The sequence below is a fragment of the Linepithema humile genome, chromosome 1 (genome assembly GCF_040581485.1).
Source record: "Linepithema humile isolate Giens D197 chromosome 1, Lhum_UNIL_v1.0, whole genome shotgun sequence".
NCBI lineage: Eukaryota > Metazoa > Arthropoda > Insecta > Hymenoptera > Formicidae > Linepithema > Linepithema humile.
The window spans coordinates 16,332,231-16,476,409 of record NC_090128.1 but is presented as its reverse complement, the minus strand read 5'-3'; the positions used below and the strand labels follow the sequence as shown (position 1 = coordinate 16,476,409).

At 35.3% G+C, this 144,179-nt stretch overlaps 4 protein-coding genes, 2 long non-coding RNA genes and 3 pseudogenes across 12 annotated transcripts; 4 read left to right on the top strand and 5 right to left on the bottom strand.

Annotated features, from left to right (window-relative positions):
- Nucleotides 1-3,107: 3,107 nt before the first annotated feature.
- Nucleotides 3,108-5,092, bottom strand: LOC137000274 (uncharacterized; annotated as a pseudogene).
- A 16,550-nt stretch (nt 5,093-21,642) lies between these two features.
- LOC136998404 (uncharacterized) lies at nt 21,643-23,527 on the top strand (annotated as a pseudogene).
- A 220-nt stretch (nt 23,528-23,747) lies between these two features.
- On the bottom strand, nt 23,748-27,789 carry LOC136998405 (uncharacterized). 2 transcript variants are annotated; one of them, XR_010888970.1, is made up of 5 exons: nt 26,218-27,780; nt 25,813-25,946; nt 25,541-25,618; nt 24,924-25,425; nt 23,748-24,621 (listed from the first exon to the last, which is right to left on the bottom strand). It is a non-coding gene; the product is annotated as an uncharacterized lncRNA (long non-coding RNA). The 2 variants fall into 2 exon arrangements; XR_010888969.1 differs by having other exon boundaries at nt 24,924-25,618; nt 26,218-27,789.
- Nucleotides 27,790-72,842: 45,053 nt separating this feature from the next.
- On the top strand, nt 72,843-77,464 carry LOC136999709 (putative nuclease HARBI1). Its single transcript, XM_067354272.1, has 6 exons — nt 72,843-73,942; nt 74,053-74,232; nt 74,964-75,046; nt 75,927-76,111; nt 76,463-76,868; nt 77,330-77,464. Exons 1-6 carry the CDS (start codon nt 73,731-73,733, stop codon nt 77,446-77,448), a joined length of 1,185 nt encoding a protein of 394 aa, XP_067210373.1. The 5' UTR covers nt 72,843-73,730; the 3' UTR covers nt 77,449-77,464.
- Nucleotides 77,465-77,582: 118 nt separating this feature from the next.
- On the bottom strand, nt 77,583-80,741 carry LOC105668112 (uncharacterized). Its single transcript, XM_067354267.1, has 6 exons — nt 79,199-80,741; nt 78,954-79,022; nt 78,817-78,890; nt 78,336-78,592; nt 78,060-78,180; nt 77,583-77,977 (listed from the first exon to the last, which is right to left on the bottom strand). The coding sequence occupies exons 1-3, from the start codon at nt 79,299-79,301 to the stop codon at nt 78,832-78,834; spliced, it is 231 nt and encodes a 76-aa protein (XP_067210368.1). The 5' UTR covers nt 79,302-80,741; the 3' UTR covers nt 77,583-77,977; nt 78,060-78,180; nt 78,336-78,592; nt 78,817-78,831.
- A 5,023-nt stretch (nt 80,742-85,764) lies between these two features.
- On the bottom strand, nt 85,765-86,860 carry LOC105669380 (uncharacterized). Its single transcript, XR_010890028.1, has 4 exons — nt 86,758-86,860; nt 86,397-86,510; nt 85,917-86,032; nt 85,765-85,827 (listed from the first exon to the last, which is right to left on the bottom strand). It is a non-coding gene; the product is annotated as an uncharacterized lncRNA (long non-coding RNA).
- Nucleotides 86,861-95,734: 8,874 nt separating this feature from the next.
- Nucleotides 95,735-99,356, top strand: LOC137000529 (uncharacterized; annotated as a pseudogene).
- A 7,444-nt stretch (nt 99,357-106,800) lies between these two features.
- On the bottom strand, nt 106,801-122,462 carry LOC136997546 (uncharacterized). 6 transcript variants are annotated; one of them, XR_010888259.1, is made up of 14 exons: nt 119,404-122,451; nt 118,584-118,736; nt 117,462-117,584; nt 116,560-116,682; nt 116,369-116,467; nt 115,575-115,676; nt 115,375-115,488; nt 115,187-115,279; nt 114,356-114,427; nt 112,289-112,369; nt 109,731-111,655; nt 109,538-109,620; nt 108,500-108,712; nt 106,801-108,223 (listed from the first exon to the last, which is right to left on the bottom strand). XR_010888259.1 is itself a non-coding variant. In XM_067348472.1 (10 exons), exons 1-10 carry the CDS (start codon nt 119,534-119,536, stop codon nt 112,281-112,283), a joined length of 1,101 nt encoding a protein of 366 aa, XP_067204573.1. In that variant the 5' UTR covers nt 119,537-122,462; the 3' UTR covers nt 112,025-112,280. The 6 variants fall into 6 exon arrangements, 1 of the variants encoding a protein (XP_067204573.1); XR_010888260.1 differs by having other exon boundaries at nt 119,437-122,451; XR_010888261.1 differs by lacking the exon at nt 115,375-115,488.
- Nucleotides 122,463-131,008: 8,546 nt separating this feature from the next.
- On the top strand, nt 131,009-136,459 carry LOC136997138 (SCAN domain-containing protein 3-like). Its single transcript, XM_067347533.1, has 2 exons — nt 131,009-136,272; nt 136,418-136,459. The coding sequence occupies exons 1-2, from the start codon at nt 134,578-134,580 to the stop codon at nt 136,457-136,459; spliced, it is 1,737 nt and encodes a 578-aa protein (XP_067203634.1). The 5' UTR covers nt 131,009-134,577.
- The last annotated feature ends 7,720 nt before the right edge of the window (nt 136,460-144,179 follow it).

The following is a 144,179-nucleotide window of genomic DNA, read 5'->3' as shown; positions in this document are numbered from 1 at the left end:
TTGTTATTATATCGATCACACCGATACTTTCCTACTTATTTCACGTTACTTGTATATTCTTTCGAATTCGCTTCGCACACGCTTCGCATGTACACACAAGCATTGAAGCAGATCATTTGAAGCAAATCATTTCAACATATTAGCACAATAAACGTTATCTCTTTTTTTTGTTATAACCGAGCATTTATTTTATTGACGTACCCTCAACCGAATGAACCCGGATTCTGGCGAGCTATTCCGCGTCCGCCGAAGCTCACACGGTTTCACTTTATTCAGCCAGATCATGATATAAATACAAGGGTATGCTCATCCCGTGGACGAAAATTAGAACCGTACTGCGCATCGCAGCCTGCATCTTGACTACGTCACATTCGTGCAGACTCGATACTTTTCGAAGCGTTTCGACTCGATAAAATATGGCTGCCCGCTGTTGAAAGCATGGCATTATTCTGAGATTGAGAACGCGTGGATATTTGACAGTGTTAATTTTTCAATAACACTGAGTGCTTGTGCAATAAAAAGTTGCACTAATTCATTCCAAAAAACGGCTGCAATGAAAGGCCAGAGGATGAAATATTTTACGTTTCCAAAAGACACGGAATTTGCTGAAGCGTGGCGTAAAGTATGCAGAAATGGAATAAATGTGACGAATGGTAAGATGACTTTGACATTAACATATTAATTAATTGCTCAATTGTTCACATTGATTTATGAATATATGTATTTCTTTATTTAACAGTCATGTAGCATAACATTTAAAAACATAGAAATTATGACGTTTTAATGTTTTTAAAACAAAGTTGTATCGTGAGAGATGTGCGTAAAATATTTATACTTTTATAGTTTTATAGTATGCACATTTATTTTTATAATGAAAGTATAACAAAGATTTGTGTGACATAGCTAAGAAGTAATCAAGACATTTAGTGGAACTTTTAGTAAGAGATAGGCAAAGTCAAGAATGCATATATTTAATACGAGTATTTATATAATGTTCTTATCTATATACTTGCTTGCATGAAGTTCATTTTGAATTGAATCTCGAGCTAAAATAACTATAATTTCTGTAAATATAACATACATTTTATTGTTTTACAGCGAGGATATGTTCGAAACATTTTGAATCCTGGTGTTATAAACCAGCGCAACAAGTTGCCTTAAAGTATTCACCTTTAAGAAGACGGAAAATACGAGCGGACGCAATCCCCACACTGCATTTGTGTTTGGAATCGCATATGACTGTAGAGTTACACGAGCCAACACAATCCGACGATGCACGAAAAGCAACTCTCGAAGCAATACAGGAGGGTATTGATAATATTGAACCGACAAGTTCACAAACGGTATTGGAAGACAGTGCTGATGTGGCATTTAAAGCTCCTCACGCAGAAGCGGGTAGTGCTAGTTATGCACAACAATCGAAGACAATTCCAAATCCAGTATCCGAGAGTACTGCTGAAGAAGCAACATTAGCTTCTGCTATTGACTATCCTATGATAATGTAAGTGCAAAGTATCTACTTATTTGACATTACATTAAAGTCTATTAATTTAATAATAATTTAGAATACAGTAATAACAATATTTAATTTTTTTATTGAAAAATGTTGATTTTTGTTTTTATTTTTACGTTACCCCTAAATATTAATTTAATACTTTGGTTTAATATTAATTCTTTTAAAAAGTTTAATATTAATTAACACTTTTTGTTAATTTATTATAAAATATAGTTCACATACTTACAGAGAAAATCTGCAAATAGAAATTGCAAAAATGAAGAAGGCATTAACGCAGTCCAATAAGGAGAAAAAGAAAAAGGAAAAACAAAATATGGAGCAGCATACACGGGACGTTCTCAGCTAAGTTTTTACACCGGGGCAGATCACAGTTTTGATGAATCCAACAAAAAAACGTGTGGTTTGGTCATCTGAAGATATTGCAAACGCAATATCGTTACAGTGTGTAAGCCCAAAAGCGTACCGCTACTTGCGGAATGTGATGAAAATTCCGCTCCCTGGCCTATCAACACTCCGCAGGTGGGCAAATGGAATTAATATAAATCAGGGTGTACTATTTCCTATCTTGGATTGCATGAACATTAAAGGTAGAAGCATGAAAGCACGAGAGAAATTGATAGTACTAGCTTTCGATGAAATTCATCTGAATAACAAAATAGCTATTGACTTAAAAACAGAACAAGTCGTTGGACCGCACAAGACTTGTCAGTGCGTGATGGTTAGGAGTCTCTTTTCTAACTGGAAGCAACCAATATATTACTGTTATGATCAGTCTATGACTAGAGAAATTATAGTTAATATCATAGCACGTTTGCATGGCATACATTATATAGTTGTTGCAATTATAAGTGACATGGGTCCCAGTAATATGGCGTTATGGACTGAACTGGATGTCGGGATTGCACCTAAAAAGACCTATTTTGAGCATCCTTCCAACTTCGATTACAAAATATTTGTATTTGCAGATGCACCGCATCTATTAAGGGGGGATTCTAGTGTAACAGGCCAAAAAATAAGCAATTTTTAAAATTTTTTTTCTAGAAAACTATTTATGATAGCCAAATAAAACTTTTTGGGATAAAAAGAGACCTTCTTAAGGTATCAAAAAATTTTAATTATTTTCAATTTGCATTATTTAATTTCAATATATAATAAATAATCTGGATCCCTCTCTGAAATTTCCCGTCCATTGGTGGGCGTTGTAATGTTCCTCCCGGTTATCTGAAAGCAAAAAGCGAAATATTTTCTTAAAGTTAGATATTTTCCGCTAGTATTATACCTCCCTAACAAAGAAAAAATAATAAATTAAAAAAGTTGTGGCGTTTTAAAAAAAATGTTTTTATTTTTAATATAAATTTGATCATATATTGATCAAAAAATGTTATAAATAAGTGCAATAAAAATAAAATGATAGGTATAGTACCTAAAGAAATTTATAACGAATTGAACAAAACTTGACCAAAGTTGATCGGTTTATTAGTTCTCAAGTTATCACGCCCGCCAACTTGAAAAACATGGTTTTGAAAAAAACGCGTTTAAAGTTTTAGATAAAGTTTCATGATATGTACCACTGAAAAATCGACTTGAACGTTTATTCTGCTATTCCGGCCCCATACATTAAACCTTCTTCTTCAAAAAAAAGTCTTGTAATACCGTTTTCTCCATTCTTCTGGCTGTACGAGCCTCTTTAGTGCTTTTTAAGCTACGCCGATGTGCATTCAATAGTCGTTTGTCATTATGATTTTTGGCAAATGTTTTGCTCTGTTGTCCAATAATAATGCCCATTGTTTCCATCATTTTTAATATTGGAAAAAAACCTTCATTAAATATTGCGGTAGCCAGATAAGCAGCGATTTCTATAGTCTTCGAACCACAGTGGAGATGTTTCGGAGCTAGACGCCAAATGCATGCGTTAAAACTTTCGTTACAATTTTGAGTGTATCCACCTAAACATCTTTGTAATAATTCATCGTTGGACAGATCTTCATAAATTGGCAACAGATGATCTTGAACACTTTTATGAAAAGCAGGCTGATGCTCAAATTCGTCAAGTTTTCCAGTCGCTTCTGCAACTCGCCACTTACACCAGCTTTCAGCTCCCGGTGGACAATACTGATGTTGCGGATTTTCTTCTGTCGAACACATATGATAATAAGTAGCCATTATGGCTTTCTTCATATCATTTACGGAATCTGAATGCCTTCTTATCGCCAATCAATAATATTTTGTTAATTTTTTTATAACTGCGTCTGTTAATTTTCCTTTTCCTCCAAGTTTCGCTACTTTTTTAATATTTCTCAATCGAGTACCCATTCGTTTTTCAACGTGTCCGACACATTCACTTTTTTTAATATTACATCTTGGCCATAAGGTTGTAAATCCAGAAGTGCTGTAAAAGTTTTCAAATCACCATCACCGACATAATTAATATATTTTACACCAAATTTTTCTTCAGATCTTAAAAACATTTCTTGCATTGAATCCACCTCCATTTTTCCAGCTGATCCAGAATGATTAATGGTGTATGTTTCTTCATGAGTCTCGAGCCATTCAAAATATTCCGGAGTATTCTTTTTATTTTTCCAAAATGTGCAAGATTGGCAGTAACTGCTTTTTACAACAAGGTCAATTATTTTTCCAGTGTTTAGTCCTATAAGCGTTGACACACCAAATAATGACGAAAAGCCACGCTTTTTCCATGTTCCATCGCCAGAAACTGTGAAATTTACAGCTGGATTTTCTTTCTGTGAAATTAATTCCTTTTCTTCTTCTACTGCTTTGTGACATAATGCATGGAAAACTGCATTTGCTGCAGTGTGAATATTTTCTACAGCAGCGTAATATACAGAAACATTCAATCCTTTACATATATCCATAAGACCACAGAAAATATTAATACCTTCTCTATAAATTCCCAACAGTCGCATAACAAATACTATTCTTCGATTGATTTCATAAGCATTATTTACAAAAGGACCTGAGTCAATTTTTCTTATACCACCATGAGCATGTAATGGCAATTTTAAAACCCAATCCACGGGATCCTCATCCTTTGTGACCTTCGATCGCTGAATTATGTAGTTCTGTTAAAATATTTTGTTTTATTATTGGGTCAACAACTTCTTGTGTTAACGATTCTAATAGATATACTTTGATTGGTGTATCTTTAAATATATATTTTATCATTTGAGTTATTTTTATTTTATCGTTAGCGTCTCCTATAGGTGCTATCGAAATTATCGTTTGGTTATGTGCAATTACATATTCTTTTAGTTTAATTAAGCAATTAAAAATATCTTCCATATTTATTGGGGTATTTTTATTTTCGCGTATAACGAGATTTATTTCGATTAGATGCTTCTTTTTCTTAATTTTAATATTTCCCGGTGCGAGCGTTATGTCTTCTGCTTTATTACCGTTTTTAGAAACAGAAATTTTAATTTTAGGAGAGGAGTTTATTTCTTTCACTAAAAGACTTTTTATGCTATCTGAAGTTTGAGGGATTATATTATCTGTTTCCCACAATGAATCATTTAGTGCATGTTGTAAAAATAGGCTATAGCTCAAATTTGCGTCGCTACCCTAACAGCACATGTAGATACTGAGAACAATCTGAGAATATCGCAAAAGTATAATTGTAATATTCTCAGAACATTCTCAAATGTACTGCGATGTACGTAGTACGTTCTAGGAATCATCGTATGTCCGCGGTACCATCTTCCATAGAATTTCGCAGGAAGGTCTATAGCTTAAAGACAGTATCAAAATAGGATAAAAATGGGAATGTTGCAGTAGATCACATATACATGCACACATTTACACAGCCAAGCGCTGAAACGCGCGCGCGTTCATATATTGTATAGGATAATTTAGATTAAGTTAATTAATCAGTCAATTTCTTATTAATTGATATTTTTATTTCAAAATTACGACCGTAAGCGTAAAAATATTTACATAAAACTTACAATATAAAATAAAGTTCTAGAAGTCTAAGCTAGAGAACTTCAAAGGAACGATACTGCGAACTGAAAACAGTTTTATGTTAAATCATCTTTTTAAGACATTGTTTAAAAAATAATTAAGAAAATGTATTGTATATTTAACCAAGAACCAAAGAGGTGAGAGGCAATTATAACCGTTTACGAACATAACCTTAAAATATTTTAAGCAAAATAATTTAACAAGTACATAAAAAATAATAAAAATATTACAAAAATTATATACAAACACTATCTAGCTCTTACACTTTATTCATTATTTTGTGAAATAAAACTTAAAGAAAAAAAGGATTACCTTCGATATCAGTAAAACCTCGGATACGTGGTGTTGCGTGGTGTCACTTGATGGCGGGCAAGCGGGAAAAGGAATTACGTATGTAAATGGCGCAGGTTAGTGCTGGTCTCGTCAAACCTGAGATTATACGCGCGCGATAGAAGTGCGTACGTATCACTTCCGTACGTTTGAGTCAAACCTGAGATTATACGTGTGCGAAAGAAGTGCGTACGTATCACTTCCGTTTGAGTCAAACCTGAGATTATACGTGTGCGAAAGAAAACCGAATAATACTGCAAAAAATATTATAGGATTGATCTCAGTATTTAACGGATAATCACAGTAGAATGAGTATAAAAATGGGATGATACGCAGGATATCGTGTGCTGTTAGGGTACTACCTGAAGCTTGTATCTGGAAGGTCATTATTTGCGGATTTCTAGAGAGTGCATCTGCGTTTGTATTTAGTTTTCCTTCTTTTTATACGACTTTATAATTATATTCTTCTAATTTCAATCGCCAGCACATTAATCGGGATGATGGATCTTTAACATTAAAGAGTCAAGTTAACGGCTTGTGATCCGTGATAATTTTGAATGGTTTACCGTACAAGTAAGGTCGAAAATGTTTTACTGCCCAGACAATAGCTAAAAGTTCTTTTTCCGTTGTGTCGTAATTTCTTTCTGCTTTATTTAATGTGCGTGAAGCGTAACCAATGGGAAGATCGCTGCCTATTTCACCTTGTGATAAGATTGCACCGATTCCTTCATCGCTTGCATCAATAGTTAATAAAAATTCTTTATCAAAATCTGGATATTGTAAAATAGGTTCTCTCGATAGTAACTGTTTTAGTTTTTCATAATTAATTTGTTGCTTCATTTTCCATTTAAATGGTACATTTTTTCTGAGAAGTGAAGTAAATGGTTCTGTAATTTTGCTAAAATTTTTAATAAACCTACGATAGTACCCTACAAGTCCTAAAAATTGTTTTATTTGTTTATGATTTTTAGGAACGGAATATTGCTCGATTGCTTTTATCTTTTCTGGGTTAGGTTAGGTTTAACTCCCTTATCTGATATTATATGGCCTAAACATGTTAATTCGCGCTTGAAAAATTCACACTTGTCTGGCTGTAAGCTAAGACCAGCTTCTTTGATTCGTTCGAAAATTTGATGTAATTTTTGTTTATGTTCTTCTAAAGTTTGTGCGTATATAACGATATCGTCTAAATAAACAAAGCAAACATTTCCTTGTAGTCCGGTTAAAACGTTATCCATCAGGCGTTGAAACGTCGCGGGGGCGTTCTTTAAACCGAATGGCATTTTTTTATACTCGAAATGACCGTTAGGCGTGTTAAAGGTTGTTTTTACGGTGTCTTGCGGATCCATGGGAATTTGATGAAAGCCTGAGGCTAAATCAAAACACGAAAAATACCTGGCTTTGCCTAATTGATCTAAGATATCTGATATTTTAGGTAAAGGGTATGCATCTCCGACTGTTTTTTCATTTAGTTTACGGAAGTCTATTACTAACCGCCATCATTTGTTGCCATCAGCGTCGGGTTTTTTCGGCACTACCCATAACGGTGAGTTATACGGTGAAACAGACGGTTAAATAATATCCTGATCTAATAATTTATTTACCTGATTTTTAATTTCGTTTTTATGGATCGGTGGATATCTATATTGTTTTACGTTTATAGGGATGTTATCTGTCGTATTTATAGAGTGTGTGATTCTATTAGTACCTTTTAATTAATCTCCCGGTAAATAGAATATATCATTAAAATTTTCGATTATAGGTTGTATTGACTGTTTTTCTTCTTCATTTAGATGATCTAATCTTAAATTCTGTTTTAATAATTTTAATCTTTTTGTTACATTATTTGAGATTACCGAGTCTATCTTATATGTAGGGCTGTCCCTCAGGCTCGTGGTAATATCCACTGGCTCTACATGGATCTCAGGTAACTCTAGTTCTACTTCTTTTTCTGTCGTGTTTGTCACGTATGTATACGTTTCTCCCGCGTGATTCACTTTTACTATGCTATTCATTAGAAAAACACCACGTTCTAATTCTTTGTGATCTATGAATGCATTATCAATGTTATAATGTTTCGTTTGTAACATCACAGGGTAAGTACTTCTACTCGGAACGTTATTCGATTACTAAATTCTAATGGGTATCTTTGATTATTGCTAATTGTTATCGTTCGCGTTTTGAAGTCAATTTTCGCGTTTTCTTGACGCAGATATGTAGAACCTATAATTCCTTGTTCCTTCAAAGGGAATTTACTGGGCACTACATGAAATTCGTGAACTCCCGTATTTGAATGTAAGTATGCAGTTCCGAGAGTTTGTTGCTTTTCTTCGGTTATGCCTTGAATTTCTACTTTTTCATCGACATACACAAGTGTATCGCGCTCTAATGCGTTAGCTTTAATGATGTTAATGTCAGCGCCTGTATCTAACAAGAATCTGTCTCCTGAATTTCTAAGTTCTTCGAATGGGATTGATATAAGATTCCTTGAGGTTGTTCTGATTGTATATGTTCTTGCTCTTGTCTAGTGATTGAATCGGATGTGCGCGACTCGATATTTGGCCTTGACGTTGCGCGCTTTTCGCTTGGCCATGGTAGTTTAAATGTGAATTATTAGTTGAATTATTAGGTAGGTTGTTAGATAAATTGTTATTACGTTGATAATTCGATTGATTATATTGATTGGATTGATTAAACCGGTTGGATTGATAGTTAGTGTTAAAAAAATTTTGGTTACTGTTAAATCCGCTTCCGTTCGGGTTATTATTCCGCGAAAAATTTTGCTCGCATCTGACGTTATTATATTGGTTATTTTGCCAAGAATTTGGATTTTTACGAAAGGCATTTTGTGAATCGTAACATTTTTTCCTACATTCGTTTTCAGTGTGTCCTATTTTCCTGCAGTAATTACAAGTTATTCGCGATGTATCGTTGAATCTATTTTGTCTAAATCTTTCTGAATGATAATTAGATGTTGTAATGTACCTAGTTGCACTTTCTATTGCGTCTTCTAACGTGTTAAATTTTTGTGATAAAAGAAGTTGTGCCGTTTGATTGTGTAATCCGCCTAAGAAATGAGTAATTAATTTATTCATTGCAAAGATTCTAGTCCTGCTCTTGCTGTTGGATCAGAGTAATTAGAAATTGCAAGGATCATTTCAGAGTTTAATTTTTTGGTTCTAGTAGCATAATCTTCAATGGATTCATTTCTTTTTTGCTGAAATTTATTAATTTTTATTTCCCAATGGTCAAAACTTTTGGAATTTCCGAATTCCTTTTCTAATGCTTTGCATAAATCATCAAGATTATTTATTGTATAGATTGTTCTCACTAACGCGGCATCTCCCGTTAATTTAACTTGTAAGACCGATCTAAAGAAAAATAACTTATCGTCTGGCTCAACTAAATCATTAACTCTTTTACAATCTGCTGTAAATTGCGTCACTGGAATATTTTTTCTATTAAAAACAGGTATGAGCGATAAACTATTACGGACGGGAAAATAGCTACTGTTACTCGTAGAGGATCTTCGACTTTCTAGATTTGTGCCAAAATGATCTACGCCTTGCGCTGACTCTACCGTTTCTGTTCGATCGTTCATATTGATCGTTTCTAAATTTAGGATTACGTGATTATGTTTAGAATTATTATCGCTAATATAACTAATCGACGAACTACTTTCCGAACTGTCTGTATTATAATGCGCTTTAGTGTCTCTAAAGTTTACAAAATTCATAGACTTACAGAAGTACGATGCGCAGCATATCTATGACGAGATGGTTTCACGCCGCTGGTAGATATAGATGAACCGATGATGATGACGTAGATGAGATGATGATGAGGGTTGACCTTTTTTCGTGCTGGCCGTCCACGGAGTCTCGTTGTTACTGTCCTTTTCCTTCGTTAGCTGCTGTGCTCGTCCAGGAACGTCCTGATGCCTTTTTCCTCTGGGTTGTAAATTTTCCTAGGTTGTAAATTACACGTCGTGGTTTAACGGCTAACAGACAGGATCTTAGCAGGTTGATCGAAATGTGCTCCCGTTAATTTCGTCAGGATAGCACCAAGTTATGGTTGACCTCGGTTCTTCTACTTGATAGCTTTGCTTGGCTACGAAGTTTTCTCGAATTCCGGGTTTCTAACTTTCTTTTACTTGATATTAACTAACAGCAATCAGCTCAATTATAGCAAAAATTTCCGCACTTTTACACACAAACAATTCCATCGCTGCCACCAATTGTTACGAGCGTATTGCTACGTAATAGATTATTTAGAATAAGTCGGGACACGTTTGTGGAAAAAGTATTTATTCGGTGTTGCTGGTTTGAGCTTTGATCGAGAACTGAACTGGCGAGAATGATCTTCGTTTAAGGTGCTGTAGGAAAATCGTAGCGGCGGAATGTTTATTGGAAGGAGGCGGTTTTGTCAAAAAGAAAATATGCGTTAGGCATAGGGACAGCGTTTATGTTTATTGCAGTTATCGAAGGGTCACATGTTTAGGATCAAGAAGGAGTAAAGATAAAAAAAGGTTCAAAGGTTAGAATAAAGAGTAATCTAAGAAACTATAAGTTGCGGCACGTAACAGCGCGCATCACACAGGTACAGCGTTTCGTGTGTGCGTGAGATGTGCTTGGGCTCGAAATCCCGCTGATCTTATCCGCACGCGCTTATATTGTACTTTATTTAACTATTCTTTAATGTTTTTTTTATAAACTTCTTATATCAAAAAGTTTAATTTTTTATGAAATCCTTACATATTCAGCAAGCACTAAAATACATATTGATGCGCGAAAGATGCCGAGATCATCTATCTATTGCTCAATATATAATTACAAGGAAAATATCAGAATAACAAAAGTCTTAATTTTTTTATCCATAAATTCGTAATACGTTCTTTAGCCTATTAAAAATTAAATATCAAATAACTTTGCTCTACAAGATATCAAAACTCGAATTAAGAGTATCATTTTTAAATCATTTTATAAACAAATTTAAGATTACTACTTTTACTTATACATTCGACAGCAAAATTAAAGTATCACTCATTCTGCTCTCTAAAAATAGACAAATTTCGAAAGAGTGTAACTTTGTCAAAAATGATCATAATGAAATATTCCATATTCAAATTTTACATTTGAAATCTTTACTTTTCAGATTGGTACTTTAGTAAACAAGTTACTGATTTTTTACGAAACTATACGGATATAAATAAAAAATGCAAAATGCGTTAAATTTCAAAATTTTTGTATGAACTTTGCAAAGTTCAATGGCATGAATTAAAAATCGCTTACAAATGCGGTTTATAACTTTTGAAAGTGTTAATATTGAAGCAAAAATGGTTTTATTACTTTAACATTGAATAATTTGTTGAAAAAATTGCACAACGTTCAATCGAATTATTTAAAGGTAAAGATTTACGCTTTTAAATAATGTAAACCGCATTTGTATGCGATTTATAAATCACGCATTGGAACTTCTCAAAGTAAAAAATTTTAAAATTTGACGCATCTCTATTTATATTTGATGTAGCTTTGTAAAAAATCAGTAAGTCATTTACTAAAATACCGATCTCAAAAGTAAAGCTTTCAAGTTGTAAAATGCTTCTTAGAACATTTTATTATGCCTACTTTTGACGAAGTTATAAATTCTCTTGAAGTTTGGAGGGCAGAACGGGTAATGCTTTAATTTTGCTGTTAAATGTGTATACATCAACACATTATCATTGAATATATTTATATCATTTAAAGAAACATTTCTTATTTTTATAAACACGATTTCAAAAATATGCAAAAGTATGCTTTTAAAAAATAACTTATAAACAAAACTTACCACTGTTGCGTATCCATAATTTTTGTCTTGCATCTTGCTTTGATGGAAATCTAAATAAATGTGAATCTGTAGTATATTGTCCGTTATGACAGTTTTTATAAGCACATTTATCATAAATTATTTCCATTGTCCACTGATTATTTATTATACTTTATTTAATAAATGTTAAATATGTTTCATAAACTTTTTAAATATAAAACTAAAAAATTGTATAAATTAAATAACAATTAAACAAAAATAAAAGAAAATATAAAAACGATATTTTATAAAACAATAATATTGCAAAATGAGAAATGTGAAACGAAGCTGCACGGTAACACACAGACTTTCCGTTGCACACTGACTATGAGCGTAGCGTATTTATCTCAATTTTTACTGAGACGCTCGCTGTTTACTTGTTTTGCTAGGACAGTGCTCGGAATTTGTTGAACATTTCAGCCGATTTCTGCATTTTTATATTCAATGGAGCGGACCTACTGGAAAAACCACTTTTAAAAAAACGCGTCAGCATTTGTACCTCATGGGTGATGTGGAAATCTATTGAAATATTTTCACTTAATAAATTTAATAATAAATTTATTTTTAATAAATTTTAATAAATTTTTTAAAATTTTAATAAATAGGGAGAAGAATTCACTCATAATTAAATAGTGTCGCTCCTAACGCTCGGCGGCGTTGACCCTAGCGGCTGCAGCGAGCGCGGTATGGAGAAGAAAGAAGGCGTATACCGCGGAAATCGACAGAAATGTTCAACAAATTCCGAGAACTGTGCTAGGAGATTGTTTTATAAAACTATAATCTCTCTCAGGACTGTTGATGATATATATATACTGTGAGTCACAAAATTATTCGCTCAATCGAGAATGCAACAAAGATGAATGAAATAATGAGACAACAAGGGACTTTTTGAAATTTTTAAATTTGGAAATACATAATTTACAGTTCAATATAATAGAATTGTAAAAAAATTTGGAACATTGTGGTTTATAATTACAGAAAAACAGGTTATAACAATTCTTTACACGTTTCCACGTCACAAAATTATTCGCTCATTTTGTAGAAATTATTATTTTAATAAAATTTATACTTAGTGGGATACCCTTTTTGTTTTATAACTTCGGCAAATTCTTTTTGGCATCGATCCTACTATTTTTTTCAAATAATCGCTGTCTATTTTTTGCCATTCCTTTTGTAATCTATTTTGCAACTCAGTTTTGCTTGTAATAGAATGTTTGCGAATTTTTTCCGTAGTACTCTTCGAACTGTTTCGTGGGAAACTTTTTTTTCAGAGAAATTTTGAAGAAGTGAGTTTATTCGGGGAGCACTTATCTTCGGATTTTCTTTAACTTTCCTAACTACAAACGCTCTTTTGAGGAATTTAATCATTTTTTTCTACCACGGCCTGTTTTATTTTCTATTCGTCCTTCTTCTTCGTATCGTTTAATAACGTATCGCGCCGTCAAATAACTTTTACAAACAATACTTCCAATTTCTCTTAAAGATTTACTATTTTTTCAATAAAAAATAATTAATTTCCTAACTTCAAGATTTGTTTCTTTGCTTTTTCTGCCCATGATAATGAATTATTGAAACGAGAAGTTATAAATGGAAATCGATGCTTACTGAATGCTTTTCTATGTTATACTATCTTAAGCAACAATCAGAAACAAATACCCATTGAAGTTAGTAGACTGCATTTGTTTTAGTCGATTCGTAGCGTGAGCGAATAATTTTGTGACGTGAAATCGTGTAAAGAATTGTTATGACCTGCTTTTCTGTAATTATAAACCACAATGTTTTAAATTTTTTTTACGATTCTGTTATATTGAACTGTAAATTATGAATTTCCAAATTAAAAAATTTCAAAAAATCCTTTGTTGTCTCATTATTTCATTCATTTTTGTTGCATATTTTTATTTATCAATCTTTTATAAATAAGATATTTTTAAAATAATTTTTGACAATATCTGATTTATAAAGGATTGGTAAATAAATTTTTTAAAATTTTTAGGGTAGTCATATTTTAAAAAATAAACAAGTATTCGATCCGACCAATAAAGTTTCAAGTTTTATGACACGGTTTTTTTCAATTAATATACAATATTTGTTTTAGAAAAAATTAAAGTCTTGTAACGGTGCAGCCCGCAAACTGCATCGTTACGGCTACGGACCGTCCATCGTCCGTAGCCCACCAAGGGCGCATCGAGCGCCGATAAAACTTTTATCGAAAACAACGGCGGTCAATCGCCGAACGGACCCCCACACCCGACCGTTCCGAATTTCCGTTAGTGGGGGCCCGCCGCCGAAACCGCCGACATAGCTGCCAGTTTTCCCCGGAGAGCTCCACACGCACACAACCGAAACCCGCTGACGTCACGTGTCCGTGTGCGCTCGGCTGTCGACTGGTAGAAGTGAGCGGACCAATGTCTTGTATCTCCTTCCCACCAAGCCTAGCATCAAACCGGTTTTGACGCTCACACCATTTCTTCTGCCAAGCGTTGGCAGCAAAAATGCTTTCCCGAATTTCGCTCCACGCGACTAAGTCGACTAGCGGCGTGTTGCTTTCGCTCGACGCGATATTTTTTCTGAGATTTACAGTCTTTTATGAAATATATATCATATTCATATTAATAAAATATTTTAACATTATGTATTTGCAGAATATGATTTTTCACGTTAATGTATAAAATAAGAATAAAGTAATAAAAATTATATATCGCAATATATAAACAAAACAAGTAACATTTCTACAATTTTAGTAGAAAAACATTTTTCCTATTAAAACATATTAACATGAGTTAATTGCGACAAAAATAAGCTTTGAACATATTTAATATATTATTAATTTATTTATGTTCCAATTTTACACATTAACGTGAAAAATCACATTATAAATGCATAATATCTTTTGTAAATAGCAAGATACATTGAGAAGTAAAGGAAAGAATTGATTGAAAATAAAAGAAACATGTTTTTACTTAAAAAATATTTATGACTATCTTATTTAACACAAAAATAATCTGGACAAAGCATACCAATGTGATTATACATCGGATAGTTTAGTATTTTAACTTTATTTTAACCATTTTAATATAGTGGTCTTCCGCACCACCCAAGAGATGGATCTTTGCCAGGAACCCTATTGTACCATTTTTCATTTTTCTTATCATTACCTTTATATAGATATAGTGTCGTTTGCAGACAAGATATATCATTAAAGATTATCATACACTTGCTCCATTAGCCTTTTTCATATATATTGATATTTATTTATTTTTTTGTAACTAAATGATTTATTCATATGCATAATTGTTTTAAATTATTAATCTATAAATGTGTTTATTTTTAGAAAAAAAAGAAGAGGAGGTGGTTGGTCGCGTGCACGGTGGTACGCTCGGCAAAATTTACAAAATGACAATAATGTTAGACCAGGTCCTTCTGGAATAACAAGAAGAAGAGGAGGCCAAAACAACAGAGGTGGCCGGGGGAACAGAAGAGGCAGTCGGGGAAGAGGTCATACAATAATAAAAAACTATTATTTATCTTAACATAAATTTTATAAATTTCATTTTGTTTTATTTTATTATTTTTTTATTAACTAACTTTTCTTTAACTTGTTGATCTCGAATATTAAATGATTTTAATTAATTTTATTATTTTATTTTATTTTAATTAACTTTTTTTATAAAATTTTTGACAAATTTTTAATTTTTAATTTTTTTCTTCTATTTTTTATTTGTAAAACCGACGAGCTTTTATTTGTAAAACCGACGAGCTAACATTGATTATATCAATGTTAAAACTAACTTTTTTTATTAATTTTACAACAAATCTTGCATCTAAATTATATTTGTTTTAAATCAGATCTTAATGTAAATCGTGCGTGCGTAAGCGTGCGTAAAGCGTGCGTTTTCATATGTATTTTATTTATTTCACACTAAGGATAGCCAGATGACAGGCTATAAAATGTCTGTTTATACTAATGTTATTATAATACAAGTTCGTTCGCACTAAAATCTAGCGTTTTGATTCTGTTATGTATTCGGATTCATAAGACGCGCCGAGTATAAGAGCGCCAAGTTTAGGTTGCGATATGTGGGCGCTCAAGCAATTAGCGTGCGGGCGTGTGCCGATCGTGGCATTCCGTTTTCCGGCTTGGAACAGGAAGCCTGTGTGCGTGTAAGCAGGAGAATATATAAGTACTCGATATATCCATAGACTTATAGAAAATATAGTCACGTTAGTATTCTAATAACCATACTGGTGTAATTATTGAATCCCCTGCTGGTTAACATCATAAACGAATTCAACAAAACTGGCGACGAAGACGGGATACCAGTGAGAGAGTGAGTCGGTGAAAGACAGTACAACGTGGAAACGTGCGTGAGAGACGATCGGTCGGCATCGATTTTTTTTTTGTTTTCTCCTAAGACAATAGAAAAGGACGTTAAATATAATGTCTACAAGTGGTTCTGGTGGTCCAAGAAATCTAGCAAATGCAGGAGCTGAACCTGCGAATATCGCAAATGCACATAATGTGATTCAAATTGAAAAATTTGATCCGGCGACCCAAACGTGGAAACGTTGGTTACAACGACTCGAAGGTTCGTTCAAGGTTTTCAAAATAACGAACAGTGAAGAAAAAGTTGTGTACTTGCTTCATTATATTGGAGTTGAGACATTCGGAGTACTGTGTGATTGGCTTGATCCAGAAGATCCGTATGCCAAACCCTTCGAGGAATTATGTAATAGGCTGGGAGAATATTATTCGCCAGAGCCGCTGGAAATTGCGGAAATCTATACATTCCGCAAAAGAATGCAAAAAGAAGGAGAGGCCGCGCAGGAATACATGGCGGCACTTCAAAAATTGTCGTTATATTGTAAATTCGGCAATTATTTAAACACGGAATTACGAAATCAATTCGTTTTTGGAATCAAAAACCCACGGATCCAAGCCAGACTTTTGGAAACGATTGATTTAACAAAGGAGCGAGCTCTCAAAATCGCCTGCGCAATGGAGATGGCTGATCAAGGGGTAAACAAGCTGAAGGACGAATCGGCAGTGGCAGTCGAATTTATGTTAAGATATGACTCCGACTTCGTCGGAACTGGAAGTAAAAACAAGAAGAAGTCAAAGGAAAAGGATCGCAGGAAGCAGCCGTTCGGGAAAGCGGAGTCAAAGAAGACAGCACATAATGCAGAAGTTGTAAAACATTTTAAAAACGGGTTCAAAAATAATAATAAAATTATATGTTTTAGGTGTGGTGGAAACCATTTAGCGCCTTCCTGCTCTCTTCCTCGGGGTACGAAATGTTTGGAATGCGGCGGTTACGGCCATTTAAAAAAAGTGTGCAAGAAGAAAGGTCAGACTGTGTAGATATCGCCACAATAGACCAAGAGCACGAACATGAGAATCATCGGTCAAAGTATTCGGTCTCTCTCCAAATAGAAGATAAGAAAATAGAATTCGACGTGGATTCAGGTGCGGCGGTAACGCTGGTGAGTCAGCCTTGGGTGAAATTAAATTTCCCCAAATCAAAAATCTTGAAAACTAAGTTGAAATTAAGAACATATTGTAAAAAGAATTTCGTTCCTATAGGATTTGTTAAAGTTAAAGTAAAAGATGTAGATACGTGGAAGCATTTGAATATGTATGTAGTCGAATATAATAGACAGCCACTCTTGGGTCGTGAATGGATAAATCAATTAAAATCATTTAACAAATTTAAAGAGAGCCTGGAAGAGGCGAAATCATTACATTTAGTAGAACAATCGTGTAATAATCGGTTGAAAAATCTGTTAGAAAAATACGCTAATGTAACAAGTGAGGATTTTGAACCAATTAAAAAAATCAAAGCTCAATTAAACTTAAAACCAAACTCACAACCTGTGTTTTTGCGTAGTAGACAAGTGCCTTTCCAAATTAAAAATAAAGTAGAAAATGAGTTAAATAGAATGGTTGAAGCGGGAATTTTGAAACCAGTAGAAGCATCCACCTGGGCAACTCCGATTGTCCCAGTTTTAAAGAAAGACGGCGGGGTGAGAATATGTGGCGATTTCAGCGTAACGGTAAATTCATGTTTAATCGTTGATGAGCATCCATTACCCACTCATGAGGAACTTTTTGCTAAGATGGCTGGTTGTAAGGTGTTTTCAAAAATAGATTTAAAACAAGCCTATTTGCAATTAGAGTTAAGAAATGAAGATAAAGAAATCCTTACAATTAATACTTCCAAGGGTCTATATCAATGTAATCGACTTATGTATGGAGTAGCATCGGCACCGGCGATATGGCAGAGAACGATCGAAAATATTTTGAAAAATATTCCAGATATTACTGTTTTTCTGGACGATATTAAGATCGCAAGTGTAAACATTGAAAAACATTTTGAGATTTTAGAACTAGTCTTGAGTCGTTTATCAGAATATAATATAAGAATAAATTTAGAAAAATGTGCATTTTTAAAAAATCAAATTTCATACTGCGGGCACATCATCGGAAAAGATGGTATAAAAAAGGAGAAAAAGAAAATGGAAGCAGTAGAAAAGCTGCCAAAACTCAAGAACGTATCCGAAGTGCGAGCGTTCATTGGTTTAATAAATTATTACGGACGATTTATAGAAAATATGAGTGACATGTTGAAACCATTAAATGACTTGTTGAAAAAGAATTCGCATTTTAAATGGACCGCAGCTTGTAAAAGGGCGTTTAATAGCGCAAAACAAGCGTTCTGTAATGATAAAATTTTAGTGTCGTTCAATCCAAATCTGCCAATCGTTTTAGCTATGGATGCTAGTCCATATGGTGTCGGAGCCGTATTATCGCATGTTTATCCAAACGGAACAGAGCGAGTAATAGAATATGCTTCGAGCACGTTAAATGATACGCAAAGAAAATATACGCAAATCGATAAAGAGGCGTATGCCATTATTTTCGGAGTAAAAAAGTTTCATAATTTTCTATACGGTAAACATTTCATTTTACTCACGGATAATAAACCGTTAACGCAAATTTTGAATCCTGGAAAAGGCTTACTGGCGTACAGTGCAATGCGGATGCAGCACTACGCGGTTTTCCTCCAAGGTTTTGATTTTGATATAAAATTTAGAAAAACTGAAAATCATGGAAACGCTGACGGATTTTCGCGACTACCGATAAAAGAAAATAATAGGGCGAAGTATGATGCGCTAGACGTGTATACTGTTGATACGTTAAATATGCTACCTGTTAAAGCAAGCGAAATTCAAACAGAAACACGAAAAGATGAGAATCTCTTAAAAATAGTTGAAGCTCTGGAACAAGGTACATGTTTAAAAAAATTTGGTTTGCAAAACCACGAATTCGCGTTAAATAACGGAATTCTGTTGAGGAAAGATAGAGTTGTAATTCCAAAAAAATTTAGAAATAAAATCCTTAAAGAACTGCACTTAGGCCATATAGGCATTGTTAGAATGAAAGCCCTAGCGAGAAACTATGTTTGGTGGCAAGGAATAGATTTAGAAATTGAAAAAACTGTTCGTAGTTGTAATGAATGTAGTCGCGTTCAAAATAATCCGAAGCATGCGCCTTTGCATCATTGGGAGCCTACTGAGGAAGCGTTCCAAAGAATCCATATGGATTTTGCAGGACCATTTGCAGGTCATAATTTTCTAGTTTGCGTTGACGCGCATACTAAATGGCCTGAAGTTTATGTAATGAATAATATTACTGCTCCAAGTACTATTGAAAAATGTCGTGAAATTTTTGCTAGATTCGGTATTCCACGAATGCTAGTAACAGATAATGGTAGAACATTCATATCACAAGAGTTTCAAGATTTTATCAAAGCAAATGGGATTATCCATAGACTGACAGCTCCTTATCATCCGGCTACCAATGGTGCAGCGGAAAGATTCGTACAAACATTGAAACAATGGCTGCGTAAAACAAATTTAGGAAAAGAAAATGTAATAGGTAGCGTTCAAAAGTTTTTGTTTCATTACCGCATTACTCCATTTCCGGAGTTAAAACAATCACCCGCCGAAATCATGTTCGGACGAAAATTGCGAAATCGGTTGGATCTATTGTCTCCAAAAAAAATTGAAAAAAAAAAATCAGTAAGGAGTAATGAAACAAGAAATTTTCAAGTGGGAAATAAAATTGCAGCACGTGAATACTTAGAAAAAAAATCAAAATGGCGTTTCGGTATAGTTTACAGGAAATTAGGAAAGTTACATTATTTAATAAGATTAGAGAATGGAAAAATCTGGAAAAGACATGTAAATCAATTGCGTTTGAACGAACAAAACACTGATAATAATAAATCGCAAGAGGCGATGGATAGATTTAACTATTCAAATCCAGACTTAGATAAGTCAGAAATTAAGTCGAGTAGAGAGAGATCGGATACAGTGACAAATGATAAATCAAAAAGTAGCACCGTCCACATTTCACCTGAGAAAGGGACAGAGAAGGATACAGGCGAACAAATAGCATTGCCTATAGAGGCAACTGATAAGCACTCGGGGGAACAAGTTCGAAACGAACGGCCCAAACGAAATAGAAGGGAACCGGATCGGTACTCAGATTTTCTATTTTCACACTAATAAAAAAATATGTATGAGTTGCGTTGAGTTATTAAATTGTTTTCTTTTATATGTACAATTAAGGAACTTTTGTAAAAAAAAGGAAGAGCTGTTATGTATTCGGATTCATAAGACGCGCCGAGTATAAGAGCGCCAAGTTTAGGTTGCGATATGTGGGCGCTCAAGCAATTAGCGTGCGGGCGTGTGCCGATCGTGGCATTCCGTTTTCCGGCTTGGAACAGGAAGCCTGTGTGCGTGTAAGCAGGAGAATATATAAGTACTCGATATATCCATAGACTTATAGAAAATATAGTCACGTTAGTATTCTAATAACCATACTGGTGTAATTATTGAATCCCCTGCTGGTTAACATTATAAACGAATTCAACAGATTCCTATTGCTCCTTTCCTTTTATAATTTTATTATTTGTTGACTCTCTTATCATTTTTAATTAAGATAAATAAAATTTTATTAATATGTCCACAAAGAACACCACACTTATAAACGACAGGCATGTAACAAGTATTTTATCTGCAAATGACACACTTGTAAACGATATGTAACAAGTATTTTGTCTACAAATGACACCACATTTATGACCGACAAGTGTATGATAAGTATCTTGTCTGCAAACGACACTATATCTATATAAAAGTAATGATAAGAAAAATGAAAAATGGTACAATAGGGTTTCTGGCGAAGATCCACCTCTTGGGTGGTGCGGAAGACCACTATATTAAAATGATTAAAATAAAGTTAAAATACTAAACTATCCGATGTATAATCACATTGGTATGCTTTGTCCAGATTACTTTTGTGTTAAATAAGATAGTCATAAATATTTTTTAAGTAAAAACATGTTTCTTTTATTTTCAATCAATTCTTTTCTTTACTTCTCAATGTATCTTGCTATTTACAAAAGATATTATGCATTTATAATGTGATTTTTCACGTTAATGTGTAAAATTGGAACATAAATAAATTAATAATATATTAAATATGTTCAAAGCTTATTTTTGTCGCAATTAACTCATGTTAATATGTTTTAATAGGAAAAATGTTTTTCTACTAAAATTGTAGAAATGTTACTTGTTTTGTTTATATATTGCGATATATAATTTTTATTACTTTATTCTTATTTTATACATTAACGTGAAAAATCATATTCTGCAAATACATAATGTTAAAATATTTTATTAATATGAATATGATATATATTTCATAAAAGACTGTAAATCTCAGAAAAAATATCGCGTCGAGCGAAAGCAACACGCCGCTAGTCGACTTAGTCGCGTGGAGCGAAATTCGGGAAAGCATTTTTGCTGCCAACGCTTGGCAGAAGAAATGGTGTGAGCGTCAAAACCGGTTTGATGCTAGGCTTGGTGGGAAGGAGATACAAGACATTGGCCGCGTTCAGCAGAACAAGCAGCTTTGCAACTGTTGCAAGATTTTCTGCTGAACGCTCGCTAGCGATTTATGATTTTCCAACATGTTCCTAAACAATCGCCATTTTTTCCAACATACTAAAGATGGTCGTTCAGCAGAAATCAGCGCTAAACGCTTTATTATTATAGGTTATAACTCAATACGAAGTATACGTGTGTGGTTACATTATGGAATATGCAATGTTAATTATGTTGATGGATGATGACCTAGATATATTACATTTTATTATGAATATTATAATAGAAGAATTGGACCACGAATTGGCAGATTTAAGAATCAGAAGGCGAAATGAAAGAGTACGAAATAAAAATTATTTCGAAATAACAATTCCTCGGTATACAGATATACATTTTATTGAACATTTTAGAATGTCACGACGCACGTTTCAGGTATTTATAGATATAGACAGATATACATTCATATAAAAATATATACTATATATGTGCATATATATATATATATATTATAAATTTTTTCTAAAATATAAAAAATAATCCATTTTTACCATCAAAATTATTATCTTAGTTTATTTGTCTATAAATGATTATATTTACACACACAGTATTTATATATTATATATATATATATGCTGTATGTGAGTATGTATAATATTTGTAGCACACAAAAATAAACTAAAGAAAATAACTTTTAAAGTTGACTATTTTTTATATTACTATATTGTAGAAAAAATTTATAATAATAAAGTATATAAATATAATATGTATATACACACACACACACACACACACACACACATATATATATTTATATCTTTTATTTGAAAAATTACATATTTTTTATTATAGGAATTGCTTAATGTAGTTGCTCCTTTTATTAACGAGGAAAATGTTAATGTAAGCATGGAAAAAAAATTGATGTTTACAATCTGGATTTTGGCTAAACCAGAAAGTTTCTTAGCTGCAGGCGATAGATTTGATTTAGGAAAAAGTACTGGTCATAAAATATTTAAGAATGTTATTAATGCATTGGTAATGTTAATGCCTGAATACATAAAATGGCCAAATGCAATTCAGTGTCAGTTATCTAGTAATGTATGTTGTTCAATTAAAATGCACTTTTTTCTATTAATATATGAAATAATTCTTTATTATCACTTATAATTTTAGATATTTCAAAATAGATCACGAGGGTTTCCAGATGTAATTGGGGCTATAGATGGATGTCATATTCCATGTAAGCAACCCATAGGAAATGCTACTGATTATTATAATAGAAAGGGATTTCACTCTATTATATTGCAGGGTAAAGATTATACGTTTAAATTATACAATTTCAATATATTTTGTAATCTCAAAATAAAATATGTAATTACTAGAATCTTACATAATAATTATTTATTTATATTAAAAATTTTACTGTTATATGATAATAATTTAGTAAAATATATTTAATTTAATAATAAAAAATAAAAACTGTTTACAGGGGTTTGTGATCATAAAGGATTATTTATAGATATCTTTATTGGAATGCCAGGACGTATGCACGACGCTAGAGTTTTCAGAAACAGTCCATTGTTTCAATATATGACAAATGCAGAAGCACCTTTAATTGAAAATAATTTACATTTAATTGGAGATACAGCTTATCCTCTGCTATGCAATCTAATGACACCGTTCAAAGATAATGGACACTTAACACGTTCTCAGATTTCATACAATACAAAACTAAGCTCAATAAGATCTATTATTGAAACAGCTTTTGGATTGTTAAAAGTAAAATTTAGAAGATTAAAATATTTAGATATTTCCGACTTTGAATTAGGTAATAATATGATCGCGGCAGCTTGTGTGTTACATAATTTTATTATTAATGGTGATAGATTATTTATAGAAGAAGAAAATTATATGATCGATGCAGATATGGAAGGACTTGTAGATGATAATATGATAGATGAAGAAAATTTTGAAGCTGCTGAAAAGCGCAGACAGATTGTCCAACAATTATAATTGCTTAAATAATTTTATTATATTCTTAATATAAAAAATACATATATTATTTCTTTATGAAGCTTAAGCTTATAAATTTATAAGAAAAATAAACTTTTTATAATTTGAAACATCATTGGCTTTAATAATTTAGTTTTATTATATTTTCATACATTTGTTTTGCTTGCAAAAATAAACATTATTGCTTACATAACTTAATCTTGTTTTTAAACTTATTTTTAATCTATAACAATCTTATTTTTAAATTCTTAGTTCAAGAAACCATATACTGTAGTTTGAAGGCAGAACTGAGGGCACGCTGTTTCAATAGCAGCACTACTCTCATCTGAGAAGCATTTAAAAAAAAAAAATATTGTTAAACTTATAAGAACCATACTACTAACAAATTTATAATAACTATAACCTTATTATAACACACAACATAAAATTATAATTATAAAACACTTACTGCTTTTACAGTAAGAAATTGCTTTTAATCACAGCAAAAAAATTTGAATCACAGACATACGTATTTTTAAACTGTTTGTCTAATACTTATTGTTCTTGAACATAAAATATTAATTTAAAAAATGCTTCAAATGAACACATGTTGATATAACTATTATAACTATTATAACTATATAAGAAAATATATAAAAAACAAATATTTTTTCATACAACAAAAACAAAAGAAAATTATTATTTATTATTAATCACTTATTGTATGTTATCTAATTGTAGTAAAAAAAATCTTTTATTACAAAAAATTATTTTTTTTCTGTTAAAGTTAGAAGCATTTTTTCAAACATTTTGTTTCTTTCTTTTTGAAGGCCATGAAGATCCTCTAATGCTTGTTTTATACCCACACACTTAGTGTCTCCTCTCTTTTTTCATTTGACTCAAATTCTTTTTTTCGCATGTAATATAGGTTTTTTGCTTTTGCAGCTTTTTTTTTTTTAATATCCTTTGGAAGTTGAATATCAGTCGAAAAACTTGCATTTGAAAGTGGACTGCAAGATAAATAAATATTACGGATTACAATCTGTTTAATTTATTATATTTGTATACTTAAATTTTAATTGTGCGCGCACACACACACACACACACACACACACACACACACACACACACACACGCGCGCGCGCGCGCGCGCGCGTATAAGATGAATATTATCTATATATATATTTCCAAGACAAAACGGTTTGTGAAAAGATTTATATACATATTTATACTATATACTTATACTATACACTATATACTTTTTCTTAATTAAAAAATTACAAAATTAAATTTTTAAAAAATTTTTACTCACTCAGTAGAAGAATCATTTTCTGTGAAGTTCTCCAGTATTTCAGAATCTGAAATTGTTGAAGTTGAGCTTCTTGAAGTTGAATTTATATGTTTTATTTCACATTTGGTTGATGAAATGGAAGAAGTGGCCTGCTGTTTAATATTTTTTTTCTTTTCAGGATATGTCATAGAAGAAATCGTTGCATCTATATTTATTGTTTTATCTTCTCTAAAAATGTCCTCCATAGTTTCATACCATTCCCAACTAATCGTTCCACGTCCTGTACTGCTTTTCTTGTTATTATCTTTTAAACTTCTATATGATTGCTTTAAATTTCGCATTTTGCGATCCAATATATCTTCAGTAACATTATAATTTTTTAATTTAAATTCGTTTACAATCTCCATCCATAATAATTTCTTTTTTAATTTTGGGTTACGAAACATATCTTTTCTTTCAAAATATTTTTGTAAAAGCAGTTTTGTATTTTGTCTTGTCCATGTAAAATTTTCAGGTTTATTTTCTATAACAAATATTTCATATAATTGGAAAATATTTAAAGACATATAGACACATATATAAAAAATTTAATTATTATATTTTACATAAAATAAAAGTCAATTCATGCAAATACGTACCTTTTTCTTCTTCTTTCATGCAGATTGCTTCATGCGTTGCTGCATTTTCCATAAAATATGTATTAAAAAAATTTGGATCTGGAATACAAGTATATATATATTTTTAAATATATGTACATTAAATTCATGTATATGTATATATATGTATATATAAAGCATAAATTTTTACATATAGCATACAGCACATTTTTCTCTAATAATTTCTTTTGCCAATTAAAAAAATTTTGTTTTTATATAAAATACTTAAAAAAAATTGTTGTTATTTTACATACCAGTTTTCAATTTATCGTGCACATTACATGTTGTAATAACATTATACAAAATATTGTTATAGATGTATAATTTTTCTTCCTCTTTGTCCATTGTGAAACACGTTATGCTTACTTCGAAGCGTACTTTGAGTTTGCTGGAAAAAATGACAAATGCTTAGTAAACAAGTTGCAAATTTGTAGCCGTTCAGCAGAATATTCGAAAAAAGCTACATTTTTCATTCAGCGATTTGTGTTGCATTACTAAATAGTATAGGTTAGAATAATATTTCGTATGATTAAAATATTAAAATATTTACCTATAATAAATACAAATAATGCTACTTGCGATAATAATAAGTGTAATATCTTTTCTATTTAACGGAATTATTTTTAACAATTATAATTGTATATTAAAATTACACTTACCAACACGTTACGCTTATAACGTTGTTAAGAGCGTTCGGCAGAACTTTTCAACTGTTAGAAGTGCAGCATGATGTGCTAGTGTAGCACTGAGTTCTGCTGAACGCGGCCATTGGTCCGCTCACTTCTACCAGTCGACAGCCGAGCGCACACGGACACGTGACGTCAGCGGGTTTCGGTTGTGTGCGTGTGGAGCTTTCCGGGGAAAACTGGCTGCTCTGACCGCCGATGCTTGCCGATCCGAGTTCAGTCGGCCGCCAGCCGGGTATAAAAGAGGCCCGGCTGTACGTCTTATTACCAGATCCCGTTTGCTGCTAGACAGCGAACATCACTCTACGAGCGTTCTCGTAGTCCGACCGAGCGTAATCGGCTTCTATGCCTTTTCCAGCACACGAGCGTTCTCGTGTACCGCCGAGTGTCCTCGGTATTCTTGCCTCAGCATACGAGTGTACTCGTATACCCGCCGAGCGTACTTGGCTCTTCTAGGCACCGATCTTCGTATAGCGGGCATTCCCGCGTACCTAGTCGGATCGCCGTTTTAATTCCGCCTTCGTACGAGCGTCCTCGTACTCCCGCCGAGCGCACTCGGCCTCTCTAGGCACCGATCTTCGTGCAACGGGCATTCCCGTGCACCTAGCCGGATCGCCGTTCTATTCTCGCCTTCGTACGAGCGTTCTCGTACTCCCGCCGAGCGTAATCGGCATCTTAATCCTTATATCGTGTTTATTCGCCGGGGATTTCGAATCATAATCCGTCCGGTAGGCAAAACCGCGTCGACCAATCCGCGCCGCCAAATAGTCCGCATCGATCTATTATCGAACGGACTCGCGACACTCTACGAACGCACTCACCGACAAGCGCTCCGTCGTGTGCCAACCGTTACGACTTGATCACACAGCGCTTGCGCCGATCGTTCCGCCGATCGCACTAAGACGCCTCACGTCAAACTTTATAATATTTTACCGTTGCTTTAATAATTATTTCGCCGTTGCTTTGTAATTATTTCACCGTCGCCTTTATATTTATTTCACGCTGCTTAAATAATTATTTCGCCGTTGTTTTATAATTATTTTACCGTCGCCTTTATATTGATTTCACGCTACTTTAATGATTATTTTGCCGTTGCTTAATAATTATTTCACCGTTGCTTTATATTGATCTCACCGATATTTTCATACTTATTTCACGCTGCTTTAATAATTATTCCGCCGTTGCTTAATAATTATTTCACCGTTGCTTTTATACCGACCACACCGATACTTTTCTACTTATTTCACCGTTGCTTGTATATACTTTTCGCATCGCAATCGTACATCTCATTTATACAAATCTCGCTACATACATCGCAAACACACATCGCATGTACACACAGTCATCAAACATATTAATTGAATAAATACGTCTTTTAATTTATTATTAACAAATCGCGTACATTCTTTGACACACCCCCAACCGAACGAACCTGGATTCCGGCGAGCTATACCGCGCCCGAAAAGCTCACACGGTTTCAGTCTTTCAGAACAAGCACACAAAATTTTGTGTATGTGTAGTGTTAAGAATATAGAATTAGATTTTAAAACTTAATTGTTAAATGAAACTTTGTGCGGTGCACACTTGCTTGCGGCGGTTCATGACTATAGTCTTCTCAAATTATAAATAAAGATTGTTTTTACTGTCTAGCTTGCATTCGTGTTTAATATGCGAGTATTTTTGCATCTATTATAGTTTACGTGTAAACGCCCAACCCTGGCTTTTAATATTCAAAAAAAGTTATTGGTCATTACTGTATGAAATATCTATAAGAGTTTATCATCTTTTTAAATATTAACAAAAATGCAATACTTTATTTACACACACGCACGCACACACACACACACAAAATTATAAAAGTAATTTATTAAAATAATTTAAATGTACATTTTCAAATTACACAGGTTATTGAAAATAACTGATCTTTTGCTAAATAAACTGCAAATGCTAAAATAAATGCTACAATACATGTATTTACAATACGTGTGTATTTATATTTCAAATCTGATTGATATACATAATCATGTTTTATAAGTATGCATTACCGACACTTTGTAGATATAGCACATATCGGAACCAAAAAGTTGTGGACATAGCACGGAAGAGACCCAAAAGATCGTGGACATTACCTACGGTTTCGTGGATATTACCTACGATTCGTGGACATTGGCTACGTAGTTCAATGTGCACGTTTTGTGCACATAGAGGCGCTAGCCCACAGAAACACGAAAAATGCGGGCATGTCCACTCTCAGTCTTCTCTCTGCTCAGTGATGCGATATTTCCTACAGCGGTCCCGGCTCCGCTGCCTCACACAACCTTACAGAAGCGCTACGTCACGTATCCGTGTGAGCTCGGCCGTTCAACCAATGGAAGAGAGCGAACGCTCCCTTCCACCGAGCCGACACAACAGACGATAAATGCATGCTACTTGCATGCTAAAAGCAAGCGTTTCTGATTCAGAAAAGAAATTCTGAGGCGAGTGGCTGGAATATTAGAGATCACCTGTTCGAAACCTGCTTCGTGCAACTTTTTTTTCTTTTTTCCACATTTGTTTCTAACATAGTAAATTATTAGATAATATTTTTTTGCCCAAAAAAATAATATTTTCTATTTATTATTAATATTCGCATATATTAAACTAACAATTTTAGAAATAATACAGATCTGCTATTGTTAATAGAAAAATGAAGTTATTTTACAATAATAGATGTATCAGGCTCTGATGATTGTTAAAATCAATAAATTTGATAGGAGCGTAAAGAGCCAACAGCCAGATATTCGTGCGAAGGTTATCATGTATTAATTTATAACCATTGAACAATACATTAAAAAACAAACGTTTCAGCCTGTCATCAGGCCTTTATCAATGTTATTACAAAATTCAATAAATACGCAACGCAAAAATTAAATACAAAAAACGAAGTAAAATTGACATAATAAACTGAAGAGTAGTTAAAACCACGTTAAACTGTAATAAAAAAGAGCCAAATGAGAAAATTCCCGTTACAAATTGAGCGCAAACCGAAAAAACAGAAAAAAGAAACAATTTTTACATACTTGTGTTAAACATAGTAGAAAGCTCGTCCACACAAGATGGAACGAGGTAGGAGAAAAAACTTAGAACCATATAATGTGATGGTTGAAACCTCAATGTACGTGATAGAATAACGGTAAATTCAAGCGATGAAAGATTAGTGAGAGGGCGGTGGAGAAAGGGGGGGACGGAAAGAACAAGGAGTATGGAGGGGAGGGTATAAGTACCTAGGAGGGGAAGACAGGAATTAATATATGAAAAGAAAAACGATACAATTATAAAGGGGGAAACAATTTAATAATGGGGAGATAAGAGTCAGGTAACCGTTCTGTGTCATTTTGATTGTTCAAGCCTGCACGTTGTCTTTTTATGAACACCATTTCGGATATCAATCTCTTTCCATAAGAAGGTTCTCCGTCCAGAATTCTCACATTGTCCCAGTCAAAATCGTGAGATTTTGATAGCATTTCTAACAGATGGGTTTTAATTTCCCCAAATACTTTCATCCCTCTTAATGAATTTCTGAAGGGCATCCGCTTGATACTGAGCTCCACTTTTTTTAATTTTAACAACAAAATTTACAAACAAACTTATGGCACCCCCATGGGCTCTCCTTTATCCTCATTGATTGCTGACTTAGTACTACAGGACCTTGAAATCAGTGCGTTAGATAGACTACCTTTCAGGTTACCTTTTTATTACCGTTATGTGGACGATATCATTTTAGCTGCACCTAACAATTCTATAAATTTTATTAGTGACGTTTTTAATTCCTACCATGAGAGACTAAAGTTTACTGTGGAAGTTGGTGTGGACAATCGGATTAATTTCCTCGATTTAACTCTGATTGTGAAAAATAACACTATCACATTTGACTGGTTCCGGAAACCTTCTTCTTCAGGTAGATTATTAAATTATCATTCCCACCATCCGATATCGCACAAAAAAGGGACCATTATAAGTTTAACGGACAGAATTTTTTTACTTTCTCATCCTGAATTTCATAACAAGAATTTTACAATTGCAATCAATATCCTACTTAATAACTGTTTTCCTATCAATTTTATTTTTTCGACTATACATAATAGGCTTAAGTTTTTAATTCATAAAAAATCTAGTGACTTTAATTTAATTAGTAATTGTTCAAACAATATTTATGACAATAATGACTTTAAGACTTTTTTTACTATTCCTTACATTCCTTCGGTTTATAAAGATTTTAACTCCATAGCCAGAAGCTTCAATTTAAAATTATCATGTTCAATTCCTAACAATCTAACACAATTCATACGGACGGGGAAGGACAGTTTAAATAAATTTTCACATTGTCATGTTGTTTATATGATATCATGTCGAGATTGTGAGAAAACTTACGTGGGTCAGACCAAAAGACAGCTTAATACTAGAATCAAAGAACACAAGAATGACATAAAAAAGAGCTGTTCCCCCTCTGTTATATCCAAACATAAATTGGATTTTTCTCACGATTTTGACTGGGACAATGTGAGAATTCTGGACGGAGAACCTTCTTATGGAAAGAGATTGATATCCGAAATGGTGTTCATAAAAAGACAACGTGCAGGCTTGAACAATCAAAATGACACAGAACGGTTACCTGACTCTTATCTCCCCATTATTAAATTGTTTCCCCCTTTATAATTGTATCGTTTTTCTTTTCATATATTAATTCCTGTCTTCCCCTCCTAGGTACTTATACCCTCCCCTCCATACTCCTTGTTCTTTCCGTCCCCCCCTTTCTCCACCGCCCTCTCACTAATCTTTCATCGCTTGAATTTACCGTTATTCTATCACGTACATTGAGGTTTCAACCATCACATTATATGGTTCTAAGTTTTTTTTCCTACCTCGTTCCATCTTGTGTGGACGAGCTTTCTACTATGTTTAACACAAGTATGTAAAAATTGTTTCTTTTTTCTGTTTTTTCGGTTTGCGCTCAATTTGTAACGGGAATTTTCTCATTTGGCTCTTTTTTATTACAGTTTAACGTGGTTTTAACTACTCTTCAGTTTATTATGTCAATTTTACTTCGTTTTTTGTATTTAATTTTTGCGTTGCGTATTTATTGAATTTTGTAATAACATTGATAAAGGCCTGATGACAGGCTGAAACGTTTGTTTTTTAATGTATTGTTCAATGGTTATAAATTAATACACGATAACCTTCGCACGAATATCTGGCTGTTGGCTCTTTACGCTCCTATCAAATTTATTTATTTTACAATGTTGCAACAAAGTGCTAATTTAACATATGCGAATATTTTTAATAAAGATAAAATAATTTTTTTTAGCCAAAAACATTATCTAATAATTTACTTAAAATAAATATCGAAAAAGGAAAAAAAGTTACAAAATCACAGTTTTCAAACACGAGATTTTTAATATTCTTGCCATTCGCCTTACTCGTTTAGCCATGCTTGTTATTTTACATTTATCAACATAAAAGATTACACGCCTGCAAAGCTTTTAATTATTTATTTTAAACTACTGCATATTAGCAAGAGTTACTGCAGTAACTACATATACATGTACTGTGGAGATTAGTGGAGGAACACAGTAGCATATTAAAACTGCAGTCAAATAGATGTAGATTGGTAATTTTATTAATACTATTAATAAGTAGTGGTCTTCCGCACCACCTTTGAGGTTCCACTTATGGCGCGTTCGATTTTTTTTTAAGTGGATCGTCGCCTGGAGCCCTATTGTACCACTTTTTTTTACACCTGTTATTTACAGGTTAAAATAATTTACAGTAGTTGACACTGTATTTTTGTATCTATATACTTACTGTACTTTGTATACTCACTGTACTTGTACTTTTGCGCGTTGCGCGTATATTGGCGAGTTGGGAAAATTACTTACTTTATAATTTTTTATAAATACAAAATATATTTTGTATTTATTATGCCTGCAATGCTTGTAAAATGTTTTATTATTTTATTTAAAAATTATTATATGTTATTTTGATATTGACGGTCTAGCAACATCATCAATATCTGCAGCATGTAGCGTTATATTACTTTTTTTTTTCATGGGGCTACTAGCATATAATGTCTTTGCCGACATGAGAGACAAATGGTTTTCATCAATTACCATGTTTAGAACCGTTTCTTTTCTAGACTTTAAAGCCGATTTTAGAACACAAAGAGCATTTACATTGGTAACCGAAAGTTTATTGCGTTTTTTTGTTTTTATATCTGATAAAACAGAAAACACTCTTTCTGAATCAGCATTCGAATTTGGAAGTGATCTAACAGCATTCAAAAAAGATTTTAAATTGGGATATTTTGCATTGTTAATAGAGTTCTGACTTTGTAAAATTTCTTTCCACATGTCATCAAAATTTAATTTTGAAAGATTTTCTTTTTTTACTTGTGTAAAATCATGATATAAAAGATACCATTCTTTCTTTAAACCATCTTCGTCAAAACCACCAAAAGTTTGAGCGATAAAAGAGACATCATTGAATGATATTTCTCTGTCACTATCCGATAAAGCTACGTTTGTATGTATTTTTTTACACCAATTGATTCCTCTCATTATTTTGTGCATAAAAGTGTTGAAGTAAGATAATTGAAAAATGAATATTTAACGAGATATTTTATAGTTTATGTAAAATTATGTCAAATTAAAGTATAAAATATCTTGTAAACCATTCAATTTTTGGCCATCCTAGTTTTATAACTTTTTACGACAAATATTATGAGAAATCGATTTATATAAAAAAATTAAAGTGGTTCCATTTAAAAAAATAAAAATGACCTTCAAATCTCAGAAGCGCTTCCATCCAAGGTCAAACAAATATCCCTATTTTTTTCCCTCTCCAAATCCTATAACTTTTATTTAAAAAATTTTATTATTTAACTCGGTGTTTCTGAGATATTTGAGTGGATTGTTTAAAATGGGACACCTTGTATTTCTCATTACTCTTGATAGCATTGCAGGCATAATAAATACAAAATATATTTTGTATTTATAAAAAATTATAAAGTAAGTAATTTTCCCAACTCGCCAATATACGCGCAACGCGCAAAAGTACAAGTACAGTGAGTATACAAAGTACAGTAAGTATATAGATACAAAAATATAGTGTCAACTACTGTAAATTATTTTAACCTGTAAATAACAGGTGTAAAAAAAAGTGGTACAATAGGGCTCCAGGCGACGATCCACTTAAAAAAAAATCGAACACGCCATAAGTGAAACCTCAAAGGTGGTGCGGAAGACCACTACTTAATAATAGTATTAAAATTACCAATCTATATCTATTTGACTGCAGTTTTAATATGCTACTGTGTTCCTCCACTAATCTCCACAGTACATGTATATGTAGTTACTGCAGTAACTCTTGCTAATATGCAGTAGTTTAAAATAAATAATTAAAAGCTTTGCAGGCGTGTAATCTTTTATGTTGATAAATGTAAAATAACAAGCATGGCTAAACGAGTAAGGCGAATGGCAAGAATATTAAAAATCTCGTGTTTGAAAACTGTGATTTTGTAACTTTTTTTCCTTTTTCGATATTTATTTTAAATAAATTATTAGATAATGTTTTTGGCTAAAAAAAATTATTTTATCTTTATTAAAAATATTCGCATATGTTAAATTAGCACTTTGTTGCAACATTGTAAAATAACTTCATTTTTCTATTAACAATAGCAGATCTGTATTATTTCTAAAATTGTTAGTTTAATATATGCGAATATTAATAATAAATAGAAAATATTATTTTTTTGGGCAAAAAAATATTATCTAATAATTTACTATGTTAGAAACAAATGTGGAAAAAAGAAAAAAAGTTGCACGAAGCAGGTTTCGAACAGGTGATCTCTAATATTCCAGCCACTCGCCTCAGAATTTCTTTTCTGAATCAGAAACGCTTGCTTTTAACATGCAAGTAGCATGCATTTATCGTCTGTTGTGTTGGCTCGGTGGAAGGGAGCGTTCGCTCTCTTCTATTGGTTGAACGGCCGAGCTCACACGGATACGTGACGTAGCGCTTCTGTAAGGTTGTGTGAGGCAGCGGAGCCGGGACCGCTGTGGGAAATATCGCATCACTGTCTCTGCTCTAACCAAGGGCCCTTGAGCAGAGTAATAACTCCTGTAAAAAGGAGCGTAACCTGAGGCCAGAGCTGCCAGTTTTCTCCGGAGAGCTCCACACGCACACAACCGAGACCCGCTGACGTCACGTGTCCGTGTGCGCTCGGCTGTCGACGGTAGAAGTGGGCGGACCTATGTCTTGTATCTCTTTCCCATCAAGCCTAGCGTAAAAACCGGTTTTAAACGCTTGCACCGTTTCTTCTGCGTTGGCAGCGAAAATGCTTTCCCGAATGCTTTCGCTCCACGCGACTAAGTCAACTAGCGGCGTGTTGCTTTCGCTCGACGCGATATTTTTTCTGAGATTTACAGTCTTTTATGAAACATATATCATATTCATATTAATAAAATATTTTAACATTATGTATTTGCAGAATATGATTTTTCACGTTAATGTATAAAATAAGAATAAAGTAATAAAAATTATATATTGCAAAATATAAACAAAACAAGTAACATTTAATATATTATTAATTTATTTATATGTTCCAATTTTACACATTAACGTGAAAAATCGCATTATAAATGCATAATATCTTTTGTAAATAGCAAGATACATTAAAAAGTAAAGGAAAGAATTGATTGAAAATAAAAGAAACATGTTTTTACTTAAAAAATATTTATGACTATCTTATTTAACACAAAAGTATTCTGGACAAAGCATACCAATGTGATTATACATCGAATAGTTTAGTATTTTAACTTTATTTTTACCATTTTAATATAGTGGTCTTCCGTACCACCCAAGAGGTTCCACTAATGGTGCGTTAGATTTTTTCAAGTGGATCTTCGCCAGGAGCCCTATTGTACCACTTTTCATTTTTCTTTATACATTACCTTTATATAGATATGGTGTCGTTTGCAGACAAGATACTTATCATACACTTGTCGGTCATAAATATGGTGTCATTTACAGACAAGATACTTGTTACATATCGTTTAAAAGTGTGTCATTTGCAGATAAAATACTTGTTACATGCCTGTCGTTTATAAATGTGGTGTCATTTGCAGACAAGATACTTGTTACATTCCTGTCGTTTATAAATGTGGTGTCATTTGCAGACAAGATACTTGTTACATTCCTGTCGTTTATAAATGTGGTGTCATTTGCAGACAAGATACTTGTTATACCACTGTAATAAAAGTAGCACACAATTACTTTTCTTGTATCATATAAAAAATATTATTAAATTTATTTTAAACATTATTATTGCGTATTAGATGTCGAGGGACTAACTATATCATTAACATCTGCAGGATATAGATTAAGAAGACTTTTCTGTTTCTTAGGACAATGTGTATATAAGTTGTCTGTCGACATGAGAGATAAGTGCTTTTCATTAATCTCCATGTCTAAAACAGTTTCTTTTCTAGCTTTTAAAGCTGATTTCAAAACGCAAGTGGCATTTACAGAGACGGACGAAAGGCTATTTCGTTTTTTCGTTTTTAAGTCTGATAAAATTGAAAACATTCTTTCTGGGTCGGCATTAGAATTTGGAAGTGATCTAACAGCATTCATAAGAGATTTGAGTTTGGGATATCTATCAGTATTTCTGGAGTTTTTACTTTGTAAAATCTGTTTCCACATGTCATCAAAATTTAATTCTTTTAAATTTGTTTTTTCTGTTATTGTAAAATCTAGATGTACAATAAGCCATTCTTTCTTTAAATCGTTTTCGTCAAAACCTCCGAGAGTTTGAGCGATAAAAGAAACATCATTGAATGATGTTTCTCTGTCAAAATCAAATAAAACAATATCTGCATCAAAAACTTTTAATTTTGACAAAAATTTGTCATTAATTGGTAATCTTTTACTAATTTCCTCGGCAGCTGTTACGTAAAATTGCAAACAATTTTTTCGGACATTCGCAACTAGGTCTGCATGTCCGTTTTTTGTCAATTCGTCTAGGTATTCTTCACATTCTAATCCTAAATTTATTTCGCTTAAAGATTTTTGATTATTTTTTTCAGAAAATTGGATATTATTGCATACGTTTTTTAAGCACTCGGATTTTAAAAAGTGTTTACAGACTGTAGTCAAAAACTCTACTGCTTTTGGTTGTAATAAATGGATTCTTGTTTCCACTGCTTGAAAGAATGCATTAAATAAATTAAAGAAATATAAAATATGTTTCAAAAATAAGAAATATGCTTTGATATCTAACTTTTGCATTATGGTTAATAAATGTTCTCCAGATATTGTTTTTTCATCTACAACTCTTTCGATCAAAAAATGTTTAATAGCACCCCAAGACTCAAGAAGTCTTTCCACACACGTATGGTGAGAAAGCCAGCGTGTATCAGCCAATCTTAAAATTTTGCGGTTTGTTTCCTGAAAATATTCAGTAAATTCTTGAAAAATAGCTAAACGCTTGGGACTACCGTTAATGTAACTTGCGATTTTTTTTAGAAATCCTCGCAATATTCGGGTATTTTTGTACATGCATTATGCGCAATTAATGCAGCGGAATGGCACGGACATGGAAATGTTAATAAATTTTTACAAATTTTTGCTAGCTTTGTTTTAAATGATGAATTTTTTCCTATCATGACAGATGCATTGTCGCATGACAAGGCAATAATATTTAAAAATGGAATGTTAAGACTATACATTTCTGATTTAAATGCATTAAATAATTTTTCTGCGCTACTATTTTTTGCATCAATATTAATTAATTTTATTAACTGTGAGCGAATGTCTAATTTTTCTGGATCAACATACCGCACAAGAAACGTCATCCATTTTTCATTACAAATATCAGACGTTTCATCAATAAAAATAGAAAATCTAGTATTTTGAATTATGTTTACCACACGGTTCGTTTCAACCGGACACAACACATTTGAAATTATACTTTTACATTTTGTTCGACCCATAGTCATACTTTTTAATATGTTATAATCTTTTCCTATTTGTTGAAAAAAACTTAGAATATCTGTTGCCGTTTAATGCGAAATATTTTTATCAGCGATCAATGCGGCAAATCGAATTTTTGCTGATTTTTTTCGCTCTTCAAATGTTAAAAGTGATTCATGATTTGTCACGTTGTTAGTTTCATTCGTTTTCTTGGTTTCTGTATTATTTTTTTCAGTTATCCTCTTGTGCGCTTTGGATTCTGAGTGATCATATATGTGCGATAAGTCACCAATCATAGTTTTTTTACAAAACGAGCAAAAAAATGAATTTTCATTATGTGACACCTCGCATAGCCATGGCTTAAATTGCTCAATATCTAACCATTGTTGTCAAAATAAATTTTTTTTACGTTTTTTTGTATTTGAACTTACATCGTTATTATTGAATAATGACGTATTTTTTATATGACATGCAGAATTCGCATGACTTGAAACACGAGTATTGCATGAAAAATCTTTATTGCACATAATACAATGAAAAAGACTATCATCATTGGATACTTTACGTATCCAAGATGTGTATTTATTATCACTAAGCCAAGCTTCTAAAAAGCTTCTCTTTGGTTTTTTTCTCAATTGTTCACACATTTTTATGTATAAATAAAACAAAAAATAAAAACAAAAAATATATAATATATGAAAAAAATATATATATAAAAAAATATTAAAGAAAATATATTTTTTTTCGTGTAAATAAAACAAAGCCAAAAATTATAAAACAAAAAGAATAAAAAACAAGAAAAAAATATATATATATAAATAAAAAAATATTTAAGCAAATATACTAAAATAAACTAAATATACTAAAATAAACTAAAATATAATAAAATAAACTAAAATATAATAAAATATATATTATTAAATATATGTTATTAAAACTGTGTTAAATCATTTTTTTGAAAATTGAGTCATTGTTATTACAAGACTCTACTCCAATTTTTACCCAATGGCAAATGTTTTAAATAAATATTTTCATTTTAATAGATATGTGAATTAATAAGATTAAATCACATTCGCCGGTAAAGTGTTGATATATATATATTATACACATGCATATAAATAGTATATAAATAGATGTAAATGTAAGAATTTTATAACCTCAAACTGCTTTTCCTTTTGAACATCAAATTTTTCCGAGGCACGTGTATAATAAACATGTTGGCACATATTAATGATATAATATTATATGGCGACGAGCTTAACCAAGTCGCTAAGTCGTATTCATTACTTTCTCGTTTAATTAATTAATTAATTACTCGTCTAAAGTAAGTCGTTTTCACGAAACTATATCACTGACGTGGGTTTGCACAATGGTCTACGTTACATACTGAAGTGAGCTTTGGAGAAGTGGGGGTGGGTTTTTTCCCCTGTGGTAAGAATTAAGGAGGCAACTGGGGAGGGAGATTAAATTCTTATGTGACCGTAGTCAGCCATTGCAGTATACAGGATGTATAAAAATGGTGGAAACTCCAGAATATCTCAAAAAATATAACTTTTGTAAAAAAATGTTTTAGATAAAAGTTGTAGGGTTTAAAAAGATCTATTTACCGATCTTATCAGTTTGATCTTGGGTGAAGGCGTTTCAGAGATTTAAAGATCATCTTTACTTTTTCAAATGGAACCACTCTAATTTGTTTATATAAATCGATTTCTCGCAATATTTGGCGTAAAAAGTTATAGAGGTAAGATGGCCAAAAATTGAATAGTTCACGAGATATTTTATACTTTAATTTGACATAATTTTATATAGACTATGAAATATCTCGTTAAATATTCATTTTTCAATTATCTTACCTCAACACTTTTATGCACAAAATAATGAGAGGAATCAATTAGTGTAGAAAAAACACATAGTTGTCTTGAAGAAAAAATATAATATGATATAATTTTAGCTACATGTTTTTTCTTCGAGACAACTATGTGTTTTTTCTACACTAATTGATTTCTCTCATTGTCTTGTGCATAAAAATGTGCATGAAAATGTTGAAGTAAGATAATTGAAAAATAAATATTTAACGACATATTTCATAGTTTATGTAAAATTATGTCAAATTAAAGTATAAAATATTTCGTGAATTATTCCCACCTTTTTTATACATTTTGTATACTATATTCTATCAGATCTTTCATATTTTAATGGTATACTTCAATCACAGATAATAATTATTGATTGCCCACACAATTATCGTGTCGGTGTGCTAAATGCGCCCAACTAAAATAATCGCTTACAGAAAGCGCTCTGTACATACATACATACATACATACATACATACATACATACATACATACATACATACATACATACACAGTTCTTGTGTACCTGGCCAATGTTTATAAACGTACAGACTAGTTGCTTCTTCCTTTCCGTGAGCACATACATTTTAGTTTCAAGAACACGCTGCTTAGAAGAATATCTCGAAACATGAATCGTAAGTAATAAATTAAATTATTATGCTCTTGAATCATATTATATTTGTAAATTATTATTCATAAATTGAATAAAATTTTTCAATTTTTAAATATAATAATATGAAAAATAGCACAAGAGCTATGACTAGAATTATGTGTTAATGTTTCTTATATTTACGAAATTGTCTTTAAGGATATAAACGTTTCAATCGATTATTCATCCAATATACATTACATTAAAAGAATCAATAATTTTAACATTGGAAATACATAAAATCAAAAGTTTTAACTGTAAAACATTCAATGTCCATTTTTTTTAAAAACTATGTCACTTGAGAAACCTTAAACATAAAAATAGAGCAAAATTAACAGTTATTGGAGTAATGTTACATTATACAAAGATTCTCAGTTATCTGTACTTGTTGACATCGCAAGTAATGAAAATCTTTTGTGGTTAAAATTTTTAATTTAATGTATTTTAAATATTAAACTAATTCTTTTATTGTAACATATATTGAGGATAATCGACTGAAGCGTTTATATCTTAAAAGACAATTTTGTTAATATAAGAAAAATTGACACATATTATTAAATCGTAGCTGTTATACCGTTTTTTATTTTATTTAATTTATCTGTTAGCAAATAATTAGAAAATATTTGATTATTAGTTTCTTTCTTCTCTCTTATATATATATATATATATATATAATTTAATAAATATGTATTAATTTTTGCAGAGGAAAATATAATGGACGTGGGAAATTTATCCCTAGAAGACGTGGCAAATGTGCAGCAAATGATGCAACTCATGTTGCATCAACAGCAAGAAATGCAAAAAATACAACAACAGCTGAATTTAATTACAGAAAAATTAAAAGAAAAAGAAGTGGAGAAAGAAGCAGAACAATCGAGAGATGAGCAGCAGCAACAGCAGCAGCAGTCGGAACAAGCCGACGATAATGGTACATTATTTATTAATTTAAATACAATATCAGAGAATTTTCCATATCAGAAATAGGCTAGTGTACTAATATCTTATTAATATATATGAAAGAGGCTAATAGAGCCACCGCTGGTTGTTAGTGCGAATTTTTTTATCTCTTATATTTTTTCTCTCGTTTTCCTTCCTTTCAAATAACTTCCTTACTTTAATCATACATTCCGATTCTTGAATAATAAGATCGATGTATGCAATTCTCGTACACTTTAGTGTCTCGAATCTGAGATTAGTGTACATTTTAATGTCTCAATGCAGACGAATCAAGTTTCTATACAAAACATAAAAAATTTCGCACTAACAACCAACGGTGGCTCCATTAGCCTCTTTCATATATATTGATATTTATTTATTTTTTGTAACTAAATGATTTATTCATATGCATAATTGTTTTAAATTATTAATCTATAAATGTGTTTATTTTTAGAAAAAAAAAGAAGAGGAGGTGGTTGGTCGCGTGCACGGTGGTACGCTCGGCGAAACTTGAAACAACGTGACAATCATGTTAGACCAGGTCCTTCTGGAATTACAAAAAGAAGAGGAGGCCAAAATAACAGAAGTGGCCGCGGGAACAGAAGTCGGGGAAGAGGTACAAGAGGTCATACAATAATAAAAAACTATTATTTATCATAAATTAATAAATTTTATAAATTTTATTTTATTTTATTTTATTATTTTTTTATTGACTAACTTTTCTTATTGACTAACTTTCTTGTTGATCTCAAATATTAAATAATTTTAATTAATTTTATTATTTTATTTTATTTTAATTAACTTTTTTTATAAAATTTTTGACAAATTTTTAATTTTTAATTTTTTTTTTTCTATTTTTTTTTTTGTAAAACCGACGAGCTTTTATTTGTAAAACCGACGAGCTAACATTGATTATATCAATGTTAAAACTAACTTTTTTATTAATTTTACAACAAATCTTGCGTCTAAATTATATTTGTTTTAACTCAGATCTTAATGTAAATCAGCGTGCGTTTTCATATGTATTTTATTTATTTCACACTAAGGATAGCCTGATGACAGGCTATGAAATGTCTGTTTATACTAATGTTATTATAACTCAATACAAGTTTGTTTGCACTAAAATCTAGCATTTTGATTCCTATTGCTCCTTTCCTTTTATAATTTTATTATTTGTTGACCTTTATCATTTTTAATTAAGATAAATAAAATTTCATTAATATGTCTACAAAGGACACCACACATATAAACAACAGGCATGTAACAAGTATTTTGTCTGCAAATGACACACTTGTAAACGATATGTAACAAGCATCATGTCTACAAATGACACCACATTTATGACCGACAAGTGTATGATAAGTATCTTGTCTGCAAACGGCACCATATCTATATAAAGATAATGTATAAAGAAAAATGAAAAGTGATACAATAGGGTCCCTGGCGAAGATCCACCTCTTGGGTGGTGCGGAAGACCACTATATTAAAATGGTTAAAATAAAGTTAAAATACTAAACTATTCGATGTATAATCACATTGGTATGCTTTGTCCAGATTACTTTTGTGTTAAATAAGATAGTCATAAATATTTTTTAAGTAAAAACATGTTTCTTTTATTTTCAATCAATTCTTTCCTTTACTTCTCAATGTATCTTGCTATTTACAAAAGATATTATGCATTTATAATGTGATTTTTCACGTTAATGTGTAAAATTGGAACATATAAATAAATTAATAATATATTAAATGTTACTTGTTTTGTTTATATATTGCAATATATAATTTTTATTACTTTATTCTTATTTTATACATTAACGTGAAAAATCATATTCTGCAAATACATAATGTTAAAATATTTTATTAATATGAATATGATATATGTTTCATAAAAGACTGTAAATCTCAGAAAAAATATCGCGTCGAGCGAAAGCAACACGCCGCTAGTCGACTTAGTCGCGTGGAGCGAAAGCATTCGGGAAAGCATTTTCGCTGCCAACGCTTGGCAGAAGAAACGGTGCGAGCGTTTAAAACCGGATTTTATGCTAGGCTTGGTGGGAAAGAGATACAAGACATAGGTCCGCCCACTTCTACCGTCGACAGCCGAGCGCACACGGACACGTGATGTCAGCGGGTCTTGGTTGTGTGCGTGTGGAGCTCTCCGGGGAAAACTGGCAGCTCTGGATCTCGTACGCGTGATATTATAAGAATGCGGAGATTCCGGCGTGTTTTCGTGCTCGATTCTCGCAGAGCGCAGGCAGTCAGATATTATTCGGCTAGCGATCAGTACACAACGATTCCCGCGTTATCGTTCGGCATCGACGAAACGTTTGCTATCGTCGCATATAGTCGTGTATTATCAACGTTGTTGAAATTTTATTAAAGACTTTTGATTGAATTGTTATTCGGACCAGTTTTGTGTTTTTTCATTCTATACATCTACTCTCGTCGCGGACTCTCCTAGACAGTGGCCGTAACCAGATAAAAAATATATTTATAAAATTTTGATTCACAGCACGTTAAGTCGAAGGGCGTGTACATGTGAATTAATGGTCCTTCGAGCCGGATATGCGCCGAAAACTGTGTTTGCAGAGTGTCGTGTCATGTCTCGTATGCAAAAACTGTGTCCGCTCATTCTCGCGTCCCGCTGTCATCGGGATACAAAAAAACAATCTTTTGTTTAATTCAGTACTGAACTGTATAACGAGCCTTCGTCAGCAGCACTGCAAGGACGATTAAAATTTAAACCTTTCCTTCTGGAATTTTGCGCCGGACGTGCGCTCTCTCTCTCTCGCACGGCGGGCGGTCTCGCGCCAAAATTGACCGTCTCCCTCGCTCCAACGAAAGCGAGAGCCGGCCCTCGTGTTTTTGACGTTTCGCAGTTATTTAACTTTTGTCCCGCTTCCGCTTTGGTCAGTGGCATCCGTAGTGGAAAATTCTACACGTCGATTCGGTGACGATCCACGGGAATCAATAACGCTCGATCTTAGTGCCGTTTATCTCCGTGAATCATGTCGGATTTCGAGAACGGTCTCATCGCGATACGTGCGACCGTTCAGTTTATGTCTCGGATAGCCGTGAATTATAAGAAGGCCGGCAAGGAGAAATTCACGACTACGAAGACTAAGCTTCGCATGGAGCAGTTACGGGAGCACTGGCAAACTTGCCGTAAGCAGCACGTCGAGCTCCTGCAGGTCGCTGACAAAGACGATCTTCAAAATGATTACTTCACTGACGATGAAATTAGCAGAGCTGAAGCGGTGTTCGAGGACTCGCAAGATTTCCTTGCAGGCCTACTCGATAAACAGGAGCTACGTACTCCATCCGACGCCGATCAGAGTTCTATCAGCGTTCACCACCCGCCTGGTCACGGGTCATCAGCCTTCGCGTTACCAAAGATCACTATTCCAGTTTTCAAGGGCGAAATGACCAAGTGGGAGAGCTTCCGAGACACCTTCCAGGCCTTGGTCGGCGCCAACGAAACTCTCACGGACGCGCAGAAGTTACATTATTTGAAGTCGTTGACCCCGTCATGGACGGGGATGCTGCGCTTCTGTTAAAGCACATCACGACTTCTGACGTCAACTACGCTGGGGCTTGCAAGATCCTGCTGGATGAGTGTAACAACGCCCGGTCTCTAGTCCATGCTCATATTCACGCGTTTGCGAGTCTCACAGTAATGAAGACCGAAAATGCCACTGAATTAAAATTGTTGCGCGATACGGTAACCGCGTCGTTATCGGCATTGTCAAATTTAGGCCGAGATACCAATCAATGGGACGATTTACTTGTGTACATCGTTACTCAAAAGTTCAGCTCGCGTACCCGTACCGAATGGAACTTGCGTTTAGGCGCGTCAACCGATTATCCTACTTTTAAAACACTTCGCGAATTTATTACGGAACGTCTTCGCGGCTTATCTGACCTTGCGCATCTTGTACCTAATTGCGCTACTATCAGTTTTTCCGCGCGTTCCGATAAATCGAATAAGATCAAGGCAACGGTTCATAACACTACGGACCGTAAGTGTCCTTGCTGTCAAGGGAATCACTTCCTGTCGTTTTGTCAGGCCTTCCGAAAACGGTCGCTAGACCAACGCGCGCAGCTCGCTAGACAAGCACGCGTCTGTTTCAATTGTTTGAGACCCGGGCATTTTCCGCTAAATTGTACAAGTGAGAAGCGCTGTAACTCTTGTCAACGCGCTCACCATTCATTACTTCATCGCGACAACATCGGTGTAACAACCGCCGACGCTACGGATCAAGAAGGTACGAAATCGCAACGCGAATCCGCGGCAAGTAAAGCGTGCGAAACACAAGGAGCGTTTAATGAAGCTTCCACCAACGTAGCGACTAATTATACCGCATCTCTATGTTCGCGATCTCAAGCTCCGATTCCCGTCCTTCTCGCTACCGCTCGGGTCCGACTTCACACTGTTGAAGGACGAACTGTAAAGGCCCGCGCTCTCTTTGATCAAGGCTCGACATATAGTTTCATTTCGGAAGCTCTCGCTCAGAGATTACGTCCGACGCGAAGTCGCGCGAATTTACACATTACCGGTTTCGGGGAAGAATACTCTGGCATCGCGCGAACACAAACGAATCTTCTACTCGAATCATGTCTCCGTCCTGGACCGCGACTGCCGATTTCAGTGTATATTTATCAAAGGATTACGGCTTACGCAGCTACTCAAGCGTTTTCCGTCGACGCTTGGCCTCACTTGAAGAGCTTAGAACTCGCGGATCCCGATCCGTCAAGTAAAGAAACTATTGAAGTATTAATCGGAGCCGACCTCTATGGTTCATTGTTACTCGGACCAATCCAAAGGGGGCCTCTCGGTTCCCCTACGGCGCAGTTAACGTCCTTAGGCTGGATTGTTTCAGGCCCGGTAAAGCCATTGGATTTAGTATCGCTTCAGGAAGCGACGGTTATGTCTTGTGTGGCCGCTCCATCTCTAGACGAACTCATTCAAAAATTTTGGGAAACGGAGGAGATTCCCTCTAAAATCATTTACTCTCCAGAAGAGGAGCTATGTGAAACGCATTTTCGTCAAACCCATTCGCGGAATGCGGATGGCCGTTATATTATTCGATTGCCATTCCGAAATAATCAGCCTCCCGTTCTGGGCGATAGTTATAATCTCGCTCAGCGGTTGTATTCCAAAACGGAACGACGATTACTTCGCAATAGCGACCTTGCTGCGGAATACAATAAATTCCTCGCTGAATACGAAGTTTTAGGGCATATGGAGCAGGTTCGCGATTCCACCGCGCAATGTCGGCCTGTTTACCTTCCTCACCATCCCGTGATCCGGGAGAGCAGCTCGACAACCAAAGTACGCGTTGTATTTAACGCTTCGAGTGTCACGTCCAACGGCTCTACTCTGAACGATTGCTTATTAGTTGGGCCTAAGCTTCAAAACGATCTTGGCGGAGTTTTGCTGAGCTGGCGCTTGTATCGTTACGTCTATCTAGCGGACATTGAAAAAATGTTCCGTCAGATTCTGGTGCATCCCGACGATGTGGATTACCAGAGAATCGTCTCGAGACCGAATCCTCAAAGTCCGGTCCTATCGTACCGTCTCCTCACGGTTACATATGGCACGGCCAGCGCACCGTATCTCGCGATCCGTGTTCGACAGCTTGCCGACGATGAGTCTCGTCGCTTTCCGCAAGCTGCGAAGATTCTTAAAAATTCGGCCTACGTGGACGACCTTTTATTTGGTGCAAATGACATCGCGTCCGCTATACAATTGCGCACTCAACTTAACGATTTGATGCATTCCAGCGGATTTCACTTGAGAAAATGGGCGGCCAACGATCCGCAACTCTTGTCGATTATTCCATCCGGCGATCACGAGTTATCATGCGATCACGCATTCGAAGAGAATACAAGTCTCAAAGTCCTTGGTGTCGCTTAGCGCCCGACCGACGATGTATTCTTTTTTCGAACCGCAGAATTCACGGAATCGCGAACCACGAAGCGGACCGTCCTATCATTTATCGCGCGGTTATTCGACCCCTTAGGTTGGGCGTCGCCCGTCGTATTGTAGCAAAAATACTAATGCAAGATCTGTGGCTTCAAAAAATCGATTGGGATGAGACTATTCCCGAGTCACTTCTGCAAAGATGGCAAGATAACGTTAGTAGTCTTCCTAAGCTTTCTAATTGCCGGATGCCACGTTGGCTTAATACCTACGATCCCGATCACGCGATGGAGATTCACGGATTCGCCGACGCGTCACAGAGTGCCTACGCCGCTGTCATCTATTTACGGGTTCGTCACTCGCCTAATCGAATTTCGGTTTCGCTGCTCGCTGCCAAATCAAAAGTAGCGTCCTTAAAAACAATTGCCATTCCCCGCCTGGAACTCATGGCTATCGTACTCCTAGCCCGTTTAATAAATTACGTTTTGGGCGTGCTTGAAAGTCCGGATATACCGATTTACGGTTGGACTGATTCCACCATCGCACTAGCGTGAGTCAGTCAACACCCCTCCAAATGGCGAACGTTCGTCGCTACGCGAGTCTCCGAGATTCAGACTAAATTACCGACGGCGAAGTGGCATCACGTGCCGACAGACAGCAACCCCGCGGATTGTGCTTTGCGCGGTATTTCGGTCGAGGAGTTTCGCGTCCACCCGCTGTGGTGGTCAGGCCCGGCCTGGTTAAAAGATCCTCCCGTCTCTTGGCCAGAGAGAAAAAAATTGCAGGACGAATTATCGGACGAAATAGAGTCAAACGTGAATGCCGAAGTTCGCGTCGCTACCGTTGATCATTCAAAGTCCGCTCCCGCGGCGAATATATTCGATATCCACAAAAAATTTACTTCGTGGGGAAAATTGCTTCGCGTCACAGGTCACGTGTTCCGTCTCTTTAGAATACATAAAAACAGCAACAAAGCGAGCGACATGGCGGCCGGGGTATTGACGAGCCTTGATGTCAAGAAAGCGCGGATCTTCTGGATCCAACAATTACAAGCCCTAAGCTTTAATGCCGAATTCACGCGTTGCGTGCGAATTCCCCGCTAAGTAAATCGAGCCCTCTGCGTTCGCTGACGCCGTTTCTCGACGAAAACGGCATTATTCGGCTTGGCGGGAGGCTCCGCCACTCCTTACTCTCATACGATGAGAGATTTTCGGTGATCCTTCCGCGTCACCGCCTTACAGAATTAATTGTTGATCAAGCTCACTTGCGATCCTCGCACGGCGGTCCGCAGCTCACTCTACGCGTGTTACGCCAGAATTTCTGGATTCTAGGTGCGAGATCTCTTGTTAAATTTCGAATAGGAAAATGCATGGCATGCATACGCGAGAGCGCGAGGACCGCAAGTCAGCTCATGGGCGATCTACCGTCACCGCGAGTGACGCCATCGCCTGCCTTCTCCCACTGCGGAATAGATTATGCCGGCCCCTTACAAATCATCCCGTATGTCGGTCGCGGTCAGAACTCGCGAAAATATTATGTCTGCATTTTCGTATGTCTCGCAACTCGTGTGATTCATTTAGAGTATGTCTCAGATTACTCATCGGAGGGCTTTCTTGCAGCCTTTCGACGATTTGTCAGTCGACGCGGGTTATCATCCGATGTTTATAGCGACAATGGTACGAATTTTGTAGGGGCCGACCGAGAGTTGCGACTCGCATTTATAAGCGCGTGTAAGGATCGTGTCGTCCACGATCACCTTGTCACTGACGGTGTACAGTGGCACTTTATACCCGCGGCGTCCCCGCATTTTGGGGGACTCTGGGAGGCAGGGGTAAAGAACTTTAAACATCATTTAAAGCGTGTTATCGGAGGTTATACTTTGTCGCAGTTGGAATTCGCGACTCTCTTGTGCCAAATTGAAGCCTGTCTTAACTCCCGCCCTCTTGCCGCATTGACAAGCGATCCGGATCCGGACTCCTTCGAGGCGCTCACACTGGGGCACTTCCTGATAGGTCGCCCCCTTTTGAGTGCACCGGGCGAGCCTGTCTTAGAGATTAATGAGAATTGTTTGTCGAGATGGCAAAGGGTGCAGGCCATGCACGAACATTTTTGGAAAGCGTGGTCTTCGAACTACTTGCATACGCTTTATCAGAGGCAGAAATGGCAAACGGTACAACCACCGATTAAAGTTAACGACCTCGTGTTAATAAAGAACCCCCTGCTTCCCCCCGCTAAATGGGACATGGCCAGAGTCATTGAGACACACCCTGGCCCAGATGGTCACACGCGTGTCGTGACTGTTCGCACCGCGTCTTCAACGCTTAAACGCCCTATTACTAAAATTTGCCCACTTATTAGAGAAAACGAGTAACATTCTTTTACTCAGTGTAAAGGTCTGTCAAACATTCCGTCTGCTATTGTTCTATTAAAGTTTCCACCGTCCTAGGGTTTGTTCATTAGTCCGTTTCGTCGTTAGTACGAGGCGAGCGGTATGTTCAGAATTCAAATTGTATTTTTCGGCATGTAGGCTAATTGTGTTTGGCCATGAATTGTTTGTTTGACATCCGTTCAAGAATCACGTTATGATTTCGGTATTGATCACGACTATACGCGTGATCACCCGATCTCGTACGCGTGATATTATAAGAATGCGGAGATTCCGGCGTGTTTTCGTGCTCGATTCTCGCAGAGCGCAGGCAATCAGATATTATTCGGCTAGCGATCAGTACACAACGATTCCCGCGTTATCGTTCGGCATCGACGAAACGTTTGCTATCGTCGCATATAGTCGTGTATTATCAACGTTGTTGAAATTTCATTAAAGACTTTTGATTGAATTGTTATTCGGACCAGTTTTGTGTTTTTTCATTCTATACATCTACTCTCGTCGCGGACTCTCCTAGACAGTGGCTGTAACCGGATAAAAAATATATTTATAAAATTTTGATTCACAGCACGTTAAGTCGAAGGGCGTGTACAACATTTGTTTTATAAGTATCATTAGTTTATAAGTTAATAACTTTTATAAAATAAGTAATTTGCGTTCAACTAAATAAAAAATTTAATACAAGTTTTTTTATCTAAATAATTTTTAATGTAGACCTCTTTTTCTTATCTAAAAAGTCGTTCAATTAAAGCATTTCTTATGATAAAACCATCTCCAGGTTGCCAATGAGGTTGAGGAACTGGAACTTCGTCATTCATATTTTCTGCTTCTTTATTTTCTTCTTCCAAATTATCATTAAAAATAAGTGCTAGATTGTGCAAAACAGCACATGCTACAATAACTGTTGTCGATGTCAGTAATTTCGTGCTTAATCCTTTCGATAAACACGGAAATCTGCGTTTCCAAACACGAAAAGTTCTTTCGACAATTCCACGTGTTCTACTATGGATTTGGTTGTAACTGCAAAAAAATGTACATTAAATTCTTCGTGTTCGTGTGCGTGTGTGTGCGTGTGTGGTGTGTGTGTGGGGGGGGGGGGGGTGTAGGTGTGCGTGCACATAAAAATAACATAATTATAAAATTAAGACAAACCTTATTTCTTTATCAGTAACAGGATTATTAATCGGTGTAAGTAAAAATGGCAATGAAGGGTATCCACCATCACCGACGAGCATTCCGTTTAATTTGCCTTCTCTTACCGCATATATACACGTGAGTTTTGAAATATTCGGCTATCATGCTCACTTCCTGGCCATTCTGGAACGATATCCATTATTTCAGTGCGTGGTCCGACAATAACCTATATAAATAAACAATTACAATGAGAACATTTCCATGGATATTCTCTTCAAAGAAGTAAGTTGTTTCATGGATTATCTCCGTGTCTTGAGACATCGTTACATGCCAACGTTTTGTGAAGATTGCAATTTACTTCATCAGTGGCTGATACTTAAGCAGTATCAGGCTACCTCTCGCCTTAATAAAATTAACTGCTATGTTCATAAAACGTTGGCATTTAACGATATTTCAAGACACGAAGATACTCCACAAAACACAATTTATTTCTTTAAATTACAATAAAAGAAAATATAAAAAAATTCTTTACATTTATGGGCGTATTGCCCAAAGGATGTGTTCGACTTGGCTAAAGACTTTGAGAACCAATTTGTTAGAAAATAAATTTTATTTTCCTCGTCAGAGAAATTAATATGTGTACAAGTGGTGTATTCTGTTTCGATTAATTTATTGCGCCAGAGGCGCTTTCTCGGTAAATGTGTAAGACCGAGAATCAAAAGAAAAATTGACGGGCGCGGTAAAATATTACCGGCCGCGTCTTTGTATACTGAACGAGTCCTAAAAAGGACGATTCAATCGAGTTTGCTCGTTGTAGCCCCTTTCCTGGCATCGGAGGGACTCCGTTCGGAAAATGGTCTTCCGTCTGACAACTGCTTTCCGAGCAAGCTCTAGGCGGCGAAGTCTGGATGGCCACGGAACGAGTTTCCGGTGTGTAGATAGCTGCAACCGTCTCGGCTCTCGGTGTTACAGAATGCTCTGTGTACCGAGGAAAGAGAGGTCTCCGAATTCGGATGTCGCCTGGTGTGAGAGTGTCCCTTGGTGGCCGAGTCAACCGGACGCAGAACTCTAGGGGAATTAGCTTCCACGCTAGAGTCTGAGGAGGTGACGGCGGTTCTGCCGAGTCAGCGGGCCGCTTGGTTGAAGTGTGCGGTCGATGTTAAAACTCTGTTTTCCTTTTACGTGCCTTGCGAGGCAACGTGAGAAAAACGGCGAGACAATTTGCCTCTGGTTAAGTTCTGCTAAAGCAGAGTATGACTCAGATCAAGGGCCCTCGGAGAGAGCTCGCCTTGAAGCGAGTGAGTGAAGAAATATCTGCGGAGAAGCTCTTTTATATTGCTTCGATCGAAGCTTGATCGCGAGAAAGCTCTTCACCGCCTGCGCAATCTGGCGGTGTATCCGCAAGCTCGCAACTCGGTAGAAGGCCTGCGCGTAGCGGCGCCGCGGCGTAGTATGCCCCGTCAGTGTAGCGGTGTGGCGATGAGCCGCCACAACATTTATTAAAACATAATTAATAATAGAGAAATATGCGTAATTATTTGTATTGCTTAATTTATAATATTATACCTGGACATTTAAGAAAAAGTATCCTTTCCGATTGTGATATATTTCGTCAATATTTTGAAACCTCCTATGAGTTAAACGAATATGTGTACAGTCTATCGCTCCATCAATTGAAGGAAGACCTATAGCTCTAGGACCACATCCAAGTTCTTTGAACAAACGTCTGTTTTCAGAGCGTGCTTGATCTAATATTGGCATTTTTAAATATCTGTTAATGTTACTTGCTATTAAACAAGAAACTCGAAAAATAATTCGTGATGTTGTAGATTGTAAAATCTGTATCACATCGTCCATGACAAGCTGTAAAAATAAAATTATTATAGTAATTTCTACTCATATTATTATACTTTATTACTAATATTATTATACTAATATTATTCAATAAATGAATATAATTTGAAAAACATTTATTTAAAAAAGTATATATGTATAAATACATATATATGGGGCATTCTTTCTCAACTTTACACCCATGCTGCCCATTTTCTATTTGATCTAAAAATTTTTGAAAAAATTTTAAAATTTACAGAAAAATGTAAGCTTTCCAATTGCGCGTGGCAAAATTATCAAATTCAATTGGATCATACTTAATATTTCAGAAAACCAAAAAAAAAAAATAAAAACGGTAATTATTCAAGTGCAGCGATTATTCATTCGACGTTTTTCTCTTCCAATTAATACTTTCGAGTACTCTGTTTATCTGTACACTGTCACATGAGTCTAAACTAAAATGGCAGATCCAATATGGCCGCCAAAAATTTAAAAAATTTAAGAAATTAACTGATTTTTATAAAACTTGGTATCAAGGGGTTTTTCGGGTTACTGTATACGAGTCTAAAGTTATCTTGCGAAAATACAAAATGGTGGATCCAATATGGCCACCAAAACATTTTAAAAATTTTTAGAAATTAACGAATTTTTATAATATTTGGTATCAGGGACTTTTTCAGGTTGCTAATAACGAATCTGAAGTCGCATTTCGAAAATTCAAAATGACGGATCTAATATGGCAACTAAAAATTTGAAAAATTTTTAAAAGTAAGGGAGTTTTATAAAATTTGAACAGAGAGTTTTACGGCCAGCTAAATACAAATCTTAAGTCGGATTTCGAAAACTGAAAATATCAGATTTAATATAAAGACCAAAAATATTGAAAATTTAGGAAATTGACAGATTTTTATAAAACTTGATACTAGAGATACCTCTGATTCTGATGTCGCCTGAGCTCTTACCCCCTACTTTTTGAAATCTTGATATGAAAAAGTCGAACTATTACCAGCATTGGAATATCTCTTAATCACCATTTCTTTATTGATTGGGACGAAACAGTGATTTCTCAGAATCTCTGGAACTGGTGGAGCTACATCAAATCGTTTTTTCAAAAATTTTTTTGTCTTTTGGTGCTCTTTGTCATTATATGACAGTATACTAATACTTTTAGAATTTTTTTAAGCCCAGTCAACAAGTTTCTCGAATGAAAGAATGGCATCGTTCGGTTTACTAAGGAAGCTAGCTCGCATAGCTTCCCTTTTGAACACAACACCTACACCGTCTGAAGCACCTTTACCATGTGCAGTGGCATGATAGTTCTATTCCGCTGCAACACCAAAATCCTCTTCATCTCGCATCGCAATCATATATCGCATTTATACAAATTACACCAAGTACATTTATCGCAATCAGACATCGCATTCATACAAACTACACCAAGTACATTTATCGCAATCATACATCGCATGTACACACAGTCATCAGACTCATTATTTTAATAAAACACATTTCTTATTTATTATCACCAATCACATGCATTCTCTTTTGACATACCCCCAACTGAACGAACCCGGATTCTGGCGAGCTATACCGCGTCCGAGAAAGCTCACACGGTTTCATGGCGCTCGAACAGGGACCTGATAAAGGGGTGCGTCAACGAGATCCACTTACGATGACTGCGTGGATACAGCGGTTACCGCGCTCCGAGGTAGCTCGACTTTTACAGAGCCGCGATATCGACTGCGACAGCAACTTAGACGATCTCCGCCGACGTTTACGCAAATACATTCGCGCGAATCCAGGGGACATCATCCCTCCGGCCGATGAGCCAGCGGAAACCGAGGCCCGCGCAACATTAAACGTTCCACTGTTACGAGTTCCGGGTAGCTCGGGCCGCGCAAGTCCGATCGACGACGACGACCGGGCTAGTTACTATTCGGCACCCGACCCCCCGACCCCTATTGCCAGCCCGTTTGAACCAGCGAAAACGATGGACCAAATTCGGAAATAGGGGTGCCATTTCGATGGTAAAGATCCGATTGCCTTTCTCGAACGAATCAAGGAATCTCGGCAAATATACCGCTACTCTGGAGACCACCTCCTCCTCGGCCTGCCCGAAATTCTAAAGGGCGAACCGTTGCTTTGGTTCCGGAACCGCCGTCACGCATGGAAGACTTGAATCGGTTTTCTTACCGAATTTCGCGGGCATTACCTCCCACGGCGTTACCAAGCCCGCCTCCGGAGGGAGGCGACCAACCGTCGCCAGCTACCGAACAAACATTTCCGAAAAAATTTTCGACCGCTCTACTCACGCTCGCACGCCGCGCCGGGGGGCTTTCCGAGGCGGAGACACTCGATCTCCTGATCGAGAACATAGATTCGGAATACCGCCTATATATTCGCCCACACGACGCAATTGATTTTGACGAACTCTCAGATCGAGCTGCCGAGAACGAGGAGCTCACCGCGCAACGCAGACAACGCGATCAAAAACCCGTCGAAACCCGAAACGTAGCTACCGCCGAATACAAGCGAGACGAATGCTGCTGGCGCTGCAAGCAGCGGGGCCATACCCGGCTCAACTGTAAGCGACCGCCTCGTAAATTCTGCTCACAGTGCGGGAAGGATGGCGTATATTCCCGCGACTGTCATCCGCCGGCGGGAAACGCCACAGGGGCGGGGCAATGGCGGCCGCCGACCGGCCCAATTAGAGATTCTTTTTTGGCCGCGTCCACACATTAAAGTCACGTGCTACGGAACAGTTATCACCGCTTTCCTCGACTCGGACTCCGACCGGTCGTTTATCAACAACACGCTCGCCGAATATGTATTAGAAAAGGGCTACTGCCCTCGCGCCATACACGAGCACGTCACGGTAGCTGACGGCGGTTCCGCCCCCATTACCGAAAGCTTCCAACTTGAAATTGGAATGGAAGGGGAGAGCTTCTCACACGACTTCCAGGTACTTCCAGCGCTGGATAACGAAATGTTAATAGGAGTAGACCTGTGGGCGTATTTAGGAATCACCCTGCTACCCCCGCCGTTACGAAATTTGCGCCCTCCGACAACACCGGCGCGATATCCGACGGTCTGATACCACGCACCGACGCAGAAACACAACAACTGCGCGCCTTTCTCGACCGGGAACTCTCGCTTTTCCAACACGTCGTCGGGCCTACCGACCGAATAGAGCACCATCTCCGATTAACCGATACGCGGCCGATAAAGCAAAAATACCGCCCTCGTAACCCGGCCATGCAAGAAATAATTAACGAAACCGTTAACGAGATGAAGCGAAAGGGGGTAATCGAACCATCACAAAGCGCATGGAGCTCACCCGTAGTGACAGTCAAAAAGAAAGACGGCAAGCCACAATTTTGCTTCGACTTTAGAAAAATCAACGCCGTGACCGAGCGCGACGCCTACCCCCTCCCGCACATAACGGCCACACTGGATAAGCTACGAGGAGCAAAGTATCTATCGACGCTCGATCTAAAAAGCGGGTATTGGCAAGTGCCTGTAACAGCCGAGAACCGAACCATCACCGCGTTCACCATTCCAGGGAGAGGGCTGATGCAATTTCGCGTCATGTCATTCGGGTTACATTCCGCGCCCGCTACCTTCCAACGCCTTCTCGATACCAAACTAGGCCCCGCGTTAGAACCCAATGTATTCGTCTATTTAGACGACGTGATAGTCGTCAGTGCCACTTTTTTCGAGCACTTGCAACATTTAGCCGAAGTCTTCCGACGTCTCAGAGAGGCCAGATTGCGCCTCAACCCGGAAAAGTGCCACTTTTGCCGGACCGAACTGGCCTATCTCGGCCATATCATAACACGAGACGGTATCCACACCGACCCCGCCAAAATAAGCGCCATTAGCTCAGTGGCCCGCTCCGACTACCATCCGAAAAGTCCGCCAATTTCTCGGCATGGCTTCCTGGTACCGCCGTTTTGTGGACAATTTTTCCGCCATCTCCGCACACGATTAACCCGCAAGAACGCGCGCTGGCAATGGAAGCCGGAGGAAGAAAGCGCCTTCAGCGCCCTAAAAAGGGCACTCGTGACGGCGCCTGTGCTCGCCTGCCCTGACTTCCGGTTAACATTCGTATTACAAACCGATGCAAGCACCTGCGGCCTTGGCGCCGTTTTAACGCAAAACTTCGCCAAGGGCGAACGCGTGATCGTCTACGCCAGTCGCACACTTAACACCGCCGAGAAGAATTATAGCGCTACCGAATTAGAATGCCTCGCAGTCGTCTGGGAAATTCGTCGAATGAGGGATTACCTCGAGGGGTATAAATTCACAGTAATTACGGACCATCAATCGCTTCGATGGCTAAAAAATCTTGAAACTCCTACCGGCCGGCTTGGACGCTGGCTCTTCGAGCTTCAGCAATATAATTTCGATATTCAGTACCGTCGCGGAGCATTAAATAAAGTTGCCGACGCTCTCTCTCGCGAACTCGAAACCTGCGCCGTCCAACCAGCAGCCTGCTCCTGGTATCGCGGCCTTATGCAAAAAATAAAAAGAAAACCGAAAAATTACCCCGATTACGTTATACGGGGGGGGGGGGGGTAAACTCTACCGCCACATACGACGCGACCTCGAATTCCGTGACCACACAGAAAACGAGCAGTGGAAACGCTGTCTCCCTCGCTCAGAGCGAGAGAGAACGATACAACGATTCCACAACAAACCGACCGCCGGGCATCTAGGCGTGTCTAAAACAATACACCGCGTCACGCGCCATTATTATTGGCCCGGCATGTTTCGTGACATGGCCTGCTACGTCCGAAACTGCGAGAACTGCCTTGCGTACAAACCTTATCAAGGCAAGCCTGCCGGCCGCACGCACGCTCATAACGTTACCGCACCGTGGCAACAGGTCACAATCGACCTGATAGGGCCGCTGCCGCGTTCCGCAAACGGACATTCGTGGCTCTTCGTGTTACAAGATCGCTTCACAAAATGGGTAGAATTACAGCCCTTACACCAAGCCACGAGCGAAGCAATTAGCAGGATCGTGGCCGAACGCGTCATATACCGGCACGGATGCCCCGAAATAATTATATCCGATACCGGGAAGCAATTTATATCGCGCCAATTCACCGGCATGCTAAAATCCTTCGGAGTAACGCATCGCACCACGCCGGTATACACACGGCAGTGTAACCCCGTGGAACGAACAAACCGAACCATCAAAACGATAATCGCGCAATTTGTCGAACGCAATCATCGCACGTGGGACCGCCACATTATAGCGTTACAATACGCGTACAACAGCGCGTCTCACGACGCTACCGGACTCACCCCCGCCTTCGCGAATTATGGACGCAAATTGGCGTCACCGCATCCGGAAGACCAAACACACCTGAGCACACCAATTCCGATTACCACCTGGCGGCGCCATCTGGATGAGCCCCGAGAATTGATGACCGGTAATCTCGCCAGAGCTTTCCAGCGGCAAGAGCCGTATTACAATCTGCGGCATCGCGATTGGCGGCCCAAAATCGGCGAGACGGTGGCAGTGGCGCCGCGAGCACCCCCTTTCAAACAAAGCCACCGGCGTGAATGCAAAACTCGCGCCAAAGTATACCGGCCCGTATAAGATAGGCCGAATTATCACCCCCGTCATACTCGACTTACGAGACAAGAGGGGGAGATCGATAAGACGCATTCATGCGCAGGATCTAAAACCGGGGAATGGGGATGAGACCCCCCCCCCCCCCCAATTAAGCCGCAAGGCCGCAATACCGGGAAATCGCGTTATATAAAGGCCGATTCCAAGAAGCCGGAGACACAATCGGTCCAAGATAAACCATCTAAACATCATGGATGAAATCGAGGTCCTCCTAGCCGAGGAACCTCGCCGAGAGACACCGTCGACAACGTCGCAACCAGGCCGCACCGTCCCCCGAATGGGGACCGCGATCCAGAGGTCCGACGCACAGAATCGTCGAAAGGCGATGTTCCTGGCGACACCACCGCCGCCGGTACCACGAGGGCGAGGGAAGCCGAAGATTTCGGGCGACGTGTGCAATGCCACGCACACGCCGCTACCGAAGCGAAGACCCCCGAGGACCACCGCCGTACCGACCACCGCACAGATCAAGCCGACCAGGGCCGTAATGATACGACCCTGGAGCGGTCCTTTGCCAACGATCCCGGTCGTTGAAACTCGGCCGCCAACGGCCATTGCCGCACCAGCAGCAGCCGCATCCCGGCCACCACCAGCCGCCGCAACACTGGCACCAGCAGCCGCCGTCACGCGGCCACCGCTAGCCGCCGCGGCACCAACCGCCGTTGCACCGCCACCGCCGCCAAGCAGGGACCCAGCGACTCCACCACCTATAATGGTGGAATACGCTCCACAAGCCTTTGCCGCCATCCCGTACTATGCGGTGATGACATCACGGCGATACAAACTGCGAACCGCCAAAGAAAGGCGGTTTAAGCTCCTCTTTTCAAGAGAGGGGCGACTCCTCGCCAGCCGTCCGCTGCCACCGCAAGCTTCCGTCTCCCCAAGCGGGGGGGTGATGTAACGGTGCAGCCCACAAGCTGCATCGTTACGGCTACGGACCGTCCATCGTCCGTAGCCCACCAAGGGCGCATCGAGCGCTGATAAAACTTCATAAAAAACAACGGCGGTCAAGCGCCGAACGGACCCCCACATCCGACCGTTCCGAAATTCCGTTAGTGGGGGCCCGCCGCCGAAACCGCCGATGCTTGCCGATCCGAAGTCAGTCGGCCGCCAGCCGGGTATAAAAGAGGCCCGGCTGTATGTCTTTTCACCAGATCTGTTCGCTGCTAGACAGCGAACATCTCTCTACGAGCGTTCTCGTAGTCCGCCGAGCGTACTCGGCTTCTATGCCTTTTCCTAGCAACACGAGTGTTCTCGTGTACCGCTGAGCGTCCTCGGTATTCTTGCCTCAGCATACGAGTGTTCTCGTATACCCACCGAGCGTACTCGGCTCCTCTTGGCACCGATCTTCGTGCATCGAGCATTCCCGTGTACCTAGCCGGATCGCCGTTCTAATTCCGCCTTCGTACGAGCGTTCTCGTACTCCCGCCGAGCGTACTCGGCTCCTCCAGGCACCGATCTTCGTGCAATGGGCATTCCCGTGTACCTATCCGGATTGCCGCTCTGAGTCCGCCTTCGTACGAGTGTTCTCGTACTCCCGCCGAGTGTACTCGGCTTCCTGATCCAAATATCGCGTTTCCTCGCCGGGACTTCAAATTATAATCCTTCTGGCAGGCAAAACCGCATCGACCAATCCGCGCCGCCGAGCAGTCCGTATCGATCTATCATCGAACGGACTCGTGACACTCAACGAACGCATCCACCGACAGGCGCTCCGTCGTGCCAACTGTTACGACTCGATTACACGCGCTTGCGCCAATCGTTCCGCCGATCGCACTAAGACGCCTCACGTCAAAACCGATCATACTTCGCCGTTACTTTTATACGCATTTCGCCGTACCTTTATACTCATCTCGCATTTCAATCATACATCGCATTTATACAAATTACACCAAGTACATTTATCGCAATCAGACATCGCATTTATACAAACTACACCAAGTACATTTATCGCAATCATACATCGCATGTACACACAGTCATTATACTCATTATTTTAATAAAACACATTTCTTATTTATTATTACCAATCACATGCATTCTCTTTTGACGTGTACCCCCAACCGAACGAACCCGGATTCCGGCGAGCTATACCGCGTCCGAGAAAGCTCACACGGTTTCATGGCGCTCGAACAGAGACCTGATAAAGGGGTGCGTCAACGAGATCCACTTACGATGACTGCGTGGATACAGCGGTTACCGCGCTCTGAGGTAGCTCGACTTTTACAGAGCCGCGATATCGACTGCGACGGCAACTTAGACGATCTCCGCCGATGTTTACGCAAATACATTCGCGCGAATCCAGGGGACATCATCCCTCCGACCGATGAGCGGAAACCGAGGCCCGCGCAACATTAAACGTTTCACTGTTACGAGTTCCGGGTAGCTCGGGCCGCGCAAGTCCGATCGACGACGACGACCGGGCTAGTTACTATTCGGCACCCGACCCATAAAAACGGGAACGAAATATAAACTCATACGCGAAAAATGGTGGGGTCTCGCGGGTTGCTCTCTCAACGCGAAGAGCAACTCCAGGACCCTTTGCTTCCTCGGCCGGACTATCGCCTTTGTGACGGCGCTCGAAATGCGTCACGTCACAGTTGTTATTTTGTATTAACCCGCTTCTTTCAGGATAAATTAATTATTGTTTGTAAAAAAACTTGTTTAATGAATTGCAATTAGTGAATTAACACGATCCCGAGGGAATCGTGAATTTTGGTGCCTCCGTATGTATATCGCGTCGCGCGGTGTAGCCGCTCGCGTCGGAATTCCACACAGCTGTTTTTCAGCCGCGCTATTGTGTCGAGCGTGAGAATCGGCGCGCGGATGTAAACATCGCGCGCGGCTAGTACAGTCCGTTCAATAATAGGACGCCGCCGGATTTGCGTCTGTTCGGGTTAAGACCATTCAATGAAAATTGTGAGTAACTTGTTGCGATTTTTATTGACCCAATAAAGGGGAACTTTCGTGCGACTTTGGGGAATCGCGGGCCTGTTGCCCCTGTCGACAACGTTTTGCGTGTTTTTCGCGGTGAATGAACGAGCGTTAAGGTTCGCCAGTAATAATTGCGCTAATTAAGGTGAAATTAATAGCGGATATTCCGTGCGAGACCTTGGTGAATCCTTAAGAGCCGCATACAAACATTCCGATAGTCCAACATACCATAAAGTTCTTGTTAGTAAACGGTGATTAAAAACATTACAGCGTGTTTGCCGTTTCGTCTCCATGCCGGTTAACCTTTGTCACAAACATAACTAATAAGACAATAATAAAGGAAAATAGACAACTTTTCCTTATGATTGCTCTTCCCATTCGAAGTTAGTTGCGTCGGTGAGAATTTAGTCCGGTTGGTGAGATTTTTTTTTCTCGTGCGTTTGTGAGGGCCTTTTCGCTTTTTGGTAAGAAAGATTTTTTTTTGTTGTTCGTTTAGGTAGGGATCTTTTTGTTTCTGTGGGAAAATTTTTCTTTCTTTCCTTTTCGTGAAAATTTTTTTTGCTTTCCGCGTCCGTCGGCCTCGTGCCGTGAGTACCGTGGCGTCCTTCCGTGGTTGTAGCGGACCAAGTCGAGCGTTTAAGAAACAAAATTTTATTGTTCCAAGTGAAAATTTACCGGCACGATGATTGAAGCCAATACATCCTTTAGCTGGATTAACGCGCTCACACAAGACACTCTTAAGGAACAACTTAGGAAAAGGGGTCTATCGATTAAGGGCATAGTGCCCACCCTTCGCTAACGTTTGCTCCGTTATGAGGAGGCGGTGCGAATCGGGCGCGATCCCATCCGAACGCCGGACCTTACCGCCTCGTCCGGGAACGAGGCAGAGGAGACTACCGAGGTGAAAGAAAACCTGTCCTCGCTCCCGCATACGGCGCGCTTAGAAAAACCGGCCCTAGCTAATCAAGGGACTTAACACCGTTCTCATGACTCCGCTACCGACGTCTACAATAAGAAGATGGAACCTCAATTTTTTTGGGATTCGCGGTAGCGACGCGGAAACGTTTTTGATACGGATAGAGAAGGGGCGCGAGTTGGTCCCCGTGGAAGACGAGAATATTTTCAAATGCCTACCCTTCTTCCTGACGGGAATCGCCCTTCACTGGTTCCGAACGAACCGGGGTAGATGGCGGACGTGGAAGGCCTTCGAAGAGGCATGGCGTTCCCGATTCGGCGACTCGGATTTCCAGTTTGCGCTAAGAAACGAGATACTGCGAAGAACACAGAGGGAGAACGAATCGGTAGTCGATTATCTCACGTGTATACAGGCCTTGTTTAATCGTTTGAACCCGCCGTGGTCTCTACCGGAACAACTCAATTACGTGCATAGAAATATGTTGCCGCGATTACAGGTGGCCGTGCATCGCGAAACCGTTTACGATTTTCCGTCCTTAGAGAACTGGGCCGCGCGAGTAGAGCACAGTTACAGCGTAGCCAAGAATTTTCGGACCCCTCCGGCCCCGGATCGGTCTGTTTCCGGAATTAGCATACCGCCCGCCAAGAGGCGACTCCAAATCGGCGACCTCGGTCAGTGCCGCAGGCATCGCCTTACCGGGAGAAAAAGCCAAGAGACACGGAGTGAACGTAAAGGCCGCAGGAAAGAACCCTGCGAAAGATAAGGCGAAATCGTTGACGACCGCCCGGGCTAAAGTCGGAAACTCGACACAACCGACTCCTACCGCTAACGATTCGGCCAGGGAGACCGAAGTCAAATGTTAGAATTGCGAGAAGAAGGGACATCGTTCACGAGATTGCACGGAATCGCGTCGGATGCACTGTTACCGTTGCGGAAAACCGAAACATACGGTCCGGACGTGTCCCACGTGTTCGGGAAACGAGGCCGAGAGTTGGTAGGGCGGGCACTGGCGACTTTGAATTCCGCTACCGAGACCCGCGACGAGAATCTTTTCGCGAATACAGCACACTCGTACGTTACTTTGAACACCGCAATAAAACCCTCCTTACAATACCTCACGATTTATATTCAAAGGCAACCTTTAGCTGCTTTGGTGGATTCCGGGTCTAGCCGTACCTTGATGGGAAACGAGGGCATTAAATTAATCCGCGCCTTAGAGCTACCGATTGTGCGGGACGAAGCAAGCCGTATAAGGACGGCAAACGGACAACGATAGCGACGACAACAAAAGGGCCGACATACTTCGACTCAGGGGCGTTACACATACCTTTCCCGTTGGACTTCTCAAAGAATTGGCTGTCCCATGTATCGTCGGAGTAGACTTTCTCCACGAATTTAAACTGGGCGTGGATTTTGCTACCTCAAAGTGGTACTTCTCAGATAGGCCGGAAGTTAGTTCTTGTTTTGATACCGCTGATAATGCAAAGCACGTATGTAGCGGGCTACCAGAGCTCACAAACGAACAGCGACGAAAGCTTGAGAGTTTCTTTTCGAGTACGGTACCGAAGGCTACCGAGAACCCAGAAGTCACGTCCCTTACGGAGCATCGTATAGATGTAGGGCAAAATCGACCAATAAAACAGCGTTGCTACGTGGTTTCACCGCGCGTACAGGAAGCAATTAGAGAGAAGGTAGACAAAATGCTAACCGCGGGGGTAATCGAACCTTCCTTCAGTGAATGGTCGAACCCCATTGTAATGGTGAAGAAACCTACGGGAAAGTATCGGTTTTGTTTGGATTTTCGGAAAGTGAAAAGCATTTCGAAAAAAATCGCGTATCCGCTATCCAATATAAATAATATCTTACATAAATTACGTTCCACTAGTTATATATTAACAATCGACCTTAGTCAAGCTTATTTTCAGATACCCTTAGCGAAAGAGAGCCGAAAGATTACCGCATTTAGCGTACCGGGAAAGGGGCTGTATCACTTCACCCGCATGCCGTACGGGTTGACCGGGGCCCCAGCTACCTTCCAAAGGTTATTGGATAAATTAATCGGTCCCGAGATGGAACCGTTCGCCTTCGCGTACCTGGACAATATAGTAATAGCAACTCCCACCTTTGACGAACATTTACAGTGGTTGGAGAGAGTACTAGCAAAGATCACCACCAGGGCTCACGATTAACCCAGATAAGTGCAAATTTTGTAGAACACAGATGCGGTACTTAGGATTTGTAGTACAGAAAAAGGCTCGCCGTCGATCCGGAGAAAACGCAATCTTAGAATACCCAATTCCGCGGAACATTAAACAACTGCGTCGACTGTTAGGTATGGCGTCGTGGTACCGCCGCTTTATTCCCCAATTCGCGACCTTAAGTGAGCCGTTAACGAGATTGTTAAAGAAAAACAAGCGGTGGGAATGGGGATAAGAGCAAAACATTCGAGCGCATTAAAGGACACCTCACCACCGCTCCAACATTAGCATGCCCTAATTTCGAGCAATCATTTGTTTTGCAGACGGACGCTAGTTCGGTAGGATTAGATGCTGTTTTAACACAATTCTTAGAGGAGGAGGAGAGAGTGATCGCGTTTGCGTCACGTGCCTTGACGGATCCGGAAAAACGGTACTCGGTTACCGAGCAAGAATGTCTGGCAGTGGTATGGGCAATAAAGAAATTTCGACCGTATCTAGAGGGCTATCAATTTATGGTAGTTACCGATCATAGTAGTCTGAGGTAGTTACATAACTTAAAGAATCCGACCGGCAGATTGGCCCGATGGGCCCTAGAGTTACTCGAGTATGACTACGAAGTAATACATAGAAAAGGGGCATTACACCATGTTCCCGACGCGTTATCGCGTATGTTTGAAAAGGATACGGATACCACTTTAATGGCTGCCGTTGAGACCGATCCTAGTAATACCGACGAGGTCGATACAGCGGATCTGTGGTATAAGAAACGTTACGTGCAAATCAAAGCGGACCCGAAAAGATATGCTCACTGGAAAATAATAGAAGGTCAGATGTATTTTCTAAGGCCGAAACCAATTATATCCGATATAGTGGAGGACTTAGATAGGTGGAAATTAGTGTTACCGTACGAATTACGAAGAGAGGCCCTGCGCGAATCACACGATGAGCCGCAGGCCGGTCATTTGGGAATAGATAAGACTCATCAGAGATTAGCTGTCACGTACTTTTGGTCTAATATGTTTCGAGATGTTGTGAAGTATTTGAAGTCGTGCGATACCTGCTAGAGGACGAAAGTAGAACAAGCAAGTCCAGCGGAATTAATGGGTCGCCGCGTAGTGAAAGGCCCGTGGACGGTGATCGCCGCGGACATTATTCGTTCGTTGCCCCGTAGCAAAAATGGCTTCCAATACCTATTAGTAATACAAGATTTATTTATGAAGTGGATCGAATGTAGAGCCCTTCGAGCGGCTAAAGGTCCTAAAATAAAGGAAGCATTAGAAGATCTAGTCATAACGCGCTGGGGCACACCCAAATTCCTCCTCACCGACAATGGTATCGAGTTTGTGAATCGCATGACAGACTTCGCGGAGGAAAATAAGATCACTCACACTACCGTACCACCGTATCACCCACAGGCTAACCCGGTCGAACGCGTAAATAGAATCCTTAAAACAATGATTATCGCATATATCAGTAAGGATCATAGGGACTGGGATAAGCTTCTCGCAGATTTTCGATTGGCTTATAGTACCACGGCACACTTGTCATTAGGCACTTCACCGGCTTTCCTAAACTTGGGTCGGGAGTTAAAACCGATAAAATCATTAAAAAGGGAAAGAAGTAAAATCACGGAAGTGGAACCGGGAGATCGAAACAGCTGGTCAGATTGCATGAAAAAGCTAGAAACAATCAGGGCCTGGGTAACCGAGAATTTAGAGAACGCCTATCAAAAGCAGGCGACCGGATACAACCTACGGCGAAGACACCATGTCTTCAGCCTGGTGGAGCTCGTATTAAAACGACAACACACATTGTCGTCCGCCGCACAGAATTTAGCAGCGAAATTGGCACCAAAATTCCACGGTCCCTTCCGGATAGGGAGGAAGTTATCCTCCGTAGTTTACGAGTTGACCCGTCTGGACGGATCACTTCTAGGAAAAATACATGTACAAGAACTAAAACCTTATCACCCTCCTGACCCTATATAGCTCAACGTTCAAGAAAATAAACCAAATTATATTAAAGTATCGAGAAGGGCCAAGATGGAGGAAGCAACCGAGAGATTCTTAACCAAATACCGGAGCCTGGCGGCCTAGATCTCCAGCCGATTCCCGGACTTCTGGGACGACTTGGCGGCGGCCTTGGGAGGGCCGGTCACGCCAAACACCGCCACGCAAGAAGCGGTAGCGCCAGACGTCCCGAGAATACAGACTGGCTCAATGATCGAGATGAAAAAACGGGACAGGCGACAATCCGTACCGAAGACAAGGGGGGAACTCCGATTTCTATCCGGCTGTTGAAACTGCGGGGGGCCTTCACAGATACGCCCACTGTTGGGAATCCAGAGATCGCTTTTGTTACGGCTGCGGAACGCGGGGTGCAACGGTGAGGACCTGCGGGAACTGCGGGCCTAGCTACGACCCGCGGGCCTCACACCAAAGGCAGCGAGGTCCGAGGAGAACCGCCCAGAGACCGACCGTCGAAACGCCGACCGCCGCGATCTCGATCACTGACTCGGAAGAGCCCGAGACTACATACTTTCTTATGGAAGACTGGGAGCCCCCAAGCCCGGAACTGGAGTTCCCCGACCCGGAGGACTGCAATCTCCCGGGACGAGGCAAAGGCCGAGGGAAGGTCCCCGCCAGTATGAAGTCCATCAAAAGGGCCTGAGAGTCCCAACTCCGGCGTCCAAGGAGTACCAGACCACTTCCGCCTCCCTCGGCTCACTTGAACTAAACGTTTTCTTTCCTCTACCGTTTTTCTTGTGGTCATGGTAAAAGTTTTTTTTTGTTACGATACCGAGGGCCAATTTTTTTGTTATTATGTCTAGTCGTACCGAAGTTTTGTTCTCGTTTTGCTACCGGGTAAGAATTTTGTTGGTTCTGTTTTTTTTTCTTCTCTGTTATTGTTTTTTTCTCGCGTAACGCTGTTACGAGCGCCATCCCCACTGAGGGACCTTAAAGGAACTAATGGTAACGAGGAGGGGGGAGAGAACCCCAGAATAAAGGGTGAAACCAAAAAGTTGTCATTACTAATATTTCCCTTCTCAATCCTTCTTTGATCCAAATTTGTTAGGGTTCAAATTAGAGAAACGACAAGGCGGCAAAACCCAAAAGAGGAATGATAGAGGGTGGCCATAAGCCACCTTCAGCTGGTGAAATCTGTTGGTGGACCCTTTTGGGATCTTGTAGCATTAGTGACTTTCGTGACAAACCTTTGGTATGTCGAATTGGTGGTCATCGACGCCCATCGATGTCCAAGATCTCCTCGGTCCTCTCCTGGGAAGGGAGAGTTGTGACGTGACATTTGCACTGGCCGTCACAAGGACAAATAGCTCGGTCAAAGAGGGAAATTTGAGGTCGGAAACCCCACCGTGGGGGGGGGGGGGGCGACGACCTCTCCCTATTAATTTTTTTAGCTTTCTAGAAAATTGCGCGAATTGTAGTGAGTGGCCATAAACTCTCATTTTGTAACCATTTTGAGATGGAGCAGCCTTCGTGGGACCTGCGGGGGACTCTGAGGACGGGATGACGGAGGCCCGGACATCGCGTGGACAGATCCAAAACCAGGTCACGTAAGAATGTTATATCTTATTCGATTAGACCTCTACCACAGTCGCTGCCGAGAATACCGTTTCAGATATGGAACCTAAAGGCCGATGGACGCACCAAGAGGAATGACGTAGGAGAGTAAAGCGCGCTCTCACACGCCAAAGATCCGGGGTAAAGTACCCGTAAACAGGAGCTACCGTAACAAGCTGGGAGAAGAGAATCAGGTCGAAACCTGGCCAGTTCCCGACCGGTTCAGGATAAGGTTCGAATCCGGAAACGGAAAAGGCTGCAAAGAACGTTAACAGTAGCTGCCATAAGAAAGACCGGGGTCTTTAAGGTTTAAGAGCCATATCGAGAGAATTAATGTTGCACGCTAACCAAAGATTAAGAGAGAGTAAAGTAGAGGAGTCGTAACGACCGTACACAATGAGTACCGCAAGAGTAAGCCAAACATCCAATACCGAGTGAGACTAAATCGCGCGGTTTTCGCGGAACGAACATCCGTGTCATTGTAAAGTCCCTTATCGGTATGAATTGTATCTCCGCCCAGCGGATCCGATCAGACACATAGCACCGCGTGTCACCTACTTAATAATCTCGTTGTTATCAATATATACTTGTTACTTGTTATTTAATCTAATGTGTTTTTTTTATAGCCTTAGTTCTAGCTCCTCTCTCCGAATCCTTTTTTGGAAATCTTTAACGAACTCCGCCCCTCTACCATTTGGTGAGCGGGCTAGCTGCGCTTATCGCCGTTACTCATTATTGACGAGAGAATTGCTTTGACTTGTTATTTGTGCGGCGCGTCAATCCGTGCCTGGCGCCCAAGTACGTATTTATATATATATCGTCGTTATTAATATTCAAATGAACGAGTAACGAAGTTTGGCACGCCTACCGGTTTGGGTGCGACTAACGGAAAGGTCGTCGCAAGTTTTGGAAAAATCTTTATGGGGAACAAATTAAGATTTTGGATCCTTGAGGAAATCTTAGGGTGGAGCAAAGTAATAAAGGTAGATTTCCAATAGAAAATCGAACTTAAGGATCAATATCGGGATAGGCGGGAATAAAGCAAGGTGCCTAGTGGTGGTACTTTGTGTAGCTATAAAATTTTATCGGGGCGAACGTGATCGTCGCCGGAAACTCAAAGGACAATTTTTCCTATCGGAAATCTCGATACGTGAAAGAATGTATAACGAACCCAAAATAATCTTAGCGAGTTTTATGGTTTTATCTTTATTTATCCGAAGAATTTGTCCGTTAGATTTTGTTAATGGAAAATTTTCCGTTTTTAAGCAATTTATTAGATAACATTTGTAACGGCCAAAATTCCATTAAGATATATATATTTTTTCTTGATAAGATATGTAACGGACAAATTTCCATTAAGATATACAGGGTGTTTCATTTTAATCTAGCCAGGCGAATATTTCAAACGCTGTTGAGTTTACAGAAAAATGTTTCAGACAAAAGTTGTAGGGTTCGGAGGGGGACACAAAATGGTGGGCTTGAGTTTTTGATGAAGGTAAAATTGAAGGTTATATGAAGGTCAACTTTGTTTTTTTAAATAAAATGTAGTATTTTTTATTGCATATTCTGAAAGAACATAAAATTCTGCATTAAAATTGTTTGACACGTTTTTCATGAAAATCCATAATTTTTGAGGAAATTTAGCAAATTTAGCAACCCCGAAAGTGAGAGGCAAGGGGACTCACGTAAATCAAGCACCCTGATGGAATCAGATTTTCGTCACGTCCACGCCAGTGATTCCAGGTAACTCTAAGAACGAGAAATGTTCATGAACATGTACAAATTGATGCATGATTCTTTTTACGAAAAACAAACATTTTTTCTTTAAATGCTAAATTCAATTACAATAAATGCTCGAAATGATGACCTTCCATTTCGATGCATTTATTAACTCGAGCTTGGAATGCTTGTACACATGTAGAAAGTGTATCTGGCGTTATTTGTGCGCAAGCATATCTAATACGTTCCACCATGTTTTCTCGAGTATTTGGTACTTCTGTATACACTTTTTCTTTAAGGTAACATAAAATTATTTCAACTTTCTCCTCTAAAGATAAATAATCCATTATTTATTTATTGAAATAAAGAACGCGTCCGTAAAAAAACAAGTAGCTAGCGTACGTATTACTGAAATTTACTTGACTTGAAATTTAAAGAATCCAGTTATTGAAGAATTGTTCTGACTTAATTTCTTTCATTTATTTTGTTTCTCCTTTTCAGTATTTTCAGTATTTCAGAAATTTACTACATATATAGATGCCTTATAGTTTTGGTACGCTAGCTACTTGTTTTTTTACAGACGCGTTCTTTATTTCAGCAAATAAATAATGGATTATTTATTTTTAGAGAAAAAAGTTAAAATAATTTTGAAATAATTTTGAAAGTTGAAATAATTTTATGTTACCTAAAAAAAAAAGTGTATACAGAAGTATCAAATACTCGAAAAAACATGGTGGAACGTATTAGATATGCTTGCGCACAAATAACGCCAGATACACTTTCTACATGTGTACAAGCATTCCAAGCTCGAGTTAATAAATGCATCGAAATGGAAGGTCATCATTTCGAGCATTTATTGTAATTGAATAGTGAGAGGCGAGGGGATTCACCGAAATAAAGCACCCCGATGGTGAGAGAAAATGGCAAAAACTAATTTTCACTGATTACAGCGCCATCTATCACGATTCGAAAAAATGTCTCGGACAAAACTTACGTATTTTTTTCCAAGGAATCCGAATCTGCAATAAAAAATGGGGGTTTCCATTTGAAATTTTAAAGTTGCCACCCGCCCCACCCCCAAGGGGCGGTGGGGGCGGGTTAATTTTTACACAGGCAGACGTCCCCCTTGATATTAAAAATATTAAAAGTTTATTTGGGACATTTTTTCGTACAATGCTTATTTTTCGAAATATTTAGTTGTCTCAAGTTAAATGGGACACCTTGTATATTTTTTTCTCGATAAGATATGTGTACGAGAGCCTTCGGTCTCTCGTAGCAGAGAAAAAATATTTATTTATACCGGTTCGTTCTTTCGCGTTCCTGACGGCAGGTTTGCGCTTGAAAATAAAAGATCCGCCTCGTGGGTTTCACAAGTCTTTATTTTCACAAAACCCGACGATCAGTCTCGACGCCGAACTCATTCGCGCGCTCGCGTTACAAAGTCTTTCGTCGCGATTCACTCGCGTTGCACGTCCGTGCTCGCTGCTCTCTCGTCTCGGACTCTGACTCGGCATGCAGCAACCGGCGCGTAGACGACGCTAGCCGCCGAAAATCTACCTATCAGCGATCGACACCGCGAACTTGGTAACAAGCTGCCAATAGTAATAAGCGTTAGAAAAGCTAAACTAAGCGTTTTTCAGCTACTTCTTATGCGGACAATAACTAGCAGTCTGTAGGCCGTTTCGCACGAAATAAATAAACAGCGGTGAAAAAAAGGCTGACGAATTCTCGAAGCTTCGAACTAAGCGGAATTCTCGCCTTATGATTTGTAACCCTGAACAATATGTAACGGACAAATTTCCATTGGAGATCTCTTTGAGTTTTACCGACTGATCGTGAAAAAGTTGCGCAAAAAAGAACCGTGTAGAACGTAGGATGTAACATTATGTTACTGTCACTTTGTGTTTGCCGGGATTTTACATAAAATCCCATTGAAGAACATACGTCTTGTTTTTTTTTACAGATGTAAACTACTATTAACTTTCTTTAATTCTAAATTTATTACGCATTATAACTGGAAACATGGAATATATGAAGAAAATAAAATACGTGAATTACATAAAGTAATTTTTAATGACACTTGCGTACAAATGACTAAAAAACGGTTGTGCTTTTTGATAGAAATGATCTTATTGCTTATAGCCGCACAAAAAACGGTACTTTAAAAAAAGAGGTTGTCAAAATTTGTGATTCTTTGATTGGTGACGTTACATATCGCAATGATGTAATTATAAATTGTCATAAGTGAGTATTTATTTATGCACTTTGTTATATTTCTTTTTTTTTAACAAAAATTCTTGCAGAGATGGTAGTATTAGATTCTGGAAAATTCAATCACGGGGAAAAAATATAAATTATTTTGCACAATTAAAAATACAGAGCAAAGAACATGATGATACTATTAATCTATTAGATGCAACATCTCAACATATTATATTAGGTTGTTATGGAGTCACAAATGCTACAATAAAGGTAAAAGAATTAAAAATTTTGTAATAATGCTATGTTGTAGTATGTAAAAAATCCATTCTTATTTAGTTACAGAAAAATATATATGAAAAAGGTGGTTGTGTGGAAAGAAACCAAATATTTTATAGGAAGAACGGTCATGTGAGTTCAATTTCATTTGACCCTATAGAAACGAAATTTGCTGCTAATATCTATGATCAAGAAGATCGTCGAAACTCGGTTGTAATTTATGATATTGATAAAAGGTAAGTTATATTTTAATTAATTAATCGGTTTCTACAGATGTTCGATTAAACATTGACTATATTTGTGCCATTGAGTTATATAACATACTGGAAAGAGCCTTGAAGGAGTGGAATTGGTTCAACTGGCCAAAAGAGAGATATATTGTCGGGGGTTGTTTGTCTTCTTTGCAACGTTTTTGATTGGCTAGCAATAATTATCTGTATTGTAAAGTCAGAACTAAAAACATTCTTCAAAAAATTCTATTTCTTTGAAGACAATTTTTAACCATAATTAAGAGATCTATAAAAATTTATATAAATAATATATATTATAATTATCATCATCAACCTTTTTACGAATAAAATCATGGACACACAGCCATTAACTGCTATTGAGGCGTTTTTAATAATGGTAAAAAACGTAAACGGAGACAGACATTCCCCGGTCACTATTGGAGTTATCCACTTTCAGCCGTTTTGAAGTTAAAAATTAGCAGAATGTGTTTGCGAGACCAATTGTCACATCCTGATAAAGAATTTGTTTTTATATTGACGTCCTCATAACCACCGTGATCTTGTCTGAATCATCCTCCGATCTTGCCTTTGTTGGCCAGATCACCTGTCGATTTTGCCTTCATTAGCCAAATTACCTGCCGATCGTGTCTTTATTGACTGAACCGATTTTACCTTCGTTGACTGGACATCTTACCATAAAAACCTCGATAACTTCGAACCGCCTGACCCAAAGTGAATAAAATTATAGTGTTTTGAATAGGTGACTAGAAGGACTATAAGTATATGCAATCAAAAATAGGGAGTTTCATTTAAAAAATTCAAAGTGACCTTGTTCTGATCTTGGCGACGCCATCCAAGGTCAAACTGATAAAATCAGTAAATAAATTTTTTTAAACCTCACAACTTTTATCTGAAACAGTTTTTAATAAAACTAATATTTTTCGAGATATTCTGGGGTTTCGACCTTTTTTATACACTATTATAGTTTAGTGAGCGGGATGGTCCACTATGAAAAAGAGAGAGCTACATTAGACGGGGATGTCTGTTTTATGTTTACCTTTGTTTTTAATATCCTACCATAACGATAGGAAATGTGAAAGTAAAACAGACCTCTCTGTCTACCATTGTTATTCTTTGGCCACAAACACATTGGTTCTTATGGGAAAGGCTCATTCTAGTATATGCCCGCATATGCGCTTTACAAAACGCAGCCTATATACATATATATGGTTTAGTAATGTAACTTGTTGCAGCATAACGCATGCGATCTAGTAAATTATTAGAAATGCTGTGTGCTGTTTGATGCATTTTTAGAGTTGTGTGAAGTTAGCCTATCTAATAAAAATTTTTTATTTTTTTCAATTCTTATGCGTCAAATCGATTGATAGAAAATTGATTGTTGGTCCCAATTATGCCTTTTAGAATGATTGTTGGTGGATTATATATTAATTATAACAAAATAATAATTTTGAATAGCGCACATATTGCACATGGGCGACTATCAACCGTGAAGTTAGTCACTCTGGAAATAATCCCACACAGAACATGACATCCAATGGACGTCCATATAATCTCCATAACTCCATACTACATCTATCTCTGCGACGGATATTAGTTAGATTTCCATTAGAAATCCATATTATCTCCATGATAAATGACGTCTATAAATCCATCATAGATGTCTATTAGATATCTGTTATCGATGTTTGATAGAAGTATCAGTATCCATAGTAACGAATATTGTTAGGGCATCGTCGATGTCAAACGTTTCGGCTGATCATTCAACCATCTTCAGTGCTAACGTTACAAATCTGTTTAGTAGAAAGATTGTGGTTTCAATTCGTCATTTATAAAATTATTTGGAAATAAAGTCACAAATATGATTGCGAGATAGTCTTGTTTATGTAGGTGTTAACAGAATGTCACCATGGGTGCATTCCGATATTCACTGCCAGTGCTGCGAACGTGACGTCATAAAGCAGTGCTGGAAATGCGTTCCTTAATTGTTCCTATTACTTTTTTCGCCCTATAACGGAACAATATTCGCAGTATTCGTACTGCAAAGATGGCTGCTTCAATGACAACAACAACTAGTTTAACAATTTTACAAGCCGTAAAATTATTTGATTCATCCGAATCAGATTCTGATACAGATAAAGAAGACGAAAGTGTATTATTTTGTATAACAAAAAAAAGTTTGATACCACGAGCGCGCTGCAAAAATTATATGGAAATAGTAGATTCTTTTACAGACGATAAATTTAAAAGACATTTTCGGTAAGTAAATTATATATAAATTAATATTTTTAATATGTAAATAATAGCACACTAGTGTACTAGTAAAAAAGCATTGTATAAACCACACTTTTTGTATTAATAATATAAAGAAAATCTATTAAAATAATTATTTATTATTTTAGTATGAAACAAAAGACCTATAATTTTGTATTAGAATTATTACGACCACAGTTATGTAAGCAAAATAACAGATATGGAAAGTATCCAATATCCCCTGAAAAGCAATTACTTATAGCCATCTGGTTTATGAGTACACCAAGTTCCTATAGGTAAATATTATAATTTGTAATTGTTCGCGAAACCAAAACTGAGGCTGGTTTATCTGTCGGAACTTAATAAAGAGGCGCTGGAAGCACTCTGAATGAATGCAGGTGTCGATGGCGGTAATTAGGTAGCGGATTAGAGCGATAGAGAACGGTGAGAGGAAGGCAGAGAGAAAGAGATAGAAAGACTTGTTGTCGTCCGCAGAGCGAGACGACGATCTCGGAAAGTGAGCAAGAACTCTGAGAGACAGAGATAGGCAGAAAAACGGAAAAATGGAGAAGGCAATAGAATCTCGAGAGATGTCGCGAAATAATGTCCGGTTGCACTCAATAAATTTGCAAGTTTAGAAATGCGTTTATTTCTATTAAATTAACTACATAAGAGCCACCTTATGTAAGTCTGAGATCAAACACTCGCGACTTTTCGAACGTTTTCTATTTGAATTTTCGTTTTTGCTCCGTATCACATTCAAAGAACTTCTGGCCCCGGAATCGAGGAAGCGCTTTATATACGCTGCTTGGTTTTGCCTTGGTGGCTCGAGAGGGGCACAGAGCGCTTGTTAGAATTTTGAAAGAAACGGCTATGTAACCAAAACAAATATCGGCCTTGTTTACAGGTAAACGATGATTGAACGGACGGTAGGACAAGTAATTATTTTCACGCGATCGCTAACAGTAATATATAAAAGTATGTGTGCTTAATATGTTAGAAATATTTAACAAATATTTTTTGTAAGGTGTGTTTCTGATAGATTTGATGTCGGTACAGCTACAGCGTGGCGAAGTGTTCAAAAAGTGGTGAATGCTTTATACAGGGTGGGCCATTTTAATCCATCCACGCAAATTTCTTTGTAAGTAAGCCAAATACAGAAAAATGGTTCAGACAAAAGTTGTTTAGGACAATGGGGGTCACCTATTTGTGCTAGTGACTTTGATCTTGAAGTCAATTTTCAAGGTCATTTGAAGGTCAGTTATTTTTTTAAATGGAAACCCCTATATTTGATTCCAAAATCTAATAGCTGGTGTCAAGAGCTTTTCAAAACACTATAATGAAGTTATTTTTTATTAAGTACTTTTCGAGGTATGAGGCTTGTAAATTATAGTATTTTGACATAAAATACAATATATCTTGTAAAACATTCAATTTTTGGGAATCTTACTTTAATACTTTTATGCATAAAATAATGAGACGAATCAATTCGTATAAAGAAAACACATAGTTGCTTTCAAGAAAAAATATGTAGTTTGCAACATGCAACTGCATATCTTTTCTTGAAAGCAACTATGTATTTTCTTTATACCAATTGATTCGTCTCATTATTTTATGCATAAAAGTATTAAGGTAAGATTCCCAAAAATTGAATGTTTTACAAGATATTTTGTATTTTATGTCAAAATACTATAATTTACAAGCCTCATAACTCGAAAAGTACTTAATAAAAAATAATTTAATTATAGTGTTTTGAAAAGCTCTTGACACCAGCTATTAGATTTTGGAATCAAAAATAGGGGTTTTCATTTAAAAAAATAACTCTGACCTTTAAATGACCTTGAAAATTGACTTCAAGGTCAAAGTCTAGCACAAATAGGTGACCCCCATTGTCCTGAACAACTTTTGTCTGAACCATTTTTCTGTATTTGGCTTACTTACAGAGAAATTTGCGTGGATGGATTAAAATGGCCCACCCTGTATAGCAAAGTGGCAACATTTATTCACTGGCCAACTTTGGAAGAATGTGAACAAAGTATCGAAACAATTCGAAGAAATTATGGTTTTCCTGGAGTAATCGATGCAATAGACGGAACTCATATAAAAATTATTGCTCCAAGAGAAAGCAGTGATTTCTATATAAATAGAAAAGGGTTTCACTCCATTCAATTACAAGTAAAAGGAATAAATATTTGTAGATATTATTTACAGCATATTTTAACATTATAATTTGATTTATAGCATATTCTAACATTATAATTTTATATAGTTTTGAATTTTTTTTTTTGCTTTAAGAATATACATGTTATATACTGTGTGTACATAATATATATGTATATTGAATGTTGTGTTAAGCTTGTATAAGATGACGAATTGAGATTGAAATTAAATTGGAATTCAGTTTATTAGAACAAAAAAAGCCAATCTAATTTTGTGGACTTTATTTCGATTGGTCTTTAATTTTAATCCTAATCTGTAGTTTGATATGGACTGACGATTAATAATAAAATCACACATATTTCACAGATAGTTTGTAATGAACGGCTACAATTTATACACTGCTATGCAGGAGAAGCAGGTAATGTACACGACATGCGTGCTTTCCGACTGTCAAATTTCGATACAATGTGTACGGATAATAATTTCCCAAACGACAGCCACATATTGGGTGATGCAGCCTATCGCCTCACAAAATATATAATGGTACCGTTTAAAGATAACGGTCATCTATCTGAACGTCAGTTAATTTTTAATAAACGTCTTTCGTCTGCTCGAATGATAGTCGAACGTTCAATAGGTTTATTAAAAGGTCGTTTTCGAAGCATTTTAGATACACTTCCACTGTATAAAACTAAATTAATACCTAAATATATCATTGCATGTTGTATTTTGCACAACATATGTTTGTTACACGATGATATAATAGACCAGGGCTGCACAACTCAGGCGAGCCGACTAGCCAAGTAGTAACGCTGCGATATTTCCGACGTCCCCACCATTGACCGCGCGCCTATCACTATATCTCGCGCCAACCTCTATATCTACATACGTATGCTTGAATTATTAGGTGCAAATAAATATTTATATTTCCAATTATTTTGAAAATGTCTATTTTCTTTATCGATTTTTCGCTGCATATTGAAAATTATGCGGTAGTTCTTATATAGCGATGCGCGATGCGTACGAAATAAAGAGCTGTGAACTGTGTCTCGAGAGAAACAAAAACGATCGATGCACGGGTCGATATTACCACCACAACCATACTCTGGCGGCTGCTCCGCCAGCGCTTTAGGCGATAATGGGGGAAGCCTTTACGCTACGAGTGAAGGCAGGGGAATAAACGCAATAGCCAAGCGTGGCTACTGGGCCGCCAGTTGTGCAGCCCTGTAATAGACATTCCTATAATTGTAAATGAACGCAATTGTGCACAAGTACCGTTAGAAGATACACAAAGAAAAGGAATTGATAAGAGAAATGCAATTATGTATTTGTTATCACAAAATGCTTTTTAATTATATTTATGTTACAAAAATGTGTACATCATACATACACGTGTATCACAAAAAATATAATAATAGCGTATGACAATAAAAACTTTGTACTTTCAACTTTGTACTTTGAAGTTGTTTTTAATAAACCCTCTAAATTCTTAAAACTAAAAACATTGCATTTAGATGACACAGAATAAACTCATTTTCTATATAACTAATAAAGAAAACTAAAAACTAATACAATTTACATTATATCACAATCTTTGCATTGCACATATTTAAAATAAACTTATAAGATCATAGATAATATTATATTACTAATATTTAGTATAAAATGTAAAAAAAAACAATTTAAAAAATACCTTTCATAATTTCTAATTTTCAGACTTATTTCCATTTTCTATTACTCTCTCTAATAAATTTTCCATTCGTTGAAAGGCGAGTAGTTTCTCCTCATGCTATTTTGCTCGAGTTTCTCTTCGTTTAGCTCGTTCTTCCTTGCTAAATAATATATAATCATTTATAACTGAACACAGTTTAGTTTTTTTGGCTGAAATTTTAAATATATATTGTATGTATTTATGCTCGTAGACATTAATTTTAAATCTACTATAAGACGTATATTATATTACCTTTTTCTGGAAGATTTTTTTTTTCTTGTAAATCATTTTCACTTTCTGTTTCATTTAAGTGTGATCCTGCAACAGCTAAAGGTTGCATCCAGGGTTTCTCACCAAATAACTCTTGCATTATCTGTATGTGATGTAAAAACCAAAATGTCTAACTTAAAATCATTAAATTATTAAAAATATAATATTGCATTATAATTGAACCAATATAATATTGCATTATAATAGAACCATTATTATGACATATATAATTGAACCAAAAAATGTAAATAATTTTACCTCTAAATATTCTCAATCTTTCCGATTATTACCACTTTTCTTGTTGTGATCCATAATACATTTATATGTTCATTTTAAAGATTGTAATTTTGTTGTGCATTTCATACCACTTATGCTATGTCCTTCTTCTTGCATAAGACTTGCAATATAATCCCAATGTTTCTTTATTGTACCTTTTCCACCAACAAATTTAGCCTGATGTTGACGATATAGTTCCAATAATAAAAGAGTTTCTTGTTTTGTCCATGCATGTGTACCTACAATATGATTCAACAGAAATTAGGTAATTCTTTGATTAAAACGGTGTCTACAATAGAGTAGTAAGTTTTAAGTCGTAAGAAAATTGATCAATCAGTCAATTATTCTTCTGTGATTGTAAGTGCCTGTAAGTGATTAATTTTTTATAACTTAAAGCTTATAACTATTGTTGACATCACTTAATATACGAGTATTTTGGTACTATGTAAATTTCTATGGATACCTTCTGCACTTGTATTCAGACTGACAGCTTCTTGTTGCTACTGGTACTACTGATCTGACTGCTACTAGGACTTGCTAAAATTAATAATTATTATGTCGCATGTGAAATTTGATACTACTTTTTTAACAATTGTTTACCTTGTGATGTAGTACAACTTATTCGTTGAGTTCTTGCCTGCTGCAATAATTGCATAGCAAAAGTTGAATCTAAAAATAAATAAAATATAAGTATTTTTTAATATTTTAGATATTTCTATAAGAAAAAACAGCAGTTTTAAGGCTGGGTTTTATTTAACCTCTCATGCTTCGCGGAAGGTTAATTTTTTGTTGAACGTCTTTCTGTTGAATGATTTATCTATTTTGTATTTTATCCATTTTCTTACCGTTTCGTGCTCTGGTTGCATCCGCGCTGGTTACTATTAGGTCGAATTCTTCATTGGTTTCTTCGTCTATCAAACATAACACTTCATCCCTCGTACCCGCCATTTTTCTACTGCAAATGCCTTACCTCGCCACAGTGCAGTGATGCGATATTTCCCACAGCGGTCCCGGCTCCGCTGCCTCACACAACCTTACAGAAGCGCTACGTCACGTATCCGTGTGAGCTCGGCCGTTCAACCAATGGAAGAGAGCGAACGCTCCCTTCCACCGAGCCGACACAACAGACGATAAATGCATGCTACTTGCATGTTAAAAGCAAGCGTTTCTGATTCAGAAAAGAAATTCTGAGGCGAGTGGCTGGAATATTAGAGATCACCTGTTCGAAACCTGTTTCGTGCAACTTTTTTTTCTTTTTTCCACATTTGTTTCTAACATAGTAAATTATTAGATAATATTTTTTTGCCCAAAAAAATAATATTTTCTATTTATTATTAATATTCGCATATATTAAACTAACAATTTTAGAAATAATACAGATCTGCTATTGTTAATAGAAAAATGAAGTTATTTTACAATGTTGCAACAAAGTGCTAATTTAACATATGCGAATATTTTTAATAAAGATAAAATAATTTTTTTTAGCCAAAAACATTATCTAATAATTTACTTAAAATAAATATCAAAAAAGGAAAAAAAGTTACAAAATCACAGTTTTCAAACACGAGATTTTTAATATTCTTGCCATTCGCCTTACTCGTTTAGCCATGCTTGTTATTTTACATTTATCAACATGAAAGATTACACGCATGCAAAGCTTTTAATTATTTATTTTAAACTACTGCATATTAGCAAGATTACAGCAGTAACTACATATACATGTACTGTGGAGATTAGTGGAGGAGCACAGTAGCATATTAAAAATGCAGTCAAATAGATATAGATTGGTAATTTTATTAGTACTATTAATAAGTAGTGGTCTTCCGCACCACCTTTGAGGTTCCACTTATGGCGCGTTCGATTTTTTTTTTAAGTGGATCGTCGCCTGAAGCCCTATTGTACCACTTTCTTTACACCTGTTATTTACAGGTTAAAATAATTTACAGTAGTTGACACTATATTTTTGTATCTATATACTTACTGTACTTTGTATACTCACTGTACTTGTACTTTTGCGCGTTGCGCGTATATTGGCGAGTTGGGAAAATTACTTACTTTATAATTTTTTATAAATACAAAATATATTTTGTATTTATTATGCCTGCAATGCTATCAAGAGTAATGAGAAATACAAGGTGTCCCATTTTAAACAATCCACTCAAATATCTCAGAAACACCGAGTTAAATAAAAAAAATTTTTAAATAAAAGTTGTAGGATTTGGAGAGGGAAAAAATATAGGGATATTTGTTTGACCTTGGATAGAAGCGCTTCTGAGATTTGAAGGTTATTTTTATTTTTTTAAATGGAACCACTTTAATTTTTTTATATAAATCGATTTCTCATAATATTTGTCGTAAAAAGTTATAAAACTAGGATGGCCAAAAATTGAATAGTTTACAAGATATTTTATACTTTAATTTGACATAATTTTACATAAACTATAAAATATCTCGTTAAATATTCATTTTTCAATTATCTTACATCAACACTTTTATGCACAAAATAATGAGAGGAATCAATTGGTATAAAAAAACACATAGTTGTCTTTAAGAAAAAATCTAGCAGAGCTATATTTAAGCTATATTTAGCAGATATGATATAATATACTTTCTTCTTAAATATATAAACTTTTTTCTTAAAGTCAACTATGTATTTTTTTACACCAATTGATTCCTCTCATTATTTTGTGCATAAAAGTGTTGATGTAAGATAATTGAAAAATGAATATTTAACGAGATATTTTATAGTTTATGTAAAATTATGTCAAATTAAAGTATAAAATATCTTGTAAACCATTCAATTTTTGGTCATCCTAGTTTTATAACTTTTTACGACAAATATTATGAGGAATCGATTTATATAAAAAAATTAAAGTGGTTCCATTTAAAAAAACAAAAATGACCTTCAAATCTCAGAAGCGCTTCCATCCAAGGTCAAACAAATATCCCTATATTTTTTCCCTCTCCAATTCCTACAACTTTTATTTAAAAAATTTTTTTATTTAACTCGGTGTTTCTGAGATATTTGAGTGGATTGTTTAAAATGGGACACCTTGTATTTCTCATTACTCTTGATAGCATTGCAGGCATAATAAATACAAAATATATTTTGTATTTATAAAAAATTATAAAGTAAGTAATTTTCCCAACTCGCCAATATACGCGCAACGCGCAAAAGTACAAGTACAGTGAGTATACAAAGTACAGTAAGTATATAGATACAAAAATATAGATACAAAGTATATAGATACAAAAAAATATGTTTATTTTGACCAATTACTATGGGAAAATCCTCACACTATTCTTACATTGACTAAGGATTATATTAAAAAGATAGATATTGTAAGACGCAAGCGATAATGACCGATAGACGGCGCCAGCTGACGGCAGCCAGATATTCGAGGGCAGCGCCTCGGATAAAATAGATCCTGCGCGCACGCACTCCCGCTCCTTGATTTATTGTATCTTAAATAATAACGTGTAAAAGATTCGAGAATCTTCGAGGAAGTCGACCTGCGAGAGAGCCGGAGATCGAATCTCACTCTCTATCGCCGATCAACCGAGAACAGTCGCAGAAAACGATAAAATATAGAGAGGCAGTCGTGTCGGTAGAATAGGCATTTTTGGACTTAGTCGAAATCGCAGTATTGTACTAATAAGTGAAATTATATATATTGTTAATATCAAGTAGTTTCTGTGTCGAGTCATTTCAAGAACCATCCTGCAATTTATCCGTTTCAACCGAACTATAGCTTTAACGAACTAAATAAATAATAAGGTCGCGTATAGGACGTAACCGTCGAATACATTCAAACAAATTCAGAACAGTCGGATTATTTCTTTATTAAGAAAGTCAGAGTCTTACAACTCAGAAGTGGGATAACGGGCTCATTTAACCCGTGTCGAAAATTTAAAAAAAAAAAAAAAAAAAAAAAAGTCGAACATTGCCGTGTCGTGCCGAGAATAAAAAGGGCTTTTCAAGCCGCGAAGTGTCGAAGTCGATAAAATCGCTGCCGTGTCGAGTCGGAAAGGCTTTTTGAGTCTAGAAAAAAATAAAGACGATTTTAAAGACATTGTCGAGTCGTAACGAACTATCGTAATGCCAAAGACAAGATCTATGCTCGATCGAGAAGATCTGGAGCAAGCTTCTTTAGAAGCAATTCAAAGGGAGGCTCGGCGGTATCAAATACCGGTAATCCAAGACCGAGACCTCCTCATTGAGCATATTCTCACCCACCTTGAGAGGGTTGGGCCGTCGGAAAGGGCGTTAGACGAGCAACAGGCAGTTGGAGAAGTCCACGTCCCAGCAGCATCGTCAGCAAGGCGTACGATCGTGGCGGAGCCGCTTACGTCGGAGATGTTCCGTCAGGCGATGTCGGACATCTCCACGTCGATCCTGAAGCAACAGCAGGAGCTTCAGCAGCAGAACCAGCAGTTCATGATGCAAATACTGCAGCAGCTGGCGCCGAGGGCGGGAAACGTCCAGGTGGTCCAGTCAGTCGGAGAGGCAGACCCAGGTAGCCCTGAATCATTAAGCCGCAATGAAGGTAATGTGTCGAACAATCTTAATTCAGCGATTAACGGACAAATGAATATTAGTGCGCATACGTTACCGGCGGGAAATGCAGTCAGTTGGTTGGCCTCTCAAATACCTGAATTTAGTGGCGGTGAGGACGAAAACGTTGCCGTGTGGTCGAGACGGGTCGACCAAGTTGCCGTCATTCACGGCGCGTCGGACGGGATTACATTGCTGGCCGCGTCCAGTAAATTGACGAAGTTCGCACGGCAATGGTATGAAATCCAAACGGGAGATGTGATAGGGTCTTGGCTAGCCCTAAAAAATGATTTAAATAAGATGTTCGATAAAAAAGTGCCGTACTATAAAGCTATGCAGAAGGTCGAAACGCGGAAGTGGAACGCGCATAGGGAAACGTTCGACCAGTACGCGATAGCCAAACTCGCGTTACTCAATAATTTAAATTTGCCGACAAAGGACGTAATTCATTTACTTATCGGAGGAATTACACAGAGTTCGCTGAGAGCCATAGCTCTCTCGATCGCCGGCGACTCGATTGAGGACTTTTTAGTAAAAATGCGCCGTATCGCGGAAGGTGGACTCGATACCGAAAGAAAACCCGGTTCAACGGTGAACGCGTCGAGAAACTCTAACAGTAATCTGTGCCGAAATTGTGGGAAGAAAGGGCATTCTCATAAAGAATGTCGAGGTGACGCCACCTGCTTTTATTGCAAAGCGAAGGGTCACCGTCAATTCGATTGCCTCGTGCTTAAGAGCAAGGGCGACGGGAAGCCGACGCTGCAAGCACGTCACGCGACGAGCTATACAGCAGCAGCTGTTTCGTCTGCGGCATCGAGCGATGACGTCGTGGCAATCGTCGCAGAACCAGCAGACGACAGATTAGAGCTGTCCCAGCCGACGACTAAAATCACGAGCATCTGTAATCAAGAATGCGATTTAGATGCGCTAGTCGATACCGGCAGTCCGGTATCTTTCGTAAATAACAAGGTTTTTGCTAAATACATAAAGCCTAAAAACTTTGAAATTCTACCGGCGGAAAAGGAATTAATTAGTTTAAGTAAAATACCGTTGAAGGTTGAGGGGATTGTGTCGGCGGTAGTAGCGATAAAAGAGATCGAAAACAAAACATTCAAGATCCCTCTGTATATATTAAATGAGTCGTACTCGGGCGATATGATCTTAGGTTGCGACTTCTTTAACGACAACAGGCTCACTTTAATTTACAAATACGATGACGCGTCAACAAGCCGAGTCAGCTTGTTCGAGCAATTACCGCTTTGCATAGAAGATAAACAAGTACCCGACCTTCAGCGCAAATTAGAAAATAACGTTAATAATGTAGATATAAGATTTAAAGATAAGTTAATTAGCGTTTTGGTAGAATTAGAGAAAATGAATGTCGAGCCGATAGACGATAGTTATAAAGTAGAAGTGATCTTACGTGATCCTTCGATCTACGCGTTTGCGCCGCGACGCTTCGCATATGCCGAACGCCTTCAGATAAGGGAGATCACAGATGATCTTTTGCAGCGGGGAATTATCCGTCCAAGCGTCTCACCGTATTGCGCGCGGGTAATCCCTGTGAGAAAGAAAGGCGGTAACATTAGATTATGTGTCGATTTAAGGCCGCTAAACAGTAGAGTCCAGAAACAAAAATACCCGTTTCCGGGGATTGAAGATTGCTTGTCGCGTTTGTCGAACAAATCTGTTTTCACGTTGTTGGATCTGAAAGATGGGTTCCACCAGATAGAGGTGCACCCGAATTCAACGCGGTACTTCTCGTTTGCGACGCCCGACGGGCAATTCGAGTACACGCGCTTACCTTTCGGGTACTCGGAAGCGCCCGCTGAATTCCAGAAGCGCGTAATACAGATTTTGAATCCATTGATCCGCGCGGATAAAATTTTAGTCTATATCGATGATATCTTAATTCCCACGGAAACGGTAGAGCAAAATTTCAAGATTCTAAAAGAGGTACTTTACCTTTTAAAGCAATATCGTTTCGAGCTGAATTATAATAAATGTATTTTTTTGAAGAGTGAAATCGAATTTTTAGGATATGTTATTTCGGCAGACGGCATAACGTTGAGTCCGAGACACACAGAGTCTGTAAAGAGCTTTAGACAGCCAAGAAACGTGCACGAGGTGCAACGATTTCTCGGGTTGGCTAGCTACTTTAGGAAATTTATAAAAAATTTCGCGATTAAGGCGAAGCCGTTGCACAGTCTTTTAAAAAAAGATTCTGTTTTTATCTCCGATGCGGAATGCATAAGAGCATTTGAACAATTAAAAAATGAACTTACCTCAGCGCCGGTATTAGCACTTTATAACCCGGCCCTGGACACGGAACTGCACACTGATGCAAGCAGTCTGGGCCTGGGCGCAATACTGCTTCAGAAGCAAAACGACGGTAGATGGTGTCCGGTTGCGTATTTCAGTCAGGCCACAAATAGCGCTGAAACGAGATACCACAGCTTTGAGCTAGAAATGCTAGCAATCGTTAGAGCGATTGAGCGATTCCATTTATATCTTTTCGGGCTAGATTTTATAATTGTTACCGACTGTAATGCCTTGGTGCATGCGGTAAACAAGGCTAATCTTAACCCGCGTATAGCGAGATGGACGCTCACTTTACAAAATTATCGATTTAAGGTTACGCACCGACCGGGCACACGAATGGCGCATGTAGATGCACTCAGCCGATGCGCGGCGTACGTGCACGAACTGCCGCTGGAAAGGGAGCTCGAATTCCGTCAGCTCTCAGACGCTAGATTAAAAAAAATATGCGATGAGTTAGAGATTGCCGATAGCGATAAGTTCGAACTTATTGATGGTTTGCTATATTATAAATTAAATGGGAATACATACTTTGTCGTACCGGAAGCGATGGAAATCAGCGTGATACGAGCACATCACGACGAAATGGCACACTGCGGGCTAGAAAAAACCATTAAGGGAGTCACACAAAATTTCTGGTTTCCCTCTATGCGCAAAAAAATTTATAGTTATATCGAAAATTGCCTCACCTGCGTAATGGCAAATAATTCCGTCACGCGTTTCGAGGGAGAGACGAGTCTTTATCCCTCAGCGTCTGCGCCGTTCGAGATATTGCATCTCGACCATTTCGGACCGTTACAGGAAACTGCAGACAAGCATAAACATATTCTTGTAATAGTGGATGCGTTCACTAGGTTTTGCTGGTTGTTTCCCACGCGGTCCACGACATCTAAGGAAGTTGTAGTTAAATTGGAAAATTTATTCGCGACGTTCGGTAGACCGAAAGAGTTTCAGATAGAGGGACGGCCTTTACCTCAAAGGAATTTGCCGATGCAATGGAGAAATTCAAACTAAAACACAGAAAGGTTTCAGTAGCAGCCCTATGGGCTAATGGGACGGTAGAACGCGTCAATAGGTTTATCAAGTCATCGCTTACGAAGATGATAAACTCACCGAGTGAATGGAAAAATAGTTTGAACACACTACAATATGTGATTAATAACACATACCACGCAGTCACGAAGTCGAGCCCGTCGAAGCTGCTATTTGGTTTCGAGCAGCGCAGCCATGCCGATCACGAGTTAGCTCGCTTCACCAAGGCACTGGTGAGTCAGGATACGGACCTGGAGAAAGACCGAGACGCGTCACGACAAGCGGCGCGAAACGCAACAGACTCAATCCGAGCTTACAATAAGAAATATCGCGATGCGAAGTTAAAGAAAGCAACTGTACATGACGTAGGCGACTATGTAATGATCAAAAAAACAAAGGCTACTCCGGGTGAAAGCGCGAAATTGCGCCCGAAATTCGTAGGGCCGTACGTAATCAAAAAGATTCTAGGAAATAATCGTTATGTGGTTCAGGACATACCGGGCTTTAACGTAACGGCGAAGCCGCTCAATACGATTTTGTCGTGCGATCGCCTTAAGCCTTGGATCCGTTGCAGTCCTCCCGATGAACCGGCAAATGAATGCCAATCTACGGAATAATTTTATTGTTAGGTTAATTGTTAATTATTAAAAGAAAATATTACTGTATGTTTAATCTAAAATACCGAAGCTATTAAGGTATAAAACTTACCACAGACTTGTAAAAATTAAATGTCGAATCGGCTACAACGAACTGTCTCACTTCAGTTCACAATTCCGCACACAAAATTAATTGCGCAATAATTGCACATGAAAGAACTTCGGGACGAAGTCCAGTGCCAGAACGGCCGAGCTGTAAGACGCAAGCGATAATGACCGATAGACGGCGCCAGCTGACGGCAGCCAGATATTCGAGGGCAGCGCCTCGGATAAAATAGATCCTGCGCGCACGCACTCCCGCTCCTTGATTTATTGTATCTTAAATAATAACGTGTAAAAGATTCGAGAATCTTCGAGGAAGTCGACCTGCGAGAGAGCCGGAGATCGAATCTCACTCTCTATCGCCGATCAACCGAGAACAGTCGCAGAAAACGATAAAATATAGAGAGGCAGTCGTGTCGGTAGAATAGGCATTTTTGGACTTAGTCGAAATCGCAGTATTGTACTAATAAGTGAAATTATATATATTGTTAATATCAAGTAGTTTCTGTGTCGAGTCATTTCAAGAACCATCCTGCAATTTATCCGTTTCAACCGAACTATAGCTTTAACGAACTTAATAAATAATAAGGTCGCGTATAGGACGTAACCGTCGAATACATTCAAACAAATTCAGAACAGTCGGATTATTTCTTTATTAAGAAAGTCAGAGTCTTACAATATGAGGTAATCAGTGAACTCTATACATAATGGAATGAGCACCAAGTAGGGATTTGCTTAATGACTCCAAACCGAGAGAGAAAAAGTTTAAGGGGTAATGTTTATTCTGTCTCGCACATTTATCTAAATGAAAAAATAATAATCTCCATAGCAGGGGATGCCTTCACTGTCTCTTTATCGGTTTTCTGTCTCACAAACAAACTCGGCTGGCTTTAATGGCGGTGCTTATTCCAGTATGTACCCAGCAAACACAGAACATTGCAGTAACATTGCGGCAATGTTACAACATTGCAGCAACATTATTGCAATATTGCAACATTGCCACAATGTTGTTGCAAGGTTCTGTGTTTGCTGGGTATAGAGTTCACTAAAGTTAATAAATTTATTATTAACACTAAGGGCAGTATTCATAGTTCATTCGTATATTTAAGATCGTCCTAAGTCATCGTCGTCGTCGTTTTAAGACACTAATATGGCTTTCTGTTTGGTTCGTAGCATCTTAAGATTATTTTTAAAACGATTTTAAATATAAGAACGGACTATAAATATGGCTCTTAAATGGCCATTTTATTTAGTTATATTCACTACTGTGATTTCAGAACATCCGAATTTGTTCATATACTTCATTCATTCGAAAGAGGAATTATGATCACTTAACATGTTTCTTATCAGATTATTTATACACTATTATGACGGGGACACATAATGGTAAAGTTAATTTATGGGATCAGAGACAAAGTATTCCCATTGTAACGATGCATGCATCGTCACGGCTACAGATCGAACATTGTCCGTAGCCAACAAAGGGCGCATCGAGCGCCGATAAACGCTTCTAATAAACACCGGCGGTCAATCGCCGGAATGTCCCCCCACAACCGACCGTTCCGAAAAATTACCAGGTGGGGGTCCGCCGACTAGGCCGCCGATACTTGCCGATCCTAAGCCAGTCGGGCGACAGTCGGGTATAAAAGAGGCCCGGCTGTACGCCTTTTTACCAGATCCTGTTCGCTGCTCGCCAGCGAACATCCGATCCTTTTGCGAGCGAACTCGCAATCCATCGAGAGCACTCGGAGCCTATGCCCAGCAACCCCACGAGCGCGAGCATACTCGTGCTCCGACCGAGCATACTCGGCTCCAGGAACAGCTTCCGCACGATACGGGAACACCCATGCCCCGCCAAGCATACTCGGCTCTAGAAACCGTTTCCCCGATACGAGAATACTCGTATCCCGCCGAGCATACTCGGCTCTCGAAACCGTTCCCGCACGATACGAGAATATTCGTATTCCGACCGAGCGTACTCAACCCCCACGAATCGTCTTCCGCTCCTTACATACGAGCGTACTCGTGTGCCGCCGAGAATACTCGGCTCCGCTTCTTACATACGAGCATACTCGTATACCGCCGAGAATAGTCGGCTCCGCTTCTTACATACGAACATACTCGTATACCACCGAGAATACTCGGCTCCACGTCCGACTTCAGATCACCGCAGGACACGGGCAATACGCGTGTTTTCGCTCCCGTCTTCATTCATTCAAATCGGTTCCTTTCATCCGGCAGGCAATCGTGACTAATCGATTCAAGCGTCGAATCACCGCGCACGCGCCCGAACCATCGACCGGTTCGATCGATAGTCGATACAACTCGCACGTATCGATCCACGCGCTCGCTACTTAACGATCTAGGAACAACCGCGGCGTCCGCGCTTGCGCCGACGCTTCCGCGTCGCCGTACACAGATGTCTATACTAGTACTAGATCGCTAACTTCGTCAAAAGAGCTGAGGCCGGCAGGATTTCCGGTTTCGGCCATGACACCCTACAACAAAATGGCGACAATGCGTGTGTAATGTGTATAGGCCCTCACACACAAAATGACATAACTGCATATGCATAGCATAAGACCGTCTCGACCAATGAACATCTAGCATAAAGGTGGTGCCATATTGATTTACATAGCATGTTCATTGGTCGAGACGGTCTTATGCTATGCATATGCAGTTATGTCATTTTGTGTGTGATGGCCTTATATCTGTACGTGCGTATGCACATGTGATACCCGGCGTGGTAATACAAATTGATAATATTGTAAAAATTCTTGAAAAATGCCGAGCAGTTGTTGAGCAGTTGTTGAGCAGTTGTTGAGCGGCCATTTTGTTGTAGGGTGTCATGGCCGAAACCGGAAATCCTGCCAGCCTCAGTTTTTCCATATGTCAAGCCTAAAGTTAGCGATCTAGTACTAGTATAGACATCTGTGTCGCCGTACGACAACTGAAAGTTCTTTGACTAGTTTCTATCGACGACGAACGGCACGAAACAGCTGGACAAAATCCGTCTAGTTTCTCGAAAATATATTGTAACGGTCGGAGCACCGCGTACGCTAATTCAAAATGTCTGTTAAGCGTAGTTGTTCAAACCATGTGCTCCGATTGGCTACCGACTGTAATATTAATGCAATTGAGGAGTATGAATAAATCACCTATCTAACAGAATGATAAATGAGTTTTATTTTAAAGTACCGATTACACTTAATACTGCGGGATCGCTCGCTAGATTTAATGCAACGACTAATCCGACGAATCTAACTTGACTGTTCTTAATGCCGGTTCCGAACAGAGTGTCTCCTCGCTTTTGGCTCCGGATAATCCAGTAGATCCTGAAGATTCCGGAACGTTCTCGAATGTTCGCTGGATCCGGTAGCGCGCGCATAGATCGATTCGTTGTATCGATCTCGAGCCATAGTGGACATCGATTCGATGTATTGATGTTCTTCTGGCTGGCGCCGCCTGTCGGTCAACCGTAGACATATCTTACACAACCGTCTTACACCGCCGTAATTATTACAAGTTTATAACTCGCGTTCAGACACCGCATTCGACACACATTTATACTAACCGTATCCACACGGCTGTACATATCTAACATCAACTCATATAATAAATCACGTTATATTTTATTACACACAAACAGCGCATTCTTTTAACGTCTGGAACCGACCGAACTCCTGATCCCCAACCGACCGAACTTCTGATCCCGGCAAACTATTCCGCGCAAACAAACGGATCGTTTCACCATTCAAGTTTGTATCACTTTCAGATTTTAGTTTCTTGTACTTTATTAATGACATATTATTAACTGTCTTAAAAATTTTTAGATGTATCCAATGAGATCTGTAAAAAGACCCTATACTCGTTATTCTCGATGGATTTATAATATACAATTTCATAGCACCCATCTGTATGCTGTTACATTGGATAGTTTATATGAATTGAACTTTAAGGGAAAAGACCACCTTGACCACGAAAAACCATGAAAAAAAGAGTTTATCACAAAAAGATAAAAAAATTTTTGGCCAATTTTTTTAAATGTATTTTAAAAAAATATATTTAATGTTAATTAAAATGTTAATTAAAAATTTGTCTTTTATTATATTTTTAATAATTACATAAATTATATACTTGATGTCATAAAATAAAAAATAAATAATAAATATTTGTATGAAATATAAGTGCTTCAAAATTTTTATTTCTCAAAATATAGCATTAATGTATGCAATGTTACGCAGAAACTATTTGTCCGAAACAAAAAAGATTTTTAATTTTTTGCATTGACAGTTAATTTATAGACGATCAATGTCTGTAATTCAGCAACGTATAACGTTTATTTCGAAACATTTTATAAAATTTTTATAAAATTAATTTTAAATAAAAACAACAAACTTGTTTGTTTAAAAACAGTTTTATATAAACTACGTATTACGCGCCTTATTCCTATATTTGAAACAAATAACATATCGACGTGCTATGCTCGTTATTTCTGTGTAAGAAATTAATAAAGAACATTCCCAGCAGTGATGCGATATCTACTACCGGGCTCTGTTACGAGCGTATAGCTACGTAATAGATTATTTAGAATAAGTCGGGACACGTTTGTGGAAAAAGTCTTTATTCGGTGTTGCTGGTTTGAGCTTTGATCGAGAACTGAACTGGCGAGAATGATCTTTGTTTAAGGTGCTGTAGGAAAATCGTAGCGGCGGAATGTTTATTGGAAGGAAGCGGTTTTGTCAAAAGGAAAATATGCGTTAGGCATAGGGACAGCGTTTATGTTTATTGCAGTCATCGAAGGGTCATGTGTTTAGGATCAAGAAGGAGTAAAGATAAAAAAGGTTCAAAGGTTCGAATAAAAAGAGTAATATAAGAAACTATAAGTTGCGGCACGTAACATCTCCCCCCTTAGGAATGAAGATCTTTCTCGAAGTAGAAAAATACATTTAAGATCTTATTTCTAAATTAACGCAGTAACTTAATCTAGTATTACAATGATCAGAAAAATTAATATTCAACAATGTTCTAACAATGAGGTATAACATAGTCTTATACTCTAACATACACATATATAGGTTCTTATACTATGTCATTAATTCGCAATGTTAAATTTCCTTAAGACGATACAATAGTTGTGTTTTGTCTTACACGCGTTCAAGTCTTGACAATCGATTATTACGAGAGCGAGAACGTCGGATCTCGTTATTTGTTCCATGTCCCTCTCTTTCGATACGAAGGGATTCTTCGCTGTCGGTCGGTACCGATATAAAGGTAACTTCGCGTTGCGTAGCTGTCGGATGAGCACTACGAGTGGTTATATTATTATTAAAACAGTTGTTAAAATATTGAACGCAGCCTTCCTTAGGTATACAACATAATTTAAAAATATGAACGAACTTACTAATCAATGAACATTTTACCGTTATATAGATAATAACTAATCCTATCATAGTATATAATATATAATAAAACCAACTCAAGGTCTTTTCATATAAGGTTTTAGTTCGGTGATGTTTGCCTATCTCATTTGCTTCTTTATATAATTCGTCCAAACTAGAACTAGCTGTTTTTAACAAATTAATATCTAAGTGAGGTGTTTTACCAATGTTTAACAATTGAAGCTCTGAAATATTAACATTACTTTCTTTGATATCTTCGCATAATTTGTTTGTACTAAGATTAACGTTAGGAATAAAATCTTTGTCAATGGTATCGATTATGCTTATAGTTTGGGTATGTAATAATACATTATCCGAAATGGCATCACATTCCGGGGATAGTTTAACTAAACCAGTTAAAAGTAGTTGTGTTTGACGCGGCTTGTCGTCTTTACATAAAATGTGAAGGGTCTCCTCCCGCGGCGCAGTATAAAGCCACGAGTTCGCAGATTGTAATTGATACCAGACATTATTATGAATTTTTATTACACGGATATCGCATTCTTTCAATATGTTTTCTAATCTAGCGGATTTCAGTGGTTCCGATTCGCAAGTATGGACGGTCGAAATCTGGTACAATAAGTCCGTTGTATTGATCAGACAATTTTTTTACTGCCTGTTCTGACCGTTTCGTGTAATACATAAACGTATTCTCCCGGATCTAAAACTAATGGTTTCATTTTCTTATCGTAATATTCTTTCGCTGACTCTTTAGCCTTTTGTAAATTATTTTTAGCGTTTTTTCTTAGGTAATTCAATTTATTCGTTAAATCTACGAGAAATTCCTCATGAGTAATTCCTCGTCTCGGTTCTACAAGTACGGAAGGAAGTCGCGGTTTTCGTCCAAATACTAGTTCGTACGGAGATATTTTTGTTCCTTCGTGATAAGCGGTATTATAAGAAAACATAGCGGCATCTAGAAATGAATCCCAATTATTTTGATTTTGATTAATATATGGTTTTAGATATTCAGCTAATACGTGATGTGAGCGCTCTAATGCTCCATTTGACTGAGGGTGGTAAACGTTTGTTTTTACCTGTTTGATTTTAAAAATCTTTGCAATTCCTTTCATTAACTCTCCTGAAATGTTACTACCTTGATCGGACAACAATTCTTTAGGTGAACCATAGGTATAAATATATTTATTGACGATTTTATCAGCTATAGTCGTACTGTTTGTGTCTAGCAATGGATAAGCCGTGCAGAATTTCGTTAATTGATCCTGTGTGGTTAAGATGTATTTATGTCCTTCCTCTGTTTCCGGCAAAGGATCCACAATGTCGATTGCTACCTTTTCAAATGCCTCACTTGGAGTGTCAGTAACTAACATGGGTGCTCTTGTTTTTACTCTAACTAATTTTCGTTTTTGACAATCATGGCAAGCTTTTATATAATTTTTTACGTCTTGTTTCATACCATCCCATGAGTAGTATTGTTGTATTCGTTTTAAAGTTTTTGTTACGCCTTTGTGACCTCCGATCGCTGAATTATGTAGTTCTGTTAAAATATTTTGTTTTACTATTGGATCGACAATTTCTTGTGTTAACGATTCTAATAGATATACTTTAATTGGTGTATCTTTAAATATATATTTTATCATTTGAGTTATTTTTATTTTATTGTTAGCGTCTCCTATAGGTGCTATCAAAATTATCGTTTTGTTATGTGCAATTACATATTCTTTTAGTTTAATTAAGCAATTAAAAATATCTTCCATATTTATTGGGGTATTTTTATTTTCGCGTGTAACGAGATTTATTTCGATTAGATGCTTCTTTTTCTTAATTTTAATATTTCCCGGTGTGAGCGTTATGTCTTCTGCTTTATTACCGTTTTTAGAAAGAGAAATTTTAATTTTAGGAGAAGAGTTTACTTCTTTCACTAAAAGACCTTTTATGCTACCTGAAATTTGAGGGATTATATTATCTGTTTCCCACAATAAATCATTTAGTGCGTGTTGTAAAAATAAGCTATAGCTCAAATTCGCATCGCTACTACCTGAAGCTTGTATCTGAAAGGTCATTATTTGCGGATTTCTAGAGAGTGCATCTGCATTTGTATTTAGTTTTCCTTCTTTGTATACGACTTTATAATTATATTCTTCTAATTTTAATCGCCAGCGCATTAGTCGGGATGATGGATCTTTAACATTAAAGAGCCAAGTTAACGGCTTGTGATCCGTGATAATTTTGAATGGTTTACCGTACAAGTAAGGTCGAAAATGTTTCACTGCCCAGACAATAGCTAAAAGTTCTTTTTCCGTTGTGTCGTAATTTCTTTCTGCTTTATTTAATGTTCGTGAAGCGTAACCAATGGGAAGATCGCTGCCTATTTCACCTTGTGATAAGATTGCACCGATTCCTTCATCGCTTGCATCAGTAGTTAATAAAAATTCTTTATCAAAATCTGGATATTGTAAAATAGGTTCTCTCGATAGTAACTGTTTTAGTTTTTCATAATTAATTTGTTGCCTCATTTCCCATTTAAATGGTACATTTTTTCTGAGGAGCGAAGTAAATGGTTCTGTAATTTTGCTGAAATTTTTAATAAACCTACGATAGTACCCTACAAGTCCTAAAAATTGTTTTACTTGTTTATGATTTTTAGGAACTGGATATTGCTCGATTGCTTTTATTTTTTCTGGGTTAGGTTTAACTCCCTTATCTGATATTATATGGCCTAAATATGTTAATTTGCGCTTGAAAAATTCACACTTGTCTGGCTGTAAGCTAAGACGAGCTTCTTTGATTCGTTCGAAAATTTGGTGTAATTTTTGTTTATGTTCTTCTAAAGTTTGTGCGTATATAACGATATCGTCTAAATAAACAAAGCAAACATTTCCTTGTAGTCCGGTTAAAACGTTATCCATCAGGCGTTGAAACGTCACGGGGGCGTTCTTTAAACCGAATGGCATTTTTTTATACTCGAAATGACCGTTAGGCGTGTTAAAGGCTGTTTTTACGGTGTCTTGCGGATCCATGGAAATTTGATGAAAGCCTGAGGCTAAATCAAAACACGAAAAATACCTGGCTTTGCCTAATTGATCTAAGATATCTGATATGTTAGGTAAAGGGTATGCATCTCCGACTGTTTTTTCATTTAGTTTACGGAAATCTATTACTAACCGCCATCGTTTGTTGCCATCAACGTCGGGTTTTTTCGGCACTACCCATAACGGTGAGTTATACGGTGAAACAGACGGTTGAATAATATCCTGATCTAATAATTTATTTACCTGATTTTTAATTTCGTTTTTATGGATCGGTGGATATCTATATTGTTTTACGTTTATAGGGATGTTATCTGTCGTATTTATAGAGTGTGTAATTCTATTAGTACCTTTTAATTGATCTCCCGGTGAATAGAATATATCATTAAAATTTTCGATTATATTATGTGTCTCGTTCTCGATGATATTATTGTAGTCATGCTTGTCATGCCTAGTACCACAACGTTTAGCGCTTATAATTTTTTAAACTTGGCGCCTTTCCGCCATTTGGTGTCCCCCTATCCCCATATTGTTTCGTTGTGCCGAGGCATCAAGACGTGTTAGCGATCAAAATTAAGAAGATAACGTTCTTCCAGATATAATAGGATGTCAGAACGCAAAGTTAAAAAGCGAGCGAGATCCCGATCACGGGAAGATCGTCATTCTAAAAGAAAATTCGATCAACTACAACAACATGTGGATAACCTCACAAAAATCGTCGAGAAGTTGGTGAGCGTCCAAAAAGTACAGACTGCACCAACAGTCACAAAAGAAAAAGAGAATTCGTGCAATACTAATATAATGGGTAAGTAAAAACATAAAGTCGCGAAAAAATCTCATCTTTCCACACGAAAGTTGAGAGGTTAAACCCACACGGTTTTACCATAGTCCATACGACTTACATAAGACGTCAATGTGATAAAGTTCAACAAGAACGTTAGTATCACAAATTGCACAATAAGTGCCATGTGTCTTTACATAGAGAATCGTTGTGATAAAGTTTCAATAAGAACGTTAGTATCACAGATTGCACAATAAGTGCCATGCGTCTGTATATAGAGATTCGTTGTGATAAAGTTTCAATAAGAACGTTAAGATCACAAATTGCACAATAAGTGCCCTATTAAAAAATCTTCCTTTCCTTTCTTTTTGTTAGAAAACGAGGAGAATAAAGAAAATAATCCGAACGTGGAGGAAATCGCAGATGTCGCAATCGGAAAGGAAGAGATAACGGAAATGGTTTCTGAACAAGAAAAAGACAGCGCTTTAAAAGTATTGGGAATGGATCCCAAGGATTCCAAATTCAAGCAGGTTAAATACCATCCAGAATTAAAAAATACATGGCTAAAATGGAAGAATGAAGGCCTTCCAGAGAAAAATAAGAAGGAGATTTTGGAATCTTACAATAGAAAAGGCGACTTATATATGGAAGCTCCTCAGTTAAATTTGGAAATAATTCCATTGCTCACAGAGGTTGCAAAAAAGAGGGACCAACATTTTACAGATACCCAAAATTGTGTTGGTACAGCCATAGCCGCCTTAGGTGCTGCAGTCTCCATGTTATTAGATCCTCCAGAAGAAGGATTAGATGAACATATTTACCGACTATATAAGCCACGCTGGGCAGATCTTAACAGATGTCTTTCATCAACAATCAATAGCGAGAAAGTCATTCATTACACCACAATTAAACAAGAGTATTAAGCCAGTGGTGGATACAATGTTCTCAGATGATTAGCTTTATGGAGATAATCTCAAGGAAAAAGTCAAGGATGTGAAAGAAATAGAACAAGCTTGTGCAAGCATCAAAGACAAAACGCCACAAAAACACACATTCAGGTTTCGCGAACAGGGAAACTCGAAATACCCACCTGCGGGATACCGGCAGGTGGGTCAACAACCAAGGCGTCGACAAATGAGATTCAAGACAAAACCATTCAAAACCTTCCAGAGTTCGTCCAAAACAACTCAAGCACCAAACCAATCATTGACGAAGAAATAATTCCGGTAAATAAATCAGCAGGGCGTCTTACAATTAGTTTTTTCATAGAAAGATGGAAAAGTATTACCTCAGACAGGTATATTCTAAACTGTTTAAAGGGTTATAGAATTCCATTTATAGAAACACCGATTCAGAAATCGGTCCCTAAAGAAAAGACCTTTTCTGCTAAAGAATCGGAAAAAATACAATTAGAAATTAACGAACTCCTTAAAAAAGGCGCGATTGAAATGAGAAATGTAAAGATTGTGAGGGACAGTTTCTTTCTTCTTGGTTCCAAAACCTGATGGTACGAATCGTTTCATTTTTAATCTTAAAAAACTAAACAACTTTATTAACCCCCCACACTTTAAATTAGAGGATATTCGATCAGCAATGAGTTTAATATCACAAGGAAGTTTTATGGGCTCTTTAGATCTTAAAGATGCATATTTTCTGGTTCCCATCTACGAGGGTCACAGAAAATTTCTTCGTTTTAAATTCAAGGGAAAAACTTTCCAGTTTTTGTGTTTACCCTTTGGATTATGCACCAGCCCGTACGTTTTTACTAAAATTATGAAATCTGTTGTCAGTAAATTGAGACTACAAGGAATAGTGTTGGTATTATACTTAGATGATTTTTTATTTATTCACAAATCAAAAATTATATGTGAAGAAAATATAAAGAAAGCAATAGATATTCTGAAATACTTAGGATTTATTATAAACTATCAAAAAAGTTCTTTAGTGGCTGATCAAAAATGTAAATATTTAGGATTTATTATTGACTCAGTCAAATTTTCTTTAAATTTGACAGATAGAAAAAAGAATCAGATAATAGAACTGATAAATGAATTTAAAAGCGGAAAAGCATATAAAATTAGAAAATTCGCTAAACTTTTAGGAGTTTTAACATCAACTTGCCCAGCTGTAGCTTACGGATTTATTCATTGCAAAAGATTAGAAAGACAAAAATTCCTAGCCTTAAAATTCAATGGCGGAAATTATGAAGGAAACATCTGGATAAATGAAGCTATGTTAGAAGAGTTACAATGGTGGAAATTAAATGCGATTATTGGAACAAACCCAATCAGAACTCAACTCACTTATATGATCCCACATAGCAAAATTTCATCCTACGGATGTCCGTGGGATGTAATGTAAAGGATTTTCAGATATCCCTGGGATGTCTGTACAAAGCCGTAGGATATCCGTAGGGCATCCGTGGGATATCCGAATGTCCGCTTTTCAGATATCCGTAGGACATCCAAAAATAAATCTCTGGGATATCCCTGGGATATCCTACATATGATTAAATTAGATCCCAACAATGTCCCCTGGATATTTTTTTTTATCCAGATAAAATCCAAATAAAATTATTGAATATAGGATGGTGTTAATAATCCGATCTTATATTCGAAATCATTTTAAAACCTCATTCAATCAACAAAATGGTTGCGCAACATTATTTCATTAGTTGAATGAAATCATAAGACGATTCTAAATATAAAATTGGACTATAAATACCACCCAGAAAAATATCTATTTTAAATGTTTATTTAAAATGCCTTTAAAAAATATATTTTTTTAAAAGATTTAAACAGAAATTGTTTAGTTTTAAGTTAAGGAAGCAATAAAACAGTAATCTTAATAAGTAACGTCACTCTCTTTCTCTCTCGAAAAGTTTCATATTAATTATTATTTATATTTTAAAAATTTACGACAATCTCACTTTAATGACACCACTATCAAGATATTGTTTTATTACTATTTTTTATTACTCCTTTAAAACTAAAGAATTTTTGAAACATTTTTTCAAAATACATATTTTTTTCAAATATTTTATATAGACATTTGACATGTAAGTATCTTTATGAGCATAAAGGAAAGATTATTAGCAAAATTTCTAAAAATAAAAGCTTCTAATATATTACATTATTTTAAGAATAGACACATTTCAAAAAAGGTAAAGTACGTATAAGTAATATAAATAATAGTACATTTGAAGCACATTTTATTATAAAATATGTAATTTTTTTTTTAATTTTTTATTTACTATATAATGTAAAAATAGTCACAATAAAAATAAAATTTGTATATATAAAAACGAAAACTAAAGATACGTCTTGTACATTTCAAAATTGCACTAGTCACAGTGTTAGATATAAATTAATAAACTTGATATTACTAAATATTATAACTTAATATGAATAATATTACATACATAATATTTTATACATAAAATTGCTAATATTATGTATAATTTATACACATGAACAAAATATAAAAAAAAAGTATTAAATATTTTATTGTGCAGCATTCAGTTTTTTTATTTTTTCAATTGCATGACGAAGTCATGATTTAATTGGTTCCGAAATTTCGTGCTCAGTAGCTTGCGGGTATTTTAATTGAACTGTACCTACAAATACGTATAAACATTTATATAACATAAATATAAACATATACCCCTCAATATATTTTTAATTTTTTTAAACCAGATGTTTAATGAATTAGATGGAAAGTTAATCTAATTTTTATAATTTAATAACTAAATCTAATGTATGTATTATATGTATATGCATTATGTATAGATTTATTAGTGTAAATATCTATGTGTTTAAGTGTTTGTTTATGTATTTGTATGTGTGGGTATATATATATATATATATATATATATATATATATATATATATATATATATATACGTAGTATATATTCACTAAACTTACATTTACTAAATTTATTAACAAAACAAACATTTATATTTCCTACATATACATGATTCTTGTCATTTTTCAAAGAACTAGTTATTCTTAAAGATGCATGTATTATGTTACCTTGTTTATGCCATAAGTTAAGAATATTATGTTACCTTGTTTACGCAATAATTAATGATGACTTAAATATTAGTATAGGACGTATTGCCCAATGGATTGTGTTCGACTAGTGAGAAGTGAGATAGAGTCAATTGTGTAGAAATGTGTTTATTTCTTTGTCAGAGAGAAGTATGTATGTACAGGTGTGTGTGTAACTTGAGTGCGCCAGCGGCGCATTCGCGGCAGAGTGTAAGGCCGCGAGTTTTGAATGAAAGGTGACGGGCGCGGTAATATATTACCGGCCGCGTCTGCGTGGTTGGAATCGGGTCCTTAACAGGACGATTCATGCGAGGGTGCATGTTGCATCCCGGCGGCGAGGTTTGCGTTGCGGTGGAGTATGTCTCCGTTGTGCCATGCGCTGCGACCGTCCGGCTCTCGAAGGCGCAAGTGAGTCTGCGAACCGAGGCGGGAGAGGCCTTCGCATTCGGATGTCCCCTGGAACGTGAGTGTCACGTGGGGACCGAGTCAACCGGGCACAGAACTCTAAGGGAATTATTTTCCGCTGTAGAGTCTGTGGTGGCGACGGCGATGCTGGTGCGTCAGCTGACCGTAGCTGTACATCCTACGTGAGGTGTGCGGTCGGAGCTGAGACTGAGTCTCTCGCTTCCGTGCCTTCCCAGGCACTGTGAAAAGTCGAGAAGACTTGCTGGTTGCGCTCTTCGAAGCAGAGCTGTGACTCCGTTCAAGGGCTCTTAGTGAGAGCTCGCCTTGAAGCGAGTGAGTGAGGAAAGATCTGCGGAGCAGCTCTTTTATATCTCGTCGATCGAAGTTTGATTGCGAGAAAGCTCTTCACCGCCTGCGCAACCTGGCGGTGGGTCCGCAAGCTTATAACTGGTAGAAGGCCTGCGGCGCGTAGCGGCGCCGCGGCGTATTATGCCGCTTCAGTACAGCTGTGTGGCGGTGAGCCGCCACAATTAGTATCTATAGTCTTTTTTTTTACTGTAAATAAGCAAACTCTTCCTGCAATATAATTTAAAACAATAATATTGAATCCTATTTTCACTATACTATACATATACATAATATTACATACGTAAAACTAACTTATTTGTAAAAATTATATACATATATATATATATATATATATATATATGTCAATTGGCTATTTTGACGACAGTGACAAATACGCTATATTATTGTATACATTAGAGTACATTGACTTCCCGACGTATACATCACAAAAATTTTTGCAATGTATACGTCAGAAAGTTAATGTATAAGCAATTAACTATGGATTGGCTATTTCGACGACAGTCCAAAATTATGTACAATGATATATTGTTTGATTAGTTTGGCGACCCTATCATATTATATGAAATAATTAAATGTGCTTATTTGTGTATTAAATGAAACAATTAAAACACATTTTTTGATAAAAAATTTAAATGCGAATATTCCATCAATTATGCAATACTTATTATAAGAATTAATTAGAGAACATAAAAAAAAATGCTTGTGCAAAAATTAATATAAAAAATCTATACAGGGTGGGCCATTTTAATCCATCCACGCAAATAACTCCGAAGGTATAGGTGATAGCGAAAAATAACTCGTACAAAAGTTGTAGGGTTCAAAGGGAGCCAACCGTTGATGACCTTGAACTTGACCTCGAAGTCGATTTTCAAAGTCATTTTAAGATTAACAAGTGTTTTTTAAATGGAAACCCCTATTTTTGATTCCAAAATCTAATAGCTGGTGTCAAGAGCTTTTCAAAACACTATAATGAAGTTATTTTTCATTAAGTACTTTTCGAGTTATGAGGCTTGTAAATTACAGTATTTTGACATAAAATACAAAATATCTTGTAAAACATTCAATTTTTGGGAATTTTACCTTAATACTTTTATGCATAAAATAATGAGACGAATCAATTGGTATAAAGAAAACACATAGTTGCTTTCAAGAAAAAATATGTAATTTGCAACATGCAACTGCATACTTTTTCTTGAAAGCAACTATGTGTTTTCTTTATACCAATTGATTCGTCTCATTATTTTATGCATAAAAGTATTAAGGTAAGATTCCCAAAAATTGAATGTTTTACAAGATATTTTGTATTTTATGTCAAAATACTGTAATTTACAAGCCTCATAACTCGAAAAGTACTTAATGAAAAATAACTTCATTATAGTGTTTTGAAAAGCTCTTGACACCAGCTATTAGATTTTGGAATCAAAAATAGGGGTTTCTATTTAAAAAACACTTGTTAATCTTAAAATAACTTTGAAAATCGACTTCGAGGTCAAGTTCAAGGTTATCAACGGTTGGCTCCCTTTGAACCCTACAATTTTTGTACGAGTTATTTTTCGCTATCACCTATACCTTCGGAGTTATTTGCGTGGATGGATTAAAATGGCCCACCCTGTATATACAGAAATTTATATACATAAATAATATATATCCTTTCACATAATATGGTCAAATCGCCGTATTAAACCAAACAATGTAATATTGTAATTTTATACTCGCAGAAATAGCAATCTATAGTTAATTGTTTATACAAATTTACTGATGTTCCATACTATAAAAAATTTTATAATGCATATGTCAGAAAGTGATATGCTTCGATGTATGCAATAAAATAATTGCAGTGTAACTTCTATTTCTTTTATTTAAGTAAAAGTGTGTGAGACAAAATCAGCAATATTATATTCTATCTCTCTCGGTATTATTTAGCTCCCTCTTCTATTGTGCTAACTATGTTATATATAACTGACTTTATTTATCAAAAATAATTTATTTAACACGAATAATATAACATATTTAAAAATTTAATATTCTCTATCAAAATTTAAAAAAAAGCGAACTTCTAGAAAGAGAAAGAAAGATATAACAATAAAATAGCATGCCTTGCAAAAATAAACGGACTTAAGTAAGTACATGTGAATAAGACTCATTGTAAGGCAATGTGGATGCACTGTAATGTGATAAAATATGTTATGTTATTTGGGAGCAAGTAAAAGTATTTAAAGTACATATTAAAACATGATTGATATTTCTGTTTTTGATGTGGTGTGAATAGTGAGTGTAACTGTGTATATAATCATGTCTCTCATAGGACTACAATAATTAATTAAAGCTTCTTACTTCAAGTGTTAAGTAAAGTAATACACACAACACTACACTTTTGCAATTAAAAGATATTACTGTGTTCATGTAATAAATAAGTGTTGCAAATAAAATACATTTATGCTAAGATTCTGATTTTTATAATTAACATAAACGGATTTTTATAATTAATATTAACACAATAAAATGAACAGCTTACTGTTTCTATTAATATTTTAAACATATATGTATATGTGTGCGATGTGTAATATTCTACATATTGAATTGTCACTGCTGTCAAAGAAGCTGTTAGAAGAGAATCCATTTTCAAAGCACGAGATTCTTTCCAGCGAGAGTTTATTATTATTAATTTCCTTGCTACTAGAATTCTGTATAATGTTGTGGAAATATCAATATCTATTTATTCATCAAGTTAAATTCTATAGTTGGACATTTGCTGTTACGTGTTGTGCCATATCAGTGAACAATAAAAATAAAAATAACAATAAAAATCAGTGAACAGAAAATATAATTGTGAACTTAGCTGTGTAACAATATCACAATAACTAATTAGTTTCTTTTATAATGTTTTGAATTTAAGTAGAGCATTAGAATTCTATATTGTTGTGATAAATGATAGTTATTACGGTATTTATGTAATATATAACAGTGCAATGCATGAATGAAATTCATTTGTGGCATAAGATTTTTATAATTTTAAGGTTATTTGTTTACTATTTTTAATAATATTTAATAAGACATATATGTATATACGCTGACAAATTATATAGAGAGATTATATGCACTGTTATATATTGCATAAATATCGTAATGTGTCATTTATCACACAATACAGAATTCTAATGCTCCATTCAAATTTAAAAGAATATGAAAGAAACTAATTATTGAGAAGTATTGTTATACAGCTAAATTCACAATTATATTTTCTGTTATTGTTCACTAATATGGCACAACACGTAACAGCAAATGTCCAATTAGAATTTATCTTGATGAATAAATAGATGTTGATATTTCCACAACATTACACAGAATTCTAGTAGCGAAGAAATTAATAATAATAAATTCTCTCTGGAAAGAATCTTGTGTTTTGAAAATGGATTCTCTTCTAATAGCTTCTTGGCAGCAGTGACAATTCCACATGTGAATTATTATTAATACTACACAACATGCATGTATGTCTTGTTAAATATTTATAAAAACAGTAAGCAGATAACCTTAAAATCAAAATCAGAATCTTGTAGCACTAATGTATTTTATTTGCAGCACTGTTATGTATTGCATGGCACAGTAATTTTAATCGCAATAATATAGTGTTTTATTACTTCACTCAAAGTTTTAATTAGCTTTCATTAATTATTATAGTCCTATGACATGATTAAATACACAATTACACTCATTATTTACAGATCACACCACACGTCACAAACAGAGATATCAATCATGTTTTAATATATACTTTGAATATTTTTACTTGCTCTCAAATAAAATATTTCATCACATTACGGTGCATCATCATTTGACACCATTGACTAATCACAGTCGATTATTCTTCCATAATTTATCTGTGATTGGTCAATTTCTTACGGCTTACAGCTTACGGCTTTATTATAAACCAACCCTTAGTTTTAGACTGTGTTCGTTATGCTCGCTTACATGCTGAAAGCATCATTCTATCTTTCTTCGACGCATAATGAACAAGAAAGACAGACTGATGCTTTCAGCGCGTAAGTGAACATAACGAACGCAGCCTTATTCACATATACTTCAAGTCTGTTTGTTTTTTAGGCACACTATGTACCGTTATATCTTTTTTCCTTTTTGTTGATCTCAAAATACAGTTTTTAAAAATTTTAAGAAAGAATGCTTAATTTTTAAATTGTATTATTTATATTTATGCAACAAACCATTTTTGATAAATAAAGCAAACTGTATAACATATTGGAGTTAGTACCGAATAGGAAATAAGCAAATAATGCCGAGCCGAGAGAGTTAAGGCCGGTATTCATAGTCGATTCTTATAATTAAGACCGTTTTAAGTATAGTCTTAAGATGTCATAAGCCAATCACAGAGCCGTATTAGCGTCTTAAGGCTTTACTTAAGACGATCTTAAAATAAGAACGGACTATGAATACCGACCTTAGAGTCTGATAGGTACTGTTGATTCTGTCTCACACATTTATCTAAATGAGAAAAATATGTTATCTTTTATAACAAGACGTGCTCTCTTTGCCTCTCTATCAGTTTCTATATACTTTTATGTTTCATAATCTAGTGAGGGCCTATCCAGACAAACTTGCATAGTCGCATAAACATATACAAGGAAATTAATTGGTTTATAAGCAAATGCATAAAGAAATGGACCAATCAGTTTCCTTATGCATATGTTTATGCGACTATGCAAGTTTATCTAGATAGGCCCTAACTGTTGTTACTACACAAAAATAAACAAAAATCTTAATTAGAACTGAATAGTTATCATAATAATGAATTATGAATTTAATCATATAGTTTTGCGCAGTTTAACGGACATGTTGATACGTGTCAGTGCATCTGTGTACATGAGGCGTAACTTGCGTAAAATGCGGATCCGCATTGCTTTCTCTCTTCTTTTGATGATTTCGAAATAATGTTGATGATTTTATTAATAAACTTGCTTTCTATTGTTGCACTGAAATTTTCCTTCTTGCTTTTGTCAAATATTAAATATATACATATTTCTTTAAATACAAAGAGAGTATAATAGTTTAGCTATAAAAAAGGAACCTATTGATATAATTAAATATTATTTTTATTTTATTTAAATATTACTTCTATTTTATTATTGGACGCTGTATTAAGATGCATTTTAGGTAACTAAAATTAATAATATAAATGTATTTCGAAATATACTCTGATAGTAGTGAAAATCCATATTTCGCGTGTTATTTATATATAAATATAGATTTGCAGTATTGTCATTATTTTAGACTGCATATGACTGTATATAAACTTTAATAAATAATGAAGAAAGAAAAATTTTTAAATAGAAAAAAATGCTCTTTTCTTATCTTTTGAATTAATAGAATGTATCATTGAAGCATTAAAGGAATGAGGAATGAAATTTCAATGCAACATTAGTGCAATTAAAATGAACGCCTTAAACTGAAATTTTTCTTGGAATACTTTCTATATATAAGTTTTTTATGTAAAATTCTGAAATAGTTTAAAATTTCTACGATTTTTTATTTTATAATTTCTGAAGAAAACTTACAAAATTTGAAAAAGTTTACAGAATTTTTTGAAGTTCTTTATAAATTAAAAACATTTCTTGAAAAATATTATGTGAAAATATTTTCACTAGGAATAAGACATGGACTATGAATACCGGTCTTCAAATTTAAAGAATTTACTAATCGGAATATTACTTATCCTAAGGTTTTATCTTATGGAACGAATCTATTTGATTTCCTCAATGTTACTCATAAAGTTATAAGCACAAACCAAATCTGTTTGATTTTTTAAATCTTAATTTCTTTATTCAGATAAGTATAATTTTAGAATATTTATTTTCTTTTATAACATTTTGAATGTAATCTTTTTTTCTGTTTTATATGTTTAGATAGAAAACAAATTAATAAAGAAATAAAGAAAAATAAGTGTAATGTTTACAAAGTGTAAAATATATATATAAGAAAAATAAAGAACATCAATTACATAAGAAATTTCATAAATTATGCAATATAAAATCATTTTCTATCAGGCAAGTATTATATCTAAAACCTTGTATCTGCAATATTAGAAATCGCTCCAAGATTTTGAATGGAAAACAATTGTTCAATCACATTAGTCTGAATAGTTAAAATGCGATTTGTCAATTCTTTCCTTATCTGAACGATTAATAGCATTGTTTAGACACAAGACTTAAATAGACATAGAACATAACTGCTTATAATGTAGAATAACTGCTTATAATATAAAAGTAATACATAAACATCAAAGTTACAAAAGATTACATTCATAAGTTCAAAAGATTACATTCATACATAGATAGATACAATATCCTCGTATGCAAATAAATCTAATCACAAATTGAACTTAAATTATTATATTCCTACATATGAGTGAAAATTATTGTAATACATGAAATATCACATTCTATCAGTATAAATTTATACTTGACATATTTTACTTAGTATATCACAAGAATAATGTACTATAGTTACCATGTTTTCTTTAAATTAAAGATATAATCTCTTAGATATTTGTACTTTTTATCAAATGCTAGTAAAGAAACTTTGCATTTATTTGTTATTCTATAGTAAATTTGAATAATTCTATAGTTTTGAATAATAAACTAAAATCAAAATTAAACAACTTTTATGCTTTAAAATAGCTGATTATATAAAGTATAAGACAGTATTGCTTTTTATCACTCTTATTTTAGTTTTTAAATAAAGGCACTTCTTTAAAGTAATGACTTAAAAAGTATGTAAAAATACTATAAAATGTTTACACTCTCTAGCAATTATCATTTAAGTATCTTCATCCTTTTTAACGTATAGCAGCAATATATAGATATACTTATAGACAGACATAAACTTAAAATTACATAATTATAATCAAAATTAAATAACATTACAGATATTGCATTTGTCATTGCACATCCATATATATCTTAAAGTTTCTTTAGTTGAAAGATACTTAATAGAATAAAACTTAAAATATACGTATCTTTTTAATATCGCTAGAAATATTCATGAAATTTCAAAACTCCAACTTGAAGTCAAATAAACTTATTATTGATAGGTATACTTTTGTTCACTGATGCAGTCTTAACTTAAGAAAAGCGAATAAGTATATGACAGACATCAAAAGCAAGAAGGTCTGTGACATCAGAAGAACATCAAAAGTTTGAGAAAGATATTAAAATTCCTGAAACAAAAAGATATATTCATAAAATAATACTTACAATCAATTGAGTATGTTTGTAAAATATACCGATATACTTTTCCTTGCTCTAATAATTAGCAAATAACTATGAAAATAACATAATATATAATTTACTAATTGCATAAATTAGTTAATTATATATTAGTAAAACTGCATATAATTTACTAATTGCATTTACTTTTGTCACATTAATAGTGTAACAATAATTAATTTTCTATTTTAAAAATGTTTTTAAGTATTAACATAATACATACTCACATTGTTTACGAAAAGCTTTTTGTTTATTATGTATCCACGTTTTTATTTGTGGGGATGTACGTTGTGCAAGAGAAGTGTACTGTTTCTTTACTTCTTGTATTTCTCTCAAAGAGGGTAATGTTAAATTTTCCATATGTTTAGCAAATGCATGAAGTGCTGTTTCTTGTTCTTTCTGAGACCAACGAATTCTTTTAGTTTTTCCATATGGCGATGCTAGTAAAAAAAACCAGTATTGTTAAAGTGATACTTATATACGTATAAATAATATATAATAATAATCATGATATATAAATTTGAGAAAAAAATGAAATGTTAAAAGAAAAAATTATACTAAAAATAAAATAAAAAGTATACTGAAAATTAAATTTAAAAAGAAATGTTGTTAAACATTATACTAAAATAGGTACATGAGATTTACAAACACTTTTGTGCCATAATTTCTTATAACTTGTAACTCTTATAACTCATAACTTTTATATAATCTCTATGATATATATATATATATATATATATATATACAGGGTGATTCAAAATAACCTGATGTCCTTGCAATGCCATATTCTTAAGCGAATTCTGAGACGATTTTTCCTTTTACAAAATTTTGTCCGAAGCTTAGTTTTCGAGTTATAATTGAAAATAGATAGCAACTTACGAGTTCGGTACAACAGGCAGGCAGGGACGCGCAACGTATAATGAGACTGTCAAGTGTTTACTATCGTCTCATGACGCATTACACCGTCTCTGTCTGTCCGTTGTACCGAACTCGTAAGTTGCTATCTATTTTCAATTATAACTATCGGACTCGTAAGTAGCAAACTATTTTCAATTATAACTCGAAAACTAAGCTTCGGACAAAATTTTGTAAAAGGAAAAATTGTCTCAGAATTCGCTCAAGAATATGGCATTGCAAGGACATCAGGTTATTTTGAATCACCCTGTATATATAAGATACAAGACTCTGCAAACATTTTTAAACAATTCTTAGAAAAATAAAACATACAACATTAAAATTTCACATATTTAATGTAAAATACTCACTTGAACGTTTTTGTTTTTTTTTCCATCGCTATTCCTTTGTTGATTATGTATTATATCATCAGGTAAGTCATATAAATTTGTGTCTGAAATAAATGTTTGTGAATATTTGAAAGGAATTATATATATATATGTATATATATTGTATAGAAATAGAATATTATGCATAAGAAATACAAATGTAAAATGTTATTACCTGAATGTATATTTTCTTTATTTGAGCTATTAAAGTTGTTCTGTTTTGCTTCTTCATCACTTTCGGAACTGTTATTTGTTGAAGTTTCGTCATCTGAAATATTTTTATTTCCTTGAACTGCTTCCAAATATTGTGAAACTTTTAATATATCTCTGCTTGCCAATGGTTGTCTATAATGATCCTTATGTATTTTCTCAGAATGACCCATAAATGTAGCAAGATCAGATACATCAATCTCATCAAGATTTAATTGAATACAGTATGTTGCCACATGCTTCCGCAATTCTGTAGCACGCAAAGTAGTAGACTGACTTGCATTACATTCTTCTGCAAATTTTCGTAATAAAATGCAGGCTCTTTAAGATGTCTAAATCTTTTTTTATTATAGCCAGGTAATGCAAATACGTAAGGATTTGTTTTAGGTATTTCAGCTTCTTTGCGAAATTTTAAAATTAAATTAATACTTTCAAATAACTGCTTTGTTAATAAAACGGGCACTCCACGGCCCAATTTGCCCCTAATACAGAATCGAATATATTTTTCCGCAATTTTTTTATTTTTTTTTGATAATAATGTATAAATGTCGGTATTTACGTTTTCATGTAGTTTTTCGTAACTTTGGAAATCTTCAATAAGAATTCGCTCCATTTCTCCCGACCGTCGTCTATTAAATACAAGTACAGATATTAGTGTAGCTTCTGCTAAAGAAAGCCAACTATGATAAGAAAAGGATTGTTGTAGTGTTGTAAAAGCTTCAATTCGCTTTTTTTCCAAATATTTATATAATATTTTGATATCTTCCAATGATGGTAGAATAACTTTTTTACGTCTTTTCTGAGCTGATTGTGTTTCCATAACAGTCTTATTTACACTTGTCCCAATATCAACAACTAATAACTTTAAGAAGTCTTTAACTAGTTTCTTTTTTTCTGAATCTTCCCTCTTTATACATTCTGCGATAAGAAGATTTCCAATGTGTTTAATTAAAGTGGATAAGTTTGCCGCCACTGCAGGAGCTTCATATATTTTTTCTTCATCATTATATCTTGCAACTATATTTATCGCATGGATACAGTCATCATATACTGCTGGACGATATAGCGATTCAAAGTTTTTTATATTTTTATTTATACTTTTTAATGCCAAAAGGAAGCGGCCAAGAAGACGCAATCTTGCACGTATCATGTCATGATGATGTTGAGATTTGTATTTAATGCAGAGTTTATTTCCAAATAAAATCAATAATTCATCATATCTTATAATGCGTGTAATCTCGTCTTCACGCATGACTGGAAATACCATTTTCTTCAAAGTTTCATTTGCCGAAGAATGTAACCTGCACATAATTTTTCTACCCATTATCATAATACATTTATTCTTCCGAAAATCTTTTCCAAAGCAGGTTCGAGAATGATGACGTATTGTACTTTTTGCAAAGAAACCTTTACATTTTGAGCAAGCAATAAAATCTCTGGCGAGCTTGTTATATTTTTCATTGGGACGTCTAGATACTATAAGTTGTCCATTATTCAATGTCGAATTTGTATTAAATTTAAAATTGCCATTTTTTCGTAAAATTTCTATAATTTTTTTCCTTTCTGTGTTATTTTTGGGTAAAGCCGTAAACCTTTTTACATCCAATTCATTACGATGTACTTTTTCTAGATGTCGTGCAAGTTGTGTTTGCAATTTTGAACAAAATATACAATAGTTTTTTTTAGGAGATCTTGCATTAGAAGTCTCTACATACATATTTTCATCGTTGCATCCATTACCATTAATTTGCGAGGCATCTAAACTTGACATTGAAGTTACAGTTGTGTTTAAGCTTGATTTGCGTTTTTGTGGCAGTTCATTATCCGATAAATGTTCATCTTCTGATGGTACATATTCTGATTCACTACTTTCTTTACCATTTTCAACGTCTGTAAAAAAAAGATGTAGATTAGGTAAGTATTGGGTTTAATTCATTTCGTTCATTACCTTAGTTATCTCAACTCATGACATCAAAAGCGAAAAAATTCATGTTCAAAATTCTTGCAAAATATATCTTGAAATAAAAATATATATACAATGATATTTGTAATTAATTAAATAACTTAATAAAGTATAGAAAAAAAACTTTCTTTTTGCTTTAGTAATCAATAACTGTAATAATAAATCGATAATAAGCTATAAAATTAAAAATCACATTAAAAAATCACATAATTGAAAAATAATTTATATTTCCGAAAATTTTTCTTTTGCTTAATAACTTTTTTGAACTGTACTAAATATAACAAACAGATATAAAGTTGTGTGTTATTTGGTTTTTAATTAGATATATCACATTAATTTTATTGATATTTATCAAAACAGAAGAAAAAAGTTTTCTGAGTATTTTATAAAGTCTAAATTAATCTTATCTTATAAATATATCTTTTTATTTGAACTATCTTATAAGAATTCTTCATAAAATTTTCTCTTTTTTTATCATAAAGCTAAAATCTATAATAAAGGACCAAGAATCTTAATAAATTTACAAAAATAATCAAAAAGAGCTTTTACAATTTACATACCAAGTGTTGATGATATTTGGACATTTGCTTCATTTCCTATTTGACTCACATTTTGACATGTAATAGAATTACACGTATCATCTACAAATATAAATTTTTAAAAATATACGTATAATTTGTTATAAAATTAAAATCAAAATTAAATACTTAAAATTAAAAAGTTAATTATAAAATATGATATATTTTAATAATAAAAACTGCTTAGAAACTTGCAAACAATCTGTGATATCTCATATATAATATTAGCAATTTAAAGTTAGGAAAACATTTTATTATTATCGAAATATCATACTCAGGTTTTTACTTTTCAATATAGATAATAAAGACAATTGTTATAACATAAATTTTCATATATTATTGCAAAAAATATATTAGGTCCTTGAATAAGTTCTCGCTGTTTCTTAAAAGATGGCGTAGCGGCACTCTGTGCATGGAATTTCGTACGGAAACGCATCAGCTAAGTAGTACTATATGTAACCTCAAATTCTAGTAGATACAGTTTACCACAGTGTCAACCACGTGTTTAATTACCTATTGCGAAAATGTCTACTTTTGTGCCAAATAAAGTGTTTTTGCGGGGAATTTTATTGCACTGCTTTATTCAAAAGAAATCTGCAGCTGAAGCACACAGAATTCTTGTTGAAACATATGGTGACAATGCTCTGTCGAATACGACATGCAGAGACTGGTTTAGGCGCTTTAAAAATAATGACTTTGACCTTGAAGATAAAGAACGTTCTGGAGCACCGACAAAGTTTGAAGACGAAGAATTGGAGGCATTGCTTGATCTAGATCCATGTCAGACGCTAGTAGAGCTCGGGAAAACATTGCAAGTAGATGCGTCAACAGTTTCAAAACGTTTAAAAGCGTTAGGAATGATCCAAAAACAAGGACATTGGGTGCCGTATGAGTTGAAGCCGAGAGACGTTGAACGACGTTTTCTCATGTGTGAATTGCTGCTTCAACGGCATAAAAGAAAAGGTTTTCTGCACCGTATCATCACTGGAAATGAAAAGTGGATACACTACGATAATCCTAAGCGTAGAAAATCGTGGGGTAAGCCCGGCCATGCATCAACATCGTCGGCAAAGCCGAATATCCATGGTTCGAAACTTCTGCTCTGCATTTGGTGGGATCAGCAGGGCGTAATTTATTATGAGCTGCTTAAACCTAATGAAACTATCACGGCAGCTCGCTATCGACTTCAGATGATGCGTTTGAGTCGAGCTCTAAAAGAAAAGCGGCCACTATACGGGCAGAGACACGACAAAGTCATTTTGTTACATGACAATGCTCGGCCACATGTGGCAAAACCAGTCAAAACTTACCTGGAAACGCTTCAATGGGAAGTTCTACCTCACCCGCCGTATTCACCGGACATAGCCCCCTCGGATTACCACTTGTTTCGGTCGATGGCGCATGGTTTGAGCGAGCAGCGCTTCCATTCTTTCGAAGAAACCGAAAAATGGGTCGATTCATGGATTGCGTCAAAAGATGAATCGTTTTTTCGACGGGGGATTCAATTACTGCCAGAAAGATGGGAGAAAGTGGTCTCTAATGATGGACAATACTTTGAGTAAAGTTATTGTAAGCCTTATATTTTAAATTAATGTTTTTTTTTAACAAAAAAAACAGCGAGAACTTATTCAAGGTCCTAATATATTGTTTATGATGTCCATTGTAACAAATTTAATACTTCAAAAAGGATGTCAGGATCATTTACTATATTTTGTATCTAGCTCCTATAATAATATTCATGTGTTTTTACATCTAAACATTCCTAATCTTAGCAATCAAAATTATAACTACATGAAAATAGTGATTAATAACTAGGTGGTCACATTGTTAATTTTAATTTTACATTTACAAGAAAATACGCGAAAGATATATTGTAAGAGTAATGTAAAATCTCAATTTGAACTATATTAAAAAATAACTTCCATTCTGTTTTATTTTGATATTAATATAGTTTTTGAAATATATATTTAGTTTTAAATCCTATAAATGACTGATTCTACTATTTTACAAATTCCTCAAAAATATTAAATATAATTAACTTTTACATACCAGTAGTATTAAAAGATATTCTTCTAACACAATCATCTAAAATAAATGTAGATGGAGATATGTTAAGTAAATCTGTAAACAAAAAAATAGAATGAAAACAAATAAGCTTATTTAATAATGCATAACAGCAAGTGATAATGAATTCAGGTATTACTTACTGCATAAGAAATATTAAGCTTCATTAATTTTTTTTTGTAATATTCAACATATTCAATTATAATACAATCAAAATTGGGAAAGTTACTTTTTAAAAGTTACTTTTAATTTGTCATCGTTATTTTTTAAATGTTAAACCAATATCAAATTTAAAAATTTATTTTTTAAATGTTTTTGTTCAAATATTATTAAAAGCAATATAATCTTAATTTCAAAATACCACACAAATTTAAAGAGAAATATTTTAAAATGCTTAAAATGCAAATAAAAATTGTTGATTCATTAAACTTATAAATATAGCAAAATTTATACGTTTTTGCACTGTTGATCTTATGTTCAAAAATTTTAATGTGAATTTTTAATTTAAAGTAAAGACAGTTTGTTTTTAAAATATGCAGCTAATGTATCATAGAACTACACTAATATATGATTGATTTATGATTATCTTTATACTTAAGATATTTTAAATATAAAAAATAATATACTAATTAAAGATTAAATACATAAACAATACATCAGAAATAGGTTCAAAATGTAAAAAGTAACAATAAAAGAAAATGTTAAATTCGTTGTTACTAAAAAAATATAAGTATGTTACTGTTTCAGAAAGAATAAAGTAACAATAACACGTTACAATAACATGTTACTTCCCAAACTAGAAAATAAGAAACATACCTGTTAATGAGACGTCCATGTTAATATTGTCAATTTCCAGATTATTTTCAACTGCATTACATGTCTGTATACTTGCAGGTTCTGACAAAGGTTCTAACAAAAACAATTATAATGATGTAATCAGTAGTTATCATCAAAATAATTTTCAGAAGTAACTAGTATTATGAAAAATATGAAAATAAATTTACCACAAGATAATAAAATTTCAACATCTTGCCAGACTTCATTGAATTTATCAGTTCTTTCATTGCTTATGTCTTTATCGATGCTTACTGATTTACTAATTGATTTACTAACCAAATCTAATATTAAAATTGAAAAATATATTATCTTTCTTTAAAACTTATAAAATAGATTATAGATAATTCATAATATTAAAAATACTAACCACAAGGTAAAAGCACATCTGAAATTCCATTAATATTACAGTCTATATTTTGTATTTCACTGTGACATACGTTCTCATTTTTATTCAAAATTGTATTAATATCTGATATAAGAAAAAAGATATATTAGTACTTTGTTCATATAATCAAATAGTAATTGCAGATATAATCTATAATTAGTTAAATATACCAGATGTAGGAAGATCAATGGTTTTTTTATAAGAACAGTTTTTTTCTGTTTCTAGTCTATCGTTACTCTTATTTTCGTTAATTATACTAGAAGATGCTCGAAGATCAGTGCTCTCCTGATAATAGCAATCTTTCTTTTCTGTTGCCGCTCCGTCCTTACCCATATAGGATTTTGCAATCGGCCCAATACTGGACCAGTAATGATTGCCTGAATTGCAGTACTGGCAACACTACTGGCTCAGTTTTGGCGCAGCGTCGGATGATAAGTTTGTCCCAATACTGATAAACGATACTGGTTCAGTGTAGTTAGCCTGCACTGATCCAGTGTTGATCTTACGAACGGTCCAATACTGGTTGCCAGAGCTACCAGCACTGGCTCAGTGTTGTTTGAAAGATTAGTATTATTATAATTTTAATAAAATTATAAAAATTGTATATGATTGATTTATGTTTTAAGATTATACTTAAGAAAATCTTATATATAAGAACCGACTATATATATGACTACTGGTTTATGATTGCCAAGTTTTTAATAATTCTAAATTTAGTAAATGTTAATGCAGCCTAATATATAGAAAACATGGAAATATATATTTTGAATACTCACTGTTATGTATTGGAACATCAAACGTTTCTATATTACTATCTTTGCTTTGAATCTCAGTTGGACAACTATTTCCATTTTCGATGATTACTGCGTTGATATCTGATGTAGAAAAAAAGTATATTATGTATTTCATTCATATCATGAAATATTGAATAAAATTGTAATGGATAAAATATATTAATTAATCGTACTAGAAGATGTTGGAACATTACTGGTGTCTAGATAATCACAATCCTTAATTTCTATTTCTGCTGTTTCTGGTCTGTCATACCTTCTACTTTCATCAGTGACTGTTATGGTTGGTTTATCTATATCTTAATGTAATAGCAAAAAAGAAAATGTGCATTATATTCTAGCTTTCGTAATAGAAATGTACTTAGAGAGACTGGCATAAATTTTTTAATACGCTCTTACAAAATTATTTATGATTAAGTTTCAGTTATATGCGTTTTGTTTTAATATGTATTAATTACTGTTATTTATTGGAGAAAACAATAATAACTTAAATATTATTTAAAAAAAAATTAAATTTAGTATTAGTGAACATTCATGCGAAACACATATATATGTATATTAAAAAGAAAAAACTTTTACGGAATATTAGTCTTATTTTTACAAATTATAAATAATGAAACATGTGAATATGTCTTTAGAAAGTGACTGTCGAAATTTGTTATATTATATTATCTCGTATATGTCATGAAACAATGAATAAACTCTTTAACATGATATTACTTTAAAAAATAATTTTACTTTAAAATATTACTTTATTCAATAATTACAATATTACTTTAAAAAATAATTTTAAAATTTAGCCTTGAAAAGTAACATTTATCATGAAAAACTAGTATAGAAACTAGTATGAAAGAAATTATATTAGAAAAAAAGTTTTACAAAATATTTACAGAATATTTTACAAAACTTTTATAGAATATTATTTTTATTCTTACAAATTATTAAGTCAAACATATATATGTGTAATTAGGAAGTGGATTATTGCCAAAATTTCTAACTACTCTAAATTTGCTAAATGTTAATGCATTTATGCCAATCTTTAATACATGGAATAGATGAAAATATTTTGAACACTCACTGTTATGCATTGGAACATCAAACATTTCAATACCACTCTCCTTGCTTTCAGTTTCAGTTGAACAATTGTTTCTATTTTTTTCAATGATCACTGGGATATCTGATGTTTCCAGTTCGTCGTTTCCTTTATTTTCGTCGATGATTGATTTATTAATTGGAAAAAAGAAAAATATACATTCTAGCATTTATAGAAACATACTTAAAGAGATTGATATAAACTTTTTGATACACCTACAAAATTTGTGATAAAAAAAACTTTCAATCATGCGTTTTATTTGGTTATGCATTCATAATGACTGTATTTGAAAAAAAAGTATATTATGATCGGTATTCATAGTCCGTTCTTATTTTAAGATCGTCTTAAGTAATGTTTTAAGACGCTAATAGGGCTCTGTCACATTTTAAGACTGTACTTAAAACGGTCTTAAATATTAGAATCGACTATGAATACCGGCCTATATGCATCTCATCCATATCATGAAATATTGAATAAAGTTATAATGGATAATAATATATTGATAATATACTGATAATATAGATAATAATATTAATTAATCGTACCAAAAGATATTAAGACATTAGTGTCTTTATAATTGTAGGTCTTAATTTCTGTTTCCGATTTGTCGTTTTCTTTATTTGAGAAAATGATAATAATTTACAGATTATTATTAAAAAATAATTTGAAAGTTAGCATTATTAAGTAATCTTTATAATACAAAACAAACATATATTTAAAAAAAGAACATTGCGAAACATTATTCTCAGTTTTTTATGAATACTCAAACATGAATATATTGTTAAAAAGTGTATAATTGCTAAAATTTCTCTGAATTTAGAAAATGTTAATATCTAATACAAAAATAAAAAAGAAATATGCATTACATTTTAGCATGTACAGTAGAAACGTTTTTGTATTCATTGTATTCATGTATTCATAAAAGTCGTTGTGTTAATATCTAACATAAGAAAAAAAGTATATTACTATTGACATATTAAATAATTGATGATATTAATTAAATGTATCAGAAGTAATGATTTTTAAAGTAAATAAATATTACATTACATTAATGCTTATGAAAAAAAGTCAAATAATTAATGCAATAATTAATAATATTGTACTTACCTTTGAATACGCAGGTATTCGTAGTCCTTTCATAATCATAATTTTTGTATTTTGTATTTCTCTTTCTACTTTGGAAATAAATTTTTTTACAAAACACACGTGGTTTATTTGCAAATATATTCTGTTTTATTTCGTGTAATATAGCTTTGTTATCTGTAATGATAAAAAAGATATTCAATAGTAATCTATTTAATAATAATAATTCAGTTTTTTAATTCAATATGTCATATTTATAAAGTTTTTTCTTCAAACTAAAATAATATTACATGTGACTTTTATATTAAAACAAATAAAGCTTTGATGAAGCTCTCTCTCTCTCTACTATAAGTAAAAATCTTTTAATTAATCAATTGCAATTAATTAGTCATTCTTAAACCATCGTTAAAGAATTGAATTGATATTTATACTTTTTGGAATGAAAACAAATAGAAAAATAATTAGACATTAAAATTATGATTATTCGTACAATAATGAAAAAATATGAATATTGGATTTAGAGAAATTTGCTATTATATACATTGTAAAATTCTGTATTTTCTTTATAAATAATATAATTACCAAGTAACACAATGAGACTAATGCCTTTTTATCTAAAATTGTACGCACATATCAGAGCATACTCAGCTCTTGCTTTTTCGCTACATCATTTCTCTATATCATTTTCATGCATGTGCTAATATATTTTGATATGCGTGCAATTTCAGTTTAGAAAACATTGATATCCACCGTATAATGGTGATTGATATTACTTACATATAATAATAACATTGAAAACGTATATAAAATATACATTATAAAATATAAAAAAATTCCAACTTACCATTTTTCGCTATAATATTTGCTGGGTACTTACGTCTATCACTGTATGTAGCTTTTGTAACGCCTTTACAAGTAATAAGATTTGATTTGCACACGTGATAAATACCATCATGAAATTTTACTAAGGCGTACATATTAGAATTTCTATTTTCAATACAACTCTTTGGATAATATTTATAGCATGGTTGAATGTGGTTAAAGCGCGAACGTACACGTTTCTACATGTTTCATAGCCGATTATACAAAAAATAATCGTTGCTAAGTTAGTTTGTTTATTGCTAGGTTACTGTTTAATACGAACGTTGCCTTTGTTTCTGCCTGATAATCTTGATGTCGAGAGAGATAGTATCTATAAGGTATCATCGTCTCTGTTTTTCACGTATAATGCCCGTCTATGATTCGCTGGGTCGTACAGTAGCTCTAACCTCTAACTTATCGACCTAATGGCGAATTCCTACTGACAAATATGTTCTGAGCGTATATGTCACGCGTCGCGTCATCCGTCAGCGTCACAAATTAACCAATTAAAGCATCTCATTTTATTGCATGGTAATGGAATGGAATAAAATAGAACAAGATGCGTGACGCGCTCAGTGGGAATTCGCCATAGGCCTAAATTTACAATAGATGTAATAAGCTTTAAGGCGTAAGAAATTGACCAATCATAGTCGATTATTCTTTTATGTTTTGTGAGTGATCAATTTCTTACGGCTATACTTATTGTAGATCTAGGCTTAGACTAATAAGTTAGGGCTACTGCACTACCCAGCGAATCATTGACGGGCAGTGTACTATCTTAGCTAAAAACAAACATATCTTTATACATTATCACACAGTTTGATGACTAATTTATGCTTCGGTATTAATCTTAATCTTAGTCTTAATCTTAAAAAATTGATCAATCACAGACAAATCACAGAAGAATAATCGACTGTGATTATCATTTCTTAAGACTAATAGGCTTTCTACAATAAGCCGTGAGTCGTAAAGTCATAAGAAATTGAGCAATCACAGTCGATGAATTCTTATGTGATTTGTCTGTAATTGGTCAATTTCTTATGACTATACGATTTACGGCTTATTGTAGAATAGCCCTAATGGTGAGTGCCGAGACAGAAAAGAGAATTTTATATTTGAATGAATATATACAATACATCTTGTTGTAAATGTTGAGATATTCTTTTCTGTAATAAATGTAAATATAATTATGACGCTTGTATGCTTACAATTATAATCATTTAAAGAATTTTTAATTTTTAATTCTTTTTTGCTGTAGTAATTAATTATCTATATTAATTCTTTTTAAGGACAAGTTCAAATTTTGTTGAAAGAAACCAAATTTGCTATTTCTTTCAGAATTGAATTTACATCACTTTCCAAATAAACAACTATATTTCATAAATAATAATGATAGACCAATAGACCAAATAAACCAATTAAAATCAAATACGAACTAAAACTCGTGTCAAATTATGGAATTGCGAACTGAGATTAAAATTCAATAATCATATAATTTTAATGATTATTTTCGTTCTGATTAATTAAATTGTAATCTTTAATTCGCAATTCTTTTGCAATGCGAAGTAGAAATTGAGCATACTTTTGAAATAAATGACTGTATTTTAAATGATTGCTTTTTTAATCAACAAATTTTTTCTCTATTACAAAAATGGTATTTGTAGAATTTCTTGCTGTTGAATCTTCATATATATGTATGAAAGTAGACGATAGGAAATTTTGTGACATCACAGTCTGACGTAATCAACCTCTATAGCAATACAGGGCGCTTGCATGATAGTTATATAAATTTTTAATGTTACACATTCAGCATATAATATGAATCTTATACTTTTTTATGAAATCACTTGTTATATTACATAGAAAATTTCTATATTTTTTCTAATAATTTCTATTTTATATTTATGAATGTTAAATAATGTCGGATATTTCAGATAAATACGTTACTGAGAATTCAGAGCGTTTGGATAGTATGACGACACTTTATATAAAACAACTTTTTTTAACAACATTTTTGTAGATACGCTTTACAGTGGCTGAAAATAAATCCGATGTGTTTTACCTTCTATTTTTAATAATTATAGGAGATACAGAAAAATGGTTCAGACAAAAGTTATTCTATTTTTTGGCTAAATGGAATAAAAAATCCGATCAAATTGAGTCGTCATCGATGCATTAGCATATGTATTTTAATTACAGAAAAGAATTTTTTATTCTAAACAGCTAAAAAGAAATAAAATTGCATTTAAAGAAATCGGTAAAACAGACGGCTCCAGGATCGCCTTACTTGTAGTTTAACCTTGTTTATTGCTAAGTAAAATAATAAGTACTAAGTTGTAATTAACTGTTTATATTATGCTTCATGGTTTCTCGTAACTTATGAGAATCTTGAAACTTTAAGTGCTTCGATTTTGATGATTTTTTAAGAATTAATATTCTTATATTATTCATTAATATTAATATGTATTTGAGCGCAAGTAAATATCACATACATGTTTTTAATAATAATTGATTCATATAAAATAATACTTTCACTGAAACTAGAAGTGTCGTTATAAAATAGTCGTTCCATATAAAGTGTCGCTGTACTAAACGAACGCTATTGTAGGCTACTGTAATTTCGACAGAAAGTTAGATATAATAATAAAGTAACGAGAATTTTGAAGTTTAAAAAATTTCTAATTTTGATGATTTTTTTAACAATTAATATTCTTATCGAGAATTGCGTATTTAAGTATAAGTTAATTTTATATGCGTATATTTACTAATTGATTTATATAAAATAGTTTTTGTTAATCAAGCGATATATCATTTTGTCGTTAAAATAACGTCATATGTTAAATCACACATTTCTCACATATTCTGCTTTGATATATAGTGACATGTCCCATACAGCATACAAGCTTGCAGCAACATTGCAGCAATGTTATAATATTGTACATTGCAGTGCAACGTTGCAGATATATTATACGGATATGAATTTGCAATATCATTCAAACAATATTACAGCAACATTTTAAAAATATTGTAAAAACAATGCCCTATTATGTTCTTTTATTGCTTGAAATATAATAAGTAGTATACAAAAAAATGTTAATAATGCATTATTTTTAATCAAATATTATTTAACATTATTTAATATTATTTTTAATATAATGCAATATTATTAATAAAATAAATATTTATTTATATTATATAATATACAGGGTGAGTCATTTTAAGTGACGCACTGAAATTTCTCAAAAATTATAGGAGATACAGAAAAATGGTTCAGACAAAAGTTGTTCAGGACAATGGGGGTCACCTATTTGTGCTAGTGACTTTGACCTTGAAGTCAATTTTCAAGGTCATTTGAAGGTCAGTTATTTTTTTAAATGGAAACCCCTATTTTTGATTCCAAAATCTAATAGCTGGTGCCAAGAGCTTTTCAAAACACTATAATAAAGTTATTTTTCATTAAGTACTTTTCGAGTTATGAGGCTTGTAAATTACAGTATTTTGACATAAAATATAAAATATCTTGTAAAACAAGTTTTTGAGAATGTTACCTTAATACTTTTATGCATAAAATAATGAGACGAATCAATTGGTATAAAGAAAACACATAGTTGCTTTCAAGAAAAAATATGTAATTTGCAACATGCAACTGCATACTTTTTTTAAAACCAATGTGTTTTCTTTATATCAATTGATTCGTCTCATTATTTTATGCATAAAAGTATTAAGGTAAGATTCCCAAAAATTGAATGTTTTACAAGATATTTTGTATTTTATGTCAAAATACTGTAATTTACAAGCCTCATAACTCGAAAAGTACTTAATGAAAAATAACTTCATTATAGTGTTTTGAAAAGCTCTTGACACCAGCTATTAGATTTTGGAATCAAAAATAGGGGTTTTCATTTTAAAAAATAACTCTGACCTTCAAATGACCTTGAAAATTGACTTCAAGGTCAAAGTCACTAGCACAAATAGGTGACCTCCATTGTCCTGAACAACTTTTGTCTGAACCATTTTTCTGTATCTCCTATAATTTTTGAGAAATTTCAGTGCGTCACTTAAAATGACTCACCCTGTATATCTATATTTTTATTACCTTTAAACTAAATGATAATAATCAAATAAATAGAAAATTTATCACTATACGGTCACATTGGATCTTTTATGTCTAATAATATTTTTCATGTTAATTTGTGTACATTTTTCACTTAGCAATTTACGTGCCACTATGTCTGTATCAAACTACGCTTTGAAAATTGAAGATTAAAGATTGAAATTTGATCGGAATGAAAGGAGCTAAATTTTTTTGTTCTGATTAATGAAATTTCAATCTTTAATCTTCAATCTCAATAATAGGCTTTAATATCTGAGATAGGCTTTACTTTGTTGATCTTGAGACTAAGTTTCAAAATCAAAAATACCGGCGCATAGCTTGCTAAGTGAAAAATGTACATAAGTTCACATGAAAAATGTTAAGCATAAAAGATCCAGTCTGACCGTACATTTCCGAAATAATGTTGCATACATATTTTATTGCAATATTGATACATTGTTATTTAGTAATATTTCTGAAAGCGGACATTTTACCGTTGCTGCAACCTTGCAGCAATCTTGTAACAATATTTCACATTTATGCAATGTTGCAATATTGCAATGAAACGTTGTCACAATGTTTCTGCAATCTTGTTGTGCAGTATGAGGTATTTCTCGTTAAGTATTATTTATTGGAGAAAACATTTCCATGTAAGCATGAATGTTTTTGTAAGTTAGTCAAAATAAGTTAGAAATTTTGTAGTTATATTTCGAAATTGTGTTTTATACATATTTTATATTTATACATTATATAGCTGTTTTCTTGCTTTCAATTTCAATTTCTTGTTCATAAAATTATTCGATTATATTATCATTATAATCATAATTATATATTCTTTTATTGCCCTGTATCGAATTGAAATTTTTACATAATCAGTTTATATTTACAATAAAACTAAAAATAATAAATTCCAAGCTATATATATATATTTATACAATTTTCGTTTACTTTCATCGAAATCGCTGATTTAATGTCGTCAATCTATACAGTGTCGCCAAAATGATCGATTAATTGATATAGTTATTATGACGACAGTCGTCAAGGTATACGATTGATCGATAAAATTTCGACGACGGTCGTCACAGTAGCCAGAAGTCGTCAAAGTAGCCAATTCTTATGTAAAATTGTCGTCAGAGTAGCCGATTGACATATATATATATGTATATATATATATATATATATATAAAATTGTGCTATAAATATATATATAGCACAAAAATTAATATAAAATATATAAATAAAAATTGTAGTAGCGGTGTTCTACTAACCAACATCTCTCAAACATAACCTTATTTATGATATATATAGAAAGATGACCTGCATATGATATAATAATTTTAGATTTTAATAATTATCTGTCAATTTAATAGTTCCTGACGCCTTATATTATCGCTTATGCGCCTTTTTCCGTTTTTTAAGGGAGAATCATAGCACAAAACTCACACTTCACTGTCTGCGTTAATCTCAATGTTCACCGATCTACGACACTAGAATTTGATTCGAGTTGTCGATTCGAGAAAGGTTAGGTAATCAAAAAGCGGTAATCTTATACAGTAATGGGAGAAAGTTCCGTAACGGTCAAATATCTTGGAAATTAATGATTATGGAAGAAAATGTTTAATACAAAAGTTTTAATATATTAAGTGGTCTATTATATGGTTATATTGAAATGACCTTCATGTGACCTTGAAGGACACCGCAAAGGTCAACTTTGAAATCTTAAATGGAAACTCCTATTTTCTATTACATATTCTTAAAGCTGGTGTCAAGACGTTTCCGAAACACTATAATGAAGTTATTTTTTATTAAATACTTTTCGAGTTATGAGGCTTGAAAGTTACAGCATTTTGACATAAAATACAAAATATCTTGTAAAACATTCAATTTTCAGGAATCTTACCTTAATACTTTTATGCATAAAATAATGAGACGAATCAATTGATATAAAGAAAACACATTGTTGCTTTTAAAAAAAAATATGCAGCTGCATGTTGCAAATTACATATTTTTTCTTCTGAAAGATTTCTGAAAATTGAATGTTTTACAAGATATTTTGTATTTTATGTCAAAATGCTGTAACTTTCAAGCCTCATAACTCGAAAAGTACTTAATAAAAAATAATTTTATTATATTGTTTCGGAAACGTCTTAACACCAGCTTTAAGAATATGTAATAGAAAATAGGAGATTCTATTTAAGATTTCAAAGTTGACCTTCGCGGTGTCTTTCAAGGTCACATGAAGGTCATTTCAATATAACCATATAATAGACCATTTGATATACTAAAACTTTTGTATTGAACATTTTCTTCCATAATCATTATTTTCCAAGATATTTGACCATTACGGAACTTTCTTCCATCACTGTATATACTGGCTTCTCGAACCAAGAACTCGATGACCAAGTTCTAGTATCGTCATATAATAGAAATAAATATTTTCTCTATATATACTTGTACTTTGCTCTTAACAAATGGACGGATTAAAATTATATTTGTATGTTATATGTGTGTTTACGCATGCACACAAAATTAAATTTGTTCTCTGTTCAAATTAAGCAAAAAAATGTCTTACTAAAAAATATTTATGTAAGAAATCTTTTGCTAAATTTGAAGAAACAGCAATTTTAATGTACGTATATTTTTTGTGCTAGAAATATCTTTAGGAAATCCTACGAATAACTATTTATTATCGATCTGTATCATTCGAATCATTTTGATCAAAATGGGATGTCCTGCGGAGATCGTACATAAGATATCCACAGGACATGCTACACGGGATATCCTCAGGTAATCCTACGGATAACGTTTTGTTCTGGATCAAACTGGGACTATTTCGATCAAATTGGGATGTCCTGGGGAGATCTTTGCTATGTGGGATCGAAATATTTTCTGATTCTTCTTTATCAGGTTGGGGTTGCTACTGTAATGGTTCAGAGGCCTTTGGTTTTTGGAACAAACAAGAGAAGAAAAATCATATTAATTACCTTGAATTATTAGCGGCCTTTTTTGCGGTGAAATGTTTTGCGTCACAGTTATCACAATGTGAGGTGTTACTAAGACTAGATAACACTACCGCTATTGCTTACATTAATAGAGCTGGTGATGTACAGTATCCACATCTTAGTGAGCTTTCGAGAAAAATTTGGAAATGGTGCGAAGAAAGGAAAATATGGTTAAAGGCATCATATATTCCTTCGGCGGAGAATATAGAAGCTGACAGAGCGTCACGAAATATTAATATAGATTCTGAATGGGAACTTTCTCAGAAAGTTTTCAAACAAATAGAGAAAAAATTCGGTCCTTTTTCAATAGATTTATTTGCATCTAGATTAAATACTAAATGTAAAAAATTTTATTCTAGATTCCCGGATCCAGAAGCGCAATCGATTGACGCCTTTACTGTATCATGGGAAAAAGAGGAAAATTTTTATGCCTTTCCTCCCTTCGCACTCATTCTGAAAACATTAAGAAAAATAATTAATGATAAAGCTATAGGCACTATTGTAGTACCGTTATGGCCCACTCAACCGTGGTACCCCCTTTTTTCATCACTCCTCATTGAGCGCACTATCATATTCAAACCTAATAGTACGCTATTATTATCTCCTTACAGAGACAGGAGCCATCCATTAGGGTCCCACCTTTCATTAATGGCAGGCAGGTTATCAGGTCAGCATTCTTAAGAAAAGGATTAACAGAAGATGCGATAGATGTAATGATCGATTCTATCACAAAAACAACGCTGAGACAATACGAATGTAGCTTAAAACGCTGGTGGGAATTCGCACATTTAGAAAAAATAGACTTATTTAATGCAAAAACGACGGAAATTATCAAATTTCTAAATAATCTTTTCAAGAAAGGTGCAAGTTATAGCACTTTAAATACTACTCGTTCCACAGTTTCCTTAATCTCAATATATGATATTAATAAGGATGGTTTAATTAGTCGGTTCTTAAAAGGAGTATTTAAACAAAGACCATCTATTCCAAAATACGCTACAACATGGGATATTACTCCGGTACTTAACTACATTGAAAAATTACACCCTCTTAAAGAATTGAATTTAAGGGAAGCTGGGGAAAAAGTGGTAACACTGCTAGCCTTAACAACCGCTCAGAGGCTTCAAACTATATCGCTAATAGATATTGATAATATAGTGAAATCGGATACAGGGTTAAATATTAAAATTACAGAACGAATAAAAACTTCTAGGCCTGGAGCTTTCCAACCAGAATTAATATTACCATCTTTTAAGGAGAAACCAGGTTTATGTGTGGCATCTGCAATCCTAGATTATATAGATTATACTAAAAAGTTAAGAAATAAAAATAACAAAAGGTTATTTATAGCAACAGTGAAACCCTTTGGTGCAATATCATCACAAACTATTGGTCATTGGATTAAAAGACTTTTAGGTAAAGCTGGAGTTGATACCAACCAGTTTACAGCGTATAGTACACGACATGCAGCAGTATCTGCGGCTTACAAGCAAGGAGTAGACATAACAGCTATAAGACGTAGTGCCGGTTGGGCACCAGGTTCACAAACCTTCTTTAAGTTTTATAATAAATCAATTCAGACTCCGAATGACCAATTTGCGCGTGTAATATTAAAAAATAAGAAGAATAATGTTAAAAAGTAAGTTCAATAAAGAAAATAAAGAATTATCACGCAAGCTCTAAAAAACTACAATAATATCATCGAGAACGAGACACATAATATAATTGAATGATCAAACGAGCCCGCCTTCGGCGGGCTCGTTTGATCAAAATTATATGAAGTGTCTCGTTCGAAGATGATAGGTTCTCCCCCCCATAAACATTGATTCCTTACCTTAAATTAAGACCCCAAAAAACATACCCACTATCATCTTCCAGTTACTTCGTGATAATTCATGTTCTTACACAAAACAATATGAGGATAGGGGGACACCAAATGGCGGAAAGGCGCCAAGTTTAAAAAATTATAAGCGCTAAACGTTGTGGTACTAGGCATGACAAGCATGACTACAATAATATCATCTTCGAACGAGACACTTCATATAATTTTGATCAAACGAGCCCGCCGAAGGCGGGCTCGTTTGATCATTCAATTATAGGTTGTATTGACTGTTTTTCTTCTTCATTTAAATGATCTAATCTTAAATTCTGTTTTAATAATTTTAATCTTTTTGTTACATTATTTGAGATTACCGAGTCTATCTTATATGTTGGGCTGTCCCTCGGGCTCGTGGTAATATCCACTGGCTCTACATAGATCTCAGGTAACTCTAGTTCTACTTCTTTTTCAGTCGTGTTTGTCACGTATGTATACGTTTCTCCCGCGTGATTCACTTTTACTATGCTATTCATTAGAAAAACACCACGTTCTAACTCTTTGTGATCTATGAATGCATTATCAATGTTATAATGTTTCGTTTGTAACATCACAGGGCAAATACTTCTACTCGGTAACGTTATTCGATTACTAAATTCTAATGGGTATCTTTGATTATTGCTAATTGTTACCGTTCGCGTTTTGAAGTCAATTTTCGCGTTTTCTTGACGCAGATATGTAGAACCTATAATTCCTTGTTCCTTCAAAGGGAATTTACTGGGCACTACATGAAATTCGTGAACTCCCGTATTTGAATGTAAGTATGCAGTTCCGAGAGTTTGTTGCTTTTCTTCGGTTATGCCTTGAATTTCTACTTGTTCATCGACATACACAAGTGTATCGCGCTCTAATGCGTTAGCTTTAATGATGTTAATATCAGCGCCTGTATCTAACAAGAATCTGTCTCCTGAATTTCTAAGTTCTTCGAATGGGATTGATATAAGATTTCTTGAGGTTGTTCTGATTGTATATGTTCTTGCTCTTGTTCTAGTGATTGAATCGGATGTGCGCGACTCGATATTTGGCCTTGACGTTGCGCGCTTTTCGCTTGGCCATGGTAGTTTAAATATGAATTATTAGTTGAATTATTAGGTAGGTTGTTAGATAAATTATTACGTTGATAATTCGCTTGATTATATTGATTGGGTTGGTTAAACCGGTTGGGTTGATAGTTAGTGTTAGAAAAATTTTGGTTACTGTTAAATCTGTTTCCGTTCGGGTTATTATTCCGCGAAAAATTTTGCTCGCGTCTGACGTTATTATATTGGTTATTTTGCCAAGAATTTTGATTTTCACGAGAGGCATTTTGTGAATCGTAACGTTTTTTCCTACATTCGTTTTCAGTGTGTCCTATTTTCCTGCAGTAATTACAAGTTATTCGCGATGTATCGTTGAATTTATTTTGTCTAAATCTTTCTGAATGATAATTAGATGTTGTAATATACCTAGTTGCACTTTTTATTGCGTCTTCTAACGTGTTAAATTTTTGTGATAAAAGAAGTTGTGGCGTTTGATTGTGTAATCCGCCTAAGAAATGAGTAATTAATTTATTCATTGCAAAGATTCTTAGTCCTGCTCTTGCTGTTGGATCAGGGTAATTAGAAATTGCAAGGATTATTTCAGAGTTTAATTTTCTGGTTCTAGTAGCATAATCTTCAATGGATTCATTTCTTTTTTGCTGAAGTTTATTAATTTCCACTTCCTAATGGTCAAAACTTTTGGAATTTCCGAATTCCTTTTCTAATGCTTTGCATAAATCATCAAGATTATTTATTGTATAGATTGTTCTCACTAACGCGGCATCTCCCGTTAATTTAACTTGTAAGACCGATCTAAAGAAAAATAACCTATCGTCTGGCTCGACTAAGTCATTAACTCCTTTACAATCTGCTGTAAATTGCGTCACTGGAATATTTTTTCCATTAAAAACAGGTATGAGCGATAAACTATTACGGACGGGAAAATAGCTACTGTTACTCGTCGAGGATCTTCGACTTTCTAGATTTGTGCCAAAATGATCTACGCCTTGCGCTGACTCTACCGTTTCTGTTCGATCGTTCATATTGATTGTTTCTAGATTTGAGATTACGTGATTATGTTTAGAATTATTATCGCTAATATAACTAATCGACAAACTACTTTCCGAACTGTCTGTATTATAATGCGCTTTAGTGTCTCTAAAGTTTACAAAATTCATAGACTTACAGAAGTACGATGCGCAGCATATCTATGACGAGATGGTTTCACGCCGCTGGTAGATATAGATGAATTGATGATAATGACGTAGATGAGATGATGATGAGGGTTGACCTTTTTTCGTGCTGGCCGTCCACGGAGTCTCGTTGTTGCTGTCCTTTTCCTTCGTTAGCTGCTGTGCTCGTCCAGGAGCGTCCTGATGCCTTTTTCCTCGGGGTAGGTTGTAAACTACGCGTCGTGGTTTTATCGGCTAACAGACAGGATCTCAGCAGGTTGATCGAAATGTGCTCCCGTTAATTTCGTCAGGATAGCACCAAGTTATGATTGACCTCAGTTCTTCTACTTGATAGCTTTGCTTGGCTACAAAGTTTTCTCGAATTCCGGATCTCTAACTTTCTTTCACTTGATATTAACTAACAGCAATCAGCTCAATTATAGCAAAAATTTCCGCACTTTTACACACAAACAATCCCACCGCTGCCACCAATTGTTACGAGCGTATAGCTACGTAATAGATTATTTAGAATAAGTCGGGACACGTTTGTGGAAAAAGTCTTTATTCGGTGTTGCTGGTTTGAGCTTTGATCGAGAACTGAACTGGCGAGAATGATCTTCGTTTAAGGTGCTGTAGGAAAATCGTAGCGGCGGAACGTTTATTGGAAGGAAGCGGTTTTGTCAAAAGGAAAATATGCGTTAGGCATAGGGACAGCGTTTATGTTTATTGCAGTCATCGAAGGGTCATGTGTTTAGGATCAAGAACGAGTAAAGATAAAAAAGGTTCAAAGGTTCGAATAAAAAGAGTAATATAAGAAACTATAAGTTGCGGCACGTAACAGCTCGCGGCTCTCGAGCCCCAACACAAGTAAGAAGCGCTTACGTCACGCGTCTGTGTGCGCTCGGCCGTTCGGCTATAGAGAGAGAGCGGACGTCTCTGTCTTGCTACCATCGAGCCGACGTAAACACATTGCGGACGGCAAATGCTCAGAAACAAGCGCTTTTAATCGAGTAAGGCGAGTGCCTAGCGGATTCGAAGTCCCGTATTCGAGACTTGATTTTCGCAACTTTTTTTTTTTCTTTTTTCCACATTTGTTTCTAACAGTGTAAGTTAGTTAATAATGTTTTTTTGGCTAAAAAATATTATTTCGTATATTAATAATATATTTGCATATGTTAAACTAATAACTAATTATTTTAAAAAGAATACTAATTTGCTATTATAAATAGAAAAATGAAGTCATTTTACAACATACATATTGCAACAAAGTGCAATTTAACATGTGCAATTATTGTTAATAAATATAAAATAATATTTTTTAGCCAAAAGCATTATCTAATGATTCACTTGATGGTACAGTGCTAGAAACAAATATCGAAAAAGAAAAAAAATGTTACAAAAGCAGTTTTCAAATACAAGATTTTCAATATTCCTGCCACTCGCCGTAATCGATTAGCCACGCTTGCTTCTTAACATTTATCTCTATTAAAAGATTACACACCTGGAAAATTTTTAACTATTTATTTTAAATTACTGCATATTAGCAAAAGTTACTGTACTGTGGAGATTAGTGGAGAAACGGTAACATACAATGCAGTCAAATACATCTTACAAATGCAGTCAAATAGATCGAAGATTTATTGCACTCTTGTTAGCATGTTAAAGTATGTGTAGCGTATTATTAGTTCATTAGTAATTTTAAGTGTTATTAATAGTGGTCTTCCACACCACCTTTGAGGTTCCACTAACTAGGCGCGTTCGATTTTTTTTAAGTGGACCGTCGCCTGGAGCCTTATCGTACTACTTTTTTAATATTATAATTTAAGGTAAAAGTAATTTTTATTGTCTTGATGTTGATGGACTATATCTTGTGCAAAAATAAAAGAAATAAATATAAAAATAAAATAAATAATTAAAGTTAAAATAAAAGTAAATTTCTCTAAATTCTTGACCGTCTATTAAAAAATTCTTTTATGGTTTGAAGATTGTTATAAAGTAGTATAAAGTACATATAGAGAAATAAAATGTATAAAGAAATTATTGAAAATAAATGTATGAAAGTTTAGTGTTATATGTAATTTAATTTTCAACAATTTCTGTATATATTTTATTTTTCTATTAAAACAGCTAAATACAACAACAGCTGAATACGAAAACTGCAATCTTAACACACTTCTTCCGTCTTCGTCTGTTTCAAGATTTTGCGTTTATTCACTCGCACGTCTCACGGTGGCAGGAATATTGAAAATCTTGTATTTGAAAACTGCTTTTGTAACATTTTTTTTCTTTTTCGATATTTGTTTCTAGCACTGTACCATCAAGTGAATCATTAGATAATGCTTTTGGCTAAAAAATATTATTTTATATTTATTAACAATAATTGCACATGTTAAATTGCACTTTGTTGCAATATGTATGTTGTAAAATGACTTCATTTTTCTATTTATAATAGCAAATTAGTATTCTTTTTAAAATAATTAGTTATTAGTTTAACATATGCAAATATATTATTAATATACGAAATAATATTTTTTAGCCAAAAAAACATTATTAACTAACTTACACTGTTAGAAACAAATGTGGAAAAAAGAAAAAAAAAAGTTGCGAAAATCAAGTCTCGAATACGGGACTTCGAATCCGCTAAGCACTCGCCTTACTCGATTAAAAGCGCTTGTTTTTGAGCATTTGCCGTCCGCAATGTGTTTACGTCGGCTCGATGGTAGCAAGACAGAGACGTCCGCTCTCTCTCTATAGCCGAACGGCCGAGCGCACACAGACGCGTGACGTAAGCGCTTCTTACTTGTGTTGGGCCTCGAGAGCCGCGAGCCCGGTAGTAGATATCGCATCACTGATTCCCAGTAAACAAAAGTTAACAGTAACATAACCTCAATGTTATAATTTTCCACTCAACAATGTAACTGCAATATAACATGCGTTGTACGTAACAATTATATTGTTTGAAACCGTGTGAGCTTTTTGGGCGCGGTATAGCTCGCCGGAATCCGGGTTCGTTCGGTTGGGGGTACGTCAATAAGAACTCGCGTTTGAAAGATGATAACAAAATGAAATGTTTATTGAATAAATAATAATCTTGATGACAGTGTGTATATGCGATGTATGATTTGTATAAATGTGGTGTGTGAGGTGTATAAATGCGATGTGTAATTCGTATAAATGTACTTCGTATGATTTGTATAAATGCTCGAGTGTATAAAGGTGACGTGTGATTCGTCTAAACGTGACGAGCATGTTAAGACGGCGTGTGATTCGTCTACGCGTGACGTGAAATATCTTGGTGCGATCGACGAAATGTTTAGCGCAAGCGCGTACGATCGAGTCGTTGCGGTTGGCCTACGACGGAGCGCCTGTCGGCGGGCGCGTTCGTAGATGCGTCACGAGTCCGTTCGATAGTCGATCGATACGAGTCGCTCAGCGGCGCGGATTAGTCAACGCGGTTTTACCTGCCGGATGAAGTTTGACTTTAAATCCGGTGTGCGGAAACGCGATATTTGGATCAGAAGCCGAGTACGCTCGGCGGGTACACGAGAACGCTTGTGTTTGAGAGATGAGGAGCCGAATACGCTCGGCGGGTATACGAGAACACTCGTATGAGAGGCTTGGGGCCGAGTACGCTCGGTGGGAATACGAGAACGCTCGTAGAGGGATATTTGCTGTCTAGCAGCAAACAGGATCTGGTAAAATAGACAGCCGGACCTCTTTTATACCTGGCTGACGGCCGACTGACTCAGTGCTCCCAGACTTGCCCGGATGGGCGCGCATGCGCGGCCTAACGAGCGTAAAAACAGTGACGTACGATGGATGCGCACTGGTGTACTTTTGGCGGGATCCACACAGGTAGAACCAGAGCTGTCAGATTGAAGATCCGGACAACGAGCTACTACACAGGACAGGACGAGACGGATATGAGTAAGTAAAAATTATATAACACCAAAATAGTAGTGCAATAGTAGTGCAATATTAGTATAGATAATAAAATGGATAGTAGTAGTATGGATAGTAGTATGCATGATATCAATAATAAAAAAAAAGGAGCTGTTAAAAAACGAACAATTAGAAATTTTAATTTATCGTGGTTAGATGAAGATTGTTTTAAAGGATGGTTGGCTCCTCATCCCGAGAAAAATAAAGCTCTTTGTGTCGTGTGTAACAAGACTATCAGATGTTGTAAAACGAATTTAACGCAACATTCACAAACGGAAACACATTTAACTAACATAAAGCCTCAAAATCAAAGCCTCAATCATAATTATAACGAGCGTGTATTACACAAAAATAAAGTAAAACGCGCGGAAATAAAGTTAGCTGCTTTTTTTGCTGAGCATAATATTGCTTTTTGCACCGCGGATCATTTAATTCCATTGTTAAAAGATATTTGTATAGAGCCTGAAGTTACACAAAATCTTTCACTGAAATATACTAAATGTACTAAAATTGTAGAAAATGTTATTGCAAAACGCGAAGTAGAAAAGTTAGTAGAAATTTTGCAAATACGGAAATTTTCGATTTTAATAGACGAAAGCACAGATATAACTGATACAAAGTTTATGTGCTTACTTGTTAAATTTATTTCACCAACAGATAAAAAAATTAAAACACAATTATTAGAATTATTAGCATTAGATGCTACAAATTGTACCGCTAGTAACATTTTTAAAACTTTTAAAATATTTTTAAATAAAAAAAATATTCCTATTAAAAATATTGTTGGGATGGCAAGCGATAATGCATCGGTAATGACGGGATGTAATAATTCTTTTTTTTCTCATTTAAAAACTGAAGTACCCGGTGTAGTGCTATTAAATTGTATTTGCCATTCATCCGCTATTGTAGCAAGTAAAGCGTGTGAAAAATTGCCTAAAAGATGTGAAAATTTAATTAGAAATGTTAGTACTTATATTTCAGGCAGTGCAAAAAGATGTGCAATTTTAGGCGAATTTCAGAAATTTTTTAATGTTGAGAAAAAGAAACCTCTTAAATTATCAAATACAAGATGGCTTGTATTACATAATTGCGTAATTAGACTCCTTGAGAACTGGGAAGTTTTGAAAAATTATTTTCTTGTTGCTGTTGTAGAAGATAAATCCCAGTCTGCAGAAGCCATCTTAGCTCAATTAAATGATGAATCTATAAAAGCTTATTTACTATTTTTAAAATATTCGTTACATTTTTTTAATAATTTTAATATTCTTTTCCAATCCCGTAAAATTTTAATTCATAAATTATATAACAGTAGTCAACAAATTATTCATCAAATAGCTCAAAATTTTATGGTTCCGGAGACTTTGAAAGATATTGTTACTTTAAATGTAGACGATGAGAGGAATATTAAATATCTGTTAGATATATATGTGGGACCAGATTGTGAAAGTTTTTTGGTAAATCAGCCATTAGTATTCGTGCAAGATATTAAATTAACATGTTTAAATTTTTATATAACAGCACTTAAAGAAATGTTAAAACGTTTGCCTTATAAAAATTCATTTTTTAAACAATTAACTTTTTTAGATGCCAAAATTGCACTTTATGATGAAGGCAGAAATGAAATTAAAGACTTGTCAATTATTGCTTCACATTTTGAAAATATTGACATAACAAAATTAGGATTTGAATGGAGAATTTTGCCAACAGTTATTAATGATACAGAGAAAATAGAATTAGCTTTATTAGAAGTAGACGAAATGTGGCAAAAAATATTTCATTATAAAGATTTTAATGAGGAAAAAATGTTTCCAAATTTAGAATTATTAGTTGAGTCAGTGCTTACTTTTCCTCATTCAAATGCGGAAGCAGAAAGAATATTTTCCATTGTTACAGATGTCAAAAATAAAAAAAGAAATTCTTTATCCGATAGCATAACTTCCGCAATTTGTACAATTCGTTCGAGTTTTCAGGCCGATAATATTAATTGTATTAATTTTGAAGTTGATGATAGACATTTAGAGTTGCATAATGCACAAAATTTATATTCAAAACACAAATCTGATAGTGCTTGATATTTTTTTTAATTTTATTTTTATTTTTTATTTTTTTACACACGCACATTTAATAATTACTTTTCTTTTTTTATTAATTAGGATAAAGACCTATTAATTTGGGAATATTAATGTTTTATTTATTTTCAGAGTTTATATTAGTTATTTTTTTTTTAATTTGTAATATTAATAAATAAATTTTTTATTTGTGATATTAATTCAATAAGATTTTATTTGTGATATTTATTAAACAATAATATAGTAATATATATATTCAATATAATTATAATATATATGTTATTTTATGTGTTCATTAGTATTATAATTAAACAGATTTTATTTAATTAAATGTTTATTTTTATGATAAAATGTAAGTTTTGTTTTATGAATACTGGTGAGGTTTTTGGTAGTTTTCCTTACCCTTGCAACAAATGTTGGTATTTTTTACAAATTCTGCCAAATAAACTTTTATTTTAAATGATTTAAAAATGTGTTTTTTAACTATTATTTTATAACCTTTAATCACCTTCTCTCCTTAATTTATTATATGTATACATATATATACATATATATATATATAAAGAAGTACTATATAATTGTCTGTAAAAGCATATTTACGACTTATATAAAAATTTTTGAAAAATTAATAAATACTTTTATTTACATAATATATATTTACGCTAATTATTTATGCTAAAAGTAATTTCACATTTTATATAATTATTTTTAGCATGTAGATGTTTGTTATGTAAATAGAAAACACCTATTCATTCTTTAAAACTTTTACATTTATTTTTGCAAGCAGCTTTTGGAGGGAGTCATATAGCACCTTCTTTTACTCGATACAATACTTCAGTGAGAGAGCATTAGGCCGCGCATGCGCGCCCATCCGGGCAAGTCTGGGAGCACTGGACTGACTTCGGATCGACAAGCATCGGCGGTTTCGGCGGCGGGCCCCCACTAAGCGGAATTCGGAACGGTCGGATGTGGGGGTTCGTTCGGCGATTGACCGCCGGTGTGATAAAGTTTTATCGGCGCTCGATGTGCCCTTGGTGGGCTACGGACAATGGACAGTCCGTAGCCGTAACGATGCAGCTTGCAGGCTGTACCGTTACATGTTGAATGGGAAATTATAATATTAATGTATTTGTTACGCAAATTTTGTGTCCATGTGAACGCTGAGATCTGAATATTACATTACGCAATACGTATTACGCGAAAATATCAGTCCATGGGACTGCACCCTAAAACTTTCCTACTTACTGTTTTCAGCGAAAGTACTTTTTTGTTGAGATATTCGACCGTTTCCATACTTTTAGGACACCCTATATATATGAGAGGTCTGTTTTTTATAGCTGATCTGGCTACACTAGTTCAGAATTTATCTTTCTCCTTCCAATGTGGAGGGTAAAAGATAAACTCTGAACTAGTGCAGCCAGTTTAGCTATAAAGAACAGACCTATAGTTCAGTGGTTATTAAACTCTATGCTCCGGAACCTTGAATATGTAGCGGTTGGTTTATGAATTTACTACACTTAAATAAAATAAAGAAAATACCAAATTGCGTTTTTTTGTAACTATATTTTGACCTGTATGTTAATAGTGTAATATACAGATGAAGAGAGAGTTGATGAAGTCCTATAACAACGAATAAAACTGATTGACAAAAAACTAATGTTGTCATGGTGACTAAACAAACTGTTTCTATGACAATTAATAAATTGTTGCTAATCGCAACTGTATGTCGATAATCTAGTTCCGATCTTTGCCGGTAATGTCAGTATGTTTTTTCTTGACTCGTCGATTGCCATAAATAACCTTGAAAAGCTGGCATCTATCGGTGGAAGAGGCAAACGTTAATTTTGAAAGAAATAACGAAAATAATCTTTAACAGAAAAACTTTAGAATTATATTATTTTGTATTTTCTAAAGTACAGACAACTGTAAATATTATTCTATTTTAAGTGACCGCAGCGCTTGCAGTTTTGTTATGTTTTGACAGAGAGAAACCTGAGAGAGGCCACGCTGCCGTTTTCCGTACGACGCTTTCTCTAGGCCGTACGCTAGTGACGCACGTCCATTTTCGGCCGGCTTAGGAACTAAATAGCCACGTCTATTTTCCGCATCGGTCAAAAAGTCACGTCCATTTTCTGAGATAGTTCATGTCCATGTTATATCCACAAGCGAAGCTAGTTACGTCACGCGTCCTTGCCATGCGTTAGACTGTTTGATTAACAGCAGCGTACAACTAGAGAGAAGCCTGAGAGGGGCCATGCCATTGTCTTTTTGTACGACGCTTTCTCTAGGCCGTACAGTAGCGCTAAATTTCAAGTTCCCTCGATACTTTTTTTCGGCGAAACTAAAAAACCGTGGTTACCGATTGGCCTCAATTTGCAATTAATTATTATTAAACAATAGGCGATTTTCAGCTTTTTTATTGTTTTGTAGGCATCGCTAGACTATATTGCATACGTATACCAAATTTCAAACAATTTAAACAAAATTTGGTCAAATTACGACGATTTATATCTTAAAATCTTATTGAATTTGAGTATAAAATGTTTTCAGTTTTTTATTTTTATTATTAAAAATAAGCTTCAAACAAAAAAACTGCAAATAGAAAAAAGTTCCGTCTTGTCATTCTCTACAAGCCTATATTTTAAAAAAATTAATTTTGCGACTTTCAAAATTTTTATGCTCTGAGACGTTTGGACAATACTTTTACACGATTTCGAGCGCAGAGCGAGTTCTTTGATCCGCGCCCTCAATTCATACATAATTAGTTGGCAATTCTTTATACTGAAGATAGCCAAAAAGGTTGACCGAAACGTATATAAATTAAGAAAAAATGGTATTAACACGCAAACGACATCTGGCTTTGGCTTTGGATTAATAATTTGACTCGAATATTAATAACAATTTACTGAAATGATTACGATAATGGTAACATAATACGGAGAAAGAAATTATCCACTTTGAAATAACAACGATACATAAAACACTGATCAACGATATATAAAAATTACGTATAGAGAATATATACCTATGTAGAAATCCCTTCATTAGGTCAATTTCTTCAACAATTCCAATTATAAGATGATAACAGAAAGAAGAAAAAAACAGTAATTTATCGAGATATAAATATTATTTCGAAAATAGTCTTTTCTTATACTCTACATGAATCCGAAAATCTAATTAAACAGAAAATATATTTGAGTTCTTGTCGTATAAAATATAAAATTATTTTTTTTATTAGGGTCTTTCAAAATTCTACGCGTCGACTCGTGTTACAAAAAATAGTGCGACAACTGAAGAGTTAATACTATAACTGGACTGTGTAATATGAATATAACAGGAATGTGTAGTGTATAGGAAAAATAGGAGGATTAGAAATAATAAAATTTATTATTCTTAATACTTATTTATATTTATCATTTATAATAATAATAATTATACATGTTATGTGTTACATGTGTTATATATGTGTTTATATAAGTTATGTATGTTAATTGTAATAGTATATGTTTATTCCCCCTCTGCCTCTGCCTCGTCCTCGTCCCCGTCCTTTTCCTCTTTGCGTCCCACGTTCGCTCCGTCCTCCTCGTCCTCCTCGTCCTCCTCGTCCTTCTCGTCCTCTCACAGATGTAATTGCACTTACAATTAAATCATTTAATTCTTCTTTCTGAAACAAAAAGTATATATGAAAAACATATAATAGCATTTATGTATATAGAAACAATAATATTAAAATTAATAATATTAATATATTAAAATTAAAAGCAATATATGATCTACTCGCGAAAATTATTTACAATTGTAATGTAATTGATCTAGTTTATATCGCCGAACGTAATGACAAGGGCGATTTACCTGTACCGGCGGGATTGCTAGCGCGAGACCGGCGCGACGCACGTATTTTGCTAGCAGGGCGTAACCACGGTTAGAGCCCAAACGTCCCACGGAACGACTAGAATATATGTCAGGATTATTTACTGAAGGACAGGATGGGCCAGGATTAGCGAAGAGACATATGGTGATTGCACAAAAGTTTACTCTTCGTTATCTCGTTTTACAATACTGTTCTTATGATGGTCGTGTGACGACTCTCTCCCACGGCGTAAGTCCCGCACACACGATGTTGGCGCTAACGCATGCGCCATCTAAAGTAACTAGTTGGATCTCGCAAGGAGCGAATAGGGTTACTTCCTCTTTCTTACAGCTCGGCCATCCTGACAAGAACGTTCGTCCCGAACGGCATTTATTAACAGAACAAATAAATGCATATGAGCTAAAATAATTTGCAGTTTACATAAAATTAATATATAAAATAAAATTGACTCATTGTGTAACAAATAAATCGTCTTAACATTACTTCTCTAGAATTTTAACCTGATTTAACTTAATTTGTTTTATAAACATGTATTGAGACTAGTACGACACAGTCTTTTGTACATATCTCTTATATTCAATGCTCAATCTTGTATTAACATGAAGTCTTAAATTAGCGCAGAAACTTATATTCTTTAACGCACTATCTTAAATTAATGCAGAAACTTATATTCTTTAACGCAAAATCTTAAATTAACGCAGAAACTTATATTCTTTAACGCAAAATCTTAAATTAACGCAGAAACTTATATTCTTTAACCCGTTGGGTCGGGTTTTTGTGGAGGTTTGATCCAAAGTTTAAGTCGATCTGGAGAAAGGATCGAATTATATGACCTAGACGTGATGCCAGATCCGGGGATGTCTTGGACCACATATCGATTTTTGTCTAATACTTTAGTTACACGATACGGACCTTTATAGCTTGCTTTTAGTTTCCGATTTTCGCCGGGTTTCATTGTAGTATCGCGAATTAAAACATAATCTCCGGGTTTATAAGCGTAGGCTTTTTATGTTTTTTATCGTAAGTTAATTTATTATAATTTTTAATTTTATTAGCGACTTCGAGTGCTAATTTACGACTAGAATCTCTTTCTTCTATGAAATTAAACTCAGTCTTAACAATGTCATATAAATGCTGGATTAATTTTGCATCTGCATGATTACGCTGGTCGTAACCCAATAAAAGTTTGGAAGGAGAGGTTTTAAGCGAGGAATGAAGCGTGTTATTTACAACGTATTGAACCATTTCAAGGCATTTGTTCCAATTGTTTTGATCATCAACGACTTTTCTCAAAGATGATTTAAGAAATTTGTTGGCTCGTTCCGCTAAACCGTTTGCCCAGGGTGCAGCAACAGCGACAAGATAATGTGAAATATTTCGCGATTGAAGGAAACTAGCGAATTCCTGTAATGTGAAAGCTGTGCCTCTGTCTGACACGATTGTTTTCGGGTTACCGAAAATACGGAAAAGACTGATGAAATGTTTAATTACTTCCTTCGAAGAAGTGGATTTCACCGTAAAGAACCAAGTGAAACGGGTAAATGTATCAATAACGAGTAAAATATGTTTAAAGCCATCTGTAGCTTCATTTAATGGACCAAAATGATCAGTATGCAAAATCTGGAAGGGTTCAGTAGGGGTGTCGGTGATTTGTAGTTCACCTTCATTAGTATTAACTGAAGTGTTTGTCATTAAACATTCTAAGCAGTTCAGATAATCGTGAACTTTTTTTCTTAAAGAAAGAAACCAATAGTGTTTCATAATACCATGAACAGTTTTTTCCGAACCACAATGCGCCATATTATCATGATATATTCGAATGACATGGTCCACCATGGATTCCGGAATTACGAACCGTGATTTTTCTGGTCCCTTTTTATAGATTAATCCTTCGATTAATTCAAATTTATTATTATCAGCAAACTCAAGCTGTTCGACAATTTCTTTAAGCCGTGAATCTGTTAATTGTTTCAATTCAAGTTCTCGTTCGAGAGAAATTGTCTCGACGTAAGCGATTCTACTTAATGCATCTACATGTGCTAGTTTATGTCCGGCACGATGTGTAACTTTAAAACGATAATTTTGTAGACGTAACGTCCATCTCGCGATCCGAGGATTTAAATGAGCTTTATTAATGGCATATGTTAACGCATGACAATCCGTTATCAGTGTGAATTCCAATCCGTAAAGGTATATGTGGAAACGTTCTATAGCTTTAAGGATAGCTAGCATCTCGAGCTCGAAACTGTGATACTTGGCCTCGGCATTATTAGCTGCTTGACTATAATATGCGATAGGTGACCATAAACCCGAGCCCTGCTTTTGGAATAATATTGCAGCAAGAGCCACTGCACTAGCGTCAGTATGGAGTTCTGTAGGAGCAAGAGGGTTATATAACTGAAGAATCAGACACTAGTTCCTCTTTTAGCGACTGGAACGCACGGATGCAATCGTTATTGAAAACAAAATCACTCGATTTGCGAAGCAAAAGCTGTAAAGGCCTAGCCTTAATAGTATAATCTTTGATGAATTTACGAAAATAATTTGTGAGCCCGAGGAATCTTTGTACTTCAACAAGCTTTTTAGGCTGAGGAAATTCACGAACTGCTTGTGTATGCCGCAAACTTAAAGTAATTCCATCCGGGGATAAAATATATCCAAGGTACTCAACTTTAGTTTTAAGAAAAGCACATTTTTGTAAATTTAATTGAAAATTATATTGTTTAAGTAAAAGAAATACTTATTTTAAAATCATTAAATTTTCTTCGACTGTGACCGATGGAACCAAAATATCATCAATGTAGATAATTACTTTATCTTCTCTAATAAGAGACTGAAAAATTTGTATAAGCCTTTTCTGGAATTCGGCCGGGGCTTTACAAAAGCCGAAAGGAAGTCGTGTGAACTCGAATTGTCCATCGGGAGAGGCGAAAGCAAAATATTTAGTGTGCTCTGGATGCACTTTAATTTGATGAAAGTCGTCCTTTAGGTCTAACAGTAAAAAAACTTTTTTATTGCCCAAACGGGCCAAACAATCCTCTATTAATGGAAACGGGTATTTTTGTTTTACTACACGTTCATTTAGTGGCCTTAAATCCACACACAATCTCATAGTGCCATTTTTTTTACGGACCGGCACAATACAAGCACAATATGGCGAAGTACTAGGTTTAATAATACCGCGCTTCAATAAGTCGTCCGTTATTTCTCTTATCTGAATCCGCTCGGACCAGGCAAAGCGTCTCGGCGCATACGCGTACGTAGAATTATCTCTAAGGTTTACAGTAACAGCATGGCTGTCGTCAATTATTTTGACCGGTGTTTCTTCAACGTTTTTTATAATTGACTTGAGTTTACTATTTATTGAATCACCGAAATCTGTTTCGATATCTTGTAAGATAAAGTCTACGCTATCGGATGCGCTGCTAGCTACTTCCGTAGACGCGACTTCAGAGAATAATTTCACAATATCATTTTGCTCTTTATCAGAACTATAAGTAATTGAGAGCCGATTATCGGTAATGAAATCACGACCCAAAAGTAAGTCCGTAAAAAATTGCTTACTTTTTAAGACAAATAAATTTGTTTTTAATGTTACATTTGGTAACTGTTTTAATTGAATATCTACTGATACTAAACCGCAAACTGGAATTGACGTGCCATTGATGGCTTTGAATGGACAGACCGACTCTGTTTTCACGCTCACCTTGACGTT

Excerpts from the sequence above, each read along its gene's own strand:
- LOC136999709 (XM_067354272.1), top strand. The coding sequence starts at position 73,731 with ATGGCTGCTTCAATGACAACAACAACTAGTTTAACAATTTTACAAGCC. Across the intron at positions 74,233-74,963 it reads AGTACACCAAGTTCCTATAG|GTGTGTTTCTGATAGATTTG; the intron begins GTAAATATTATA and ends ATTTTTTGTAAG. Across the intron at positions 75,047-75,926 it reads GAATGCTTTATACAGGGTGG|TGGCAACATTTATTCACTGG; the intron begins GCCATTTTAATC and ends TGTATAGCAAAG.
- LOC105668112 (XM_067354267.1), bottom strand. The coding sequence starts at position 79,301 with ATGGCGGGTACGAGGGATGAAGTGTTATGTTTGATAGACGAAGAAACC. Across the intron at positions 79,023-79,198 it reads TGCAACCAGAGCACGAAACG|ATTCAACTTTTGCTATGCAA; the intron begins GTAAGAAAATGG and ends ATTTATTTTTAG. Across the intron at positions 78,891-78,953 it reads AAGTTGTACTACATCACAAG|CAAGTCCTAGTAGCAGTCAG; the intron begins GTAAACAATTGT and ends TATTAATTTTAG.
- LOC136997546 (XM_067348472.1), bottom strand. The coding sequence starts at position 119,536 with ATGTACGCCTTAGTAAAATTTCATGATGGTATTTATCACGTGTGCAAA. Across the intron at positions 118,737-119,403 it reads AAATATTATAGCGAAAAATG|ATAACAAAGCTATATTACAC; the intron begins GTAAGTTGGAAT and ends TTATCATTACAG. Across the intron at positions 115,489-115,574 it reads AGATGTGCTTTTACCTTGTG|ATTTGGTTAGTAAATCAATT; the intron begins GTTAGTATTTTT and ends TTTTAATATTAG.
- LOC136997138 (XM_067347533.1), top strand. The coding sequence starts at position 134,578 with ATGGATAGTAGTAGTATGGATAGTAGTATGCATGATATCAATAATAAA. Across the intron at positions 136,273-136,417 it reads TAGAATTAGCTTTATTAGAA|ATGTCAAAAATAAAAAAAGA; the intron begins GTAGACGAAATG and ends CCATTGTTACAG.